At 41.9% G+C, this 125,742-nt stretch overlaps 2 protein-coding genes across 5 annotated transcripts; one reads left to right on the plus strand and one right to left on the minus strand.

Moving 5' to 3' along the window:
• Positions 1-12,752: 12,752 nt before the first annotated feature.
• On the minus strand, positions 12,753-81,856 carry Uhrf1bp1l (UHRF1 binding protein 1 like). Of its 2 annotated transcripts, XM_041665093.1 has the most exons (22): positions 81,520-81,855; positions 72,318-72,462; positions 54,666-54,828; positions 53,508-53,546; positions 51,078-51,169; positions 48,674-48,863; positions 47,435-47,575; positions 45,709-45,879; positions 41,503-41,683; positions 38,770-38,853; positions 37,053-37,235; positions 36,002-36,120; positions 32,738-32,879; positions 28,752-28,945; positions 25,413-26,911; positions 24,874-25,046; positions 22,422-22,564; positions 21,145-21,295; positions 19,918-20,171; positions 19,391-19,499; positions 16,009-16,202; positions 12,753-14,612 (listed from the first exon to the last, which is right to left on the minus strand). In XM_041665093.1, exons 3-22 carry the CDS (start codon positions 54,726-54,728, stop codon positions 14,493-14,495), a joined length of 4,242 nt encoding a protein of 1,413 aa, XP_041521027.1. In that variant the 5' UTR covers positions 54,729-54,828; positions 72,318-72,462; positions 81,520-81,855; the 3' UTR covers positions 12,753-14,492. The 2 variants fall into 2 exon arrangements, with proteins under 2 accessions (XP_041521027.1, XP_041521018.1); XM_041665084.1 differs by lacking the exon at positions 72,318-72,462 and having other exon boundaries at positions 81,520-81,856.
• A 9,309-nt stretch (positions 81,857-91,165) lies between these two features.
• On the plus strand, positions 91,166-118,712 carry Actr6 (actin related protein 6). Of its 3 annotated transcripts, XM_041669755.1 has the most exons (11): positions 91,166-91,306; positions 92,830-92,947; positions 100,226-100,294; positions 102,188-102,311; positions 103,319-103,454; positions 103,561-103,617; positions 109,229-109,327; positions 109,412-109,490; positions 113,927-114,098; positions 115,861-115,999; positions 118,497-118,710. In XM_041669755.1, the coding sequence occupies exons 1-11, from the start codon at positions 91,239-91,241 to the stop codon at positions 118,624-118,626; spliced, it is 1,191 nt and encodes a 396-aa protein (XP_041525689.1). In that variant the 5' UTR covers positions 91,166-91,238; the 3' UTR covers positions 118,627-118,710. The 3 variants fall into 3 exon arrangements, with proteins under 3 accessions (XP_041525689.1, XP_041525694.1, XP_041525698.1); XM_041669760.1 differs by lacking the exon at positions 109,229-109,327 and having other exon boundaries at positions 118,497-118,712; XM_041669764.1 differs by lacking the exon at positions 91,166-91,306 and having other exon boundaries at positions 92,868-92,947; positions 100,226-100,307; positions 118,497-118,709.
• Positions 118,713-125,742: the final 7,030 nt, after the last annotated feature.

Raw genomic sequence — 125,742 nt, forward strand, 5'->3', positions numbered from 1 at the left:
TGGACATCAGCCTCCAGGCACAGGTAGGGACATTCCTAACAAGGCTCCTGTAGTCCAGGAAGGAGACCGACAATCAGCAAATCGACGTCAAGACACTAAGATCTCTTCTGTGCAGCAAAGGGAACTGTGAAGCAAGTCAACACACAGCCCACAAAACCGGAGAGAATCTTTGCCAGAAACTCACCTGACACGCTTGAGTTTACATAAAGAACTAAGACACTAAACATTAAGATGATAAGCAACCCAATTAAAAACTGAACTATGGAACTGAACAGAAAACTCTCAAAAGAAGAAATGCAGATGGCTAGAAAACACAGTGTAACCACACTGGAAATTAATCTAGAAAAAAATAGAACTGTCATGTGACACAGCTATGACACTCCAGTGCATGCAACCCCAAGGAGTTTGGAATCAACTGCAGAGACTTTGTAATCCACGGCCACTCACTACTGCTCTATGTAGACAGCTAGGATAGGGAATCAATCCAGATGCCCACTGAGAGATGAATGTGTATAGCTGGGCGTGGTGGCGCACACCTTTAATCCCAGCACTCAGGAAGCAAAGGCGGGTGAGTCTCTGAGTTCCAGGCCAGCTAGTGCTGCATGGAGAAATCCAGTCTTGAACAAACTCCAGGATGGGGTGGGGGGAGCTAAGAGAAAAAACGTGATATATGTGTGCAGGGTCACATTTACTAAGCTGTAAAGAAAAATGAAAACATAAAATTCACAAGAAAATGGATGGAAAAATGGATGAAACTGAAAAAAAATTATACTGATAAAACTGTGGTCCGGAAAGACAAATGTATGTTTTTTCTCCTACGCAGATCCTAGCTTTCCGATTTTTTTTATTTTTTTATTTTTGTATTTAACTTGGACACAAGTAGAAGGCAGGAAACTGGGAAGAGGCTTTTTGGTGGACTCTTAAGGGATGAAATATAGTGGAGCATGAGGAAAATGAAACAGAGATGTGGAATATTGAACGGAAAGACTTAAGGAGGAAGCAGCATGGAAATATGCTGTGGGCTATTCCTTGACACTGTGTGAAGAGGTGTCACACAAAGCTAAATGGCCAATAGCCAGGCAGGAGGTCTAGCAGGGACTTCTGAACAAAGAAAGCTCTAGGAAGAAGACAGGCAAAGATGCCAGGAGACACAGAGAAAGCAGGATGGGCAGTATGAAGATGAGATAATAAAGTCACAGGCGGAAAGTAAATGACTAGAAATGGGTTAATTTAAAAGTCTTTTTTTTTAAATTTATTTATTTATTAAGGATTTCTGCCTCGTCCCCACAACCGCTTCCCATGTCCCTCCCCCTCCCCCCGATCAAGTCCCCCTCCCTCATCTGCTCGAAGAGCAATCAGGGTTCCCTGACCTGTGGGGAGCCCAAGGACTGCCCACCTCTATCCAGGTCTCGAAAGGTGAGCATTCAAACTGCCTAGGCTCCCACAAAGCCAGTACGTGCAGTAGGATCAAAAACCCACTGCAATTGTTCTTGAATTCTCAGTGTTCCTCATTGTCCGCTATGTTCAGCTAGTCCGGATTTATCCCATGCTTTTTCAGACCTAGGCCAGCTGGCCTTGGTGAGATCCCAATAGAACATCCCCATTGTCTTAGTGTGTGGGTGCACCCCTCGTGGTCCTGAGTTCCTTGCTCGTGCTCCGTCTCCTTCTGCTCCTGATTTGGACCTTGAGATTTCTGTCCGGTGCTCCCGTGTGGGTCTCTGTCTCTGTCTCCTTTCATCGCCTGATGAAGGTTAATATTCCTGAGGATGCCTATGTGTTTGTCTTTGGATTCACCTTATTTAGCTTCTCTAGGAACATGAATTATAAGCTCAATGTCCTTTATTTATGGCTAGAAACCAAATATGAGTGAGTACATCCCATGTTCCTCTTTTTGGGTCTGGCTTACCTCACTCAGGATAGTGTTTTCTATTTCCATCCATTTGTATGCAAAAGTCAAGAAGTCCTTGTTTTTTACTGCTGAGTAATACTCTAATATGTATATATTCCATACTTTCTTCATCCATTCTTCCGTTGAAGGGCATCTAGGTTGTTTCCAGGTTCTGGCTATTACAAACAATGCTGCCATGAACATAGTTGAGCATATACTTTTGTTGTATGATAGGGCCTCTCTTGGGTATATTCCCAAGAGTGGTATTGCTGGATCCAGGGGTAGGTTGATCCCGAATTTCCTGAGAAACCGAAACACTGCTTTCCAGAGTGGTTGCACAAGTTTGCATTCCCACCAGCAATGGGTGAGTGTACCCCTTTCTCCACAACCTCTCCAGCAAAGGCTATCATTGGTGTTTTTTATTTTAGCCATTCTGACAGGTGTAAGGTGGTATCTTAAAGTTGTCTTGATTTGCATTTCCCTGATCGCTAAGGAAGTTGAGCATGACCTTAAGTATCTTTTGGCCATTTGAACTTCTTCTGTTGAGAATTCTCTGTTCAGCTCAGTGCCCCATTTTATAATTGGGTTGATTAGCCTTTTACGGTCTAGTTTCTTGAGTTCTTTATATATTTTGGAGATCAAACCTTTGTCAGTTGCAGGGTTGGTGAAGATCTTCTCCCAGTCAGTGGGTTGTCTTTTTGTCTTAGTGACAGTGTCCTTTGCTTTACAGAAGCTTCTCAGCCTCAGGAAGTCCCATTTATTCAATGATGCCCTTAGTGTCTGTGCTGCTGGGGTTATACATAGGAAGTGGTCTCCTGTGCCCATGTGCTGTAGAGTACTTCCCACTTTCTCTTCTATCAGGTTCAGTGTGTTCGGACTGATATTGAGGTTAATTTAAAAGTCTTAAGAGCTAGTGAGAGACAAGCCTATGCTACAGTCCAAAGCAAAATCAGTCTACAGGAACTCGAGGGAAAACGGAGGAGAGAAGGAAGGGCTGACTCAAAGGCAGTATGAAAAGACTTATGAAACCAACTGTCTCACAACCAAGTTAAAAAAGTAACTGGACAGACCATAGGATGCATGTGAGGGGAAAAGAGGGGTGTGGGAGTTGGAGGATTAACTGGGAATTGTTGCAGGTGTGTGTGGGGAACAAAGGGGAAATTGGTGGGTTAACCAAAACTAAGAACGTATGAAAAAGCTTTACGGAAACCTACTAGCTAGGTAAGCTAATTTCAAAGTACAGCTTTTTATAAAATGTAGAATTGGAATGACCCTGCATGAGTAGATGATAAGCCGTTAGAAGATAGGGGTTGTTAAATGAAAATCACAATGCAAGGCATGGATACTCCTTATGAGTTATTGGTCAGGGGACAATTCCAGAGTTTTCCCAAACAGTACCCACTATTGCCATTTCCTTAGTTACCCTCCGTAAATACGTGGTAAGATCTACTGCTGAATGAACATAATGCCTTGGCTGCATGTCATAGAAAAACCATTATCAAATCCTCCAGGAATCCTTCCCTGTTTGGTAGCATCCATAATGCTGGAGGAGGGTGTTATGCAGGCTGCTTGGGGAGGAAATCCGGATACCTATACTAACACCCTCTGCTCACCCCAGTTCAGGGAACACTGCAGGAGCAGGGAAGGTAAAACTGGATGATTTGGGGACTGGGGTGCTGAGAGAATGCTATCTTCTGGAAGTAGCATGGGCATAGCACTCATGAGCATGTGGCTGTTGTGGTTACCTGCATGAGATCAAGCCAGACAAAATCCTTTCATAGGTGGGCTAAATGATCTCCAAGTTCCACACTTGACTGAGGAGCTGATAGCAGTCGCTGGTTGCTCTGGGGCAGGAGGATCACTCTGTGCCACTGGTAGGTTCTCCATGTTGCCATGGATGGACCCACAGTCATGCACATATAGGAATCACTAACTAGACTTAGCAGGTTATAAGAAAAACTTCAGTCTTGTTGTTGTTAGAATTTTTCAAGACAGAATTTCTTTGTGTAGCCTTAACTGTCCTGGTCCTTGCTCTGTAGACCAGGCTGGCCTCAAACTCAGATATGCCTGTCCCTGCCTCCCAAGTCCTGGGATGAAAGCTGTTCACCACCACTGCCCAGCATTTTAATCTCATTATTTCAGATTTCCTTTTCCTTCAGTGAAATTTAAAAGCATCAAATGTGTATGGAATCAAATTATCTAGAGAGTATGTCTAGTCAAAGTGATGGTGTGTACACTGCATATATAAATAGTTCATACAACAAAATATGTAGGTCTCCAAAACAAGTAACTCGCAAAATATGTCTGTCTTATCCTCGGTGGTAGTTATGGGAAACGGACGCAGGGCAAGTTTAAGAGCTACCACACTACTTCACAAACTCTTTGTTTTTGATGGCACTTTCAGCTGCCCTCCCCACCTCTGAAAATGACCTTCATGAACATTCTAGAAAGGCCTCTCTTGGGAATGATGATATTACTTGATGCAGTTGTTATACATTTGAAAATCGAACCTAAAAGGTAAATTCAACACACATACTCTTTTGGTACAAATACATTCATTACAGGCACTGGGAGCACCCACACAATTAATAGTAGAGTGATTGATAAATTTTATTCCACCCCATGAAGGATTATACGACAATTATAGAGAAGTCATCATATAGGAAAATGTTCATATGAAAAGATGTTTTGTGGTTGAATAAATGCAAATGCTAAGTAATTAGCATAATTAGGGAATAAGAAATGGGAAGCAACATTCAAAATTCTTAATATGCTAATAACAATATGAAAGTGCTATTTCCAATACAAGCAGAGAAGCCACCACTTGGGACACTGTCCAGGGAGCAGAAGAGTCAACAGTGACAGAATGTGTCCTGCTACTGCCCCAAAGATGGAGGGAGCTGAGGGCGAAGGCATGCCTGTGGTCTCTAAAAGCTGGGTGCCTTCCATAGCCAGACAGGAAACAGTCTCGGTCCTGAAGCTACACAGAACTGATTTTAGCCAACAGCCTGAATGACATTGGAAGAAAGTTCACCTTGAAACCCCAGAAAGCAATGTAACCTTGCTGTCACTTTGATTTCAGCCTTTGTAACTAGGAGATGGGCCCAGCTGAGCCACACTACCAGAAAATTGTACCATGGAATAAACTTCTGGTAATTTATTATGGCAACAATAGAAGCTAATAAAGAGCAAAATGTAGCCTATTTAATGGATGTCTGCAGTGAATATAAGGAATACCTTTCAGCTTTAAGAATGGACATATAATATACAGAACCTGGAAGAAAACTTAGTATTGGGCTTATACACAGGCAGGACTGAAAAAGGTAAAACACTGCCAAGAGCACCGAATCACTTTTTGTTACATAAAAGGTCCCCCACAAAAGCCTCACCTTTGCGGGGAGAGGTAGGCATGATGGGAAAAGGGACCTTTTCCTTGTTCTGGGTGTAAGTCACCCTGGGACTGGAAAAACATGGGTAGTCTGGATTCATTTCCAGGTGGTAGATGACGCCAGCTGCCTTTCTGTAGATAGTTTCATCGAACACAGTGCAAACATTCATTAATGTGTTGGTTATAGCTGACTTCATTATGTGGCAGAGTTGGGTATCTGCAACAGAGACTACAAAATATATACCTTTGCCCTTCGCAGGACAAAAATGTGCTGACTTCTATCCTAATTGCTGTAACTACTAAGCACCCCTCTCCAAGTGAACTAAATTAAAGCTACATTAAACTTAAAACTGAAAACCCAACCACAATTACAAATACACATACAAACACATATGTATATTTAGGGAAGCCTGTTATCAATCATACACAGAGGGCAAACAGTTGAAACCCAAGAAAACATAGTCTTTGAAGACCCTAAAAGAAGTATCTGGTCCAGCAACTGCATCTCCTGGATCCAGCCACAGACCCAGGCTCCACCTTGCGCTGCCGCACACCTCTGGCCTGCAGGTGGCGCTTTCCAAACTTCAGCTCCAGTGACATTTTGAGAAGTCTTTAATCCCCCAAACTGGATTACATGGATTTACCCATGAAAACATATTGAAATTGTCCATTTATCCCCTCCTCTAGATTAAATCCGCATGGGAAGGGAGGGCTAACACGCCTCAGACCACTGCCACATAGATGTTAGGAACATGTCTGTGGGTCACATCCCACTACGTGTCCTTAAGGTTTTGTCTGTTTTGTTTTACATTTATTTGAAGGGCAGCGATGGTGCAGCAGGCTTCAACTCCAGGTGTTTGTTACCTTCTGCTATGTAGCGGTTTCCTTTGCGACTCAACAGTCCGTCCTGCGGGGAAGCTCATTGAGACAGATGATAAACAAGTCCAAATAGCTTCAGGAAATCACTGACACTGACAAGATTCACTAGGCCCCTCCCTCCCAACAGTAAGCAATTAAGACTGCTTATTCACTGTTGAACAAACCAAGCTGCAAAGAAGACTTCTGAGACCAGACCAGCTTCCTGGAAGAGGCAGAAACCAGTCGCACTGCCTGGAAGATGGTAGAGCAACTGAGTTAGTTGGAAAGGACATTCCCAACCCATTGAGCTGCCTGCAGGCTGGGCAGTATTCTAGTATGCTCTAGGCTCCCACCTTTTCTGAGTCATTTCTGTTCCTGTAAATAACCCCTCCCCCATATACCTATCATATTCCAATAAAACTCAGGACCCACCAAGTTGGACTTAGATGGCATCTGTGATTTGGCCTGTCATGGGCTCCTCATCTGGGGTGAACAGACCTGTGTGCTGTATCTCCCCAGGAGAAGCCTTGTCACACACCTTCTTCCCCAACTGGGTTCTTAAGCTCTAACTCGGGTCATCAGGCTTGACTGTGACGTCATTACCCGTGGAGATAGCTCAGTGACGCCAGTACCGTGTGTGGCCATGTAATCTAATCAAAGTCCAACCAGCGCTCTAGACCTGGGCAATACACCTGGGCCAATGATGGTTGGAGCAGATCTGTGATACATTCATGTTCAGCAGAATGGAATTAGTCTTATGACAAATCTCTGGGAAAGAGCTTACTTTAAAAGGTCTGTGTTCACTTGGTATCAAACCTGATAATATTCACTTGAGTATACACACGCTAATTATTTTAAATAAAATATTTCAGAATTGAAAAAAAAAGATTAGCCCTAAGTGATTTTTTTCTAGGACTAAAATGTATTTCAAACATTTCATAAGGCATAAAGGCCAATTTGTTTTCATATTTCTCAGGAATCTTTAAATGCTTCAAATTCTCAAATGAGCTGGCCACATATATGCTAATTCCAATATGTCAGCATTCACATGAATTGTCCTCTAAGCCAGTGGGAATTCATAGATTATCTCTAATGGTTCATAAAAACCATTATGCTTATGTTTTATATCATATTAACTTTGGACTTCTCAAGAACCAAGCAAAAATGTACCAAATATAATTAAGTGAACTGACTGCATAAAACATTACTTAGTATTTAAAATAATAACATTGAAACCAGAAAGATAGCCCAGCAGTTAAGAGCATGTACTGGTCTTCTAGAGGGCCTGAGTTTAAGTCCCAGCACTCACACTGGGTGACTTACAAGCACCCTTAACTCTGGCTTCTGCAGGCACATACACTAACATGCACCACCCATACAAAGACACACACATGTTCACCATCCTTAACCACCAAAGAAATGCAAATCAAAACAAGTCTGAGATTCCATCTTACACCTGTAAGAATGGTCAAGATCAAAAACACTGATGACAACTTATGCTGGAGAGGCTGTGGGGTAAAGGAAACAGTCCTGCATTGCTGGTGGGAATGTAAATTGGTACAGCCCCTTTGGATGTCAGTGTGGTGATTTCTCAGAAAATTAGGAAACAACCTTCCTCAAGACCCAGAAATACCACTTTTGGGTATATACCCAATGGATGCTCAATCATACCATAAAAAACATGCGCTCAACTATGTTCATAGCAGCATTGCTTGTCATAGGCAGAACCTGGAAACAACCTAAATGTCCCTTGACCAAAGAATGGATAAGGAACATGTGGTATATTACACAATGGAGTACTACACAGCAGAAAAAAAAATGACACCTTGAGATTTGCAGGCAAATGGATGGATCTAGAAAACATCATATTGAGTGAGGTAACCCAGACCCAGAAAGTCAATTATCACATGTACTCACTCATAAGTGGCTTGTAGAAATAAAGCAAAGAAAACCAGCCTACACTTTATAATCCCAGAGAACCTAGACAACAATGAGAACCCTAAGAGAGACATACATGGATCTAATCTACATGGGATGTAGAAAAAGACAAGATCTGAGTAAACTGGGAGCATGGGGATCATGGAAGAAGTGGGGGGGGGGGGGGAGAAAGGGAGGGGAGCAGAGAAAAATGTGTAGCTCAATAAAATCAATTTTAAAAAATATACCAGGCATGATGATGCCTATTATGTAATCCGGGAAGGCAGGTGGATCTGTGGAGCTCACTGGCTAGCCAGCCCAGCCAAATCAACGAGCTCCAGATTCAGTGAGAGACCGTCTCAAGTCATCTTGAGAGGACAGTCAAGAGCAACCTGCAGCCTCCACACACACGACCACACGCATCCAACACACACACATACACACACACACACACACACACACACACACACATCATAGCGCCTCTAGGCACTAAAGATAAAGAGTGTGTGCTTTAAGGAATTAGGCACAACTGAAATTCGGAGTACCCGTCACTTTCCCAAAGGGAAAGCATTTCAGACGCTGCTCCCTTGGACTGTTTCCACTCTGTTTAGCAAATGGGTTTGGCAGATCTCAACAGCCACAACACCATATGTCACAACAAAAGCCAGATGACACTTGGAGTAGCAATACCACGGGGGTGCATTGCTTATTTTCCACCTTGTGACAAATCAACTAGAAATTCAGATAGTCCAAATTCTGAGCATGGTATGTATGGTCCAGCTTCCCACAGTGCTTGCTACTTTACATTTTCCCCATGGTGACACACAGAGTCCCCACCCCCACTTCTGGTAACATTTCTCTGCCCATGTTCCATCTCAAATCCAACTAATGAAAAATCTAATACCTGGAAAGAAACCTTTTTCAATATCTTATTTTATTCTTTCCATAAATTTACTAAGCACCTATTTCCAAATACTGTATAAGGCCCAAGAAATACAAAGTTTAATAATGACAATGAAAAATCTCACAGAGTTTACAATCTCGTAGACCAGACACCAAACAAACAGATAAATTTAAAATTACAAAGGCATAAAGCAGAGAGAAGGTACAAAGCCGGTCTTAGAGTAATCAGGGAGTGTTTCCCTTAAGAAATGGGGACAGGCTAAGATCTGAGAGACAAACAGGAACTGGCTAGGCAATGAGAAAGGACATGCACTTCAAGCCTCTGAAACACGTGTGCACAAAGCATGGAGTTCTCATTCCAAAGGCTTAGATCAAGACAACAAGGACAGAGGGAAAAATAAAAGATGGTTTAAAAAATGAGGTTAGTGAGAATAACAGCTAACCTCTACTTTAGGTGTGTTTTAAGTGGTACGTGCACAGTTTAACCTTGTGAATGCTCAGAATTAACTCACTGAACAGCAGAACTTTCGCACAAAGCCAAAGACTTACCATTGTAACAGTTATGATAAGCTACTAAAGGGTTTTTGTTCAAGGAACTAAAACAACTTTGATTAAAATTGCTTAAAAGTCAGCACATGGTATTTAGTTGGGCATTATGCCTCACTGTAAGGTAACTCCACTTAAATTACTCTTTACATGAGAATATGCATATATTTTAGGAAGCTCCTATACTAGTAGGTTTCCATATGGCTTTTTCAAAAGGCTTTGACTGTTGGTGATCCCTCCCGATAAGATACCCATATGAGCTCACAGTGATTGTGAGGGCATGAACTAGTCAGACAAAACTCAAGAACAGGAAAGGGAAGTGTCAACCAAGACCCACCCCAAGCCATTGTCAGTTGGCTGCTTATGGGAAAACCAGTTTTGCTTCACGATATAATCCTGTCATACTGACCATACTTCAAAATGGGTCCCACATCTAGGAGTAGCTGGCCAGCACAAACTGGATTTGATGGGCAGACAACATAAAGTTGTGTGGGTAGGGAGGCAGGAAGAGCTCTGGGGGTGGGGAGATAGGAAGGAGATGAGTATTCTCAAAGTACATTGTATTAAATCATCAAAGAATTAATAAAAATGGTATCAAATGGCAGAGATGATTCTGTTTAGAGTAAAGATCAGGAATCCAAGGAGAATCAGAATGACTATAGCAAGGGCAGTGAGGAGACAACGGGGACGATGTGGAATGAAATTGGTGATGGTCGCTTGGGTAAGAGAGGGCTTCGTAAACGAAGCAGACAAATCAGCCAAACATCAAGACCTGGTGATGAAATGCAGGAAGGTGTCTTGGTATGAGACCTAGGACTGGACATACACTGAGACACATACCTTGGGTGTTGTGGCAGTTTGAATGAGAATGCCCATTGGCTCACATGTTTGGATATTTAGTCTGCGGTTGGTGGTGCTGTTTGGCTAGGTTTAGGGAGTGTGGCCCTGCAGGAGGAAGTATTTCACTAGGTATAAGCTTTGAGATTTCAGAGCCAAGCATCATTTGTAGTTTTTTCTCTCAGCTTCCTGCTTACAGCTCCGACTGTGAGTTCTCAGCTATTCCAGACACCGTGCCTGTTGCCTGCCTGCTGCCTCTGCTCTGTCATCATGGATTTGAACCTTCTGGAACCCTGAACCTAAATAAACCCTTCTCTGCTGTGGGACAATGGTTTCAAGGTCCCTGCCATCACCAAGAAGCATGCTATGGGCTACTCATAAACACCATGTAAGTATTTGGTGGTGAGGCCTCTAAAAAGAACTTCAAGGTTTTTGCTGCTAAAGTCGAGTCGGGAAGTCTCTCTTAAATGAGGTGCACTTGCCTTTAGCAAATAGAGCCCACCCAAGAAAATGCTACCAGGAAGCCACGCTTAACTCTGTTCTTTTTGTGTCCAGAATCCCTTCTCAAACTCTCTCAGGTTTTATGTGGATGCAGTTATTCAGGCTGACACAAGTTGTTGACAGAGGTTTCTGTCCTGCCCGGTCCCGCAGCTGTTCATTCCAAAGAAATACACAGAGGCTTACGTTAATTACAAACAAGTTGGCCTATTAGCTCAGGGTTCTTACTAACTCTTTCTTACATCTTAAATTAGCCCACAATTCTTGTCTATGCTAGCCACGTGGCTTGGTACCTTTATCAGCGAGGCATTCTCATCTTGCATTCTCTGCATCTGGGTCAAGACTACAGACTGAATCTGTCCTCTTCCCAGAATTCTCCTGTCCTCACTGCCGTAACTCTACTTCCTTCCTGGTCACCCCTCCTATACTTCCTCCCTAGCTACTGATCAATCACCATTTTATTAAACAAGTACAAGAAACAAATCTTTACAGGGTAAAACCATTGTCCCACAGCACTTCTCTCTACAAAGTGCCTTGCCCATGACATTTTATCACAGGGACAGATGTGGAGGAATTAGGGGAAGGAATGGGGAAGAAACATGATCAAAATCCATGTGAGCATGCATGAAAGTATCAAAAAGTAAAAATTTTATATGAAAAAGAAATAAATACTTGGATTAAACTAAGTTAATAGAGTGTTGCTAGACAAAGTACAGCTCTCACACTGACAATACTACCCTTGTACAACTAATACCAACTAGTGGTATGTTACATTGCTAAGAGATGAGAAAAGAACAAATGTACCACAAAATGTTCTTAACATGTTAAATTAAAAAGCAAAGCACGTAAGGGACTGGCAAAAGAAAAGGCACAAACTCAAATGTGAAACCCAGACATGAGGCTACAAATTTATGACCAACTATAACACCAAGAATATGGCAGAGAGCCTGGCGGTGGTGGCGCACGCCTTTAATCCCAGCACTTGGGAGGCAGGGGCAGGTGGATCTTTGTGAGTTTGAGGCCAGCCTGGTCTACAAGAGCTAGTTCCAGGACAGACTCCAAGGCTACAGAGAAACCCTGTCTCGAAAAAACACAAAAAAAAAAAAAAAGAAAAGAAAAAAAGAATATGGCAGAGAAAAGACAGCCACTTTAATAAATTGTGCTGGGAAAATAGTTGCACAAGAATGAAATCAGACCATCATCTTACACTAAATCAAACATCAATTCAAAATAGATAAAATACTTTTTAAAAAATCAGAAGCTGTAAAAATACTATGAAAAAAGGGAGGAAAAACGCTATGACATTAGCCCACAAAAAAAAAGGAAAGGAAGGAAGGAAAAAAGGAAGGAAAGGAAGGAAGGAAAAAAGAAAGGAAAGAAGAAAGGAAGGAAGAAAAAGAAAAAAGTTTAAAAATAAATTTTGTCAGCCAGGAGTGATGGCCCACATGTTTGACCCAGCACTAAGGAGGCAGAGGCAGGAAGATCTCTGAATTTGCAGCCAGTCTGGTTAACAGATCAATTTCCAGGATAGTCAGAGCTATACAGAGAAATCCTGTCTTGAAAAACAAATAAATAGAAAAATAATAAATTATATATATCAACAGGCATGACAGTGATTCATCCCTTTCCTCTGCCTTGGAAAAGTCTGCAAATGAAACATTATGTGAAATCAGAAGACAGAATAGCCTGCTTTAAATCAAAGGCACATTATTAATTATTAACGTGCTTTAGTCAGCTTATCCTGAACATCTGTTCCCTCCTTTCACTCCTCCAGCAACTCAGTCCTGCCGACCCTCCGCATCCACAGTGGAGAACACACGAAACATTCTGGAGATGTCTCCTGAATCCTACACCACCACAAAACCAGTATTTTATAAATAAAAAAACAATCGGACAAACCATATGGAATGCTCAGAATATTATCACCTCTATTGTTTATATGATTTCTTGGGAAGGCCAAATACATTTTAAAGGAATAAGGAAAACATTCAGTGTCTAGTAACATTAAACAATATAACATTATACCATAGAAAAATTTTATATTTATAGAGAATAGGTCGATCCTGAGAAACAGTGTCAGCTCAGAAGTTCATCCTGTACGAGTCGCTGAATACATACCTAGACATCAAAGGTTAGCAGCCTATACATTCCGAAGCTCTAATTAGACCTTTGTACTTAATCTAAGGCTACATACAGTTTAGAGTAACATAGTTTAATGTGATGTTGTAAATACTCTGAGGTAAGATAGTAACAGTTTTATTTGTTCTTGGCTGTATGTTGGCTCCCAAACAGTGCCTGTATTTTTTAATGACGTCAACTGAAAAGGAAGATATGGGGAAGTGGGGTGGTAAATACTGCTCACAATAAAATTTAAATCACTCTTACACATAATGTAATAAAGTCCTGGGATACAGGGATGGCTGTAAGTTGTGCCAACGGCAGAGCACCGTGAGTGTCAGAGCAGGGCCAGGGTTCCCAGTACCTTTAGGAAAGAACAGTCCAGCTGTCTCGGGCCTATCCTAGACACATTTCTATTTAGGAGTATGAGGTTTAAAATAGACACCACTTGCTTTAATTCTATCAGAAATATATTGTCTTCAAAAACCTGTTTCTTAAAATACTCATGTACTTTTATTTCATAATGCATAATTAAGATTCTCTCATGTTGTTTTCAACCTTAAGCCCTAGAAAATAGAATTCAAAATTTACCAAGGACTCTTATAGAAGACTGTGTGTGTGCATGTGCATATGGAAACACACATAGACACACATCACAGAAATGTAATCAAAACTAGCTTTATATTTTTATATGAGCAAACGTGTGTAATATGATACTACAGGAATGGTATGAAATTGTTTTATGTGTGTGAAAAACAAATTCTCTGAAAACATTCTCCTTAAAGAGGTAAGATAAAGAAATATTAAAATAGTATGAATTCAGACTTTTATAGTTACAAATACTGCCAACTATAGCAAGATAAATTGTGTTTTACGTCTAATGATAAGCATTTAATGGAATGTACAAGTAATACTTTTAAGTCACTTGTTCACATACGCTAGTATTTGTGCTTTTTATTTTTACAATTGTACCTTATTGAAACCTTGCCCATCATCTAAGGTGCCTTTCTTTTCACATTTTCAAGTTACTTTATAAGCTCGGTGTGGTCAAGACTTTTCAGTTTGTAAACTCAGTAATTATATAATTTATTAATTTGATTGGACTTTTTACAGCAATTAAATAATTATAGATTAAGTACATAATTTTAATAACATTTAAAATGTAATCCTTCTTTTACATTAGCCCTAAAGGCATCTGATTTTTTTGTAAATAATAGAAAATTATTAACAAGAAGAAATAAATTCAGCATCTGCATGAGCTCAACAGGTCTTCACTTTTCTTTTTAAATGTTGGTAATGCGGTCCTGACATGTTTTTGCTGTCTTACGGGGCCTGCGCTGCCCTCCCTGGACCACAGCGGCCGATGGCCCCGCGCGCCCAGTGCTCTCTAAGCCGGGTTGGAACACTCATCACTTCAGCACACTCGGTCTCACTTTATTGTCATGTTAAGGAAAATCTCCCACTAACTGGTTACAGCCATGTTTTAATCACAACCTTCCTACTCCAGAGCTGCGAGCCGAGTTCTCGCAGCCACCGCCGCTACTGCAGGGCCATCTGCTTCATTTGATGGAGAAGTGCATCTCTGGCCAAGTGCGCCTCTGCAAGAGCCATTTTAGCTTGGGCCAGCTCCTTCTTAAGAGACTCGTTCTCCTCCATGAGCTGAAACGACACATTTGGAAGTCAAGAGACTATAATCACTTCCAGAACACGTAACTGTTTTATGCAGCGTCACTTAGGATATAAGCCACCCAGTGCTAGTGAGGGTTCACTTGAGCTCAAAGTTGCTTCCAGGAGCTATTTGAAAGCACTTACTATACAATTAAAAGTGTTCCTAAATTTTGACCCAGTAACTCAAAATACTAGCTAACTTCTCACTTCCGACTGTAGCAGTGATACTGTCTGGCTGCAGCATCCTTGGATAATGTCTTCAGCCACGGCTGACCTCCCTTCTCTGTTAGGACCTCTGTCCTCTGGCTGGGATGCCAGTTTTTTCTACTTCACACCCTCCCACCTGTCCTCTTTTCCTCTCTTATGAAGAACCCTGAGTTCTCAGTCTATTGGATTTCAGGGTCAGTCACTTTCTCGTTTACGTAAGTCACTCTCTTAGATGGCCTTTCTCTCCATGTGGTCCAAGTGAACCACTGACTAGAGAGAACCTGATCTCCAGACTCACATCCTCGACATTCCCATAGGTGTTTCCTTATGTGGGCAAAACTTTCTAAGGCTTCCTTCAAGATTCTGCCTCTCAGAGCCACAGCACATGAAGATACAATAAAACTAGGGACGGCCTGTCTTTACAAGCAGCAATTACAGTGCTGTTTCTGTACACAGTGAGAGTGGTCATCTGGGGAATCCTTGAATAGATCAATAAACTCCTTCAACCTTTAGAGAACTAAAACTCGGCAGGATATTTTGTTTATTTATAATTGCAAACAATCAGAAGCAACTTGGATGTTAAGAAATGTCAAACAGAAGGTTCAGAAATGATAATCCATCCACATTCAGCCACTGAAATGAGCTTGAAGCAAAATGTAATATAAGAAACATCTTATATAGCTAGGCAATGGTGGCACACGCCTTTAATCCCACCACTTGGGAGGCAGAGGCAGGTGGATCTCTGTGAGTTCAAGGCCAGCCTGGTCTACAAGAGCTAGTTCCAGGACAGGCTTCAAAGCTACAGAGAAACCCTGTCTCGAAAAACCAAAAAAGAAAGAAAGAGAGAGAGACAAAGGGAAGAAAGGAAGGAAGGAAGGAAGGAAGGAAGGAAAAAGAAAGAAAGATGTTATACAATGCTAAGGAAAATATATATATATATATATACACACACACACTTGAAAATTGATTTTTAAAAATGAGTAAGATTCTAGAAGGACAAGAATACTGACAGTACTTCAAGAAGGAGAAGGAATCAGAGTGTTCTCTTACCTCGTTTAGCATCAATAACCCTCTTAATGCTATGTACATTCAGTCATCAACATGCTTTACTGAAAGACATCACAGGGGTTTTGAACTATTTGTGTTTCAGTAATTATGAAATGCTACAATTTCCTATTACCTGTTCCCTTGTAAAGTTGAAGGAGCATTCTGGACAGCCGATGGACTGAGAAGGCCAAGGGACCTCTGGGCTCGTCTGAGTGGCTTGGGTGACACTGGGTGGCTTCCTCACATCACACTTCCCACTGCTCAGGACCACTGAGTCACGGCTGGCATCGTCTTGGAAATCAGTTTCAGTGTTAAACACGTGGGAATCTGATCAAACAAATAAGCACTCAGATAACAATTCCAAGTCATTTGACTAATCATTAAGATCTATTATGAAAAATTTAAAGGGAAAATATATTGTTAGCATGAAGATAGAAATGTATGATAGAAAAATAGGAAAGGAAAAACACAGCAAAATCAAAATCTCACTCGTTCAAAAGATCCCAAAACAATAACAACATGCCAAGAAACTGAAGATAAAATCAAGATGCTTGTAACAGAGACACAAGCTGTACAAAATATTAGCAAAGTGAACATACCACATATAAAAATATAAATAGACCCGAGGCAAGTAGTAAGCAATGCAAGACTGCCTTACATTTTAAAAACTTCAAATAATTCTATATATACAGAGAAATAGAGCTATGTGATTCCTCAGAGCCTAGAGAAAGGCTCCGGAGGGCTGGCATGGTGGCACGTGTCCTTAATCCAGCACTCGAGAGGCAGAAGCAGGCAGATGTTTGTAAATTCTAGGGCAGCCTGGTCCAAATGTGAATTCAAGGAAAGTCAGGGCTATGTAGAGAAAAACAAACAAACAAACAAACAAACAAAAAGGAAAAGCGACAATTGAAAAATCCTACTCCTTACCATAATAAAAGTTTAGACAAACTGGCAACAGAAGGGAACTTCCTCAGTGTGTCATAGGGTATCAATAGACACCCTACATCTGTATCCTCAATGTGATGGAGGGCATATATGCTCATTGTGACAATGGGTACTGATAGACACCCCACAGCTGTATACTTAGTGGTACTTTTCCTCTTTGCCCAAATCAGGAACAGGGCAAGGATGTGTGTTCTTACAACCTCAATATTGCCCAAGCGGTTCTTGGCCATTGCAACTGGGCAGAGAAGGAAATTAAGACATCCAAACTATAAGGAAGGAGCAAGACACTTACAAATGATATGATCTTACACACATACACACACACACACACATACACACACACCAAAAAAAAAAAAATAAGGAACTGGCTTAAAAAAAAATTGGAGGTCTAGAGAGATGGCTCAGTGGCTAAGAACACTGGCTGCTCTTCAGAGGTCCTGAGTTCAATTCCCAGCATCCACATAGTGGCTCACAGCTGCCTATGAGATCTGCTGCTCTCTTCTGGCGTGTAGATGTACCTGAAAACAAAACACTGGTATACATAAAATAACTAAATCTAAATAAATAACTAAACAATTGGAATTAATAATTCTGTTCAGCAAGGTTATAGGATTTAAAAAAGATCATCTTAGCCAGGTGGTGGTGGCGCACACCTTTAATCCCAGCACTTGGGAGGCAGAGGCAGGCGGATCTCTGTGAGTTCGAGGCCAGCCTGGTCTACAAGAGCTAGTTCCAGGACAGGCTCCAAACCCACAGAGAAACCATGTCTCGAAAAACCAAAAACATAAAATAAAATAAAAAAGATCATCTTGCGTTGTGGGCCAGATGTAACCCACGAGGGCTTTAATTTGGTAGCATATTATGTCCAGTTGGGGTATTGTCTCCCTCAATACATGGTGACTATGCTTAACTTCTTTTTATATGTGTACATATTTTAGAGACCTTTTCCAGTACTAGGTCACGCAGCTTTCGAGGGGCCTTTATCTTGTTAGCGCCACCCCACATTCTCTCCTCTACCTGCCCTCCCATTCCTGCTAATCCTCCGTTGCAATTTTCCTTTTATCCCTTTATATCCTCGAAGAACCCTCCTTCCCTGATCCCTTACTAACAAACACTCAAATCTAAAGCGAAAGCTAATGTCTGCATATAAAACGAAGCATGCAATGTTCGTCTGTCTGGGACTTGGTTACCTCACACAGGATGTGTTTTTTTTTTTTCCTATGCTGTTATTTATTTATTTATTTTTTTTAAAGATCTTTTTTTTCTTTTCTTTTCTTTATTTAAATTTATTTATCTATTAAGGATTTCTGCCTCGTCCCCGCAACCGCTTCCCATTTCCCTCCCCCTCCCCCGATCAAGTCCCCCTCCCTCATCTGCTCGAAGAGCAATCAGGGTTCCCTGACCTGTGGGAAGCCCAAGGACTGCCCACCTCTATCCAGGTCTCGAAAGGTGAGCATCCAAACTGCCTAGGCTCCCACAAAGCCAGTACGTGCAGTAGGATCAAAAACCCACTGTAATTGTTCTTGAATTCTCAGTATTCCTCATTGTCCGCTATGTCCAGCTAGTCCGGATTTATCCCATGCTTTTTCAGACCTAGGCCAGCTGGCCTTGGTGAGATTCGGATAGAACATCCCCATTGTCTTAGTGTGTGGGTGCACCCCTCGTGGTCCTGAGTTCCTTGCTCGTGCTCCGTCTCCTTCTGCTCCTGATTTGGACCTTGAGATTTCTGTCCGGTGCTCCCGTGTGGGTCTCTGTCTCTGTCTCCTTTCATCGCCTGATGAAGGTTAATATTCATGAGGATGCCTATGTGTTTGTCTTTGGATTCACCTTCTTATTTAGCTTCTCTAGGAACATGAATTATATGCTCAATGTCCTTTATTTATGGCTAGAAACCAAATATGAGTGAGTACATCCCATGTTCCTCTTTTTGGGTCTGGCTTACCTCACTCAGGATAGTGTTTTCTATTTCCATCCATTTGTATGCAAAATTCAAGAAGTCCTTGTTTTTTACTGCTGAGTAATACTCTAATATGTATATATTCCATACTTTCTTAGCTCCATCCATTTACCTGCATCTTTCATAATTTCATCTGTCTTAACAGCTGAATAACTGTGTAAGCCCAGTGTTTCTATGGGGAAATGGAAGGCAGAGTAGGGGAGCTGCTGGCTTGCAGGCAGCTGGCTGGAGTAAAGAGTGTCAGGGACAAAGAGATTCGGGCTCCAACAAGATGGAAGGTGAGGACGAACCAATACCCGAGGTTGCCCTCAGACATTCATGTGCTCACTGTGGCATGAATGTGCACACGGACACACACAGACAGGGGCAGGGTCACACGAAACCACAAAGGCCTTTCTTCTTTTCATTCAAGACTTATCTGCAGAGCAGATATCAAGCTAACTACTGAAGAGTTACCTCCAGGGTTTGCACATAAATACTGAAGACTAAAGCCACAGGCATTCCTCAGTCATCGCTACGGCAAATCCCTACAAAGTAAACAAGCAGTGACAAAGACAAGCGGCACGGACCCAGCCCAGTGTCAGCACGTAAGGCGCTCCTCTGTAAGGTGTACCTCTGATGTGGAAACTGCCATCATCGTTCCTCTCCACCACAAGGTGATCAATATGCACAGTCACAGGGCTTGGCTGCAGGGACACCGTGCTGCTGCGGGGACTGTCATCCTAGAGGTAAGGGACAAAATATTGGCATGTTCTTATTAAAATAGTTGAGGCAGGCCTTTAATCCCAGCACTTGGTGAGTTCAAGGCCAGCCTGCTCTACAGCGTGAGTTCCAGGACAGCCAGGGCTGCACAGAGAAACCTTGTGTCAAAGGGGAAAATATTAAAATGATCAACTTAAATAAACATGACTTTAGTTCATTCTACTTTTAGTGACTTAAAAGTTGATATAATTTTAGTTATTATGTCAAAAAAATTGTCGGCACTATTTTCCCTTCTAGAAAGGATCTGTGAGCTCCACTGCAAAGACTACTCTCTCACTTTCATCCGTTCCAATGGGGGCATAATGTGGAGAAGGCATGACCTCACCAGAAGAGGGAAAGCAAACATTTACGAAAACAAAAACTCAGCTCTTAACATACTTTCAAGTTTATCTTTGTATTGGAAACTTGTATCTTCATTGGCATCACAGTTGCAACAGTCTCATCTTCCAAAAAATGTTGAATATTCAAAAGAGAAGATGTTAGAAACTCAGTACTAAAGTTCTCTATGTGGCATTGGAGAAATCCGTTTTTTTCTGCAAGCAAAGAGTGTATTACAGCACCGGGTCCACTTTCAAACCTCAGAGAAATCTCAGGAGAGGATTTGGGATGGATTCCAGCTTTCTGGTCAGAACCTAAGAAACAAACATACAAACTGTAACTTTGTTACATTACTAAAAAGAACATTATATGCCATTAAGATTACAGTAGAATATTAAATACACCGCATATTAAAGGAATATATGAAACAGCTTTAATATTTACTATTTTAAATGATTGTCTAACATAAATAAGATATATCATAAGAACCACAATTTCACTTTTTCGGGGTAATTTTTAAATAAAATACTGGCAGCTTTTCTACAATTTTTACTTTTTCATAATAGGGAAATTCATGATACACTCTGAAAGGATGCACTCTTCAGATCCGACACCCATGTGAGCACCCAGCTATGTCTCTGTAATAAGACAGACAACCGTGGCAAAGAGGCCACGGCATTTAAAATCATTCTTAGGCTCTGAACCTTCCGCATTAAATAAATCAGGGCCTTGAACAATGTGAATGTACACAGAGAAGATGCTATTGCAGCAACCCTAGAGAACACTTAGAACTGAAATTAGAGTAAAGAACACATGCAATTCATAATTACATTTTTTTCTGGATTGACCTTGTGCCAAGAAAGAATTTGAGTTGGTTTGCCAAGATAAAAACCAACATTTAAAAACAAAATTTAAGCTTCAACAAAACTTTTAGAGAACATCCTATTTAAAAGGCTGCTAATAATGGAAAGACTGAAGTCAACTAGCTGTGAACAGAAATTGTGGGATATTTTGCTTGTTTATTGTATGACAAGTAATGTCAGCAACAAGCAACACGCACACGGCGCGCCAACCACCCCAGCTGCTGCAGGCTTCCATCAAAGACTACAGAAAGGCCAGGAACCTCTTTTTTTTTTTTTTCTAAACAAAATGGTATGTTTATCTCCACCTCCCAGGATAGGAAGTAACAGCATACCTTCCGATATTATGAGCCAGGCACAGAACACAAAATCAATTTACAGCGTCTTAAGAATCTCATGTGAACGGTGGTTCAAGGAGAACCCTTACCAAGTGGCCGACTCCCGAGGTAATGGCGCAGGCTGATGTTGCCTAGCTGACTGGGTGTCACCTGGTTCACCTGAAGGCAGACTTCCGTGTCCTCTCCCCGGATGTCAATCTCCCCGTGAATGCCAGTAATGTTAAATACCACAACTGACATCTATCAATGATTGTACAAATGTTGTTAGTGCAAAATTAAAGAAATAATAAAAGAAACAGAGACTAATCTCTACAAATACCATTCTGATGTATCCATCAAACTGCCCTTATAGCCCCCAAAGCCTAGCTATTGTATCGTATGATTCAAACTTAGAAATGGACTGCTTTTCAAGTGACAAAGTGATGCCACAAGTAAGAAATTCCACACCTTTGAGCTGTTTCACAGACTGTCACAAGCTGTGGAAAATTACCCGTAGGCTATGCATATACGGAATCTAAGAACGATACCAGCTCTGGGTTTAGAACTGGACTTTGTACAAAAGACACCTCGTACTTACATGTAAAAAATCCAATATTCAAAATTTTCTTGAGGCCTTCTGTACTTCCGTACCCAAGAGCTTTGGACAAAGGATGCTCAATCTTTGTAGAAAAACCCTAGCTGCTTTTGTTTTCAATCCACAAAGATAAAGTATTTTGGTTACAAATACCAGTAATATGACATTTTCAGCTATGAATGAATGTTCATCAAAAGTAGGGTATGTCTAAATTCTTTCATAATATTTCACTGTATCAGAAAGGTGTAAAAGAAACTAGCAACCTATTTCCTTTGTAGAAGGACCTTCACTGTAAGGACTGGCTACCATCTGTGCCATCAAACTTTTAAAAAGTATCCTCAAAGGGAACTAAAATATTGGTCAAAATATAAATGGGACAGAGATTGAAAAACGAAGAACAGATCTACTCCCTCCCTTCTTCAAAACAAACAAAATGCCAGGCAGTAGCACCCCTTTAATCCCAGCACTTGGGAGGCAGAAGCAGGTGGATCTCTGTGAGTTCGAGACCAGCCTGGTCTACAAGAGCTAGTTCCAGGACAGGCTCCGAAGCTACAGAGAAACCCTGTCTCGAAAAATCAAAAAAAACAAAACAAAAAAAAAAATAAAAAACAAAACAACACAGACAGCAAGCCCGGGAGCAGCGGTGACTAGGCGGAAAGAGCGCTCAGGAGCAGCAACACAGAAGTGACCAGCCAGTACTTAAGCTGTCATCGTGTGAATGAAGGCCTAGAGGTGCACGGATCCAGCATGAAGGACAGTTGGCATTTCTTCAGAGAACTCTGAGACGCTTACCAAGTCATCGCGGCTCTCTGGAGCACCCTCAGAGTTCGTGCTGACGGCATCGGGAGAGGCTTCCCCACAATTCTGCCTGTTTGCACTGGTGTTCACACTCTCTGCTGGGCTCTGGCAATTTGCATTGGAGTTCCTCTTAATTGCTGAAATAATACAAAAGTAAATTAATAAATTAAAATCTGTTTATATATGTTCCAGCAACATTTATTTTTATCAAAAATAGACTACCCCCTTTAACTCTTTCAAGCAAAGCCTTGTTTAGTAGCACTAAACAAACAGAGTCAATACGGTCCCTTAGCACAGCAATAAACTGCCAGAGATTTATTTTGCTGGCCAGATGTGTATGAACTTGACACAACTATAACCATTTGAGAGAAAGAAACATCAATTGAGAACAAGCCACCATGAGAGAGGGCTGTGGGCCAGACTGGAGAGCATTTTCTTAATTAGTGATTGATGGCGGAGGTCCAGCCCCTTGTGGTCCTGGGTTCTGTAAAGAAAGCAGACTAAGCAAGCAATGGGGAACAAGTCAGTAAGTAGCATCCCCTCTACAGCCTCTGCATCAGCTCCTGCCTCCAGGTTCCTGCCCTGTTTCAGTTCCTTTCCTGGCTTCCTTCACTGATGGCAGTGTCCTGTGGAAGGGTAAGCCCAATAAACCCTTTCCTCTCCAATTTGCTTTGTGGTCATGGTGTTTGAATGAAGCAATAGAGACCCTAATTAAGACAACATACTAAAGCCCTAAATCTAGTAACATAACAATGACACTATCACTAAGCACTAATAAACAAACAAAGCTCCTGCTGCTGTAGTGGCACTGCTGTGCCGGGAAAGCCCAGCCAGCTTTCCACCCTCATCTACCCACACTGCCTGACCTCTCACCGGCTAGAGGGAATCCCAGTCTCCGCTCACCTGGACTGAATACCCTACGACTCTTCTCCATTATTCTTAGCTGCCTGAATATTTCAGTTTGTTGTGCTTCAAAATACCTCAAGCTATCTATAGTAAATGAAGATAATCTTTGTGTCTATCACAGATTAATACTTTGAGATACATAAATACACATTACAAGCATGATAACAGAAGTCAAGAACACGAAAACATCAGGCCCAACTCAGCACTGTGTTAACCACTATGGAACTGTCTGGTCTATGTAATAAGCAGTAAGCTGTCCGCCAGACATGGCACAGGGAGGTGCTATGACGGTAACTGTGGTCTATGGAGTTAAGAGAGCATGTCAGAGTCTTCCTCACGGTCCAAGAATTAGGGGTTCTATGAAGAGAATTTTGGCTAAACAACAAAAAAGTAAGACCACTTTCCAAGCACAGTGTAAGGCTCTGAGGTAGAAAACATTTGTCACAGTAGAGAGAATGAGACATGGCTCCAGCAAGATGGCTCACTGGCTAATTTGCTACCAAATCTGACTACTTGAGTTCCATCCCTGGAATTCACATGGTAGAAGAGATGAACAAGTCCTGCAGGTTGTCCCCTGACCACTACACTCATGCCATGGAACATGCGTGCTAACCTGCCCACACACTCGCATAGACCGAACATGCGTGCTACCATGCCCACACTCTCCTATAGACAGAACATATACTACCCTGCGCACACTCCCATAGATGGAACATGCATGCTACCCTGTACACACACTCCCATAGACGGAACATGCATGCTACCCTGCGCACACTCCCATAGATGGAACATGTGTGCTACCCTACCACACACTCCTATAGATGGAACATGCATGCTACCCTGCGCACACTCACATAGACCGAACATGCATGCAACCATGCCCACACTCTCCTATAGACAGAAAATATACTACCCTGAGCACACTCCCATAGACAGAACATGCATGCTACCCTGTACACACACTCCCATAGACGGAACATGCATGCTACCCTGCTCACACACTACCATAGAACCCTGCCCACACTCTCCCATAGACAGAACATGCGTGTTATCCTGCCCACACACTCCCATAGACGGGACATGTGCTACCCTGCCCACACACTACTATAGCTAGATAAATGTAAAGAAAGAAAAAGAAAACAGGCATGTAGAAAAACTAGGGTCAAAATATAAAGAACATTTTCAAAAAGGATTAAGGTTTCTAAATTTCACAGCCTTAAAGCATGAAAAGTTCCTGAGATTAAACTGAAAAATAACATGATCAGATTTATATTTGAGGAAGCAATCTATTTATGGAGTGAAAACAGAAAACAAAAACAACCAACCAACCTGCAAATGAACAAAAGCAGATGTGAGGAGGGCCATTAGAAAAGCCACTAGGAAGTTACGCTCCAAGAATACAGGACAGGACGTACAGAAACTAAGTCGTTCTGTCTGTCTGGCTGATGTGATTAGCAAGCACTGGGTATGACTGTAAAAACTCAGGTAGCCCTGTGGTGAGAGCGCTCATCTCTAGTGCGGACGCCGCTGTCCTCCTTACCTTTCCCCAACAACACGTGGCTGTCACTGCCGTCACTCTCTTGCTGCTCTTCCAAGGCCGTGCTGTCCAGGGAGATGCTGTCCAGGGAGACCTGGGAGGCGCTCCTTCTCATGTTCTTGTAGGAAACACGGAGTGGGGCTGGGGCGGGTGGGCAGCGTTCCTTAGGTTGTATACTGTTGGCAAACGGAAGTAACAGGAAATTACTGCAGGCAGAGCAAAGAAGTTCATCCTAAAGTCCTCTCAGTAGCTGTGGGGAGAGCGAGTGCACTCTGTAATGCTGGGGCTGGGCAGGCAGAGGCCAGAGGAGCACAGGACTACTGCCCAGCCAGGACACAGAGGTGCAGGCCATCATGGAGACAATTTGTAGTAAAGCTAGTATATCACACAGCACCCAAAGGACACCAAAAAGTAGAAGCTCGAAGGCGTCCTCAGACTCGGGGAACAGACTCTTTCAAAGCCACATTTTGTCACGAGGTTTTCTGCTCCCAAACGAAGAAACAACAAAACTAAAACCATTTACATCCCAACAGTAGCACTACCTTAAAGATGGCTGGGATTTAAGTGCTCTGGCTGTGGGGACCTCTTCTTTACTCTCCTCCGAGTTCTCAGGGACTGAAGCCTCTTCAGGAAGGAAATCTTCGGCTCTGAAGATTGATTCCACGGTTCCACTTCCTTTACCAGCTAAAGCATTTGAAGGCATGTTTGGATTGCCGCCGTCACTCAGAGAAAACCTGTCTGCGTCATCTCTGCAGTTCAAGACACTGTCCGCGCCTGTGCAAGACACATCCTTTCTGTGACTGACTTCTGACATCATTTCTCCCGAGCCACTCTTGTAACCAAGCCCACTACTCTCATCTTCACTTATTTTCCCTAAATGTTTGTCTGATAAGTAGTCCAGAAAAGAAGTGCCCTTCTGCAGATTTGTGTCACTGGCTGACTTAAAAAGCAAAGGATCCTTTAAAGGGACATGGCTAAGGTCAACGCTCATGGATCTGTTGTCTGACATGTGATTGAGGGCTGCGTTTCTAATTCGATGCATACCACCACCATGTTTTCTCTTGGAAGACAGAACGCTCCCATTTTCTGAGGGCGGGTAGTCAGGAAGCAGAGGGCTCACGCTTTCAGAAGCCGGAGAGTGCAGAGTGCCCGCGTGGTCTACGGGATGTAGCAGCAGGGCCAGCTCCGCACTCCTAAGCAAAACCCCGATGCAAATGGAAGTCTGAGAAGCGGGGCTGCCGGTCACAGCTTCCACATCCTTCCGCAGGGTATCCGAAAGCAGAATGAGCGACTCGTGTATGAAGAGCAGCAGCAGATACTGGTAGTGGTTGATCTGCATGCTGATGTGTTTATGGACACGAACCAGGACGTGAACATCCGCATCCGAAGACGAAGAGGAAAGCCGTAAAAATGTTTCTGATGCAGGCCTCTGCCCACTGTTTGACAAAGGCTCAGACTCCGTACTGTAGTACTCCTTCAACAGTCTCTTCCGCTTCATCCGGCCAGCCAGATCACTGGATTCACTCTGGGAGGTATTAAGAGACACTTGATCACAAGTCTGGAGTTCTTTCTGTAATTCTGCATATCTCGTTGGTTGACAAATCCAGACAGACAGAGGGAAAGAGTCTACAAAGCTTATTGGCCGTCCCTTTCCACTTTTCATCCCCTCGTAGTCTATCCAAAACTGAGAAAAGTACACTGCCCACACATCGGTGGCAGCAGACATCTTAAGAGTGTTTTTATTCAACTGGGGAATAATATTCCCTTTATAAACTTCATGCATTTTGGTATCTTGCTCATGAGCATGTCTCTGGAAGATCGGATGTAGAAGATTAAAACTGTCACAGGATTTGGGGAATCTAGTGTAAGTTTTGCTAAAAAAGTCACAGTCTTTGAAGTCTTGAAACAAAGCTTCTAGATCCGAGTGCCGGCAGTTCGGGCAGTGCCTTGTGTTGGTGGCGGTCATTTCGGAACTCTGGATAGATACTGTGTGGGGCTGATCTTGATGGCAGCCTGCTTTCATTTCAGAAGGAATGACAAACTGGAAGGGAAAACAATCTTGTTCAATTTACAAATCTCTACATCTGGATAAAATATGAGAAAGACATGGAATTATTGTTATTGATACTTTCCCCGACATACTTCTTTCCTCTACTGATATAAATCACAACTTATCCCTCTGTTGAATCTTCTAGTAACTTCAGTTAAGGAATTAGCCACTAAAGAAGAGGACACACGCCTTACAGGACATCACACTGTTTTAACAATGCTCAGAATTATGGGTGTTCTATGTTTTTTTCTTCCTCAAGACAGGATTTCTCTGTAGCTTTGGAGCCTGTCCTGGAACTACAGACACATTTTTCAAAACTTACTATTTAAGGAGTACACAGAATAAAACTAAATCTGAGAAATGATATTGATATTTTTGTTAAGATTTTAAATCCAAGTGTTTTAAAAAATGAACCAGACAAATGACAGTGATTAGACAGGCAGATGGCATTGGATTCTGTTGCCTGGGCTGGGTGCAAGAGCACACACACACCTGCAGTCCCAGCATCCAGAAGAAAGAGACAGAGAACAAGCTAAGACAATGGTCAAACTTACTGAGATAATTCTCAGGGGTGAACTAAATCTAGTCTTGGAGATTTCATATCAAAGAGTGCAAAGTGGTTTCTGGGTACTGTTAGTACCCAGAAAATACAATGATCATTATTTAGATCTGTCTGAAACACAGTCATAGAACATGTTCCTTTATGCTAAATTGAAAGGATTTTTATTTATGACAGGAAATGTGGAATACTATTTGTACAGTTTTTAAAAGAGGCTATAGTACATAATCCATCAATAACAGATCTTGCAATAAATTTTCAGTTATGTTCAGGACTTTATTAATTAAACTTTTCATCTTTTCCCTTTAAAAACCTAAGAGTGTACACAGCTCAAACTAGAAGTTACTCATCCACAATAAAAAGCCATTTTTGTGTGAACTTTGGATATAAATAAAGGGAATAATATGAACAAATACAACCCAGACAATTTGAAAATTCTGTTGCATATTTAACCTCTTTAAGAAGAAAAAATATATAAACCCTGTAGCAGGACTGAAGGAACTAAAGATTTGTAAAGACCTTTCTTGTAGCATGTATTATGTATTTACTTACTTATTTAGATTTAGTATCACAGGGGGTGGAAGCCAGAGGACATCTTGCAAGAGTCCATTTTTCTTCCATGTGTGGGGCCCAGAGATTGAGCTCAAGCGATAAGGCTTGGCTACAAGCACCTTTCTCTGCTGAGCCATCCCACTAAACATTTACATTTTACTGCTCTATCTTACTTCCAATGAACAGAAGTTAGAGAAAAATTAAAATCATAAATATACAAATGGGGAAATGCAGTTTTTTAGATTTTCTCTGTGAGTCAAAATTCGATCTTAAATTTCAACATAAAAATTAAGATTATAATTAACTTTATTCCTATCTGAACACCATGCTATATCTTTGGTATTATAATACTGTCAGTTTTTTTTTTCTATAAAAACAGCTTTGCTCTTAGGGAGATGTAATGGCACACACCTTCAACTCCAGCACTTAGGAGGCAAAAGCAGGTTGATGGGTCTGTATGAGTTCCAGGCCAGCCTGGTTTACTTAGTGAGTTTTAGGACAGCCAGAGCTACATAATGAGATTCTGTCTGTCTTCTGTCTGTACCAGGACAGCCAACCCTGTCTGTCTGTCTCTGTCTCTGACTCTCTCTCTCTCTCTCTCTCACACACACACACACACACGCATGCGCGCGCACACGCATGCACACACACACACGCACGCACACACACACACACAGGAAAAACAAGCGTTGTTCTTACAACCACTTGTTTATACAATACCTTTAGCATTAAGCCATCAACTCGAATATCAACGTGCTCATCAGATTTTGAATTGTCATTCAGCTTGTACACAGCCATGAACTGATTAAGACTCTGTTTTAAATCTAGTAGAAACTGATTTAACCACAGAATGCTTCTTTCATCTACAGTAAACTGTAGAGCATTTAGCTGGCTATATAGGTTGGGTGATGGAACTGTGGAGAAAAAAATTTAAGCACCATTAATAAACATATAGTTATATTTCCCAAGAAAAGCTATTCTTAACAGGTTGCATTCTTTCTTAATAAATATCATATATGAAGTTAGATAGATATGTGACTAACAGCATATATAGACACAAGACATTTTTCAGTGCTTCATTAACTGAAAAATACAGTTCAATGTAAAATGAAATGTATGAACAGGAAGTACTGTCAGATTCACATCACCCTTTAAAAACACTGTGTCAAAGTCATGACCTGTGTGACCTGCCACAGTATCTTTACTGCCTGCATTGCACTAAGCATCCTCTAACGCCAGTTTCATGAGACAGCAACCACCCAAGAGCAAGAAGCACAAGCAACTCATTCCTCTTTAGTAAAGTCCTGGAACAGGGCTTCGGGCAAAGCAGTAACTCAATAATCGGCTAATTTATACTCAATTTGTTCCCAGTAAATGAATGCTGATAATTAGAGAGTATCTGAAACTACAAGCATATTAATCATAAAAGCTACAGGCTCCAGAACAGCTCAATAAGGTCTTTATTCTATATGACTATAAATCCTGAGAGAGGACCCCAACTTTCCCAGTAACACATGACACACCGAGTGAGGCTCCCCAGTTTCTGGTAACCATGGTTCACAGTTACGGTAGCTATAACTAAGAGCTCAACAATTGAACTATTCTTTCAATTTACTGATACTACCTCCTACAGAAACAACTCGAGTTCCTAGCTGAATGTATTGAGGGAGAGAGATAATACATGTGTAGAATTTCAGATCAAATTAAAAAAAAAAAAAGAAATCCCAACCTGTAGAAAACCAAAAGAAAGAATATTCCACCAATGTGCATTTGATTTAGGGGGCTTGCGTTCATCTCTTCACTCAATTTACAAAAGCAAAAAAACATCCACTGAAGGTCTATATTTTATGCATTATGCTAGGGACAAAAAAAATAAGAGAAATAAAGCATGGTCCAATTCCATTAAAAATTTCTATACGGCAGATAAAATGAAATGAAAAGAGTGACTCAAGCCTCTCAGAGATCAGCTGTGATGCCGAGGTGTCTGCCTTCAGTAATAAGAGAAAGAAGAGCGCAGAGGAGAACGCTTCACTGTCCGGAAGGAAGGGAAATTTCTATTTTAAGACAGTGATGGCAGTAGCCATAGAGAAGACTAGAGAGCAGAGACTGTCCCCAAGCTGGGCACAAGAGAGATGGAACACTGAGCAGCAGAGGGCTCTGTGTGGCATTTCTAACAGGGTTTCCGGATGACCTTGTAGCTCAAAGATATTACTGTGCTTATTTGCTGTTTTGGTGGACATTTGTTTGTCTGGGGTTGGGGTGATGCTGAGGGCTGAAACCAAGCATTTCCAGTACCAAACGAGCATTCTGATACTAAGCTACATCTCAGCCCTAAAAACAAATCAAACTAGCTAGCAGAACCCTTTACTGGGCTCATAATATTAAGGAAAGGGAGCAGTATACAATTAAAATATGAAAAAGAGGCACATGTGTTAAAAACAAGATCAAAAATACTATACTTGTTTCTATGAGCCAAACTGCACATTTTACCCCATGCTCCAAAGTCCTTTTGTTAAAGTCTTTAGATTCAGGACCTCAGTGACTATTTGGAGATAGAGCTTCAGAAGAGGAAGCAAGGCAAGGAGAGTCCATGTGAGTGCCCTTGTCCACTGTGGCTGATGCACAGTGGCACACACTTTTAGCCTGCACTTAGGAGGAAGAGACATGAAGCCAACCTGGTCAATATAGCAACTTCCAGGCCAGACAAAAAAGGCTACAGAGGCCGGGCGGTGGTGGCGCACGTCTTTAATCCCAGCACTCGGGAGGCAGAGGCAGGCGGATCTCTGTGAGTTCGAGACCAGCCTGGTCTACAAGAGCTAGTTTCAGGACAGGCTCCAAAACCACAGAGAAACCCTGTCTCGAAAAACCAAAAAAAAAAAAAAGGCTACAGAGAGAGATACTGTCTCAAAAGAAGAAGGAAGAGGAGGAGGATGAAGAAGGAAGAAGAAGAAAGAAGAAGAGGAAGAAGAAGAAGAAGAAGAAGAAGAAGAAGAAGAAGAAGAAGAAGAAGAAGAAGAAGAAAAGGAGGAGGAGGAAGAGGAAGGAAGAAAGAAGTAGGGGAAGAAGAGGAGGAAGATGAAAAGGAAGAGGAGGAGGAAGAGGACGAGGATGAAGAGTGCCCTAGGGAACAGGGCAATACTAAAGGAGGAAGCAGTGGGTAGACCATGCTTGGGTTTCAGCTGTGCCATTTCAGTACTCAGAAGACACTGAGGACATGTTCCAACCCTACCTACTGAGTCAGAAGAACAGCCAAGGGAAACAAGGAGTGAGTGCACACACAGAGAAATGTTGGAAAACGGAAAACCAAGGATTAGATGTCATCAGTTTGGAACAAACAAGGAAAAGTATGATAAAATATGTGGACATTTCTCTAACGTGATTTCTAGAATGCCTTATTTTATAAAAAAAAAAAAGCAAACCAATTTCAGGAACATCAAAACTTCCTGTTGAAATGAAAAGCCTACATTCAAAAGTCCACACTGGGCTGGGGAGATGGCTCAAACTGCTCCTGCAGAGGGCCTGGGTCTGATTCCCCGCATCCATGTGGCAGCTCACAACCATCTGTAACTCCAGTTCCAGGGGATCTGACACTTTTCTGGGTTCCTCACATTCTACATGCACAGATATATGTGCAGGTAAGACATCCATGTACACAAAGTAATAATTTGTAAATAATTAAATCATCATTAAGGAAGCAGGCAAAATATTGCAAGGATGAGGACTAGGGTCTGCAGGACCCATGCAACAGAAGCCAGGCCTGCCCACCTGTGACCCCAGGACAGGGAAGTAAAGACACAGGAGCCCCTGGGGTGACTCAGCCAGCTGCCTAACATACTTGGAGCCCGGCCAGGGATACATCCTGCCTCTAAAAGCAAAGCGGGTCGAGCATGGTGCCGCACACCTTTAGTCTCCAGGAGGGAGAAACATGCAGATCTTTAGTTCAAGGCCAGCCTGATCTACACAGCAAGACTACCAGGTCAGCCAGGGCCACAGAGTGTGATCCGATCTAAAAAAGTCAAAGCAAAAACCAAATAAACAAAAACAAAGTGGACAGTGCATAAGAAAAATGACACCTGAAGTTGGTGTCTGACCTCCACACACATACATCTGTGTGCCTAAAGACACACGCACACACACACACACACACACACACACAGTGTGTGAAGATCACAATTCAAAGGAAGACTTTAATTTGAAGACTTATGGTGAAATGAAACAAAAGTGCATCATTTTAATATTCAAATAAACAAATATATAATCATTTTAACTTGAGGAAGCCAAAATAGCTTATAAGAGTCAAGACAAATTCTTTATAGCTAAAAAGAAAACCATGACTATTCATTTTTAGTAAACCAGAGTTTATAATTCCAACTTGCCAATGGAATTTTACAAAAGAAAAAGATGACAATTTTCTTCAATAACATTCATTCATATTTCATTTAACAAGGAGTTAGTAACACAAAAAAGCAGGCTAAAAGCACACAGAATTAGTCATAAATGCCACAAGATTCCTGCTATCAAAGATGCCACAATAGGAAGGAAAAAGGACATATGAACAACTGTTGACAATGTGCACAAATCTAGAATAAAGGTATGTCCTAAACACAGAGAGAAGAGTCAATTTTCCTGTTTAAATTAATAAAACCCAAAATGTTCATCCACAAAAGTCAGTAATAAACAAACAATAACAAAGTAAACTCTCTTACTTGGAAAGTCTTTCCCATCCGGATAGTAATATTCCGTGAACTCTATATAGACAGCTGACATTTCTTGTGGAAGATACAGGGATTTTTTGTTGCAGGAAATCATACTTTTGGGGGAAGAGCGACATTGTTCTGCTGTAGAGACCTGAGAAAACAAGTGTGCGTAGATTATACAGAATAAAGCCCTTTCCAAAGACTTTTTACAATGTGCACACACATCACTTTCATCTTGAAATCTCGTCTGGGCTCGTGGGTAAACGTCCTTGCTGCCGAGCCTGAGAGCCACAAGGTAAAGAGAACTGAGTCCTCCAAGTTGTCCTCTCACGTCTACACATGTGCTGTGCTGTGTGCAGGTGACACACTAAACACATAAGGGCATGTCCAAAAATAACATCCAAAATGAAATATCTACCAGTCACTCAGGAAACTCTAGAACCAGCTTTAAATCTTTATCCATTAAAAACTTAACAACACAGAGAAACCCTGTTCTGAAAAAAAAAAAAAAAGGAAAAAAGCTTCACTTTGTACACCATCTTCAATGAACTTACTATTTTGAGCCTTAAAAATGACAGAAAAATAGCAATAATCATATTTTACTAGTTAATATAGAGAAATGAGTGGCAGATTGAAGACACAGAGTGGAATCAAGGCCAGAATATTTTCCCAGGATGTTCTCTATAATTCGCCATAGATTCTCTATTATATTATTTTAGCATTTTAGAGTTTGCAATATAGAAAAAAATCCACAGATAGAGGTGGTATAGTCGCCCAATGTGTATGTATTTAATGTTAATGAATTATAATTTAAGATAATTATAATGAGAGCTGAAGAGATGGCTCAGCAGTTAAGAGCATTGGTGGCTTACAACCACCTGTAATGAGATCTGGTGAACTCTTCTGGTCTGCAGGCACACATACAGATAGAACACTATATACATAAAAAAATAAATACATTTAAAAAATAATAATATTATTATAATGAGTTGGGTGGTGGTGGTGCACGCCTTTAATCCCAGCTCTAGGGAGACTGAGGAAGACGAATATCTGAGTTTGAGGCTGGCCTGGTTTACAAGTTAGTTCCAGAACAGCCAGGGCTAATCAGAGAAACCCTGTCTTGAAAAATAAAAATCAAATCAAATAAAAAAAAATTTTTTAATGGGAAAATGTGTCAATTTTACAGAAATAATTGATGCAAAACAAAACATAACTCTAAATAGTTCAGTCAAATCATTTGATTCCTCAATTATTTCCAAGAGGACTACTGTTTTAAGGTCCTGGATAGATGGTTCACTCTCTACTAATGACTCATTTGTAATTACATCAAAGAAATGTACACCTTGGGGATGTATACAAAATCCAGAGTTCAGTCTTCATCACTGTACAGTCCTGGCATGGTGGCACATACCTGTAGTCCCAGGACTCTAGAAGGTAGAGCCTGAGAAAAAGGGAGTTCAAGGTCAACCTTTGCTACTCAGCGGAGCCCAACAGAGCACACTAACTCTCAGACAATAACGTCTATCAATTTACTGAAGCTAAAACAGTTGGTTTGGACATTGTTGAACTGTTTCATTTGTTCAACAAATGTGCATATTTCTCTTTCCTTTATTATTGCTATTATTATTACTACATTTGTGTGTGTGTTTGTGTGAGTGTATTTAAGTGCACACATGCCATGACATACATGTGGCAGTAAGAGGACAACTTTAGGGAGTCAGTTCTCTTATCCTATCATGTGGGTCTCAGGGATAAAACCCAGGCAAACACCCGCCATGGCTGAGCCATCTTGCCAGCTCCACATGGATCTATGGCCTGTATGGAGTATTAAGAGAGTATACTCTTTTGACAATGTTTCTTCTTAAAATAATCAAACTTTCTGGTTACACGTAACATAAACATGAGACAGTTTACATTATATAATTTAAAAGCTCTCCTGCACATACAGAAGCAACCCCTTCTCTATTATGTCACCTTAGTAAACAAAAGCATATTTTTAATTGTAAACATTACTAAAGTTAAGATGAAATATCACTATTTTCTGCCACTTTTTATATTTGTGGTTCTTATACTGTTTTTGGCTGCAGAGCTTCTTCACTACACTAACTACAAACCATCTGAGATTATGAGTGATCACTATCCCTCATTTCTCTATGGTTTTGTTTAAATGTTAACACTGAAAATTTACTTTAAAGCTAGGTGTGTAACCCCAGCACTCATTATGTAAAGGCAGGAGTAAAAATAGCTCAAGGTGAGCCTCAGCTACATAGGGAACTCAAAGTCAGCCTATGCTACATGAGAGCCTGTTGCAAAGGAAAAAATAAAACAATAACAAGTAAATAAGCTGCATTATGAATAGTTTGTACAGAAAGCTATTGCACAATAAAAAAATAATCAGGGCTTTAAGTACACTTAAATGAAAACTTTTCAGATAAGAAATGAACTTACCACAATAAATGAGGGAAATTTATAAATAATTTTAAGAGCCTAAGTGTTTTTATTTTTACCAATAGGTAAACAGAACCTTGCTGCCCTTAGATTCTGCTATTAGGCTATGTTACACGGCTACAGCCTGAGTAAAACAGTCTGTAAAGGTCGAGTCACAGCGCCGCTTCTAAAAGTTGGTATAGCAAAAAGGCATTTCAGGTTCTTCCACACAGAACTACAATGGTCTCCATGAAGAACTCTGGGCTTTGCTAGTGCTTGCAGAGAGAACCACAAACTATAATTTCCTACTCACAAAGCCAACTGATGGATGTACACAAACCAGAAGACAGCAGGTTGGGCTGGTCACACTTGATAGTCCTGTTTGTGGTGAGAGGTCAGGAAGGTGCTGGGTCACCTCCACCAGTCTACTCCAATGAGCTCAACCATGAAGGCAATACTTGATGTCTGCTGTTCACCTGCTCCATGGGGCAAGGGAGGGGCCTAGAGCCCTCTGAAAGCTAAGGAAGCTCTCTACCATGGAGCTACAGCAACAGCCTGAATTTTACATCCAGACTGCGCCCTGGGCACTACTTCCATGGCAGGCTCTACTCTGTGTCCTCTCTTCTCATACTCGAAGTGAGTGCTCCAGGGAGCTCTGTGACAACCTGCACCACTGTTACCCTGACTTCACAGCTTGTCTAATTCAAGACAATCACACAAATATAAATCAGTAGACTGATATTTTTTACCCCATATAATTTACATTTCATAAAATTAGTCTAGAGCTTTAAAGATAAATGGTGGGATTAACTAGCTGGGTTGCCTGTGATGAGAGCTAACACATACCTGGTATATATTGAAATCTGCAAGTCTAACCACGACGGAGCTAGACATGAGCTTCGCTGTGGATGGCTGCGGTAACACTGAGGGTGCTTTAGGAGTTCCTTTCGGAGTGGACTCTTTCTCTGTGAGAAACAAAAGCCCTTTCAACCCATTGTGAAAACACTTTTCCCAGCTACTCTTCTGCTGTAGAGAAAGCTACTACAACAGATGGATGCTAAGTTTCTCAAACAAGATAATACTTAAAGATAAAAGTATGCTGTTGTAATGACTATTTTTTTCAAAACAAGAACCATTTTTAATTATATTTTAAGTCACTCTCTCGCAATGTTAAAAGTGAAAAATTAATGAGCCACTTAAGAATCTAAATATTCTAAGAAGATATTACTATTATCGGTTATGCTAATCTGAGAAGTGTTGAGGCCCAGGGAGCTGACTCAGCAGCTAAGAGCTCATGGTTCTTGCAGAGGACCTAAGTTTGCTTCCCAGGACCCATGTCAGGCAGCTCACAACTGCCTGTAACTTCAACTCCAGGGGATCCCATGCCTTCTTCTGTCTCTGCAGGCATTGTACTAATGTGTATGAACCCATACGCAAACATGTATGCATATGCATTATTAAGAATAAAACCATTGGAGCTGGAGAGATGGCTCAATGGTTAAGAGCATGGGCTGCTCTTCCAGAGGACCTGGGTTCAATTCCCAGCACCCACATGGCAGCTCATAGCTGCCTGTAAATCCAGTTTCAGGAGGATCTGATGCCTTCACACCAATGCACATGAAATAAAGTTAAATAAATTTAAACAAACAACACCCCCTTAAACCACAAACAAACAAGAATAACAAACAAAAATAAAATAAACCAAAGGCAATGTGACAAATGAAAATTATTTAAAAAAAGAATAAAACCATTTAAAAGTGTGTTAGTCTATATAACTATTAGTCAACATCTTTAGAATTTAAATAATGCCTAGAAATAATATTTATAAAATATCTTCTCACTCTCGCCTCATCCCTTCCCCTTGTTTGAATATCAGGGGTGTCAGTAGGAGAAATACCTGTTTGCGTGTTCTGGGGAGAGCCGTGTGTTGGGGACTTAGGTGGTGAACCTACATTATGATCCTTCATGGCCTGCTTAAGCATTTCAACATTGCACTCAAATTCATGCAACAACTCATTAGCCCATCCATTCTTTGTTTTGGTTGCATCACTAAAATACATCCAATGATTACAACTATCTCCTGTAAAACAAATGAGAGAACTTTATTGCATGCATGATTTTTCATTCCAGTACAACAAGGGCTTTTTATAAAACTTAATCATTCTCTCAAGAGAATCAGTTTTGTCCTATTTTGAGAGAGGGTCTTGATTGCAGGAAAGCTAACCATATATTTATGGTCTTTAATTTTCTCTAACAAAACAAGAGCAAGGCACAGGAAAAGAGTATCAAAAGCAAATAATCTAGATGACTTTCTATCTAGAACCTACACCTGGTGAAACGATGCTGGATTCAAAGCTACAGGTTCGGGCAATTTTCACAGATGCTCAACTACCTGGCAAACAGCTATGTAGAGAATCTCAGAAAAATACCAAGGGGAAAACCTTTCACCCTCTGCACCCCCTGGTGCTGGACTCGCACGCCCTTGAGGGCACAGTGAGCAGCTGAAAGGTTCCGCCCCTTCCCAACTGGGAAAGGCCCAGAGACACAGCCCCCACAAAAGACCCCGAGACAAACAGTAGTTTCTAACTCTGTCTGTGCCCACAGAGAGGAGACAGGCACTGAACGGGGGAACCTGAACATAACAGTCTTATGACTTTTTAGAAGTCCTGGAATTTTATTTTATTTTGTTTTTGTTTTTTTCTTATAAGCGTAAATTACAAAACAAAAACAGTCATATACTACCAAAATTCAGAGATTGGTGTGATGGTCAAATTATTTAATTTGGCAATAAAATATCCTATTTTGCTTTTGTTATTTGAAAGAAATGAACATATCAATGCTTGGTGATTAAAGAGCCTCATAAATCTTATTTTCTGATAAATTTAATATATATATAAAAGTAAAAAAGTTCCAATATCATTTAAAAATTTAAACTGTTGACTAATGATTTGCCACAAATAAAATAATACAAATACATGTTGCTATAGTCAAAATTTTTATGTTTTAAAACACGAATTTAGTATTTATTTAGATTTTTATTTATTTATTTATTAAAGATTTCTGCCTCCTCCCTGCCACCGCCTCCCATTTCCCTCCCCCTCCCCCAATCAAGTCCCCCTCCCTCGTCAGCCCGAAGAGTAATCAGGGTTCCCTGCCCTGTGGTCAGTCCAAGGACCACCCCCCTCCATCCAGGTCTAGTAAGGTGAGCATCCAAACTGCCTAGGCTCCCACAGAGCCAGTACCTGCAGTAGTAGTATTTATTTAGATAATATTAATTCTCTCTTCTCCCTCCCTCTCCCTCCCCACCCCTTCTCTGTGATGCTGTGGCTCAAACCTACAGCCTCAAACATGCTATTCAAGTTCTCAGCCAACTAATGTTGCCTGAGCCCAAACTGGTTCAATTTCTAAAAATTTCAGTTTCTAGTAATCTACATGAACTTCAATATATTTTGGAGACAATTCTATATTCTTGATAAAATGCTGTCATAGGAAAAATAGTAGCAATATCTTGATCTCTTTTATTCTTAATAAGTTAAATAAACAATTTTTTTAGAAAAAATGGCTTCGTCATTTAAAAGCATGATTTGCATCTTTGGGATAACTATTATACACACCTGCTTTATGATACGGATAATAGTCTATGGTCAGCTGTGTGAAAGAGAGCTGCATAGCGCCTCCACTGATGCGTCTGTTTGACTCTGGGAGGAGAAGGAGAATTGAGGGAGGGAAGGAAGAGAGGGAGAGAAACACTAAGCAAATATTTGAAACACTAAATTTACCATTAAAAAGCTTTACAAAACTCAAATTGTGAGTAGCAATAGCAAGTACACCCACCCAATATAATTGATTAACTCTGGTTTACATCAACTAGTGCAACTTTTAGCATAGCAACGCAATCCTCATCTGAAGCCTTTGAATCCAGCCCATGGGATGGCTAAGCAGGCTAAAACACTTGTCAGCAAGCTGGACAACCCAAGTTCAGTTCCCAGCTCTCACAGTGAACAGATTCCCAAATGCTGCCCTCTGACCTCCACGTGTTTGGAGCTAGCTGTTTCGGTACTCAGAACTTTTTCTGGTTTTGGTCATTTGAAAGCACATCTGGATACTTCCTGAGGTAGAGATATGCTATGTAGAAAGCACATCTGGATACTTCCTGAGGTAGAGATACGCTATGTAGAAAGCACATCTGGATACTTCCTGAGGTAGAGATATGCTATGTAAAAAGCACATCTGGATACTTCCTGAGGTAGCGCTCAGTAGTAAATAGCACGCTGCAGAAAATGTGCCAAATGGGTGCAATAAACATGATAAGAAAGGCATCTTGGTTAGTTTCAGCATCAGATGAGATTTCTGCAAACTGATGAGTATTTCGGAGTCTTTAGGATTTCACAACAGAGAAGTCACTGCAGAACTCCACAGTGTGGGAGACATCACCCAGCGTACTTATGAGGGAAGTCACTGCAGAACTCTCCAGTGTGGGAGACATCACCCAGCGTACTTATGAGGGAGAAGTCACTGCAGAACTCCACAGTGTGGGAGACATCACCCAGCGTACTTATGAGGGAAAAGTCACTGCAGAACTCTCCAGTGTGGGAGACATCACCCAGCGTACTTATGAGGGAATAATATGCTTTATGCAGGAATGCAGGCTTAGAAAACACTAAGAAAATGCTCAGTTTTCCCATCTCATTTAGTTACTATGCTTTAAAGTTTTTTTCCTTTTCAGTCACTGAAGCAGAAAATGACAACTATAAACCAAAAGACACAAAGTGGGCAAAGAAACAACAGCAAATTCCTTTACTCGCCCAAATCTTCTCTGCTCTCCGTTCCCGCCCCCGCCCCCACTTTTTGGCAGCCCTGGGGACTGACTGAACCTAAGGGCCTCTCACATGGCATACCAGTGTGCTATCACAGAGAAATTCCTCCAGTCTTAAAGAACGTTGAGAGAAGGTCTAATTAAGTTGACCTACACTGGCTTTGAATTTGCTCACAATTCGCCTTGACTTTGTGATTCTCCTGCCTTAAGGGTCCAGTGGCTGGGATTATAAACCTATACACTAGGTCAGCTTCCTCTACCCTTCTACTTGTTAGCCAATTCTTCCCAATTTCTCTGATGACTGTTCAATAATTTCTTCTCCTAAGTACCTAGAATACTCTCTCAGCTTTAAAAACAATAAAATCCAAAGGATATTCTGATTCAGGTCTGAAGACCTCAGGTCAAATATCCCGACTTTTAGGGGATCTTCGCTTTGTTCTAACACTCACCAAAATGATACAAACTCTGTCCCTGAGGTAAGCCGGCCATCACTAATGGGCCACTGACACTGTGACAGAGAAGCAGAAACACTAAGCACTCAAAGCCAGGAACCTGGATTTTCAAAATGGCAGGAGCAGCTCCCTGCCTGCCCTATCACCCTAGTCTACTCAATAAACACAGGACACAGACTAAAACAAGCATCAGGGTCCTCATGGAAGGCTGGGGAGACAGGGCAGGGGAAACAGTATTAGGGAGCCACCCAGTTGTCTACACAATAAACACAGGACACAGACTAAAACAAGCATCGGGGTCCTCATGGGAGGCTGGGGAGACAGGGCAGGGGAAACAGTGTTAGGGAGCCACCCAGTTGTCTTTATGTGTACAACCAACACAGGTTTGGGGTCAGAGAGATGGCTCAGAGGTTAAGAGCACTCACTGCTCTCACAGAGGACCTGAGTTCAATCCCCAGCACCCACACAGCAGCTCACAACCATTTGTAATTCTAGTTCCACAGGATCCACATCCTCTTCTGGCCTCCAGAAGGACTGGGCACACACCAGTGCACAGACACACTTGCAAGCAAAATACCAGTACAGCACAGGTTCAGATATAGGTGAATTCATTACCAAGCTTACCACATGTGCATACTTATGAATGACCACAGGACAAAATGCATAATTTCAAAAGACAATTCTAAGTTATTTTATTCAAGGATGTCATTTATTCAGTCTTCGTTATGGTTGCTGTTTTCAGACAGGGTCTCATTATGTAGTCCTAACAGGCTGGCCTCAAATTCACAGAGATCTGCTTGTCTCTGCCTCTTGAGTACGAGAATTAAAAGTATGCACCACCACGCTGCCCACTCTTAGATTTTCAAACCGAATTTCACTGCTAGCATTGAAAGCCAACAATCAATTAAAAAGGATTAAGTACTAAAGCCAAATCAAACTTCAGACCAAAAAAAAATGCTTCAAATGTTTCATTTATATAGCAATCTGAAGGATGATATTTTAATAGATGCTACATATAGTAAACAATATAGTTTTGTTGTCAATTTGTGGAAGAGTCAAATAGTTTAACGTAAGATTACCTTTTTCTTTTGCGTGAATATCATCACAGATATGCAGATCTAGATGAGAAATCACTAGATGATGGGATGTTTCCTTAACATCAAAGTCATTGAAGAATTTTACAATTGCATCATTTAGATCGGGAGCATTGGCAGCCTGTGGGGTCTTCACGTGCTGGGCAGATGAAGCTACAGTAGAGCTCTAAAGATTCCAAACCACATTGTCACTGCCCGGTCACATCCTTGAATGTCACACATAAGCAAACCTGAGTATTTCCAGCAATAAACTCATAAAAAATGAGTATAATTCAGTGGATTCTGTATCAGTAACCCTGCTGCCTTAAAATACCTTTTGAATTATATAAAAGTTAGATTAAACAACCAGAGTTAGACACAATCTGACTGGAAGCCCAACACATTTCAGTAAATATCTGCACACACATTCTTAGTGTTCCTCTCCTCACCTCTTCCATCAAAGCTGCTTCCTCCTCCACATTGCTTTTCATTGCTAACAAAACTACGTCTTATCATTCTTAAGTCCTTAGCGTCCTTATTCGTAACTTCTGGAAGATGTAGGTATTGCTTTCTAATCTGGCTTGATATGACTTTCAAGTTTGATGTGGGATTACCCTCTGTATGCTATGAATATGTTTTATTATTATTAGTTAATAAAAAAAGTTGCATTGGCCTATGGCAGGGCAGAATATAGCAAGGAGGGAATTCCAAACAGAGATAAAGGAGAAAAGAAGGCGGAGTCAGGGAGAAACCATGTAGCTGCTGAAGGAGAAAGATGTCAGAACCTTACCAGTAAACCACAGTCTCATGGCAATACACAGATTAATAGAAATGAGTTAATTTAAGATGAAAGAGCTAGCTAGAAATATGCCTACACCAACAGCTAGTGTTGTTATTTAATATAGTTTCTGTGTGATTATTCGGGTCTGGGCAGTCAGGAAATGAAAGTATATTCTCTGTTTACACAAGCCATTTTTCTTTTTTTTAAAATATTTATTTATTTTTTTAAATATTTATTTATTTATTATGTATACAATATTATGTCTGTGTGTATGTCTACAGGCCAGAAGAGGGCACCAGACCTCATTACAGATGGTTGTGAGCCACCATGTGGTTGCTAGGAATTGAACTCAGGACCTTTGGAAGAGCAGGCAATGCTCTTAACCTCTGAGCCATCTCTCCAGCCCCCACACAAGCCATTTTTCAAAACTCGTGGACCCACTTCCTCCAGACTTGCTCCATTCTCTGTCCTCCTCTTCAGCTCATCCTCTATGATGCTGTCATCTATCTGATATATCCCTACTAGTGCCCAGATACCAAAAAGTACAAGGTCCCTCTTGTCTACCAACTGCAGGTCTGCTGCAGCTCAGGAGACTGCTCCTAAACTTAAAATTAGGCTTCCAGGACAAGTCATGGTGATACCCACCTCCTAGCACTCAGAAGGCAGAGGCAGGTGGAGCTATATAAGTTTGAGGCCAGCCTAGTCTACGAAGTATGTTCCAAGCCAGCCAAGGTTACATATTAAGATCCTATCTCAAAACAAAACAAAGCAAAACAATAAAAAGTAAAAATAAATAAATTGAGCTCCGCCATGGAACTCAGAAAGTGCCACTTGTTTAATCATTACAAAGCCGGCAGAATGCGGGAAGCCTCGTCAACGTGGTGGGCACCTATCGGTTTTCCTGGCTGTAAGCTCTATAAAACTTTGTTCACACCAACAGGCAGAGTGGATGAGGGGAATTTGTTTTTAAAATGGAATTTAGTACTTTCCACTCCAAGTTACAAGCTAGGATTTACAATGTGCTTTACCAGATGAAATTACTTCCAATAACCCAATCCTATTACAGTTTATCCGAAGGTATATTAGCTCTGCCTTCAAATGTATTCAAAACAAAATGGTGGAAGTCACTTGTCAACTTGGTCATGAGAATCATTCATTCCTGGTAGCAAGTACTTTAAATTGCCTGTCTTGTTCCCAGAAGTATTTGTTCTTCCTGGACCAATCCATCAGACTGGAGATTTATAAGAGGGTGCCTTCCACTTCTTAAGTAGGGTAAATGGAATTCTGGCATGGGTGAACACGTGTTAAATATCCAAAACAAGCATATTCTCAGGCAGTCAGAAGAAATAAAGAACACATGAAGGTAGAAGGTGGTGGAACTCAATTTCCTTACAATAAAAATCTCGGAACCAGAGTGCAGGGTGTGTGTACTGTGTGAATACAGGTCTCTGCGTGTCTGTGTTCGTGGAGGTCAGAGGACAACCTCACCTTCCACCTAATTTGAGAAAAGATCTCTCCTTCATAACTAAGCAAACTGACTCACAAGCTTCCTGTCTCCACTTCCATCTTGCCATAGGCACACTCCTGTCCCAGGAGCACTGCAGTGCTCAAGAGATGGTTACATTACATGACCGCTGTTGGTCCTAGGGACACAAACTTGGACCCTAATGATGATTCAGTAAGCACTTTCCCCGCTGAGCCATCTCCCTAGCTTCATTTTCAGACATAATCCCATTATGTTCCTTATTAAACCTCTCCAAGGGTCAGTTTGAAACATCTGTGCTCCCTTTCTTCCTCCACACCCTTCTCTTGTGTTCTTCCCTTTAGCATATATGAACACCTCAAGTCGTTTACATTTGACTCATAACACTGAGCTTCTCGAAGGCAGGGTCAAACATTTGTTTTCCCACTAACGCAGGAACCTATGTAGTCTTGTAAGCAAGTAGGTAGTGAACAATGCCACTGTGAACAGCACTGGAAGCCTACAATGCAGTCACTTCCATATACCAAGCTCCACCATCTGTAAGCTAAGACTGTTGACAGATATTAATGCATTGAAAAGCTTTATGGAAACATGACTTTAAAACATCTCATGAAATTTTACAAAGGAAGTTGTAAAACTTATTTCTACTTTTAATAAAATAATCAAATATACAATCAAACAATCAAAATCATCAAAAACTTTACATGTCCCTTCTACAAAGATGTTTATGCATTAGCAATTAGAATTTAATGTTGGGAAAGACTGAAAAAATGCTTTTACCATTCAGATAAATTAATGTTTCTGATTTCCTATCCCCAATCCACCATCAGCCACCAGAGAATTCTAAAAGGAGTTCTGTTTTCAACTTTAGTGTCTCCAAACACTTCTAGCTATCAATCCAGTCATCCTTTAATGCCTTCTCTTATAATATCCAGGATTTATTTCTATTTCCCTCTACCTCAAAAAATTCAAACTTTTTCCTGAAAAGGATCATTGGGCTAGGAGATGACTAGTGCACAAGGGCACTTACTGTATGAGCACGAAGACTTGAGTTCAAGTCTCCAGTGCTAATATGGGATTCCCCTCTGTATGCTGTGAATACCATTGGTTAATAAAGAAACTGTCTTGGGCCCGTGCAAAGCAGAAGAGAGGTAGGCAGGGAAAACTAAACTGAATGCTGGGAGAAAAGAGGCAGAGTCAGGGAGAAGCCAGAGAGCAGCCACCAGAGATAGACACACTGGAAACTTGCTAGTAAACCACGAGCCTCATAATAAAATATAAAATACAGGAAATGGGTTAAATTAAGATGTAAAAACTAGCCAATAAGAAGTTAGAACTAGTAGGCCAAGCAGTGATTTAATACAGTTTCTGTGTAGATATTTCAAGAGTCTGGGCAGCCAGGAAATGAACAAGCAGCTTCCTAAAACACAGTACTCATGGAAAAAGTGGAACACTGCCAACAACAACCTCAGCACTGGAAGAAGAGAAGAGAGGATTACTGGGGCTGGCTACAATTCCACCAGCAAGTTCAGTGAGAGACAGAATTGCAAGGAAATAAGGTGCAGGGAGATGAAGCAGGTCTCAATAAACTCCTGTGTCCTTCATGCTCACATGGGCATGCACGCACAATCATTTGCCATCAAATACTTCTACATTGTCAAGACTCAATATACTCCTGAGTCCTCCATGCTTGCATGGGCATGCACAGACAAGCATTATGCCATCAAATGCTTCTATACTGCCAATCATTCTATATCCTGCACAAAGAGCTCCAAACAAAACAAGCACTAGACACACAGTAATATCATGTATAACATTACACTGTAACAGTTTAGATAAAGAAGAAAATTGGTTTAGGTGATACAATATCATATAAAGGAAATACCAACTCACCAATCTGTTTAAACTAAGTTACATATTGTCTTTTTTCTGTGAATTTGTAGCATACCTGTGCAGGTTCAGGAGCCATACTCTTCCTTTGTTCTGTTGACTTTTCTATTGCTTCACTAAGAGACTTTGCATACTGCACCATAGCCTTCAACTGGGAATCCGTTAAAACCCATAACAAATCATCCAGTATTAGAACTAACTTTGTTGCAATGACATTGCAGTCCTTTAACTGTAATAAAAATGATTGCAAAAATTAATCCAAGAATAAAACTTACAACACACTTATTTATTAAAAGCATAAAGCTTTTAATAGTATTAATGTGGATATGGATACTGTCTTAATTTAATTAAGTTCTTAAGCTTTCAAGATAGCTCAGCAGGCAGTCACTTGCAAAGCCTAAAGACCTGAGTTCAAACCTCAGAACCTACATAGTGAGAAGAGATTCCTAAAACACCCTCTAACCTCCATACATAGCATGCCATACGTCCGCTTCCAATGAGATAAGGAATAATGAAAATGTAACAAATATTTATGGAGTTCCTGTAAGAGAGAAGGACTATTTCCCAAAGCTGGGATGATAGTGCTAAGAAGACCGATAAGTCCCTGAAGGACAAATTATATAACGTGTATGCAATTTCTATGTGCAGCTGACAGATCCTCATCACTTCCATTAACTGAACTCGTCCTACCTCGGGAAGTGGAATTACAATTCATCAACTACCAAAAGTCATTTCCCCCACACTTCGCATTTCAGGGACTCTGTTAAGCTCAGAGAAGATTCCCTTCCAGATTCCCAGTTATTTATGCAAATACACCAGTGACACAAAGCACACAGCAGGCTGCGGGGTCTCTCACCAGGCCTCTTGTTCAAACTGTCACCTCCTCATTAAATTTCATCACCAAGCCCAGTGGACTCTCAAGCTCCAATACTCTCAATGCTAGTTTCTTCATTTACGTAAGTTACCGGCAACATCTCTTGTTGTCTGTTTGAGACAGGGTCTCAGCGTGACTGGAACTGGAACTCTGCCTTCCAAGTGTTGGTCTAAAGGTGTGTGCTGCCACGTTTGCCCCATGATTTTAAGATTTTAAGCAAAATCTTAAAAACTTATTAACAGTTAAGTGTTGGCTATCAATAATTAAAAAAAAAACATTGTTGAACAAAATTCAGTAAGAGAAATTTCTTCTTCCTCCTCCTCAACTTCTTTTTTTTTTTTCCTGGTGGCATTTGAGGACTAAACTCAGGGCATTATTCATGCTAAGTAGGCATTCTACCACAAGTTACACTCCAGGCTGTGCAACGGAACTGTAAGACAGTAAACATTCAACAAATATCTGAATAGAAGAAAGGGAGGAAGGGAGGGAGGGAGGGAGGGAGGGAGGGAGGGAGGGAGGGAGGGAGGGAAGGAAGGAAGAAATCATGCTGGAGAGATTGTTAAGTGGTTAGGAGCACTGGCTGCTCTTCCAGAGGACCCAGGTTCAATCCCCAGCACCCACACTACAGCTCACAAAATCTGACACCCTCACACAGACTTACATGCAAGAAAACACAATGCACATAAAATAAAAATAAACAAATGATTTTTAAAAATTAATAAAAAATCTATTCAATTTGCTAAGAATACAAACCTTGGAGCACTTAAATACTCATCTATGGGATAAGGGTGCTGTAACAACATGAGCTTCCCCCTCCACCTGCCAACACCGCTCATGGTGTCAGGGCCCCTGACACCCTGCCTGTTCTAACACTAACACAGGGACCGACCGAGATGACAACTGCACTTACTCTTCTTTTAAGCGTGACTCTGATTTTCGACTGGTTAGTTATTAACCGGACAGGAGCGCACATAATTTCCAGATGTGAACTTTGGGTGGCATCTGCTTCAATTCGAATCATCTGCCAATTTATTTCTTTAAATGTCAGCACCTAAGGAGAAAACAGAGATTAGGAGTGTGCACTTGTGCAAAATGAGAAAGTAAACATTTATGAAAGCAAATAAAAAAGGTACCTTCTCAATTAATTTTTGTGACATTTGAAAAATACTTAACACTGCTTTTACACTTCATCAAATTCAACAGCATACATTCAGAATTATACTCCTCTATTAAGACTCTTGGTACTTTCATTTGGGAAACAACATAAACAAGGAGCATTAGAATCATGACTAAAGCAGTGGCTGAATAAAATTAAAGGGAGGGAAAGGCGCTGACTGTGAAATGCTGACCTGAGTTTGAACCCTGAAACCCACATAAATACAGGAGAGACGTGACTCCACAAAGTTGTTCTCTGACCTCCGCTTGCACGCCATAGGGTATTCACACAAACACAGAAAGGCAAAGATGCACCGGCATAGATACACACACATGCAGACACATATGCACATACCAACACAAAATTTAATTAAAAAGTAGGACTCATTACTTCCATAAGGTGAAAGATGTATATAGTAACACATTAAAATACCAACATTTTATAATTAAATTACTTAGGTTAATAGAAAAGCATACTTACGTCTGGAAGAGAAAATTCACTAGAATGCAGTTCTGGGCAACCATAAATGCAATTATTTTATTTTAGTGTCAGTGTGTGTGTGTTTGCATGCACATCTAAGTGTATGCATGTATGCATGTATGCATGTGTACCATATGTGCATGTGCCTACAGAAGTCAGAAAAGGGAGTCAGATGCCCTGGAACTGGAGTCACAGAGCTGTGAGTCTCCCAGTGCAGGTTCTGGGAACCAAGCTCGGGTCTACTGCAACACCACCAAGTATTAGCTGCTGAGCCATCCCTCCAGTTATTTTTTCAATGGATTTTGTGTGTGTGTCTTTACATGTACATGTGTATGGTCACCCATGAGCCTCAGGAAACAGCTCTCTCCTTCCACCCTGTGGGTTCCAAGGATGTAATTTATGTTATCAAGCTTGGCAGCAAATACCTGTACCCACTGAGCCATCTTGATGGCCACTGATGTAATTCTTTTAAATGTCTCTGATTATTTATTCATTACGAAAAAAGCCTTCTACCTCTCCCCTCTGTGGATCTTGAACACGAGTGGACCTCAAGTCTGAACGTTCCCAGTGTGCATTGACACTGTAGATTCGGAGCTGAGAAAGTTCAAAGGAGGCGTTGAAGGCTTTTGCTCCAATCTTGATGACAATAGAATTGACAGAAACAGTAATTCCTTCAACAACTTTTTCGGCAAAGCCATATTCACTGGAAAACAAAGCAAAAACAAAATAAAAAAAAAAAACACCAAAAATGATTGCAGGTAGTTTCACACAACTCCACATATGCAATACCCTAATATCTAACTCATATGTTTCCAAAGCAAAAAATGCAAAAGAAATCAATCTTACTATAAATTTCCTACTTTTCTTTCCCCTTTTCAATAATCTTAAAAGTGTTTCTAACTTTTCTCTAATTATCTCTGACTCTAAACAATCTAAAAATCAATTACTCTACATAAAATTTAATCCATAGTATAAAAAAAGTCTCAAAAGTTTCTAGATAGAGGAGAAATTCTAAGGTTACCATGACAGCCGTCTGTTTTCCCTGTCATTATTACTCTGAGGTCCAAGATTAAACTTTGCAGCCAATGAGCAAAACTCTCCGCTATCTCAGCACGGGACAGATGACATCATACAGACACACAGGAACTAGCACATCAGACTGAGCCAGTTCACCAGCTCCTAAACAAGTGATATTTTTAATTTAAGCACATGAGTATTTTGCATACATATGTAAGTACGCAGAGGCCAGAAGAAGATGGCAAAGCAGGAGTTTCAGAAGGCTGTGCTTGGCCATGTGGGTGCTGGCAATCAAATCTGGATCCTCTGCAAGGGCAGCAAGTACTTCTAATTCCTGGGCCACCTCTCCAGCCCCATAAACAAGTAATTCTTAAAAATCTATTTCAACTTTTCAATAAAGTTTTATGGAGTAGTCCACATGCTATTATCTTTCTTTCTTACTTCTTTTCATTCCTTCCTTCTCTCCTTCCTTCCTTCCTATTTTTTTAGTTTTTCAAGACAGGGTTTCTGTGTAGCCCTGGCTGCCCTGGTATTCACTTTGTAGACCAGGCTAACCTCAAATGCACAGAGATCCGCCTGCCTCTGCCTCCCAAGTGCTGGTATTAAAGGGTAGACCACCATATCCAGGTATAAATTTTATAGTATATCCGAACGGATATAATTTACAAAGACACCATTTAACTTTTTGTTTTGGTTTTTAGACACAGGATTTCTCTGTGTAGTCCTGGCTGTCCTGGAATTAGCTCTGGAAAACAGTCTGGTCTCAAACTCATAGAGATCAACCTGCTTCTGCCTCCCACATCATTTAACTTACAGGAACGACAAAAGTTCACTGATGCATAGAAAATGAAACGCAGAAAAACATTAATATTCCAAGACCCCTAATGGTTGTCTGAAATCACAGACAGTACCCAATTGTATATACTATTCTTCCTAGACACACATACCTATAATAACATTTAATTTATAAGTTAGACACCAGAGGTTAACAGTAACTAATAATAAAAGACTAAATATAACAATACACGGTAATAAAAGTTATGAGAGTAAGGACGTTCTTAAGATAGTTTTGTTTTTGAAACAGGATCTCACATAGGTAGCCACGGATGACCTTGAACTCCTGCCTCTGCTTCCTGAGGGCCGGGATTCCAGTCATACACAACCACATTTGTTGTATGTAATGCTGCATAAATCCAGGGTTTTGAACACGCTAAGGAAATACTCCATCTACTGAGCTACATCTCCAACTAAACACACCCTTCTTGTAATAATTTAAAAGCAAGAGGCCTGTGTGATGAGATAAAATAAAGCAAACAGCTTACCCACTGTGATTTTTGTGAGCATCATGACATAAAGGTTACTTGAAAACAAGCCCTGACACCCAGCAGATGATCAGAGGATCCAGGCAGGGCTGAAGGCTAACTGCCTATACAGCATGAACACGCTGGACAAAATGATTAACATCCCAGCTAAATTTCAATTTTTCATGACACTCATAATGGCATAGATTTTCAAGCTTATGAATTGTTTATTTCCAGAATTTTCCATCTAGTATTTTTAGACTGTCACTAGTCAGTTAGCTGAATAGGTGGCAAGTGAAACCACAGTGAACTCCAATAATAAAGAATTAAGAGGGCATCTGATGTATAGAACACCTAAGCTCTGCACTGCCCTTGGCTACTCAGCACTATTCATCAATAGGATAATCCAGAGAGGTGACGAGTCTAAAATAATCCACACTAGCTAAATGTGGGGACTGTAAGAAAGAGGTGGTCGGGGCACAGTGCATCTGAGGTGAAAGGATTTTATATCCCTGCTGGCCTGCTGCTGCAGAGAGGAGAGCCACAGCCACAAGAAGGAACACCCTGAGAAAACCACAAGAGCAGAGGACATGGTTTACCTCTGTCCTGAAGCAGTTGCAATTGGTGATGGACCGTTAGGGGCTCGTGGCTCTTCACACGTACTCATTTCCATTATGACTTTATCTAGAGTCTAACAAAAAGTTAAATAATTAGACATATGCACTGTGAAAGTATGAAGTATATTTTCTCTTTTGTTTATTTAGGACCACAGCAAATGGTCCTTTGCTGAGGTGGTCTCCTGGTGGAACAGGTTAGATGCACATTCTATGAGTTTGGGGAAGAAAATACAGAAGCAGCCATTAACTGATGAGGTCACTAGATTTAATGGAAGCATAATCTCCAATCCTACTTCTAGCATCGTATAACTGATAAATCATATATTAATGAATGGGACTGAACTATGTAGTAATAGGAGCGGCGGGGCTGCATTCCCAGCACCCCAGCCGCCTGCTCGGCTAGCTTATGCCCCGAAATAACAACACACAAACTGTATTCATTTAAACACTGCTTGGCCCTTTAGCTCTAGCACTTACAGGCTAATTCTCACATCCCGATCAACCCATCTCTAATAATCTGTGAGAACCGGTCTTACCGGGAAGATTCTAGCCTAGTCCATCCTGGGTCGGAGCTTCATCCCAGGAGCGGGGCATGGCATCTCTCTCTCAGGCGCCTGCTCCCGAGAGGAGAGCAGTCGAGACTGGAGTCTGAGCTCACTTCCTCTTCCTCCCAGAGTTCTGTTCTGTTTACTCCTCCCACCTATCTCTAACCAATGAGAGCCAAGCAGTTTCTTTTTATTTAACCAATGACCATCCTCCATCAGAACTACATCTAAAAGTCTTATCTTGAGACCAGAGATATAAGAGATGAACTAAGAAAATTATGAAATGAGCAGGAGAAAACACTCCCATAAGAGGAAAATTGTATTTCCCAAATAATTTTTTTCTTGAAGATAATGTAATGCCTTTAACCGTGAGTATATCTATCTACAAATCCATAACTTCTTCATTCTCCATTTTAAGTATAGCATTTATCACTACCTAAAATCTTCTTATTTTATTGTGTATTTGTTCAGACAGCCTCTGTTAAAATATAAATTCTTCAGATCAAGGAAAAAGTGATTTCAGTCAGGTGGTAGCGGCACACACCTTTTATCGCAGCACTCAGGAAGCAGAGGCACGCAAATCTCTGTGAGTTCGAGGCCAGCCTGGTTTACAGAAAGAGTTCCAGGAACAGCCAGAGCTACACAGAGAAACCCTATCCAAAAAAAGCCAAAAAGAAAAAAATTATACAGAATATTTATGGAATGAAGCTAAATGTAATGTAAGAATTAACGTGTTCAAGTACACGAGCTCAGTCTAGAACACCACTGCAAAATTACAGAAGGAATGACTCCATCAGTAAAGAGCCCAGGCCGGTGAGAAGGCACAGTTGTATGCAGCAAAAGGTGGGCAGCCTGGGTTCCCTAGCTCGGACACACGGAAGGAGGGAACCAGGTGCGCAGCCTGGGTTCCCCAGCTCGGACACACGGAAGGAGAGAACCAGGTGGGCAGCCTGGGTTCCCCAGCTCGAACACACGGAAGGAGGGAACCAGGTGGGCAGCCTGGGTTCCCTAGCTCGAACACACGGAAGGAGAGAACCAGGTGGGCAGCCTGGGTTCCCTAGCTCGAACACACGGGAAGGAGGGAACCAGCTCCCGCAAGTTGCCCTTAACTTTCCCACGCCCGCCATGACACTTACGCACACACAAGTGCATGCGTGCGCACACACACAAATGATAAAATAAGACTTGTTGCAATGAACATTTGCTAGTGAAGCTGACTGGACAAAAGGGTCTGCTCGCTCCCAATGCCACAAGGACTAAGGTAGAAGTCTCGGAGAGGCGAGAAAAATGGGGAAGCAAAGAAGTCTTTTTGTTTTGCTTTCTTGTTTTTGTTTGCTTGCTTTGTTTTGCTTTGCTTTGGTTTTTTAAACTTTCTCTGGGGAGGGCACTGCAGGGTTGAGAGGAGGATATATAGAGAGAATGAGAGGCAAGAGGAATTAGGATGCATGATACGAAACTCTCAAAGAATCAATGAAGAAACTATTTTTTAAAAGGCTTAAATGATTTTATTTGATTTTCGTGAAAAGGTGAAGTACAGAACATATGACCAAACTTACTAGACCAAGGAGAGCAGAAACACAGAAAGTCTGGGCCAAAAGTTAGTGAAGCAGTTCTAAAATATGGCAGTGAAGAATTAAGAGATACAATATGCCAACTGGATATAAAGTTCTAGAAATAAAAACTTTAAAATTCCTTTTAATTTAAAGTTTAAGCTTTTCATATAACAGCAGAAAAAAATAAGTCCAATAAAAATAAAGCAGAAGTTAATAAATAAAAAGTCCAAGAAACAAAAACATTAATATTTATATAATAAATAATTTACATGTACATGTGCAAATGATTATTTTGAGACAGTTTCTCTACTCACCAAACAGATGGGATGTGTTTTCAGTTTTGTCCATGGAATCTACAAGTAAAATATTTTTCTTTAAAATGAATTATTAAAAATATGAAATACTATTCAACAGACATCTCTGTATATAAAAAGACAGGCAGCAAGTTACATTATCCATCTCTCTCAGACTGAAAATTATTCATACTTATTGAAATCAGTGTATCTATGTCACATAAGAAAATCATTTAAGTTATCTAAATAAGATAATTTTCATGTTTTTAACAGTCCTTAATATACATTTTAATTACACAATTTAAGAATTCTCAGTAAAGCATAATCACTATTCTGTTTGTTAATTTGTTTAACTTTAGAATTCCAGCCAGTATATTTGCAGCTGTTCAAAATAAATTTATTGGTGGAAATGCCCACAACAACAAAGAGACAATGTTCAGATACACACAGTCACAGTTCTGTTAATGTCTGGGTCATTATAATGCTAAGTACCAAGGGATGCAGAACCCTTTCCCAAAGGAAAGGCAAACTTAATTTCTATAAAAACAAAGCAGTAGCAGGCACTGCCTCTCCTGAGCAACCTCTCAATCTAAGCCTGGCTGGTATCTAACAGCCAGAAGCTACATGAACTGACCTAAGATTAGAAACAGAAATCAGCAGACTGGTAAAAACAATGTTAACAACGACATAGGAAATAGAAACCCTTAAATTTCACAGAATTACAAAGAAACAGAAGAAAGGAATGAAACTCTGAAATAGCGTGTGAGCACGATGTCTGCAGTAACAAAGGGCAATTCTTACCTTTAAAATAAAGTACTATAAATTTAAATCATTGCAATTGACAATAAATCAATCCGAAGGGAAGAGGGGAGATGATCACTGAATATATGCCAAAGTGAAGTACCTAATTTATAACAAATTAATTTGATTAAAATTTCAATAAAATAGTTTTGAAAAAATGTAAATGTAAGTTATTAATACATCACCCCAATTCCACTCATAAGGGATGGACAATCATCTTTGCAGCTATTTTCCGGGGTTTTTCATGCAGGTATTTTCTATGTAAGCTGTAGGAATAAAATGCTTCTTCGTGGAAGATGTGAAGCTGAGGATTCAAGTTAAAGGACAGAGAACAGAGACTGACAGCTTGAGAAGTCTGCTGGGACACCCAAGCCTTACCCTGATGGATGCTTTGTTACAAAACACTTTGTTGATGGCCAGCCACGTGGGCAGATCCAGCATGTTCTGGAGCACCTCCTCGTCCAGCTCCAGGTTCTTCAGCTCGCCTTCTCCTTTCAGGGTGCTTAGGTTGATCTTGTCAGGAGATAAGTTTTTGGTAAATCTGAAAGAGAACAGAAGTTACATTTATTCTAGTGTCAGTGTTTGTACCCAAGAGTCATCCTAGCAAAGACAGAACTTTAAAATGGGATGGCAACACTAACCACCAGAAGACCACAGTGATGGAATTTACTTTATCCACGTCCACAGTCTTCCGTTGTTGTGTTGGACTCTCATAGCCATAGTACTCTAATATTGAGTCTACAACTTAGGGGCACAGACGGGAAGGTCATGTTCCCATAAACAGCTGAAGTCTGGTTCTGACTTCCTGTCAAACTGGGCAGAAACACAGCAAGGATATTCCGCCGTTTTCCAGGCACTCTGACCCATTCCCTGCCACGTTTTGTTCACTGTAGGTTCCGTCACAGAGGAGAGTCAATACTGTGCTATTAACCATGGCACAAGAAGGTAAGGGAATCACGGGGGCGCTCTAACGGAAGCTGACAAGGCATCAGATGCCAGTCAGCATCCTAAGAACGACGGCCAAAGGGCACACATGATATTCTTCTTAGGCTCAACTGGCTACTCCCAGCATTAGAACCCAACCCAAACTATTTCAGAAATAAATTCTGGCACATACATAGTGTTCTTAAAGTTTCTGAGGAAGAAGGAAAGTACACAGTTCCATCTAGGAGTTGATTGTCCTCTGGGTAAGTTTTTAAAGCTCAATTATTTAGGCTCTGAGTTACCTCTCTATAGGTTTAGCTCCGGGAATTCAGAAAACTGAAATGTAAAATACTTCAATAAACCTTGAACTGTAATTAAGACTCTCTACCATCTTTTTCTAAGAAGCAGTCTTTAAAGATTTAAGGGCTGGGATGTAGCTCGATGCTGATTTGTCCAATGTGGCTTTACAATCGAGTTTGTATAAGGAGGCATCTATTAGGGGCTATCTTAGAAGACCTCTCCTATTTTCATTTTAATTTCATCTCTGCTTTTTAACATAAACATATTGCTTAAGATAATTCAACAAAGCATTTTCTTGGTGTTTCTTAATTAGAAACAAATTAATTTAACAGTGAATGTGTTACAAGAGTTTACACAAAAAAGGAGAGAAAGGATAACAGCTCAGGGACTAAGAACACATACTGCTCTATCAGGAGGAGTGGGTTCAGATCCCAGCACCTACATCACATACACACATATACATATATAAATTAAATAAAGTCTTTTTTAAAAAAATATGTGTCTGTCTGTGTGTGTCTGTGTGTGTGTGAGTACATGTGTCTGTCTGTGTGTGTGTCTGTGTGTGTATGAGTACATGTACGCAAGCGCCTGCCGAGCCGAGAAAAAGGCATCAGATCCCTTCTAGATGGAGTTACAGACAGTGTGAACTGCCCAGTGTGGGGGCTAGAACTGCCTAGTGTCTTTAGTCTTAGCAGCTAAGCCATCTCCCTAGAGCAACGGTTTTCAACCTTTCTAATGCTGTGACCCTTTAATACAGTTCCTCATGCTGTGTTGATCACCCCCAACCATAAAATTCTTTTCATTACTACTTCATAACTTTAATTTTGCTACTGTTATGAATCATAATGTAAATATCTGATATGCAGGATATCAGATATGCAACCTCCAAAGGAATCACAACCCACAGGTTGAGAACCACTGCTCTAGACCCTAAAATAAAGTATTTTTAAAAGATTTTACCCTCTGTGCCAGACAGAATGAGAAACCTGAACTTACATGCTTGATATCACAAACAATAACAATAATAGTAGTAGTAAACTAAAAATATATTTTCCAATACTTTCAGGTACATACTGAAACCTGAAAACAAGCCCCTCTCCCAAATGAAAATTTCTAATTTTACCCGGTTACACTTTAAAAGTGAATTACTAGGCCTGCAAGATGGCTCAGTAGCTAAGGGCACGTGCCACCAAGCCTGATGACTTGGGTTCAGTCCCTGGAGCCCACACAGGAGGCAGGCGAGGACTCCACAACACTGTCCTCCGACTTTCACGTCTGCACAGCGGCTCAAGTGTGCCTCTGACGCATGCACCTGCATCTCACGCAATAAGAGTAATAAAATGTTTTTAAAGCCTGTGACTGTGGAGACCTGGAATGCTGCAGCTGGAGCAAAATTACCTGGGGCTCGCCAAGTCTCCTACATATCCATTCATGGCCCACCTCTGCTTCACTTAGCACTCTGTAACTATTAGGTAGGTCCACGGGAACGTACACAGAGGCCTCTCCATTTCACCGATCCAAAGACTAAGCATGTCATCAGACATTATCTGGGGCCTGCAGCAGAGATTTCCTCCACCTGTCTGTAATCCGCCTGCCTAGGGTCTCCAATGTATTTAATTTGTCTTGATTCATGATTTTCTTTGCTTTTTTACTATAAAAGCTTCAGGAAATTATACCATGTTGTAACATGGTATTTGGGGTACTCTGAGTCTGTGTTCCTGACACCTGGGATTTGCTTGTCAGCGCCAGGAAGGTCAAAGTTCACAGAGACCAAAACCACTAATCACTGTCATAAACGTGTTACATGTCACATTCAGAATTTAGCACTTAGTCTCAAGAACAACCAGCAACTGTGAACAATGACATGAGGACGGAAACCTGCTTGTCATACACATCTAAGCGCATCTCGTCCTTTGGAGCAGCTTTGCCAGGCTGGCCAACAGCAGCTTCTAAGAACACAATTCTTGGAATTTCCCTGTGTAGCCCTAGCTGTCCTGGAACCTCACTCTGTAAACCAGGCATCAAACTCATGGAGATCTGTCTGTCTCGTTTCCCGAGTGCTAGAACTAAAGGTGGTTAAAGGCTTGCACTCACCACCACCTGGCTACCATTCTTCTTCCCATATCTGCCATCACAAAGTCCCAAAATGTCTAACTCTTCCTCCTCCAAGCAAACTCCTACTTCTCTTTCATGGTGTTTGAAAGACCCTCAGAGAGGACCTTTTCCTCCAATGAAGTCCCCAGAACCAGGACACTCCGAGTCCAGACCACAGGATGCAATTAGCAAGAGGTTTATTGAGTAAACACAGGTACCTGTGGGCAGCAAAGTCTTTCGGAGGACTTGTGTGCCTGCCAACTGGAGAGCGGGCTTTTTATAGGGAAGAGCAAAAAGCAAGTTTACAGAAGCAAAAGCGTGGTTATCGGAATGAGGCGGGGGGGGGGGGGGGAGCATGACTGTTCCTATCTCATAGATATCCTGTTTTGCAGTCAACCTGCTTTGTTGATGTCCTATCTTATTGACATCCTGCCCTGCAGTCTTCCTATCTCATAGACATCCTGCTCTCTCAAGCACATGGGATGTTCTTACGAGAGCAGGCTGGCTGCTGATCTGGAGAATTTTTTTAAAGCAAACAGGACGTTTCCCCGGGAGCATGCTAGCTGCGGGTTTTGAGGAGGGGGTCTGTAGGGTCTTTCAGTGTTGTGCTGTAGTCTGGATGGTGGGTGTTCCCCAAAGAACCCTGTGCATAAAGGCTTGGTGTGATAATGAGACATTAAAGGGGTGGGGCCTACACTGGGCTGTGGTAACACATGCCTTTAATCACTTTTAATCTCAGCACACTGGAAGAAAAGGCAAGTGGATCTCTGTGAGTTTGAGGCCAGCCTGGTCTACAGAGTGAGTTTCAGGACAGCCAGAGCTACACAGAGAAACCCTGCCTCAAAAAAAAAAAAAAAAAAAGCAACAACAAAAGAGGTGGGGGCAATAGGAGCATCACACTTAGAGTTGCTTAATTAGATGCATGCGCATGCACACACACACACATGCCTGCAAATGTCACAATAGATAGCTAAAAACAGGATAAACCTGACAAATGGGCCCTCATTTTACATCTGTCTCTGTCTTCGAATTTCAGATGAGATTCCTGCTCATCGCATACCGGCAAATTAATTATTTACGGAGTCTCTGCATAAAAACTGGTAATACAAGGTTGATTAGTTCTAAATATACTTATCCTATCTCAACTCACTTCCAGATTAAGGGCACCAAAAAAAAAGAAGGAAAAAAAGAAAAAGAAAGAAAGGAAGAAAGAAAGAAAAGAAAAGAAAAGAAAAGAAAGGGCATTCAAAGGTTAGTTTTTACCCCAGGTTCTACTTGTCCTGGAGCACCATCTAGAAGCTTCTGGCCTTTGTTCATAACATGCAGTCACCTCAGAACTCAGGGACAGAATTTTTGGCAGACCACTTCATGGTGAGACTGCCTCTCTCCTCTCCTACCTTCACCCCCCACCCCACCCCCACCAAATGGGGGTGACAATCTCTATTGACTTCTCTAGAACCTGGAAAATCCGGACCTGAGATGAGGCCCAGCCAGACCACAGCGTGACAGACTCCTTAATCCGTGCCTACCTCTCACCCCTGAGCCAGTTCTTCCTGGTGAATGCTTGACCTCTTGCTGGCCGCACTGATTCCAGCCCCGTCCCACCTTTCTTCTGCTGTTTTTTTTCCCTTTAATTCCTGGAATGATAGCTGAGTCAGGCCTCTGACCTACGACCCTGTGACCGGTTCTTAGGTCCTTAGGGATGATAGGGCTCTGGTCTGTCTCTTTCTCATTCCCCGTCTCTCTTGCTCCTGGTTCAAGATATCATCACGTGTGTGTTCCCAATATATTCTTCTGCCATTGCTATCTGCCATTTGCACCTGGCGATACAGCCAGGGATCAAGCCTGAGCCATGTGGACCCTGAGCCGTCAAAACAGTGATCTAAATACCTCTCACGTAGCCTGTGTCAGGTTCTCTAATACAGGGACAGACTGCCAGCTAATATCCAGGTCAAGTGGAACTCAGAAACTCTCCCGACTTCTCCTAGTGGACAGCTGTTCTTTTCCGCCTATTTCCGGACTGTTTGTATTGTAACAATGGCAGGCTGTTATCGGAAGTTGACACTTCCGTCAAGGGCTGTTTTGAAGAACTTTATAGACTGCATCTCAGCTAATAACCCTCTGAAGTGTGTATAATTACAGCCTTCATCCTAAAAGTGGGGAAACTGGGCTGGCAAGAGGGATCAGCAGGTGAAGCATTTGGCACCAAGCCTGAGAACCTGCATGGTGGAAGGTGAAAACCAAATTCTGCAAGCTCTCCTCTCCCCTCCATACTCACTCTACAGCACATATGCATGCATGCACACAGTAAGTAGATAAATTTGAACTGGAGAAACTGAGTCATTAAGATGTTAAATAATGGGCTGGGGAGATGGCTTGAGGCTGCTCTTCCAGAGAACCCTAGGTCAATGCCCAGTACCAACAGGGCAATTCACAAGTACCTGGACCTCCAAAGCCTCACTGAGCACCTGGCATGCACACGGTGCACAGCATACATGTAGGCAAAAGTCAATACATGTACAAGAATGAATATTTTATTTTAAAAAATTCAAATAACATGCTCACAGACATACAAAGAGCTAGGGCCAGGAACTGAACACAGGCACTCTGGTTCCCAAGCTTTAACGATGATAAAGAAGCCAGAAATAAACACTGGGAAAAAAAAAAAAAAAAAACTTCAACTAACAGTGCTGGTCAAACTGGATGTCTGCATGTAGAAGAAAGAGCCACACTTATCGCCTTGTGCAAGACTCAATTCCAAATAAATCAAAGACCTCAACATAAGAGCAGATACACTGAACCTGTTATTAGCTTTCCTAGTTGTGTTCACAAAGGTGAGCAAGGAAATGCCAGGTCTTAAAGGGACAGGAAATCAACAGAGAGCTCTGCCTCCTAGAGACGGCAGGAAAAGGCTCTTCCACTGCCACACTCAAAGAGGACTTTTTTCACACTTCAGAACACAAAAACGTTTCCCCTTGGACAGGAAGAGCAAATACCTCCAAGAAATAGCTTCCTGTTACTCATTTTATGGTGCACTTTTCTAGACTATAACACGTTCTCAATTTATAAAACTTGTGAACTTAATTTTTTTGAGACTATCTCATACAGTGCAGACTGATCTCAAACCTCTTACGTAGCTAATTTCGGGTGCTCCTGAATGCTAGGATTCCAGGCAGCATCAGTAGGTCCAGTTTATATGGCATGGGGTCCAGGGCTTCACACATGCTAGGCAAGCACTAGACCAATAGCAACTGAGCTACACGTTCAGACCCATATTGTTGAATTTTTCATACGTAGGCTGGAGAGATGGCTCAGCGGTTAAGAGCACTGGCTGCTCTTCCAGAGGTACTGAGTTCAGATTCCCGGCAACCACATGGTTGCCCACAACCATCTGTAATGTGATCTGGCGCCCTCTTCTGGCCTGCGGGCATACATGCAGACAGAACATGGCATACATGATAAATAAATAAAAATCTTTTTGAAAATGCCATATGCTCAACTTTCAGAGTTTATCCCTGACTGGTCTCTGGCCGACAAGATTCAAGAGAAATATTTTGTATGTGAGTCACCAGCATATATAAATGATTACTCTCTGTACATGTTTTCTGTCAGGCCGAACTGTCTCCGGAAATCATTTTAAGCGTAGTTTTCTGGGTTTTTGTTTTCTTTTATTATTTTCTATAGGTATTTTATCTGCATGTATGGGTACCATGTGTTTGCCTGGTGTTCAAGGAGACCTGGGGAGGTTGTCAGAGCCCCTGGTGATTGTGAGCCACCATGTGGGTGTTGGGAATCAAACCCAGGTTCTCTGGAAGAGCAGTCAGTAATCTCAACTACTGAGCCATCTTCCTAGCCCCAGAAAAATCAGTTTGTGTGTATGCGTATATATTGTGTGTGTGCACTCTGACAACCTAGAGTGGGGAGGGTGTGCTTAGCTCTCCATTTTCATACTTCTCAGTATGCTTAAGTGTTCTGGAAGGGGTATTTATAGCTCTTATAAAGACAAAAACTTCATCAGAACACAAAAAGTCTGACAAAAGGTGAAGGAGGAAAAAGATCTAAACATATGTAAATATATAACAGCAAATTCTGTTCTCAATTTGGTTCATAATAAAGGGTGAAGTTATGCAAGAGCTTCAATGCAACAGAAAGAGGTGTGAGCCCCAATTCAGCCACAACTGGGTCACCTTGTTGATGCTCCATTTGCTCCCTGTAGAATGGAAAATAAACTGGACTGATGGTCAGCACGGCTTAAGGGTAGGTGCTATCCAAAACACCCGGTACTAGACAGACGTCAGTTAAGAACTCCTTGTCTTAACTGGCTATACATCTGCTACCAAAGCAGTCTGAACTGGAGAATGTCAGGAGTTCCCGCTTGCCCAAAGGGACTTTAAAACTACCGAGCTCTGAAGCTAAGCTTGAAGACATTAATATTGTTCATTCTTTAAACTGTTCTCAATAGATGGAGACTCCCAGACAACTGTCACATTCAGTTATATGGCAGCTGGTTTCTTTGACTAATAGCCATTGTATAGTCTAAGCTATATATTTTCTATTATCCATACATTTGGCTTATTTTTTATATATTGCGTTTACATACAAATGCTTACCAACCACTTAATATCATGCTACAAGAAAATGGTTTTTCATCCATATTTATGTGAGACTGGAAGAGGAAAGGTAAACTTTCATTAAGTGTATATTGTGTGTTTTCCGTTTGTGAACATGGGAAAACATTGCAATAAAGTATCACTATATGAGAACAACATGTCTACTATGCTTTTCCAAGTGTTGCTGCAGTCTCTTTCCTAAGCTTCCACTTGAAGTTCCCAGAGAGTGCAGTATTTCTCACGAACAGTATCAGTGAAAGAGTTCCCAGAGAGTGCAGTATTTCTCACGAACAGTATCAATGAAAGAGTTCCCAGATAGAGTAGCAATTCTCACGAAGAGTTCCCAGATAGTGTAGCAATTCACACGAACAGTATCAACGAAAAAGTTCCCAGATAGTGCAGTAATTCTCATAAACAGTATCAATGTTCTGGCTATAGTAGTAGACTTGACTCAGAATACATTATAATCTGAAATCAAGTAAATTGTTTTAGCTTACTGAATAATCACTAAATATTTGAGGTACACAAATATTTTAAAACTACAGTGTAAAGGGAAGGGGTAAGAAACCTAGCCCAATGACTTAAACTCGTGAATATTTATCTGGAAGACAGACAGAGAGAGAACAGAATCCAGAAACTCAACTGATAAGAAAGGGGAAACTGCCTGGAACTGCCTGGAAACTGCCAATAGTCAAAGCAGGAATGGCCACACAGAAGGGAGCCACACCACACAGTAAAGATAAAATCAACAAAACTCTTCCTCGTTTCCTTTCCTTCCTTTCTTCTTTTCTTCCTTCCCTCCCTCCCTCCCTCCTTCCTTCCTTTTTTTCTTTCCTTTTTTTCTCAGTATTGGGGCCATAGCCCAGTCCCTCACTTATGCCAAATGAGTGCTGTAACCACTCTCTTCATCCTCAATAATTACTTAGAAAAACTCCAAATACAGACCAAAATTTCAATACTATGTCAACATGATGTCATGTAAAGGGTCTTATTTTGAACCTGTATGGCCAGGCTGAAGAGATGGCTCAGTGGTTAAGAGCATTGGCTGCTCTTGCAGACGACCTAGGCTCTGTTCCCACACAACAGTTCAAACTGTCTGTAACTCTAGCTCAGGGGAATCCAACTCCTCTTCTGGCTATAACAGACACACGTTAATACAAATGTGTGTATTTTATTGGCTATCACATTTTTAAAGATTTATTTATTTTTTACATGCAGGAGTGTTTTGCCAACATGAATATCTGTGTATCAAATCAGTGCCTGATGCCTGCTGAGACAGAAGAGGGTGTCGGGCAATGGTGGCACACACCTTGAATCCCAGCACTCAGGAGGCAGAGAAAGGCGAATCTCTGTGAGTTCAAGGCCAGCCTGGTCTACACAGCGAATTACAAGACAAACTCCAAAGCTCCAGAGAAAACCTGTCTTGAAAAGCCAAAAGCCAAAAGCCAAAAAAAAAAAAAAAAAAAGACAAAAGAGGCAGAAGAGGGCACTGGGTCCCCTGCCAGAGTAAGAAATGTTTTTAACTGCTGAGCCGTCTCTCCAGCCTGTCTATCATGTTTTTAATATAGAAACTTTAAAAATACTCAAAAATAGCTTCTATTTCAACAAGTATCTTCTTTAATCACACATAATACATGAAAACAAATTTACTAGCTTAGTAACAAAATATGAAATCTCAGCAATAAAAGTTACAAGCAAATGAATTTTATTTAAATTACATTTTATAATCAATACATAATTATTATCATCTAATTATGTCTAAAACACTGCAGCACATGATGATTCAGAGGAAACAAGGGAAAGTTTTACATAAACGAAGATCAACCATTGGTTTAAGGGAGCACATCATAAAGACACTGCAGTAAGACCCCCTTCCCTACCTGCGGATGCCTCAGCCTCCTCAGGGTAAAGGAAACGAGAACGACATATCCTCGGGTAGGTGATTCTGATCACTGTAGCTCAGAAGCCACATATTTTATATCTGATATTATACACTGTAAATTTTAACCATATTTATACCCATTTTCAACAAGGTGGTTTTACAGTTTCATCACAGAAACAAAGCTCTCCAGGTGGCACAAGCCTGTAACCATGTTGAACACTTGAACAGTTAAGGTGTAGGATGACGAATACAGAGACAGTCCAGACAGGAAGACTTATTCTCAAACCATGAGACGGGCTGGTGAGAGGGCTCAGTAGGCAAAGGTGCCTGCCCCTACACTTGACACCTTGCGTTCCATCCATGGAATGTTGGGGGAATTCATTGAGCCAATAGCCTTCTGGATACCAGCCCAAGTCTGAGATACTATAAGCACAGACAGGAATCGTGCCCACTACTTTTCTCTATTGGTTGGTGGTGGGAGTTCGGTTCACAACTTCCAGCGCTCACAGAGCAGAGGAATGCAACGGCTTTCTTACTGTGAGTGTTCCCCAATAAACATGTTACCCTCTCATGGACCTCCTTAATTATGCCTACACTGGGACCCACAAGGTAAAAGAAGAGAGCTGACCCCCACAAGTTGTCCCTCATCTCCACGAGCACACACATGCCCCAACACAAAAATGAATAAAAAGTAATAAAAATTAAAAATAAGAACACAAACTTCCAATATCATATAGTTGCTTATTTGCCAAAGCAACGTAAGACTGTTACTTGCGAATAAATAAATAACCATATTAATTTAAATATAATGTATGAATGTATAACCTAAATTTTTAGCACTAAAAAGAATATTAGAAGGCAGTGGTGGTGCATGCCTTTACCACACGGGAGGCACGCGGGAGGCAGAGGCAGGCGGATCTCCTTACACACTCAGCACTCACAGGCGTGCTCCGGCTGCTGTGCTCTTACTCACACAGCTGCACTCTTCTAAAGAGCATGCTCCACATCTGGAAAACATGCTATCAGACAAGAGCTGTCATTTCAAACACACACTTGCCTGTGATTGTGTTCCATGGTACAGCGTGGAAGCCTATGTTTGACAGAGACTCTAACAATACATGTTAAACTGTTTAATTAAATACTTTTTTTTCTCATAAGTATCCAAACGGCAGTTCTTAGATGGCATCCATACTCTTACAAACTGTTAAAGGTTTGACGTGGAAAAGGCAAATAACCACTGCACTGAAAAATGATTAAGTTTAGCCACACAGAAAATAAAACTGGACAGGTGCAGCAGCACACGCCTTTAATCCCAGCACTTGCAGGGAGGGAAAGGCAGATCTCTGACTCTGAGACAAGCCTAGTCTACAAAATAAGTTCTGGGACAGCAAGGGCTACATAGTGAAACCCTTTCTCTAAAAATTTAAAATAAATAAAATCATCTCAAATGTGTTATTTTATTTTTGCTAAACATTTTAAGTTTGCTGTTAATAAGTAAATATATCTTAAGTAGCTGGCCACCACTCTTCTAGGAAGCACCACGAACACGGAAAGGCAAACATTGAAACACTGTGAAATGTAACCTTAATTACAGCTCATTTATCTAGAGGTTGGCATGACCTAAGCATGTTCAATTCTGTCCTTTCCTGATGAAACACTAATACATTATCTCAGGATCAAACTGACTAATAGCAAGTGTGACTGAGAAAGAATCAAACCAACATTTTAGGACAGAAGTCTTCAAAATGATTTTTCTCAAGATTCTCAATTCTCCTCAGCAGGACATACAAACACACACATACACACACACACACACACACACACACACACACACACACACACAAATCCCAAACTTGAAATAAATGAGTACAAAGTGCAGTCATTACCAAAATTGGTTTTTCTCTTCTTTACAGGGATCAAACTCAATACTGAGCTCCATGGCAAAGCTCTTGCCTAACAAGCATGAGGTCCTGAGTTTGATACCCTAGCACCAAATAATAATAATATTACATACGCAAATTAAAGCCATCATTGTTATATAAGCTTGTATGTCACTGTATTTCTTACGCCATTTCTAGAAAGATAAAGCTCCTTCAAGCCATGGTCTTTTGTTTTATCTTACATTTTATCTTACATTGGGGTGCCACTAGAACTCCCTTCATAGACTAGGTTGGCCTTGAACTCACAGAATTCTGCCCTCCTCTGCTCCCCAAGAGCCACCACACCTGGCTTACAATACCACATTTTAAAGTCAGCAAGAGAGGGCATTTTTGGAAAGACTTCCAAATCTATCAAGACTGCCAGATTATTGTCTAAGAACATTAAATTCTTAATCTAAAATCTATCAAGACTAACAAGACTGCCAGATTATTGTCTAAGAACATTAAATTCTTAATCTAAAATTAATTATATCTTCTCGTCGTCCATGAACTGCATTATGCAGCCGTAAGTTCCTCCATTGGAGACTAAGAAACAAACGAGGCTCTTCTAGAGCATCCGCGTTTCTCTCCTTTCCCAAAACCACGCCTGTAATCTGATCACAGCATCCTCTACCCCAGCACTGTCGTCTCAAGGGTTGCTTCCTTCCTTCCCTTTAAAGAGTTTGTTTTACTATCCTTATGTGCATGCATGTGTGCATTCATGTAGTTGTGTGCAAATGCACCCATGCAGATGTTATAAGACAAATTTCAGCAGTTGGTTCCCTCCAGAAAGGGAGCTCAGGTTGCCAAGCAAGGTTGCTGGGATTACAGATGTGTCAACACCTGACTGTAAAAAATATGAAATTTTGAGGTATAAATTTAAAAGGGTAGGGGCTGGAGAGATGGTTCAGCGGTTAAGAGCACTTACTGCTCTTCCAGAGGTCCTGAGTTCAATTCCAGCAACCATGTGGTGGCTCACAGCCATCTATAATGAGATCTGGTGCCCTCTTCTGCCCACAGGCAGGATACTGTATAAATAAATAAATTTTAAAAAGAGAGAGAGAAATGATTCCATGTCTAAGACTTATTCTTTAAAAAAATTAAAAGGGTATATAACATGTATTAATTAAAGAGCTAAATAAATGTAAGTGGCTCCATGACTCAGTATTGTTAAAAAAAATCCAATTCTCCACACATAGGCATAAATTTAAGATAACTAAAAGTAAGGTTTCATAAGGATTTGTGATAGAAATAGCATGCTTATTTTAAAATTCATACAGAAATGCTGAAGGCCTAAAATAGCTTTCAAAAGGATGAACAAGGTTAGCAGCATTACACCAATTCAATATTTCTCAAAGAACAGAGTAATCACATTAGCCTGATACCAGTGTAAATACAAAATGGGTCAATGAACCACACTACAGCATTTGGAAATAGATCCAAATTTATAGGATATTGATTTCCAACAAATGGACAAAAGTGATTTCCGGGACAGGTTCCAAAGCTACAGAGAAACCCTGTCTTGAAAAAAACCACACAAATACGGGAAAGTTTCTGTCTAGAGAAAGACAGAGAGGACATCCTGACAGAGGCCACAGTGTGTTCAAGGTCATGAAGTGTCATACACACTGTGACCATAAGCAGATCTATTACAATATAGAACATCATACTGGAGTATAACACATTTCATAGGAAAGAAATGCTTTGCCTTGGGTAAAAACAAACAAGAAGGGCTCTTCCCATGAATCAGTGTTCTCATGCCTCAAGTACACTGACTGTGGCTCAGTCCAGGTGGGAGAAGAGTCAAAATAAATAGGACATGCTATCTGACTCACAGTTCCATTGTCAATACAAATCAACTTTCATCAACTTTATGAACTGAAGTTCAATCTGAAGAATTCTTTGAGGCCAGATGTGATAGCACATGCTTTTAATCCCAACAATCAGGAGGCAGAGACAGATGGATCTCTGAGTTTGAGGCCAGCCTGGTCTACAAAGTAAGTTATAGAATACTCATAGCTATGTAGAAAGACTCTGTTTCAAAAAACAACAACAACAACAACAATGCTTTGGGGGTAAAAAAAAAAATCTGAGACTTCTCAGAAAATTAGGAAATCAATCTACCTCAATACCCAGCAGTACCACTCTTGGGCATATACCCAAAAGAGGCACACTCACACCACAACTATGTTCATAGCAGCATTATTCATAATAGTAACAACCTAGAAACAGCCTAGATAACCCTCAACCAAAGAATGGATAAAGAAAATTTGGGGGTTGGGGGGGCTGGAGAGATGGCTCAGTGGTTAAGAGCATTGCCTGCTCTTCCAAAGGTCTTGAGTTCAATTCCCAGCAACCACATGGTGGCTCACAACCATCTGTAATGAGGTCTTGGTGCCCTCTTCTGGCCTGCAGACATATACACAGAGAGAATATTGTATGCATAATAAATAAATAAATATATAAAAAAGAAAATTTGGTATATTTACACAATGGACTACTACTCAGCTCTTAAAAACAAGGACATCTTTACATTTGCAGGCAAATGGACGAACTAGAAAAAAACATCCTGAGTGAGGTAACCAATACCCAGAAAGACAAACATAGTATGTACTCACTCATAAGTAGATACCAGGCATAAAGCAAAGGAAAACCAACATACAGTTCACAACCCCAGAGAAGCCAGAACCCTCTTCCAGAAACAGATGGAAGCAAAAACAGAGATCCACAATTAACCACTGGACCAAGCTTCAGGCAAAGAGAGGGACAAATGATAATACAAACAAAGGGTTCAAGATCATGATGGGGAAACCCACAGAATTAGCTGACCCATGAAAGATCACTCCAGACTGACAACTGGGGAACCTGCACAGGACCGAACCAGGCACCCTGAACACAGGTAACAAGGGTATGGCTTGGGCAGTATTTGGAACCACTGGCAATGAGACCAGTATAATCTGCTGGCTGGTTTGTCACCTAGGTACCCTGTCCCTTTAAGAGACAAGCCCCACCCACTCCCCCCTTCTGCCAAGGCAAGCTGATCTCTTCTCTTCTCCTCCTCCTCCTCCTCCTCCTCCTCCTCCTCCTCCTCCTTCTCCTCTTCTTCCTCTCTCTCTCTCTCTCTCTCTCTCTCTTCCCTTCTAAAGAGACAGCTTCTGCCTCTCTCTCTTCTCCCTACCTTCTTCTCCTCTTCCCTTCCCCCTCCATAACCCACTAAATAAACTCTATACCCAAAGTCTCTTTGCATGGTGTATCAGTCTGTCTCCCACCGAGGCCTCAGGCCACCCACCAGGGGACCTGCCACCACCCCTCATGGGATGGGTCCCCCACCATCTCTTTATGAATGATAACAACCAGGCTCTAACCCTAGTGCATGGACTGACTTTGTGGAGCCTATTCTCTATGGAGAGATACCTTGTCAGCCTAGGCATGGGGGGTGGAGGGGTTGGTCCTACCTTAACAAGGTGATGGGACAGACTTAGTTGACTTCCCAGGGGAGGCCTTAACCTCTCTGAGGAGCAGATGGGAGTGGGGTGGGAAAAAGAGGGAAGCGGGAGGAGAGGAGGGAGAGGGAACTGGGACTGCTACGTAAGAAAGAAACAAAGGAAGGAAGGAAGGAAGGAAGGAAGGAATAAAGAATTTAAGAAATCTGTTATAAACAAGCTTGATGTGGGATTCCCCTCTGTATGCTGTGAATACCACTGGTTAATAATGAAGCTGCTTTGGGCCTATTGCAGTGCAAAATAGGGCAAGGTGGGAATTCCAAGCAGAGGAGGAGAGAGTAGGCAGCATCAAAGAGAAGTCATGTAGCAATTGCAGGAGAAAGGCTCTGGACACTGGATAGAACCTTGCCAATATGCCCCAGCCTGGTGATGATGCACAGATGTAATAGAGATGTGTTGATTTAAGATGTAAGAGTTAACTAGAAATGTGCATAAGCTAATAGGCCAATCAGTGTTTTAATTAACATAGTTTTATGTGATTATTTCAGGTCTGGGCAGCCGGGAAACAAATAAGCAGCTTCCACCAACACAAGCTTTTCTTTAAAACTTCAACATGAATCACCAAAAGATTTAATAAGAAATTAAGATTAGCGTTTGAAACAGTTCTGGTAATAGTGCTAAGAATAGAATAAAGAACTGTAAAATAAGAAGGAAATGAAAACATTTGGTGGTTAAAAAAAAAGAGAGAAGAAAAACTGATAATTAAATCTGGGTAGTGAAAGCAGATGTTCAAATGTGTGCCAAATAGTCTGCTTGCTATGTCCTGACTTCAGAACAAGAAGATAAACTCAAGAGTCTCACTGGAGAGATGCTCAGTGGTTAAGAGCACTTGCTGATCCTGCCGAGGACCCAGATCCAATTCTCTGTACCTACATGACAGCTCAAACTGTCCTAACTCTGTTCCAGAGATTTGCTGTCTCCTCTGCGACCACAGTCACTAGTGTACATCCATACACATAGAAAAAACACTCACCTAAAATATAATACATAAATGTTTATAAACATAAGGCACATTTAATAAAAAGAAATCATGACTGAGTCAAATGAGGAGCTAACCTGGGTCTGGGGACACAATTCATTAATGCAGCTATGCAATAGGCTGCACCAAATTCAAGTCCTGCCTAGCATGCAAAGTCAGTTCAAGGCCTGCCTGTCTAGGAAACTTAGTGAGACCTTGTCTCAAAAACAGAAACAAACTTACAAGGGCTGGGGATACAACTTACTGGTAAAGCATTTGCTTACCATGTACCTGGTCCTGGGGTCCATGGCCAGAATTGGGAAAAGAAAAATATAGGAGGTAAAGAAACAAGAATTAAGCCTGGAAATAACCTAGTAATGATATAAGAAAATGGTTTAAACTTAGAATAGAGTTCAGTAAGTCCAGTTCCAGGAGATCTAATGATCTCTTCTGGCTTCCATGGGCACCAAGGACACACATGGTTCACAGACAGACATGTAAGCAAAACAGCCATATACATAAAATAAATGCATCTTACCAAAAATAAAAAACAACAGAATACAATCATAATGCCTCATCTCCAATAAGATAAGCACTGACTAGAGCAAATCTATGCTGAAGAGGTGCAATGGGGAAAAAATGCAACCAACTGCAACTATATTTCTTGAGCACCTGTCCCAGATGATTTACTAGATATATAGAGAAAATTAGAATCATCCATAAATGCCAACAAAAAAAATCTTAATTACCAAGACACTTCAATGAATTTCGAAAGTGACTAAAAGTTTGACAATTTTGCTGTGAGATACGGATTCCTAACTGCCTGCATGGAGTCAAGATGGGCAAGCATGGTGAATGGGCCAGGCCACTGTGTCAAAATAACTGCTGAGGAGCAAATGGACAGAAGCTTACTAACCGCTGCATTACCCTAGAGCAGCTATGTGACTAGTTGTGCAATTTCACTAAGGTTACTTTTTCATCTTTCGTTTGGACCTGATGTGTGTGTGTGTACACTGCCCAGGTCATCCTTCAACTCCAGATTCTGCAATCCTTTCATTTGGATCTGATGTGTCTCTGTGTGTGTGTGTGTGTGTGTGTGTGTGTGTGTGTGTCTGTGTGTACCCTGCCTGGTCAGCCTTCAACTCTAGATTCCGCAATCCTTGTTTGGACCTGATGTATCTGTGTGTGCATGCGCGCGCGCGCGTGTGTGTGTGTGTGTGTGTGTGTGTGTGTGTGTGTATACACCACCCAGGTCAGCCTCCAACTCCAGACTGCAATCCTTTTATTGGAGAATCCCAATTAGCTGGAACTATGTGCAGGTGGCACAGACCCACTGATAATGAATCTTCAAAAGAGACACAGAAGGCAAGAACAGAGTGGCGAAAAGGCTGCAAAACGGCAAACTGATTCCATTTCCACAGTCAGAACTCTTGATTTAAATGATAAAGATCACAATTAATATTAAACACAAAATAAACTCTTTCGGCCTCCAATGAAGAATGAGAAGTTATCAAAACATTTCTATGATTAAGAGTCTTCAGACCTCAGTAATCACATTAGTCTATGAAGTCATACCCACTAAAACATCAAATGCCAGCTGCTATTGCAAAATACTGGCTACACACCATAAAACTCCTTTGTGCAACATCAGAAAAGGACGGTTACAACTTTCTGAGTTGCCAAACCTTGTAAATTTAAAAAAAAAAAAGACATTGTAAAAGAGGATAAGAGGATTTATATGAACTTGTAGCTACCTACTTTCAAAAACTGAAATTTCTTTATGTGGGGTACAGTACGTGCTTCTAGAAAGGAAACCAGAACTGGGGAAGAGAAGTATTACCTGGGCAGGAAATTCAGACAAAGGGTCCCTATTCCTGGTGAAAGCCAGCAGCCAGCTGCCAGGGCTTCTTAGCCTCTTCTGGTACTCACTTAGGTGAGTGTGCAATTCACAGCGCACCAAGCTCCACCACAGCCAGCAGGGGATGCTGTAGGGAATGGGGACACAGGGGACACAGAAGGGGGCAAGTTTAAGGGAAGGAAGAGGAGAGGAGTGAAATATTCAGCTGTGATGTGCTCACAAAAACACAGTTATATCTCATACCAGATTACTCTACAGCCAGACACTGCTTCCATTTGAATACACATGAACCCCTTAGGAGTTCCTTATCCTCTGGACCACTGCCATTACTCTACTATGTATATCCTTTATTTATTTATTTTCTATTTTATTTATTTATTTACTTACTTATTTATTGAGACAGGGTTTCTCTGTGTAACAGTCCCAGCTGTCCTGGAACTCGATTTGTAGACCAGGCTGGCCTCAAACAAAATCACAGAGATCCACCTGCCTCTGCCTCCCAAGTGCTAGGATTAATAGCATGCACCACCACACCGAGTCTACATCCATTTTTAATCCATTTTTATTTATTTGTTTGTTTGGTTGGTTGGTTGGTTGGTTTTGGTTTTTGAGACAAGGTTTCTCTGTGTCCTGGAACTGTCTCTGTAGACCAGGCTGGTCTCTAGTGTATGTAATAAAAAAGAGATAGCTATGTAACATAAAGGTTATACAAAGGCTGAACTTAACATTAAATAAATAAATTCAGACATTCAAAAAAGCAAGCAACCTACAAATACAAATTACCACATCAGTTTAACTGCCCAAATCAAAGAAAACTGTAGTTTTCATTTCAGAGAATACTGAAGCATAACGTTACCTGTGAAAAATAATCCTGTCTAGCGTGGCGGCTCACATCCGTACTGCCAGTACTCAGGAGGCAAAGGCAGGTGAACTGCTGTTTGTGCTCAAGACCTGTCTGGACTACAAAGTGAGTTCCAGGCCAGCCTAAGGCATGGTACTGGACCCTGCCTCTAAAGTGAAAAAGAAAGAAGAAAGGAAGGGAGAGGGAAGAGCAGGAAAAGAAGACAAGTAACTTACAAACCAGAGAAGATCATTCCTAAAGGGATGTAGAAAACCTAGTTTCCAAAACAAGCCAATTGGATGGCCTCACCAATTCATCCTGTAATATCATCTCTTCATAAACCAAAAGATAACCACACAAAAACACTTCCACTGTTCTTGCCAGACTTGAATGGCTGCACGGTCTAACACATGTTATACATTTTTTTTAAAAGCATGGAGGTGTCTCCATCCCATACGAACACTGATTCAAATCACCAATCTCTGATAGCCTGCTTCCCTGTCGTAGCCACACACTGTTGGGCTCCAGCCTTGATAGGTTTGATTGTTCCAGGGTAGGGGTGTGTGGATTAGAAATGTTAGGCAAGAAACAGAGATATGAAAGAAACACAGAGACACAGGATAGAACTGGGAGGGCTATCCAATGAATGCTGACTCCTGAATACACCCGCACTGATTTTCCATATGCTTATATATCCTAATCCAAAAGGAGGAAGAAGGCAAACGACAGCTTTATCATGACACAAAGGACAAGCAGAACAATTACTTGCTTCAATACTTGAGTCATTAAATCACTATTTCCAGAGTTAAGAATTTTGTTGATTTAGGCAAGACATGCAGTGACACCTTAGACCAAGTCTCCTATAGGTGCTTTAAACCTCCCGTCTTAAACATGAAGGAGAAGCAATAGGCTTGAATTCTCTGACTTTTGGTCAGCGTGGAATAGATCCACCTCTACGGGACATCTTAATATCCAAGTTACCAAGTAACCACACTGTAGGTGAGGATCTCTGGTTTGTAGCCACTGCTGAGGCCAGACCTCTTGCCAACAACTCTGAAAGAGCAAGAGTAGGCTTAAGTCCTCTGATCTTCAATCAAGGTGGAGCCCCACACTCTCCCGGCAGCATCTCCAGTTTAGTTAAAGAGAATTCCATCTGTCAGTGGAATCCTTTACTGCTCTTCTGTCTTAGGCAGTATCTTATCTGTCAGACAATGCTGGCTCTGCTTCCAAAGTACAGCCAGAAACTGACTCTCAGCAACTCCAAGGCATCTGTCTACCTGGCTAATATTTTTTTAAACTGAATAGTTAACCTTCTTCATTAGCTTTTTGTGTCTTCTCTTGTCCTGTTTCTCACATGATTGCCAAGGTGACCCTTGGCTGCAAACCTGCCACTGGTTTCCAACCTCACTTCAGCGTGAAAGCTAGTCATTACCAGTTCCCACTCTGATACTGGATATAAGGAAACTTTGCCCCAGTAATTATGAACTAAAACCTGAAACTAGCTGAAGAAGGCTCGATGAAGAGCATTGGCTGCTCTTCCAGAGGACCGGGGTATGAGGACCTATAATTTCTACCTAGTCAACACTGGCCTCTAACCCACAACGTAGCAAAGAATGATCTTGAACTTCCAGAGTTTCCTTCTCCACATCACACGTCTACGATTACAGGCACGTGCCACCACGCCTCCCCATTTCAAACGGAGTCTAGACAGAACTCCGGGCTCTGTGCCCAATAGCCCAGCATTTTACATCCAGAGTTGGAGAGGAGATCCTACATCTTTAGTATCTGTCCTTCGACATGATCTGGACTTGGTTGTTGTTGACTGGGGATCAAACCCTGGGCTTTGAGCAGGCCAAACAAGTGCCTCGTCAATGAGGCACGTGATCCGCAGCCTTGGCCTCTAGTTCACCTCAACACATTTCAAAAGGACGTGTGAGTGACCGCCTGGGCAGCTGTCTGCATTTGCCCCCGCCACCTCTTCCAGGAGTCCTGTCAAATACATCCCAGCTGAGCACTGCTGACCAGCATACCCAAGACCAACTAGAAACCCCTCCCTCTCTTCCAGCCCTTCCATTACTTCTTACAACAGCACTTAACACACTGTTACATGTTTCACTAATTACTGTTTATTAAAATGTCAACCCCATGAGTGAGGGGATTCTTATCTACCTTTCTTATTGCTATAGTCTCAGTGCTAGAGAGCAGTATTTCATATAAAGCAGGCACTCAGGAATTTATTTGTTAAAAAAATTAGTATGACTATTATCAACATACATATCACTAGGGATTACATTAAAATTATTTATTAAGTAATTAAAAACAAATGCATAAAAAAACAAAATTACTTTTAAGTAACCTCAAAACTTATAAAAGTAAATTCATTTGTCCAAAAAGTAACTCAGTTTTCTCTCAGTTGCCTTCTCTAAGTCAGCCAACTTCCACAAATTTCATACTGCAGCACAGTTTAGAAACAGGCTAAAAACCCTACTTACACTTCCTTGACCAGAATATAATCCATTAAAATCATCCTTGCATCCATAATGCTCAATATGTGGTAAATGTAAGTGCTCAGGACCTGGGACACATACGGTCCCACGGGTTAGGAAGCTTTATCACAAAAGGGAGGCCTATGGGCCAGAGGTCAAGACCCACGTCTGAATTCTCAGCACGTGGGAACTGTAGGCAGAAAAGCCAAGAGGCCCAAGCCAGGGCTGATAAGGTGGCTCAGTGAGTAGAGATGTTTGCCACCTAACCTGATGACCAAAGTAACACTCCTGGGACCCATTCTCACTGGTTTCTGCTAACTTTACAAACGCACACATGGCATGCATGTAGCTCACACACACAATAAACAAAAATGTTCAGAGTTCCAGGCAAGGCTGTGCTATCTAGCAAGACCTTGCCTCAGAATTTAAAAAAAAAAAAAAAAAAAGCAACAACAAAAAAAGCTTATGAGCCAGGCGGTGGTGGCACACGCCTTTAATCCCAGCACTCGGGAGGCAGAGGCAGGCGGATCTCTGTGAGTTCGAGGCCAGCCTGGTCTACAAGAGCTAGTTCCAGGACAGGAACCAAAAGCTACGGAGAAACCCTGTCTCGGAAAAAAAAAAAAAAAGCCTATGAAAACTTAGTCTTTGAATAGTGAGATAATTAACTGAGAAAGTAATTTCAGCTGGGCACTGGTGGCACACACCTTTAATCCCAGCACTCAGGAGGCACAGACAGACGGAGTTCTGTGAGTTCGAGGCTAGCCTGGTCTACAAAGAGAGTTCCAGGACAGTCAAAGCTGTTACACAGAGAAACTCTGTCTTGAAAACAAAAAACGACAAAGAGAAATAAACTTTGTTTACATATTTATATGAGAATACACACATGTGGAGGTCAGAGGGTGATACCTGATGTCTTCCTCAATCATTCTCCACCTTACCTTTTTTATTTTATCTTTTGAAAAAGAGGGTCTCCCTGGACCTAGAGCTCACCAATTCAGCTAGATTCACTGACCAGCAAGCCCTAGGAGCCACCTGTCTCGACCTTCCCAGCCCTGGGATTACAAAACTTGTTGCCCCTTCCAGTTTGTATGTGGGTGCTGGGAAACAAACTCAGATCCTCGCGGCTGTGCAGCAGGCACTTCACTCACAAGCCATGTTCCAGGCATGCAGTCACCCCATAAACCGTACTTTCCCCCTAGTTTACAAAACATCCACACTGAGACACAGAAGGCTCTCCTTCTATCCTCGAAGCTGACCTGGACCCAGGACCTTTGCAAACCTGGTTCTGCAAACACAGAGATACTAGGTTCTGAAGAACCTCAGCATCCTTTCAATACATCACTGTACAACCTAAGTTACCCCAAGTCCATTTATGGAAGCTGTATTTCCACTTTAGATGCTGTTCCTGGACCTAGACTCTACAAGCAAGACTTTCTTACTAACTACATCCTCTATTAGCTAGAATTTCTTATTAGCAGTCATCCAGCCCCAGGTAGGAAGTTCAATTTCCTTAACATAGCAAATGAGGCCCGTGAAAATCTAATTTAGTTAAGCCTATTACTGACATCAAAATGAGTAGCAATCTTGACTCCAAATAATTCTCTCCATAACCAGATCTTTGCTGTCAGTGGTGGTTTGAATGAAAATGGCCCCTACAGATTCATATATTTGAATGCTTGATCCTCAGTTGGTGGAACTACTTGGGAAGGATTAAGGAGTGCGGTCAGTCTTATTGGAGGAGGTGAGTCACTGAGGGTGGGCTTTATAAATAACAAAAGTTCTTGTTATTTATTCTCAGCTAGTTTTCTCTCTGCCTCCTACTTATGGGTTAGGATACAGGCGCTCAGTCAGATCTCCAGTGCTGTGTCTGAGTGCCTGCTGCCATGCTCCCCACCGTGATGTTTGTGAACACATCCTATGCAAATGTGAGCCCCCAACTCAATGATTTCTTGTATAAGTTGCCTTGGTCATAAAGTCTCCTCACAGAAACAGAAAGGCAACTAAGAACTGTTCAACACTTTGCCATAGCTAGAACTGGGCCAGAAAGATTTTCCCTCCCAAGAATTTAAAACTTGGCAGGAAAGATCAGAGAGTAAGCGTCCTAAGAAACTGGTCAGTCCTCCAAAGTTGCAGTTTTCAGCCAGGAGCAGTTGTAGCCCTCAAGAACCTTTGGAAATTCCTAGAAACATTAAACACCCACACCCACACTGCATGGAAGTGTCTGGTCTCAGACCTGAAGCTGACAGACCTTGATCTAAGATAAAAGACAGGGGCATCTCTCAGGGATAATCAAGGAGCCTCACTGACTTCCGCCTGTCTCAGAGTTTGTGGTCAGATCTTCCGATGAATCTGGTGACCCACCCCTGAAGCCTCAACTAAATTTCCCTTTTTACAAAAATAGCCACATTTCTGTTATTTGCAGACAAAATAACCTTAGCTAGCTAAGTGATCTAGCTCGATCATTTGATACACAGCTACATGTTCTAAACCAGTTTCTCTGCTTTTCAGCTGCTGACATTGGCCCCGATGAGTTTTTAATTTTAGAGGCCTATGCTGGGCGTGATAGTGTCTAGTTTCTCTACCGACCAGGTGCCAACAGAACCACCTTCCAAATCATAATAATCAAAACCACTGTCAAATGTCCCCCGAGGAACAGAGTGCCAGTGATGGATAATCACTGCTTCAAACAAGATAAAGGCTCCACCCAGACGAGGTGCAGTCTACCGGGAGAACCATCTCCAGACAAACCCATGCAGAATACACTGTCCTGGGGCTAAGGGCACAAGGGGAGCATTTCTACCTGAAGTTTTCTTATCACTTTTCTTGTCCCAGCTTAATTAATTAAATTTGAATCTTTTGTCCCTACTTGTGGACCTATACACCTGGACACAGACAGACACAGAGCAACAAATCAAAAGGTCTAAGGTGAAACGGAAGGCAGTTCCTGTTCTATCTTCCTTTCCTGTGTGTGTTTGGGCTTTTTAAAGAACTTCCTAGTTCCTTACTGGGGGAAAAAGTAAAAAAGATTCCCCTGTAACTACCTTCAACACATACCCTGTTCTAGTCTAAAATAGCTGGGTAATTTCTTCTTGAAAGGCTTTTCCTGTTTCATTTCTCTTAAAAACAGAACTTTTAACCTCTTCCTCTCTCTCATCACACTCCCCATAGTTCAGATCAGTCAAGTACATAAACTTTTCATTAACGCAAGAGGCACTCAGAAAACAAATATTAGGCAAGAAACAGAGAAGTGGACTTAAAAGTCCATTCCATATTTACTTGAGAGTATGTGTCAGCCTCTTATTTATAAAACAACTCCTCGTGCACACTTTCCCAACAAGCCAGCTTCAAAAGCACTGCCCAGTCTCCACCACTGCTAGTTTCAGTCTTAAAATCTGAAGGTTCATTCAGAGTGAGCATTCTAGCTTTCTAGACCACAAGTTCTCAACCAGTGGGTCGCAACCCCTTTGGGGGTCAAATGACCCTTTTCACAGGGGTGGCAAATCAGATATCCTGCATATCAGCATAGTTACACTACGCTTCATAACAGCAGTAAAGAAGTAGCAATGAAAATAACTTTATGGTTGGAGGTCACCACATGAGGAACTGTACTAAAGAGTCACAGCATTAGGAAGGTTGAGAACCACTGGTCTACATAAGACTTCTTCCTTCCTGCAAGCGTCCCTACAAAAGAGCCTATAAGCACTTATACATTTTCCTAATTCTTCCTTTCTATGACAGGACAGGTACCAACCTCGCTACCCCAATGTATTTCAGTATTTCAGGCTGGCCTCAAACTCAGTCTATGCTAAGGATGACCTTGAGTTCTGAGGATGCCCTTGAATTGATAACCTCCACCTTCTGAGGGCTGAGGTTATAGGAATTTGTCAACACAGTCAGTTTATAAAAACACTGGGGATTGAACCCAATGCTTCTTGCATGATACGCAGGCACTCTGCCAGCTTGGTAAACTGATTACCATCTCCAGAACCCACATGGTGGTAGGTGAGAACCAACTTCTTCAAGTTGTCTCAGACTCCTGTACATTGGCTGGATCCGGCACACATGTGCACACGTGGACACACACGGCAAGTGAGTGTAAAATAACAATCTTACAAAAATAAACTGCAAATGATTTCTCCATCAAAGACGAAAGAAAACACCAGTGTTCTGGAAACTTCCTGATTTGAAAAGAAATGCTCATTACTATTTACCACACAGGCGGAAGAAATCACGAAGATTCTACGTAATCCTAAGTACTTAACTCTAAGTATGTGGGTGCTATCTATGGGATAAAGTAAGCCATTACACTTCTGCTCTTCCTCTTAAGAGTTCTTCCCAAATGGACCCATACAAGAGAATTAAAGGATAAAATGCCCTAAGGCACTTATCGATTGAATTAAATTTTCCTCTAGGCACACAGTGGTATAATACCATCATCCTTGGGAAAGAAATAGGCAGTTGAATCATTGTCCATGGATCTGAATTTTCTTACAGAACTAGGGCTAAGAAAGGGGACAGTGTATCTCATATGAATCCGACTTACCTAAGTAATAGACAGTATTTTAAAGAAATAAAACTTTCTTCCAAAATAAGACGGTTCAGTATTGCACTGTCTATGCAATTTAAAAAAAAAAAAATTCCAACAAGGCGTGGGAGCACAAACCTCAGGAAGTACTCAGGAAGTTAAGGCTGGATGACGCTCAGCTTGAGGTTAGCTGGGGATTTGTCATGAGTTATGGGACAGCCTGAGCTACATAACCTGTTTCAAACACACACACACACACACACACACACACACACACACTTTCCAATTAGTGACATTAAGAACCAAATACACGTTCACAAACTTTGCTATAGTTCGATACTTTATGCATATATATACTATATGTATTAAATTTTATCCAGTCTAATGTCAGGGAAACATCTGCTGAATCATAGTATGGTTTTTGTTCGTGTTCTCAATTTATCACCTGCAATATAAATAAATCGGGTGAATGAAGGCTTCTGTTTAGTATAAAAGTCTATCATTATATCTGAGTACCCTCCTTTAATCAGTTAAAAGTATTCATTAACTGAGAAATAACAGAGGGCAGGAAGAGATCATAACCAGGAGCCTTGAATTCCCTGTCACCAACTTGGAACAGGAGCCTACATTTAGCCTGTGTCTTGAGACAAATATGGAGAAGCCCAAGAGCTGTAACAAACTGCCAGTTTACTGAGTCATGTTCCTGACTAAAACTGTGTTATGAAATGGAAAGAATGACAGGGCTTAGGTTCAAACACCAGAGACGTTCAACTCCCTGAATTAAAGGGGTCTCTCGGAAGCAAAACCAGAAAACTCTTCAGAACGCTGCGGGAACTGAAACGACTCCGTCAAGAACTTGCCAAAGCTGAGAACTCTGCTTATTTACCTAAAACAAATCCCAACTGTGCAAACAAGCACACCCTCCCGTGCAGCCAAGCGGGAACGCCAGGTAGGAGCTGGGGACGGGGACACCGAGAACAATCGCAAGGTTAACGTTTCCCTGGGAAGGCAGCCTCAGTCCCAAGAGTCCACAAACACACACAGAGACACACACACCCCAGCGGTCCTCGGTTAACGGAACCGCTCGCCTCCGAGCCCCGGGAGCTCCCGAGCCGGACCCGGGGCCAGACCACCCCGGCACTCAGCACCTGGGGGACGCCAGGGACGTCACTCGGGGAGACCCTGGCCCGCTGAACCCCGCCACCCGCCACCCTCCGCGTGCCTCCTGAGGCCGGTCGGGGGCGCCACCAGCGACGGGAGAGAGAGCCAGGACCTGTGGCCCAGCCCCGGAGGCCAGCGGAGGGAGGGGACCCGGCTCGCCCGCTCGCTGACCTGGAGAGGTGCTTCAGGATCTGCTTCTTGATGATCCCAGCCATGGTGCCTGCGGGGCTCGAGTGGTCCTCACAGCCTCCTCCTCCCTTCACGGCGGTCTCCTAGCGGTCCCGTCTCACCGGGACGGAGGAGAGGCGCCCGAGCGCTCACTCTCGGGAGAGACTCGAGGCCCTGGCCGAGGCCACCGCCGCCGCAGCCGCCGCCGAGAGCCCGGAGCATGACGCTCAGGCCGCCGCGGCCGCCGCCAGCGCCATCTTGGCTGCAGCATCACCTAAGAGACCGGGGGCGGGGAGAGGAGCCTGGGGGCGGAGCGAGCTGGAAGTGGGCGGGGCCTGTGGAGGCCGCGGGGAAGGGGGGCTGTCCAGCCGCTTGTCCTTCGGACTCTGCCAGCATCCTCTGCTGCCCTGCTTCAGCAGCATCCATAGACTCCTATTCTACTGGCGCTTTCATCATTTCTTCACCTCCCCCTTACCGTGCCTTTGCCTCCGTCACTGACTTTCTCGTTCACGTCTTACTTCATTTCCTCCGAACTCAACTTTTCCGCTCTTGACGTTGCCTTTTGGACCATCTCGGCTTATTACCTCCGTTTCTTTTGCTAAGATCTTTCCCTTAGCCAGCAGCTGTAATTTAATGTTTTCCCTTAGTCTCACCCCGAAGGAAGTAAAATTGACAGCACGTCCTATTTAATAGGATGTATCTAAAGACCTGGAAATTAGAAGGTCTGGGGCCAGCGAGGTGGCTCAGCCAGTTATAGATAGCTCTTGTCATGCAAACCTGATGACCTGAGCTTCATGCCCAGACCACCAGCAAGGAGAGAATTGATTTCCAAAAATTGTACTCCGGCCTCCACTTGTGCGTGTCTAAACACACACACACACACACACACACACACACACACACACACACACTGATAAAAGGAATGACCAAATTGCACTCCTGGTTCCAATACTTTTCTAACTGTTGTGAACCTGGAAAGACTGTTTTCCCTTTTAGCTTCACTTGGTGTTTTGTGTGTCTATGTATTTGACTTTGGGCACACAGGTGGAGGTCAGGGAACAGGCAGGGTTCCTCACCCTCTATCTCTTTCTTAACAGCTACTTGCAGACTCCAGGTTAACTGGCTCTCCTAGGATTCTCTTGTTGGTCTCTTGTTGCTTCTCCCATCTACCCTAAAGAGAGCTGAGAATACAAACACCTGGCTTTATGTGGCTTCTGCAGGTTCAAGTTCAAGTCGTCAGGCTTATATGACAAGGGTATTGTCTGCTAAGCCAGTTCCCCCAGCCAGTTAGCATCACTTTTAATCATCTTTAAAATACAGAGTCTCCTCCCGTAGATGCTTGAGCAGGAGCCTAAGTAGGCACTTGGTGTGTCTGGGCCGTTCTGCTGGTCATCTGTTACAGAAGCAGGTTTTGGGGGAAAGATACAAATCATGAGAATGTTTCATATCGAGTTGGCAGATAGACAATGCAGCCATTCGAGGTGGGGGGACAAAAGCCCTAGTATAGTTAGCAGCGCACGAAGCATGCCTGGTTAGCAAGCAAGAACTTGCCACGAATACTGCGTATGGATGAAAGCAATCTGAGATATTTGAAAGTAATCAAGCTGAGTATGGTGAGCCAAAGGTCATCTCAGCACTTTGGAGACAGAGGCAGGAGGATTGCTGTAAGTTTGAGGTCATCATGATCTACATAGCAACACCCTCTCAAAAAAAAATCGGGTTTTTAAAAATTAACTACAAAGCAAAAATTGAACTGCTTGAATATATGATCCTTAACAGCTCATTATAAAAATGCCTGTTGTGGGACTCATCCCTCCTTGAGGCCTAGCATGACAGCCAATGACAGTCATGTGTCCTACTTTAGGGCCTTACTAGAACAGGTCACTAGAGCTGGCCACGTCTGTGTTCCTGGTCAGGTGACTCATCCACCGTCTCCACCCAGAACGCTGCATTTCTCAGTCCCTGTGCTTCAGTCAGATAATGTCACTTGTCCCCAGGCCCACAGTGTCTTATCTTCAAAGTAATTTGTAGGTGGAAATCAGCATTATGTATGAAAGAATAAATGTTAAAAACAACATTTGATTAAGGTTTACAGGTAACAAAAGCTGGGCTTTTTTTTCCTCTTTTTTTTTTTTTTTTTTGGACTGGCTGAACCTTTTGCGTTGTCCAGATTATGAACGATTAGAACCAAGAGGAAACTAACAAGTGTAGAACAACAAAGCAGAATACAAGGAAGTTAAAATATTCCTAAGGCCCAGGTCACTCTCTGAGCACAGAACAGACTGGATGGACTAGTGTAATTCAAACTGCCAACACCCACAGGCCTTTTTCTCTGCTCTGGGCTTCGTACAGAGTCATAATCTCTCTGATTATGATATGATGATATTATAGCAGTGCTCTGCCCACATTAAGTTTTAGTTTATGCGCATTCAGAGTGCACTCATGTGTACATGACAAAGTTAGGAAAGAGATGGGTGAAATTAATCTTTGGCCTCTTCAACATTTTGGGGGGCCACTTTGAGTTTTAAAACATACCTAGATACACTATTTATCATCTGGTTAATTGAGAGAGATGCCTGTTTTATGTGGACATATAACTCAAATGTCAAATATAAGTCTGCTGGAGTGTGAAAACTTAAAAGTTTAAGATGCACGATGGTACATGCCTGTGACTGTGACTAGTCAAAAGACAAGCCCAAGGCCAGAACTGAGCAACCTGGTGAGATCTGGGCTCAACAGAACAGAACAAAGCCCGCAAAGGGTTGGGCGTGTACCATACTAGCTATGGTACATAGCATGTACCAGAATGCTATCTTCCATACATAGTTCATTACTATTCATTTTTAATCAGCATTTTAAAAAGTTTTAGGCAGATACAGGTATTCGCTATACCTTCAGCTAACTCACTTATGGCTATAGATCTGAAAGGCTTGTTTTCACAATCACCTAGAGAAAATGAAAATAAACTAGGGAATTACAAAACTACAGCTGAGATATAAAAACATTAAAGGAATATAGGGTCATTGCCTCAATTCATCTACACGGCGAGGCTTTTGTATCTGAATAAATGAGTATGCAAAAGTCATTTGAAATTTTCTCTATCAAAAAAAAAGGAAATTGTTGAAATAGGAAAACTGTTACATTCTGTGTCTCCATGTCACCCAGCCACAACTCAGTGTTTCTCAGAGGCAAAAGTGATGACAGAGTTATGTCTAAAAAAGGAAAAGAAATTGCACTACCTCCTGAGGGTGTACCAGGAAGGTATTTGCGTTGGGGGCACAGTTTATGCATAACCAAAGAACCTGACCTGTTTTGAAGGACGAGGATGTGGGATTACGATGGTTCCACTAGCCTGTAGTAGTAATAGCTAATCAGGAGGGTGAACAAGAGGACCATATGAGACTGGGAGTTTGAGGACAATGAGAGAGGGAGGATGGAGAGAGAGAGAGAGAGAGAGAGAGAGAGAGAGAGAATGGAAAAGATAGCATGTGGGTTGGCTTTCACATCTAATCATATACTATAAAACAAAGCCTTTAAAAATATCTGGGGCTTTCTGATGGTGACAGCCTCCTCTAAGAATACACCTCTTCGAAGGGACGCCTCCATCGCTCCAGAAAAGAGAGAGGAAACAAGAAGTAGCTTTTCCTGCAGAGCTCCAGCTCCCAGCTCATGGCTGGGAGATGTCCAGGCTGCTGGGACATCACCACAGCCCTTAGCCGGATGCAAGGACGTTTTCTATTTCGGCTCCTTGGTTCTTCTTTGCCTACCTCTAGCAGGAAGAACAAGGCCGACAGAAGGCTGGTCCTTCTGGAGGAAGCAGGATTTAGAAAGCACCCCGAGATAAGTGGAAAACCACCCCAACAAACATGTTTTGGATATTAAAAACAAAACAAAACAAATTAGAGTTGCTTGAACTAAAAGGTAAAAAATGTTCTTGAGGCTGATGTCCTGGTGTGGATGGAGGGTCAGGTGACCAAGACCCAGAGCTCTAGGCTAGCTCAAGTGTTGCCTCAGACACTTTTGTTGTGTAACCGTTGGCAAGATTTTATGTTTTTAATGCTTTTCCAGGCTGGTATCTCACCCCTTAGGAGATAATAGTATCTGACTTCCGTAGTTTGTGACGGCTAAATGAGATAGCACAGAGTTTAACAACGCACACTGGTGCTACTTTTTGTTATCATTGTGAGACAGAAGCAAAACCTTGTGAGAACAGATTCGCGAAAACAGGAGGGCTTACAGTAGAGGTTGCTAGGAATCAAAGGAACCCACAAGTCTCGCTCAGCATCAGTGGTCCTCCCAACACCTTTCAACCTCCCCTGCCCTAAATCTCTCCAGCTCAAGGGCTGGACTTCTGTTCCCCTCCCCCAGCTGCTGATCCCTATATAGCCTCAGCGACTTTGGGCTCAGATTTTGTCTCTTGGTTCTCCCTGTCCCTGTCTCCTCTCCTGACTGTGCTCAGTCTGAACCCTCTGGCTATTTTCTTCCTCCTCACCACAACACAGCTCTCCCCTCAACCATACCTACAACAGTCATGTCCTCATTCCTCATTTTTTTTCACCCAGAGATATTATTTCAAAAGATGAACAAGCCACTTCAATTTGCTTGAAAAAAAATTATAACTGTCTTTGAAATCAAAGACTTGGGTTTGAAAGACAGCTTGTCGGCATTTTATACCATGGGAAAGGAAAGACACTGCTCCTTTCTGAGCCCAGCGGTGGCCTAAGCCTTCACCATGGGGTAGAGATCACTCATGCTAATAGAACCACTCAGAAAAGGGCCCAAGACGACAGGATGGGAGCTATTGGTAACTCACTAGTCAGAAGAGAGTGATTTAAGCAGATGGGACCCACGCGTGTCAAAACACCGGCGTGTGAGAGTCAGAGCTGTTTAAGTGGTTGGTGTTCTAATGTGGTGGTTAGAACAACAGAAGACTTCATTTCCAAACAAGTCTTATAGAACCCAGGCTGTCAGTGAGACTCACAGTTTCGTTGTGGAAAAGAAACGCTAACAGTTTCCCACTGGCTCTTCTCTGATAGAGACGATGCACAGTACCTCAAACTAGAATAAACCCAGTAGAGCTTTAAAATTAGCAGGTTTGGTAATTGGCATTCAATTTGCAAACTATAAATTTTTTTTTGCCTTTTTGAAACAGGGTTTCTCTGTAGCTTCGGAGTCTGTCTTGTAAAGCAGGCCGGCTCAAACTCACAGAGATCCGCCTGCCTCTGCCTCCCGAGTGCTGGGATTAAAGGTGTGCGCCACCACGGCCCAACTGCAAACCATAAATTTTAAATTCAGTGGCAACCCTCTCACCGAGAATACATAAGGCTCTGGGTTGATCCATAGAACCAGAAAAGAAAAGGGGAAAAAAAGTGTAATTTTTTTAAAGGTTGGAGCCATGATTGTCCTAAAGAACTCATAATGAGCATTGTCCTAATTTTTCTCTCTGCTGTTACGATTAAACACTGACCACAAACAGCCTGTGGGAGCGAAGGGTTTATCCGGGTGAGAGGTCACAATCCATCATTGATGGAAGCCTGGGCTGGAGCTCCACAGAGAAACCTGGAGGCAAGATCTGAAGCAGAGATCACGGAAGAGGAACACTGCTTACCAACTTGCTTCCTCCTGCTTGCTCAACTACTTTTACAACGCAGGCCTACCTGCTCAGGAATGGCACAATCCACAATGGGCGGTGCCCCCCCCCCCCCACACACATACACACACCTCAGTCAGCAAATGCCCCACAGACAGGCTCATCAACTGGTCTCACAGAAGCACTTCCTCAATGGAGGCTCCCTCTGCTCAGGTGACTCCAACTTAACCAGCACCAAGATGAAAATTTTGTTACGTCATATTAATATAAGAACTTTGGTCTTCTATGCATTCATTATAGGCTTACATGATGCTTATGCTTAAACACTCTTTTAAAAGGTTGGGTTTACATTCCTTTAATCCCAGCAGTCAGGAGGCAAAGACAGGCAGATCTGTGAGTTCGAGGCCAGCCTCATCTATAAAGCAAGTTCCAGGGCTGCCAGGACTGTTACATAGAGTAACCATGTCTTGAAAAAAATCAGAAAAAAGGAAAGGAAAGAGAGAGAGAGAGAGAGAGAGAGAGAGAGAAGAGAGAGGAGAGAGAGAGAGAGAGAGAGAGAGAGAGAGGGGAGAGAGAAAGAGAGAGAGAGAGGAGAGAGAAAGAGAGAGAGAGAGGAGAGAGAAAGAGAGAGAGAGAGAGAGAGAGAGAGAGAGAGAGAGAGAGAGAAGACTACATTTTAAAAGGGCTGGAAAGATGGTTCAGTGCTGAAGAGTACTAACTGCTCCTCCAGAGGACCTGGGTTCAATCCCTAATCCCTGCAAGGCAGTTCATAACTGTAATTCCAGTTCCAGGGGCTCTGATACCACCACACAGACATAAGTGCAAATAAAACTCTAATGCATATTAAAAATAGTTTAAAATGTAAAAAAAAATAAACAAAAAAGAAAAGTTGGGTTTGCACTCTTTAAACCATTTGTTCTAAGGGGTGGGAAGGGAGTGAAAAGCGTGAAAGCGAAGAGCGTTCTTATTGAACAATTTGTGCTGAAGCTGGTCAGGCTGGCTCCTAAGACTCCACTGTCTACATCTTCTCAAATGGGACGCCTGTTCCATAACTTCAGCACGGTTTGAAATCAGCTGTGATAATGGTAGTCTAGTCACACAATAAAAATTACGACACACTACAAACCAAGACTTAGGCCCATCCTTAGAGATCTAGTTGTTAGGTGTTTACTATCCTGCTCCTATCACTGGATGGATTGTAAATTATGATCGAGGAGATGGCTCAGCAGATAAGGCATTTACAGACGCATGTGCATGGACACTACATAAATGTAATGACAATTATCTTGAGACAAGCTTTCTCTGTCTAGCCTTGACTGTCTTAGAACTCACAATGTAAACCAGGCCGGCCTTGAACTCACAGAGATCTGCCTCCCCCTATCACCCAAAGGGGTCAAGACCCATGGGTTGAGAACCACTGTCCTTAAAGGATTCTTTCAGTAGCTGTATCAGTGTGGGCTCTCATTTCAGATGGATGCATTTTAACAAGACAGAGTCTTCAGTGGGCAGGGGCTTGCCCTTGAAGTACCTTTCACAGTGCAAAGCTTCCTGGAAAAATGCACATTTTACAAATCTTTCAAATTCACCCCCCTGTCTCTTACACACACACACACACACACACACACACACAAAGTGAGAGACATAAGCAGTGATCATTCACAACCTGAATGTTAACCCATCTGGAAAATATTTCTGCAAACCAATTAGCACATTACTCCTGTATTCTGACTCACATCAGTTCCGAGAACATGGGTAGAATATAGCTAGGTTATTTGTCAGAAGAGAACACGAATAACTTTAGCTCCATCCCCTCCCAGTGCCCTTGTTTCCTCCAAATCCTCAAGATCTGGGGCACCACTGCCTGCATTTCTCGTGATATTTTGGTCTTCAGAAATTCTCCAAGAATGGCCCATCATGTTCTACTTATAGTATGTGAGGACTTTTTGACTCCAAAGTTTCAAAACTATGCACATTCCTCTTGCAAATCCGTTCCAAAGGCCTAGAATTACACGGCTAGGTTATCGCAGGAACAGTCCCACTTCTTGGTGTCACTATTCTGTATTACTTACCTTTATCATTGCTGTATACAATATGTGACAAACTTCAGTTAAGGAAGACAGTGTTCATATTTGGCTCACAGTTGGAGTGTACAGTCATGGCAGGGAAGTTATGGTGGCCGGCGATGGCGGCAAATGCGGTATCCATCCACATGGTATCCACAGTCAGGAACCACTTCAGCCTGGAGGTTAGGATGGGTCTTCACATCACAATGAACCAAACTAGAATAACTCCTCACATATACGCCCAGAAATTTGTCTCCAAGGTAACTCTATATCCTGTCAAGTTGGCAGTCGATACAGATCGACACAGGAGGCTGATCGGATCTGTGAGTTATAAAAAGTGCTTGCTAATCACTATGCTTTCTTTCAGAAAAGAGAACAGAGGCTGCAAGGGCCTTGAGGTGGCGGTGGCGTTATTCCAAGTGAGAGATAAGGAAGTGTTGGCAGAGATGAAGCAAGATCAGTCAAACACTACAGAGATTTACTCTGTAAAGATGAGTTGATAGTAATTGCGGTTTCTCATTTGGAGCACCGGGTGGAATTTGGAGGAACACCAATAGCTGAAATGGGTAAACGGAGTGGAACAGCTAATTATGGAAAGATACTCAGTGTTCAATTTTATAGAAACAAGATAGAAAATTCAGGTTTAAAAAGCATCTGTACTCGATGATAACCAAAACCAAGAGCAAGAAGAATCTTGCTCAAGAATCACGTAAATAGTGAGGAAAGCCAGACAGAAGATTCAGCGAGAAAGGATGGAAGCACAGTAGAGACAGGGTTGAAAGAGCGTGGTTTAAAAATGAGAAATAGAAATGATGGCTATTGGATGACAGAAGGTTTAAAGATAATGTGTCACTTGACTGGAGGAAATGAGCTGATCCCTTTTTTGTTTGTGAGAGTTTCTCTTTTGTTGGTTTTGAGACTAGAACTCTATCTACATATAGTGCCATCTGGGCTATGTAGCCCAGGTTAGACTGGAAGAGGTGATCCTCCTGCCTCAACCTGAGATCTTCTCACTTCAGTGTTGAGTTGGATAAAAGAAAATGATGAAGTTGAACAAAATTAACTTGATACATTCAATAATGTTTTTCCTTTTCTTTCTTTCTTTTTTTTTTTTGGTGATCAAAACCCAAGGCCTTTGCAAACATTCTACTGCTGAGCTTCATTTCCACACCCTAATTAAGCTTTGTTTATTTATTTATTTATTTTGGATTGTTGGTTTTCAAGAGAGTACCTCCTTTTTTTGTGCAGCCTTGATTGTACTGGCACTCGCTCTGTAGACTCGGGGATCCAACTGCTTCTGCCTCCGAGTGCTAGGATTAAAGGCATTTGCCACCATGCTGGGCTCCAAGATCTTAACATCAGGACACAGGAGTCCTCCGTTTTACAGAAGCACGCAGGAAGGACATCTAATTCCAGGAATTAGAACGGAGAGGGAGCATGTCAGATGCCAGGAAATCCTTTGTAGATAGGATACTTTAAGTCCTGGAGAGCAAGTAGGGCTGGGGATTCGTTGGGGAGTGCGAATGTGAGTTTTTTTTTTTTTAAAAGAAAGAAAGAAAGAAAGAAAAAAAGAAAGAAGGAAAAAAACATAAAAACTAAACAGCGAATAATTTATTATGACCAAATCCTACAACCTGATGACAAGTGCTAAGAAATGAAGGCCAGGCTGGAGAGACCTTATATCCAATTCCACACTACATACGGTTTTGTACTCTTGAAGAATATCTCAACAATTCTGATCGAACACACGCATCAGGCACGCACACGCAGTCCACTACAGAGGTTACAAAAAGCTTTCATTCGCCAGTGTTCGCCGTAAAGAAACATGAGAAACGGGTGAAAAAGTTCTGGTCGCTGCTACCTAAAAGACCGGGTTTTAAAAACTGGACGCTCGCGGACGGGAAAGGCCGTCCCCACTGCCTGACTTCCGGCGTCGTCCGTTGCCACAGTAACCGGAAGCTGACGCTACGGCTCCGCCCCCATAAAGATCATAGAGTTCCGGAAGGAACCTGAGCAGAGGCGGCCCGAGGGGCTTCGAGCCGCTCGGCTGTGGGGCGGCTGGTGCAGAAATGACGACCTTAGTGCTGGATAACGGAGCCTACAACGCCAAAATCGGCTACAGCCATGACAGTGTGTCGTAAGTGTTGGTCGTCCCCGAGGGACAGGACGCGTACGCCTTGTGGCCTCCACAGACTGTGCTTTCCGACTTGAGCGGTCCGCAGACGCCCTCGCGCGGCGCCAGCCCGAGTCGAGGGATGCGGCTCGGTTTGGAGCTGGCTGGGTGGGTTTGATGCTCCTAACCGAAAGTGGTTTTCGTTAGGGGCTGCGGGGCTCCGGAAGTGGCATGTATATTTCCTTTGGCAACAGGAAATAGGTTTCTCGAGATGGACCGAGGGAACCAAAGAGAGAGTTTATGAGATTTCAGAAATAGTGGGCAACGTTTGGGGGGCATGCTCGCCTTTTGGAGAAACGCCAGTTACGGGGATTTATCGCATCCCCCAAAAGGTTCAGTGCCCACCAACGGCTAAGATTGTAAAACTAACATTAGAATCCAGGGAGTTTGAAGACGTTGGGCAGCCAACCTACTTGAATGGCTTGGTTGGTAAAACCAGGAACGCTAAAGTGGCATATCTTAAGATGTGCTTCATAAAATGTATGTTTGAATTAGTAATACACCTTTCTCAGTGCTTGAGCTCAAACCAGGACCTTGCACGGGTAAGAAGAGCCACACCCCCAGAGCCTCGTAGCACTAAGTGTAATCCAGGATGACCTTAAACTTCAGATCCTCCTGCCTCCATCTTCTGAGTGCTAGGATTACTGATGAGGGCTATCGCTTCAGGCCTAAGTGGGCATTTGACTGAATTTTTTAAAAAAATATTTATTTATTTATTATGTATACAATATTCTGTCTGTGTGTATGCCTGCAGGGCGCATATCAGATGGTTGTGAGCCACCATGTGGTTGCTGGGAATTGAACTCAGGACCTTTGGAAGAGCAGGCAATGCTCTTAACCTCTGAGCCATCTCTCCAGCCTCTGATTTTTTTTTTTTAACACTAGGTGTTGAACCCTTGTATTTTGAATAGGCACTATATTACTTAGCCCAGCCTGTTTTACTGAATTCTTACAACTTAAGTGCTATTGAAAGACATTTATTAAAATAAGACTTCTGCTACGTAAATTTTTTTTCCTTAAGTGAGAACCAGGTACCTGGGGCTAGAGAGATGGCCTAATGGTTAAGAGCCCTTTCTGCTCTTCTAAGTTTACTTCCCAGCACCTACATGGAAGCTAACCGTTACCTGTATCTCCAGCCCTAGGAGATCTCACATCCAGAAAAACTACCCAGACACGTAAACAAACAGATGCATGCCAATAGCATATACATAGAAAGGGATTATTTTTTGTTTTGTTTTTTGTTTTTAATGCAATAGCAGAACCACACCTGCCCCCAAGGGTTCTTTAAGATCCCTGAGAAAGCAGAGAGTCTGTTGGACCCCAGCATTGTAAACACGACAACCTAAAAGTATTGTTTTAGTTCCTCGGAGACAATGAGAAACACTAGTTTATGAATAAAGCAGTCTTAGCACACAGGTGTTCACTGAGTACAGCTGCTTTTTAGGATCTGAATATTTGGAAGATGATTCTTATTTCTTTGCACCTAGGGTCATTCCCAATTGCCAGTTCCGATCAAAAACAGCGCGTCTTAAAACGTTTACTGCCAACCAGATTGATGAAATAAAAGACCCTTCAGGACTCTTTTACATTCTTCCTTTCCAAAAGGTAACACATTTATGTTTTATTTCTGATATTATAAACCTATAATTGTGTGTGGTGGGGGGACAGGGTCAGAGTTGAAACAGGTCTCATTTCTCCCATTGTGCAGTCCCGAGGGATGCTCCTGTTCCCTCCCGTCTCTCCACTAGGATGCGAGGAGAAAAAGTGTGTGAGCCACTGCAGGTCTGGGTATCAGACTTGCTATTTTTATACATGTGTGTGTAAGCGCAGGTGAGACAGTTGCTGACAGCGGTCAGAGGTGTCAGATGCCCCTGGGGCTGGAGCTATAGGGTACAAGTGAAAATATTTTTAGATCTCTACATACTTTTTTTTTCCAGTTTGAACTAAAATGACAAATTGGTTTTTGTTTTTTTTTTTTTTTTTGGTTTTTCGAGACAGGGTTTCTCTGTGGTTTTGGAGCCTGTCCTGGAACTAGCTCTGTAGACCAGGCTGGTCTCGAACTCACAGAGATCCGCCTGCCTCTGCCTCCCGAGTGCTGGGATTAAAGGCGTGCGCCACCACCGCCCGGCCTAAAATGACAAATTGGAATGAAATTGTTTTAGTAAAAAATAACCATGATTTAGTTACTCTTTGTAATACTTTTTATTTGTATTACATTTTATTTGTATTAAAACAGGTGGCATGCATGCCTTATGTATTGGTGTGCTGTTTGACCCATTGACATCTTAGTTGTTGTTCATTGTAAGCTTTTGAATGTTTAACAAGGAGAACACCACCTCTATAACTGATTGACGGTTGTACAGCACAGAAGGTGGCCATTCACAGCTAGAGCCCAGGGATTTAGAACATGTTGATTGTTTTGTTTTTTTTTTTAATTTATTTATTTATTAAAGATTTCTGTCTCTTCCCAGCCACCGCCTCCCATTTCCCTCCCCCTCCCCTAATTAAGTCCCCCCCCCTCAGCCCGAAAAGCAATCAGGGTTCCCTGTCCTGTGGGAAGTCCAAGGAACCCCCCACCTTTATCCAGGTCTAGTAAGGTGAGCATCCAAACTGCCTAGGCTCCCACAAAGCCAGTACGTGCAGTAGGATCAGAAACCCAGTGCCATTGTTCTTGAGTTCTCAGTAGTCCTCATTGTCCGTTATGTTCAGAGAGTCCGGTTTTATCCCAGGCTTTTCCAGACCCAGGCCAGCTGGTCTTGGTGAGTTCCCAGTAGAACATCCCCATTGTCTCAGTGTGTGGGTGCACCCCTCATGGTCCTCTCGTGCTCTCTCTCCTTCTGCTCCTGATTTGGACCTTGAGAATTCAGTCCTGTGCTCCAATGTGGGTCTCTGTCTCTGTCTCCTTTCATCGCTTGCTGAAGGTTAATATTCAGGAGGATGCCTATATGTTTTTCTTTGGGTTCTCCTTATTTAGCTTCTCTAGGATCACTAATTATAGGCTCAATGTCCTTGGTTTATGGCTAGAAACCAAATATGAGTGAGTACATCCCATGCTCCTCTTTTTGTGTCTGGCTTACCTCACTCAGGATAGTGTTTTCTATTTCCATCCATTTGTATGCAAAATTCAAGAAGTTCTTGTTTCTTACTGCTGAATAATACTCTAATATGTATATATTCCATACTTTCTTCATCCATTCTTCCATTGAAGGGCATCTAGGTTGTTTCCAGGTTCTGGCTATGACAAACAATGCTGCTATGAACATAGTAGAGCATATACTTTTGTTGTATGATAAGGCCTCTCTTGGGTATATTCCCAAGAGTGGTATTGCGGGGTCCAGGGGTAAGTTGATCCCAAATTTCCTGAGAAACCGCCACACTGCTTTCCAAAGTGGTTGCACAAGTTTGCATTCCCACCAGCAATGGATGAGTGTACCCCTTTCTCCACAACCTCTCCAGCAAAGGCTATCATTGGTGTTTTTGATTTTCGCCATTCTGACAGGTGTAAGATGGTATCTTAAAGTTGTCTTGATTTGCATTTCCCTGATCGCTAAGGAAGTTGAGCATGACCTTAAGTGTCTTTTGGCCATTTGAAGTTCTTCTGTTGAGAATTCTCTGTTCAGCTCAATGCCCCATTTTATAATTGGGTTGGTTAGCCTTTTACAGTCTAGTTTCTTGAGTTCTTTATATATTTTGGAGATCAGACCTTTGTCAGTTGCGGGGTTGGTGAAGATCTTCTCCCAGTTAGTGGGTTGCCTTTTTGTCTTAGCGACAGTGTCCTTTGCTTTACAGAAGCTTCTCAGTCTCAGGAGGTCCCATTTATTCAATGAGGTCCTTAATGTCTGTGCTGCTGGGGTTGTATGTAAGAAGTGGTCTCCTGTGCCCATGTGTTGTAGAGTACTTCCCACTTTCTCTTCTATCAGGTTTAGTGTGTTCAGACTGATATTGAGGTCTTTAATCCATTTGGACTTGAGTTTTGTGCATGGTGATAGATATGGATCTATTTTCATTCTTCTACAGGTTGACATCCAGTTTTGCCAGCACAATTTGTTGAAGATGCTCTCTTTTTTCCATTGTATACTTTTAGCTCCTTTATCAAAAATCAGGTGTTCATAGGTTTGTGGGTTAATGTCAGGGTCTACTATTCGATTCCATTGGTCTACTTCTCTGTTTTTATGCCAATACCAAGCTGTTTTCAATACTGTAGCTCTGTAGTAGAGTTTGAAGTCAGGGATGGTAATGCCTCCAGACGCTCCTTTGTTGTATAAGATTGTTTTGGCTATCCTGGGTTTTTTGTTTTTCCATATAAAGTTGATTATTGTCTTCTCCAGATCTGTGAAGAATTTTGATGGGATCTTGATGGGGATTGCATTGAATCTATAGATTGCTTTTGGTAGAATTGCCATTTTTACTATGTTGATCCTCCCAATCCAGGAGCAAGGAAGATCTTTCCATTTTCTGGTGTCCTCTTCAATTTCTTTCTTCAAAGACTTAAAGTTCTTGTCAAGTAGATCTTTCACATCCTTGGTCAGAGTTACCCCAAGATATTTTATGCTATTTGTGGCTATCGTGAAAGGTGATGCTTCTCTAATTTCCCTCTCTGTTTCCTTATCCTTAGTGTATAGGAAGGCAACTGATTTTTGGGAGTTGATCTTGTATCCTGCCACATTACTAAAGGTGTTTATCAGCTGTAGGAGTTCTTTGGTAGAGTTTTTGGGGTTGCTTATGTATACTATCATATCATCTGCAAATAACGAGAGCTTAACTTCTTCTTTTCCGATACGAATCCCCTTGATCCCTTTATGTTGTCTTATTGCTATTGCTAGAACTTCAAGCACTATATTGAAGAGGTATGGAGAGAGTGGACATCCTTGTCGTGTTCCTGATTTTAGTGGGATGGCTTTGAGTTTTTCTCCATTTAATTTAATGTTAGCTGACGGCTTGCTGTATATAGCTTTTATTATATTTAGGTATGACCCTTGTATCCCTAATCTCTCCAAGACTTTTATCATAAAGGGGTGTTGAATTTTGTCAAATGCTTTTTCAGCATCTAATGAAATGATCATATGGTTTTTTTCTTTCAGTTGATTTATATGCTGGATTACATTGATAGATTTTCGTATGTTGAACCAGCCCTGCATCTCTGGGATGAAGCCTACTTGATCATAATGGATAATTTTTCTAATGTGTTCTTGGATTCGGTTTGCCAGTATTTTATTGAGAATTTTTGCGTCGATATTCATGAGTGAGATAGGCCTGTAATTTTCTTTCTTGGTTGGGTCTTTGTGTGGTTTTGGTATCAGGGTAACTGTAGCTTCATAAAAGGAATTTGGCAATGACTCTTCTGTTTCTATATTGTGAAATACATTAAGGAGTATAGGTATTAGCTCTTCTTGGAAGTTCTGGTAGAATTCTGCATTGAAACCATCTGGTCCTGGGCTTTTTTTGGAAGGTAGATTTTTGATAACGGTTTCTAGTTCTTCGCGGCTAACAGGTCTGTTTAGATCGTTCACCTGGTTTTGGTTTAGCTTTGGTATGTGGCACTTATCTAAAAACATGTCCATTTCTTTTGCATTTTCTAGTTTTGCGGCATACAGGCTTTTGTAGTAAGATCTAATGAGTCTCTGAATTTCCTCTGTGTCTGTGGTTATGTCCCCCTTTTCATTTCTGATCTTATTTATTTGCGTGTTCTCTCTCTGTCGTTTAATTAGTTTGGATAGGGGTTTGTCGATCTTGTTGATTTTCTCCAAGAACCAACTTTTTGTTTCATTGATTCTTTGGACTGTTTTCTGCGTTTCTATTTTGTTGATTTCCGCCCTCAGTTTGATTATTTCCAGTCTTCTGCTCCTCCTGGGCGTGTCTGCTTCTTTTTTTTCTAAAGCTTTCAGGTGTGCTGTTAAGTCTCTGATGTATGCTTTCTCAGTTTTCTTTAAGTGGGCACTTAGTGCTATGAACTTTCCTCTTAGCACTGCTTTCATAATGTCCCATAGGTTTGAATATGTTGTTTCTCTATTTTCATTGAATTCCAGGAAGACTTTAATTTCCTTCTTGATTTCTTCCTTAACCCAGGTGTGGTTCAGTAGTTGACTGTTCAGTTTCCATGAGTTTGTCGGCTTTCTGGAGGTAGGATTGTTGTTAAATTCTAACTTTAATCCGTGGTGATCTGATAAGACGCAGGTGGACACTGATATTTTTTTGTATCTGTGGAGGTTTCCTTTGTTTCCGAGTATGTGGTCAATTTTCGAGAAGGTTCCATGGGCTGCAGAGAAGAAGGTATATTCTTTCCTATTTGGGTGGAATGTTCTATAGATGTCTGTTAAGTCCATTTGCTTCATTACCTCCAGTAGTTCTCTTACTTCTCTATTAGGTTTCTGTCTGATTGACCTGTCCATTGCTGAGAGAGGTGTATTGAAGTCTCCTACTACTAGTGTGTGTGGTTTGATATCTGCCTTGAGTTTTAGTAATATTTCTTTTACATACATGGGTGCTTTTATATTAGGGGCATAAATATTCAGGATTGAGACATCATCCTGACAAATTGTTCCTGTTATGAGTATAAAGTGTCCATCTCGATCTCTTCTGATTGATTTTAGTTTGAAGTCAGTTTTGTTAGAAATTAATATGGCCACACCTGCTTTTTTCTTAGGACCATTTGCTTGAAAGACCTTTTCCCAACCCTTTACTCTGAGTAGATGCCTGTCTTTGTGGTTGAGATGTGTTTCTTGCAAACAGCAGAATGTTGGATCCTGTTTTCGTATCCAATCTCTTAGCCTGTGCCTTTTTATAGGTGAGTTGAGACCATTAATATTAAGTGATATTAATGACCAGTGGTTGTTCATGCCGGATATTCTTGTTGTTTTTGGAAGTAGAATTTGTGTGTCTCCCTTCTTTGATTTGTGCTAGTGAAGGGTCGCTAGATGCCTGAGTTATTGTAGGCAGTGTTGGCAATGTTGGATTCCTTGGGTTGCGGTTTTCCTTCTATTACTTTCTGTAGGGCTGGATTCGTGGCTACGTATTGCTTAAATTTGTTCTTATCCTGGAATGTCTTGGTTTCTCCATTTATAGTGAACGAAAGCTTGGCTGGGTATAGTAGTCTGGGCTTGCATCCATGGTCTCTTAGCTTCTGCAGTACTTCTATCCAGGACCTTCTGGCTTTCATTGTTTCCATAGAGAAATCAGGTGTAAGTCTGATCGGTTTACCTTTATAAGTTACTTGGCCTTTTTCCTTTGCAGCTCTTAGTATTCTTTCTTTAACCTGTATATTTTGTGTTTTGATTATTATATGGCGAGGGGATGTTTTCCTTTGATCCAGTCTGTTTGGTGTTCTGTATGCTTCTTGAATATTCAAAGGAATATCTTTCTTTAAGTTGGGAAAGTTTTCTTCCATAATTTTGTTCAAAATATTTTCTGGGCCTTTGAGCTGTGACTCTTCTCCTTCTTCTATTCCTATTATTCTTATATTTGGTCTTTTTATTGTGTCCCATAATTCCTGAATGTTTTGTGATAAGAATTTGTTGGCTTTGCAGTTTTCTTTGATCAGAGTGTTTATTTTCTCTATGGTGTCCTCAGAATCTGAGATTCTTTCTTCTATTTCTTGTATTCTATTGATTATGCTTGTTTCTGTAGGCTGTGCTCGTTGACCTAGATTTTCCATATCCAGCTGGTCCTCAGTTTGTGTTTTCTTCCTTGCTTCCATTTCAGTTTTCAATTCTTGAACTGTTTCCATTACCTGTTTGATCGTTCTTTCTTGGTTTCCCAGGGTATTATGTACATATTTACTCATTTCTTCAAATTTTTGGTTATACTTCTCATCCATTTCTATAAGGGCATTTTTCACATGTTGTTTAAGGGACTCTACTGCTTTCAAAAAGTCAATTTTTTCCACTTCTTCTGTGTTAGGGTGTTGGAGACCTTCTGTTGTAAGATCATTGGATTCTGGTGTTTTCATGCTGATTTTCAGATTATTGGGTGAATTCTTTCCTTGATGCCTGCCCATCTCCTCCTATCGATGCTATCTAAGGGGTCTGTTAAAACTGGTTCAGGTTTCCTTGTTTTGTTTTTTAAGTTTGTGTGGGGATGTGAGATAACAGGACCTCACGCCGTCCAGTGGGAGGGTGTGGGATAACAGGACGTCATGCTATCCTGTGGGGGTGTGGGAGATGAACAGATGTCACGACGTCCCGTGGAAGTGTGTGAGATGAGCAGACGTCACGCCGTTCCATGGGGCGTGGGTGAGATGAGCAGACCTCACGCCGTCCTGTGTGAGGGTGTGGTATGAGCAGACGTCACGCCGTCCTGTGCGAGGGTGTGGTATGAGCAGACGTCACGCCGTCCTGTGTGAGGGTGTGAGATGAGCAGACGTCACGTCGTCCCGTGGAAGTGTGTGAGATGAGCAGACGTCACGTCGTTCCATGGGGCGTGGGTGAGATGAGCAGACGTCACGCCGTCCCGTGGGAGGGTGTGAGATGAGCAGACGTCACGTCGTCCCGTGGGAGGGTGTGAGATGAGCAGACGTCACGTCGTCCCGTGGGAGGGTGTGAGATGAGCAGACGTCACGTCGTCCCGTGGGAGGGTGTGAGATGAGCAGACGTCACGTCGTCCCGTGGGAGGGTGTGAGATGAGCAGACGTCACGTCGTCCTGTGCGAGGGTGTGAGATGAGCAGACGTTACATTGTCCCAATGTCATCCCAGGACTTGGGGGTGGCCGTCTAAGGACGGCCTTCTAGGGTCAATTCTCCTCTTTCATCCTGTCAGTTCTGGATAGAACACAGGTCCCCAGGCTTGTGAGTCCAGCTCCTTTATCGCCCTTAACCTTACGCTTAAAAATTATTAAAATAGTCTTGATTATTAAAGGGCTTTTTATGTTTTGTTCTGTCTTAATTTTAGGGCTACTTGGTGAATTGGGATGTCCAGCGACAAGTTTGGGATTATCTTTTTGGAAAAGAAATGTATCAGGTAACAAGTTAGAGTATGTATTAAAATTCTATTTCTGCATCTTAATTCAAATGAAGAATCAGATTTACATTTATAAAGTTTTATGTGAACATTTAAGACTTACATGCATTTAAGGCACTCAGATGTAGGTTTTCCTGAATCTTACCTATTTATTTAACTTGGAGGCCGGGTCTTACTGTGTGTCCCTGGTTGGACTGAGCAGAACTGACTCGCCTCAAACTCTTCCTTCGGAGTGCCCTGCCGGTGGTAAAGGCATGCACCACCACCCCTAGTGTGGTCTCTGAATAGTTAGAGAATGCGAATAACTACAGCCTCCAGGTTGAAGACTTAAGTGCAAGGCAGATAATCTGTGTGAAGCTCAATAGTAAATTTTTATTTCCTGTTTCTACTCTCCTTTTCTGCAGCTAGGGAGTCAAACTGTGATGTTTTTGTGTGCTAGGTGATTGATTCCTCCCTCTCTCAGCTACTTCCTTAGCCTTTGACTATATTAGACACATACATGCATATACATACATATGCAGACCTATACATATCCTTTCTGTTTAACCAAAAGATATGTTTGCCTGGGGCTGGAGAGATGGCTCAGTGGTTAAGAGCACTGCCTGCTCTTCCAAAGGTCCTGAGTTCAATTCCCGGCAACCACATGGTGGCTTACAACCATGTGTAATGAGGTCTGGTGTCATCTTCTGGCCTGCAGACATACACACAGACAGAATATTGTATACATAATAAATAAATAAATATTTTTTTAAAAAAAGATATGTTTGCCTACACATCTGAATAGATGGCAGTTATAAGAATTTTATGGTTTTTTTTTTAAAAAAAGATTTGTATTATTATTTACTTGTGTGTGTGTGTGTTTGTGTCTATCTGTGTGAGCGTATGCCCCGTGTGTGTAGGTGCCCACAGAAGCCATGGAAGATCTTTTGGAGCTAGAGTTACAGATGGTTGTGAGCCGAGATGCGGAGAATTTACTTTGTGTGTATGGGTGTTTTACCTGCATTTGTGTCTGTGCACCACAGGCATATACTACCCATAGAAGTTAAAGAGGATGTCAGATCCCCTGGCTGGGATTCGAACCCGTGCTCTCTGGAGGAGCACCCAGTGCTCTGAACTACGGAGCCATTCCTTCAGCCCTGATTATATATGGTTTTTAACAACTATAGTGTAACTGTAGCCCGGCTGAGAGGATGCTCAAGTTTTAATCTACCTCGAGACTGTGGTGTTGAAAGGACAGAAAGCCCAAGGGAAAATCCAGCTGAGATGCCTAGGTTCCAGGAAGCTGCACCACCGTCTCCTTCACTCAGGCTCGCACTGAAGACCAAGGAGCCCTGGCTAAGCTTGTAGACACAGTCAGAGCATAGTCATGAGAAGGGCGTCCCTGGGGAGGGTGCCCTGGGCCCAGATCCTGAACTTGGAATTGCCAGTATGGAAAGGGAAAGGAGAAGAGACCAGACACAGCCATGAATCCTGCTGAGTTTTCTGCAGACCTTTCTCTAGAGAGGTCTCTGGAAACTTCTTGCCTTTTTTTTCTTTTCTGTGAATAACGAAGTAACAATGGCTGCACTAATTGGGTTGCAGCTGCCCTTATTTTTGTCTCTAAAAGTTTGACACTTTGGCAAGCCTATGTTTTTATCTTATTAAGGTAAGATTGTGACTAGACTCTCCGAGTTCAAATATTAGCTATGGCCCCAAGTGGCCATATGAATCTGGGTAACATATTTTTTTCTGTGACTCAGTTCATGTATTAAATGAGGATTACTGTCAGTATTAGTAATACGAGGATTAGATAATTTTGTTTATTTTATACTCACACACATACATACACACATATGAAACAAATTTGATGATTATCAATATAGATTATAAAACTTGGATTTTTTTCTTCCATAGGTTGATTTCTTAGATACTAATATTATTATAACAGAACCATATTTTAACTTCACTTCAATTCAAGAGTCAATGAATGAAATTCTATTTGAAGAATATCAGTTCCAAGCAGTGTTAAGAGTGAATGGTAAGTTACAAAGTTTTATTGAAATTTCACTCAGAGTATGGTTATGAATGGGGCAAAGAAACTTAAGATCCTGAGTAATAAGTGTAGTTTTTAGCTCTGAAGGAAATAAAACCTAGAATTTTTATTTTAAGCATAGAACTTTAGTTTGGCCTCATTGGCACAGGTCTGTAATTCTAGCAGGATTGAGAATTTACAGTTTGCCTAAGCAATTGAGTAACAGTCTGCCATGAAGAAAAAAGTGTCTAAGTAGTGAGTTCCAGGTCTCTGAAAACTATAGAGTTAGATTCTAGCTCGTTCACCTTCCAAAAGAAGGCCAGAGTGACAGAATAAAAGGTCGTGTTCTTTTCCTGTTTACTGTGTAAGTGTGAGTTTTAAAAGTTTCAACATTGAGATCTGAAGACAGTTGTAAAGGGACCAGAGAAGGCTCAGTGGTTAAGAGTGCCCATGCTCTTACAGAGGACCCACTCGTAACTCCAGTGCTTTGGGCTCTGCAGGCACCGGTACTCAAACACATTCACACACAGACACATACATGTAATTGAAGATAAAATCTAAACCGGGTGGTGGTGGCACACACCTTTGATCCCAGCACTGGGGACACAGAGGCAGGCGGCTCTATGCAGCGAGTTCCAGGACAGCCAGGGCTACACAGAGAAACCCTGCCTCAGAAAACATAAATACACTAGTCGGTCAGTCAGTCCTAGAAAAGAGAGAGTTATAAATACTGTTAGGAGTTTACAATTTTCTTAAAAATTAAAGGCTTTTTTGTTACTGTTCATGTGGTTCTGTTGTCGTGTGTTTGTTTGGAGAGAGGGTCACTCTATGTAGCCCTTGCTGCCCTGGAACTCCACTGCCCGTGTGCTAGGATTAACGTCGCGCGCCGCCACTCTTGGCATAAAGGCAGTTTTTGTCGTTTGTGTTTGCCTTAGTTTACTGCTTTTCCTTATTAGTTTAAAGTCATAGTGTATTTTTGTGTGTTCACTTTCCCCCCATCACCCTTTGCCCAGCCGGCGCCCTGAGTGCACACAGATACTTCCGCGACAATCCTTCTGAGCTGTGCTGCATCATCGTGGACAGTGGCTACTCCTTCACACACATCGTCCCCTACTGCAGAAGTAAAAAGAAAAAGGAAGCAATTATTCGGTGAGCTGTGTGTGGTTTTTATCTCATTTCTCATCCTGTGTCAGTTTCATGTCTTAGGATGAAGTGTGTGATGACTGAACCAAAGTTGAATTCTCTCCTTTTATAGGATAAATGTGGGCGGAAAACTCTTAACGAACCATCTAAAAGAGATCATATCCTACAGGTAATCACTGACTTTGAACTTGGGGAGGATGCGGTACCACACGCCCAGCTAGAGGTTGGCTTTTCTTTTCCTTTTTATATTTTGGATTTTTAAGATAGGATTTCTCTATGTAGCCCTGACTGTCCTGAACTCAATCTGTAGATCAGGCTAGCCTCGAACTCACAAAGATTCACCTACCTCTGCCTCCGGAATGCAAGGATTAAAGGTGCGCACCACCACTGTCTGGCTTTATAACTTTTCTTAACTACCGAGTTTATAGCATGTTACTTGTGCTGTGGTTAAGCCTGTCTCCCCTTTCTTAAAGTGTAAGTCTAAAAGTTCAAAACTCGTGAACAGCCTTCATAATATTAGGATTATGTAACTACTATGTACTATTGGATCAGGTCAGCTGGGCTTGATTTCAGAGTGCTGTGATATTTAATTCCCTTCTCTAGCCGTGAGAAAAAGCAAATGGAAAAGGAGAAAAAGGTTAAGACAAGTGAGGGTGTAGGGAAACAGGGACAGGCACTGGGCACATACCTATAATCCCAGCACTTGGCCTGGCCAGCAGATCAAGAGTTCAGTATTAGTCTGGGCAACATAGTGAGTGATGGGGGAGTGTCATATCAATCTGTTGATTTCATTGGTTAAAAAATAAAGAAACTGCTTGGCTGGCCCTCATAGGTTAAAACATAGGTAGGCGGAGTAAACAGAACAGAAGGCTGGGAGAAAGAAGCTGAGTCAAAGAGTCGCCATGATTCTCACACTCCAGACAGACGCAGGTTAAGATCATTCCTGGTAAGCCAGCTCATGGGCTACAGCAGATTATTAGAAATGGGCTAGTCCAGGTGCGAGAGCTAGCCTAGAAGAGGCTAGATAAAAATGGGCCAAGCGGTGTTTAAAAGAATACAGTTTCTGTGTAATTATTTAACTATTTCGGGTAAAGCTAGCCGGGTGGCGGGACGCAGCCCAGCCCGCCGCTCTTATTTCAAAAGTGAGTTCATTGGCTATCCTTGGGGTACGTAGTGAGATGCTATCGGAACTACATCCTCCACTGTATCCGCGTAAATAAATGCAATGCAGATACTAAAGAATATTTACATTTTAATGATAAACTCACAGGAGGTAGGAAGGAAAGGGCCGGAGCCGCCTCCCGCGCGCGCCCATTTATCTGTAGGTATTCGCCCGAGGCAAACCCCGCCCCCTCAAGGGGCTGTCTTAACCCTACATCTCCCCCTTTTGTCTAAATAAGACAGAGCTAAACCAAATATAACTATAAACAATAATAACAAATGATAAATATAACAAACAATATTGAGAACAAAAGTTTTGCTAGGCATTCTATCTCAAGGAGTCTAAATAATGTAGAGAGTAACTACTATTAAATAATCTTCAACTCCATCAAAGATCCGAGAAGGGAATAAATATTACTTAAGAAATGAGAGATATCCAAAATGTGCAACAAATGACAGAGACAACTGACTACCTGGGCAATCATCCAAAGTCTCGTTTGCAATGTTGAGTCAACCAACTTTGGCTAAGGCCTAACATAACTGACATACCATTATCAAATGCAAGGAACTTTCTTAGAATTATCCTACCCTGTCTTGGCAAGATAAGACAATCCTGTTTCATATCTTAGTCAGTAGTTGAGGTATGGGTTTTTCTTAACCCAAAGGCCAGTTCTGCCAAGAAGACAAGCTCCCAGTGGAGTGTCTTTGGTGCTCAACGTTCTCTCGGGAGTAGAGTGGTGTTGCCAGGAGTAATTGTGTCTCGTAGGCACAGAATTCTAGGTTAGATTAAAGGCCATTTTCTACAGCTCTTCAAAGAGGCTGAAGATTATACTATCTATACTAAAAATAATCTCTATGTATCTAAAAGACCTGATTAACCTAACAATAAATATGACAAACATATAATTCTCAATACCTATCTAATTTTGAAAACTAAGAGAATAAACAACTGTGCAATATATGAAGACAATGATCTTCACCTGTAAACAATGTCATTACATATCAAATGTAAACAATGTTATTACATAAATAGTACCAGAGGTAGAAATGTACATTGTGATATGATAGATGTATCCATACAATATAAGCATACTCTTATACAAAAATAGAGGTAGGAACACTCATATTCAATATTCAATATATCAATATACAAGAAACAGTACCAATATAATTTTCTAAAAACAGTAAGTCACAAATACCAATCATCCCATCAAACCAGTTAATCCCCCCCTTTTTATTTTTTTTTTGTATATACCCCTAACTCCATACAATATCTCCCCATCCCCTCAACCCATTTATCTGTAGGCATTCGCCCGAGGCAAACCCCGCCCCCTCAAGGGGCTGTCTTAACCCTACACTCCACAAAAGACTTTAAACTATACACACAGAGGAAAATATTTAAAGCAAAAGCAACAGTATGCAAAGTATATATTTTCCCATGAACAACTTAAAGTAATTGGGTAGAAGTGTACAGTAAAGTTTGCAAATCGTGAGTGCAATACAGTAAAACATAGACATGACCACATCTGTGACTACTTCAGGAAGCAGCTGAAGCAGAAGGATAGGGTAGGTTCTTCTGAAATACATTTTGGGCTGACAAGAAAGGTTAACTCGGGTGGTAAGGATGCTTGCCTGCAAACCTTAGATAACCTGAGTTTGATCCCCAAGACCTGATGATGAGGGGAGAAAACCGACTTCACAGAGTTGGCCTCTGACACCTATGCCATGGCACACCTGTGTGTGTCTGCTTGCACACACATAATAAACAAATAAAAACAAATTTAAATGACGTTTTAAAGCTATATATGTTAGCTAAATACATATAAAATAGTAGGCACAATGTATTATTTTAATACATGTAGATGACATATATCATTATTTATCTCTATGTATATAATTATGTGTAGAATGTATGGATCAGATCAGGATAATTAGAATATCACCACAGACATTGTCTCACTGGGTTGGGAATTTTTTTTGGAGGGGGGTTGGGAATTTTTAAAATCTTTATTGACCGTTTTGAAAAACGGAAGTATTTTGGACTATAGTCGTCCTGGTGTCCTAGAGCATTAGAAATCACTTCCCCTGCCCAGCAGCACCTCCACATCCATTGTCTGTACTCCACCTCCTGTGTGGGAACCACTCTCAGGGTAATAGATTAATTTATGTGCGTGCGTTCGTGCGTGCGTGTGTGTGTGTGTGTGTGTGTGTGTGTGTGTGTGTGTGTGGTGTCGGGACAGCTTTGTGGAGTCCTATCTCTCCTGTTGTTATGTGTGATCTCCAGTTGATCTCAGGTTGTGGTGTTTGCCCAGCAGGTATCTGTTTGCTCACCGAGCCATTGCAATAGCCCTCAGGAGAGATTTTGATGGCTTTTAAGTATAGGAAAGCTTTAAATCTCATATATAGTCAAAAGCTTTAGAAATGCAAAGGACTGAGCTAGCCATAAATCTTAGAAGCAAATGCAGGGCATTGTGTTGGTCAGCTTTGAGTTAGTGTAGTTAGTATGCAAGATAATCGATTTCATTGGGGAGGTTCCTTCTGACTTCAGTTCCCAGAAGTTGGCTCCGGTGGCCTGGCTCTACAGCGATGGGCCAGTGGCACAGGGCAATGTAACTGGGCATGGAGGTGCATGCACTCAGGAGGCAGAGGCAGGGACGGGTAGATCTCTGAGCTCAAGCCAGCCTGGTCTACACAGTGAGTTCTAGGACAGCCAGGGGTACACAGTGAGACCCTGTCTGCAAACACACAAACAAAAAGAAATAATAGCATAGGAAAATTTTCCTGGGATAATATTTAAATGAAAACATAAAATAGACTGTAAATGGATACTGTGCATTCATTTCCAGGCCGCCCAGACCCAAATAATCACACAAAAACTATGTTAATTACAACACTCTTTGGCCAGTGGCTCAGGGGTATTTTTAGCTAGGTCTTACATCTTAAATTAGCCCATTTCTGTAAATCCATATATTGCCACAGGCTGTGGTTTACTGGTAGTGTAATGGCATCTTTCTCCTTCGGTGACTACATGGTGTTTTATTGACTCTACCTACTCTCTCTATATATCTCTGTTTAGATTTCCCGCCAAAACAGCTTTATTTATCAACCAGTAAGAAGAAAACTTACAGGTGGGAATCCCACATCAATAGTCGTATAGCGTATAATAAAGTCTGTGTGCAAAGACAAATATTCGAAGGAAGGGACCTCATTAAAAACAATCCCATTTTCTGCATTGTCTTTGATTTTACTCATCAGATGGCCTGTGTTCTATGTACTGCGTGCTGACACATAATACTTGGTGATCAGAAAAGACAGTGTTAGAGAAGGCGCTATGGTGAGAGTCCGAAGTTCACTCTGGTCAGCAAGACCACCTGACACCCTTCCTGAGTTTCTGTCTCTGCAGCTGAACTAACACTTGTCCTCTACAGAACAACGTACAGATGAAATATGATAAAGTGAGGACGTTCTGTCAGGTTAAGATTTGGTTTACACATTCAAGAATTTAATATTCCAACCTGAGCATGGTGGCCCAGACTTAAAAGTCTGACCTAGGAGGATTTCCATGAGCTCAGAGCCAGCCTGGGCTACATAGTTCTGTCCTGTACTGTACAGGCTGGACACAAGCTAGCGTCATCAGAGGAAGGATCCTCAGTTAAGAAAATGCCTTAGTAAGATGAGCTGTAAGATATCTCCTTATCTAGTGATCAATGGGGGAAGGCCTAGCCCATGGTGGGTGGTGCCGCCCCTGGGTTGGTGGTCCTGGCTTCTATAAGAAAGGTGACTGATCAAGCCAGTGGGAACAAGCCAGTAAGCAGCTCCCTCCATGGCCTCTGCATCAGCTCCTGTCTCCAGGATCATGCCCTGTTTGAGTTCCTGTCCCGACTTCCTTCAGTGATGACAACAGCAATGCTTAAGTGTAAGCCAGTGTAAGCCGAGTAAACCCTGTCCTCCCCACCTTGCTCTTCAGCCATGGAGTTTTCGTTGCAGCGATAGAAACCCTAAGACAGGTGCCAACCCAGACAACATTGTAAGACTGTTTGGACACCTACACACACACACTTAGAAATGTAGTATTTAATGCTTCCTAAAAACCATTTCTATATTAATTCTGGATTGTTTTGTCTGTGTGTTTGTGTGTGTGTTTTCCAGCCCTAGAAAAATGACTTAGGTACTGGAGGGATGGCTCAGTGGTAAAGAGCACTGGCTGCTCTCCCAAAGGACCCTGGTTTGGTTGCTAGCACCCACCTGTAGGCTAACCACTGTTCATAACTCTAGTTCCAGTACTCTTCTGGATATTGCACACAAGTTTACAGACATACATGCAAGCCAAGTACACATACGCATAAAATAAAAATAAATCTTTAAAGGGAACTTAAATGGTGCTTTAAGGTTATATTCAATTGCTTCTCATTTCTAGCTTTATTACGAACTGCACTTACTTTTGTTTGGGGGGATGGGTGGTAAATATGCACGAGCATGCCTGCATGAAGGTCAGAGGACAGCTTGGGGGAGTTGATTCTCTCCTTCCAGCCGTAGGTCCCAGGGATTGAACCCATCTCATGAGGCTAGTGTGTTGAAGCCCTTGCCAGCCCTCGCATCGTCTGTGTTTTGTCTGTTAGGCAGCTGCATGTCATGGATGAAACCCATGTGATTAATCAAGTGAAAGAAGACGTGTGCTATGTGTCTCAGGATTTTTACAGAGACATGGATATCGCCAAGTATGTATAATGTAATCTCTTATGCGGGAAGCTAGTCTTCAGGTGGTGTGAGCAATTAATTTTGATAAATATTTTGTTTTTCAGGTTAAAAGGAGAAGATAATACAGTAATGATTGACTATGTTTTGCCTGACTTCAGTACAATTAAAAAGGGCTTTTGTAAGGTAATTTTTAAATTTCTTTTTTGTTTCATATTTTTATTTAGTGTATGTGGGTATTTTGTTCACATGTATGTCTGGGAAGCATACATGTGCAGTGCCCACAGAAACCAGAAGAGGTAGTCAGATCTCCTGGAATTGGAGTTATGGATAGTTGTGAGCCCCTGTGTGGATAGGTGCTGGGAATTGAACCTGGGTCCTCTAGAAGAGCAGCCAGTCTCTTTAACTGCTGAGTTATCTCTCCAGCCCCTGTAAGGTAATTAAAACAAAATTTTGCATAATATCTCCTCAAGTGACAGCATCAACCCGATTTGCAAAGCATTTCACATTTAGCTGAATGGACAGGGTCTTACGGTGACAACCTTCTTTAATGCGGTCCTTTTTTAGCCTTTTCTTTAGGCACACGTGGATAGATTTAATTAATGAGTTTCTCTAGGAAAAGAAAGTCAGATGATAGCATACATGATAAGTCTTAGAGATAAACAGGTCATTGTCTACATTATATGAAACAATTTGTTTAAAGAATTATTTTAAGCCCGTTGGTGATGGCACACACCTTTAGTCCCTGCACTCGGGAGGTAGAGGCAGGCAGATCTCTGAGTTAGAGATCCTGGTCTACAAAGCTAGCTCAGGACTGCACAGAGAAACCCTGTCCTGAAATACAAAACAACAACAGGAAAAATAGTTTCAATCCAGTTAGAAATTGGTTCTTTTTCTGTTGTGAAAATGAGTGTGGCTAATCCAAGACTGAACTGACGCGTGGCGGTTCCTGTAGAATCAGAGTGTAGTGAAGGGCAGGCGAACTCCACCGCACCTTCCAGTTCATCTTGAATGTCAAGGCCATTTCCAGGAAAAGGCGGCTCTGTGTTTGACTGAAGGCTGACCTTCTAGTTAACAGCTTGTAAAGGACTCTTGGGAAGTTAACATTTTCTGCTGAGAAGTGTAAGATGTGACAGTATCCATTTAGAGTAGCAGGGAACTGCAGAGCCTCAGAATCGGCTATAGGTAAGATCATTTTTAATATATTGTTGTAATAAATAGTAATGAAAGTGAAGTAGGACTGCATGATGAGCATGTAGTGTTCAGTGAGACGCAGTCTGTAGGAAGATTCGCACACCTTCAGTCTAAGTAGACCACAACGCTAACCCAGTTATGTTTACGTGGTTTCATAAGACAGGTGAGCGATGAGCATCCTGTTTAAAAAGGAATGATAACTTACTTGTAAATTGCATCAACCTACTTAATGGGCATTTATTTTATGTTAGTGTTTGTACTTAGCAGGCCTGAAATTTTTTCCGTACTACAGAGGTCAAATATAGATTGAAATTCACAGAGGAAAATTGCCCTAAACGTGTAGACTGTGGAGCTGTCTCAGACACTTGATCATCTATCTACACATGTTTCTGTCTGATTATGGTCACAATCCTAAGATTAACACGATGCTGTGGAGAATGTAAGATAGAGCGGTAAAGTTGTCTGTTTCCACAGAGGTGGGGCCTGCATAAGGTCACAGTGGTGTCTAGTTCCTCCCAGCCTGACAGATCACAGAGTCAGGAGAGATTAAAAATGTATGTGTATGGTGGGGGCTGGTGAGACCGCTCAGTGGTTAAAAGCATGTACTGCTCTTCCAGAGGACCTGAGTTCGATTCTAGCACCCATGCCAGCTGGCTCACAGCTACCTCTAACTCCAGCTTCAGCGAATCTGAGGCCCCTGGCCTCCTTTAACACCTGCATCCCTGTGCGTATTCCCCTGACACACCAATACACATAATTTAAAAAGTAAATAAATATTAACATCTGTATGTTTTCTCTTCTTCGTCCTTGGGGTTGGTCAACTAGGAGTTTTTCTAAGACCTGTTCTCCTGCGCTGTGAGGGACTAAGCTCTGCCAGTTTCTTCCTGACCAGCACCTGCTTGGTGGGCCTGCCTTGTTGAGTTGCTCTCACGGTCGAACAGTATTTACTCCTTCTCTTTGCGGGGTATTGGGGAGTGGTGTAAGATTGTTTGCAGGTTCTGCTGACCTGTGACCTTGAGAACAGAGTCTAGTTAGAGCTTCTTTAACTCGCTGTGACTCTGTGGCTTGGCGCCTGGTCCTGAGTGGGTTGGCAAGGGAGTGGAGAAGGTGCAGAAATCCAGCTGGGTCAGGTGGGCTGTGTACACTCTGATGGAGTGGCACCAACTGCCACAGCAGTCTGGAGCCTCAGCGTGTTTATTACAGCAGGGCTGGAGGAGACGGAGTCTCAGCTGGAGGCATCTGATACAGTTGTCTCCCGCTGGGAAGTTGCTGGTTTTTGCACACAGTGGTCAGTCGTTAGGAAACACTCCTGCTTGGATCAGAGGAAGTTTTGCCTTTCCAGCCGTGACCCTTATGGGGGAGGCTTTGCCTTTCCAACTCATGTGTTGAGGCATTGGTTCTTGATGTGGTTGCGTCAGGTCCACAGAACACACTCACTCAGAGATTCATCCACTTTTTACACACTCAGGGCTTCCTAGCCCCCCAAACTAACTGTTAGTAATTTTCATATGTAATATACACTTTATCAGATGAGAATATAAAGTTGGTTGAACTGGGCTCTTGCTAGACTAGCTATTACAATAAGTATATGTATAAAAAGAATGGTTTACTCTTCATTGATTAATGTTAAAATTTATCCTCCACACATATTTAGTCGTTTATGTGAACGTTATTATATCTATAGTAAGCTTAATTATAAAATTTGAGTTTCTTTAGTACTTCATTTTGTTGTTTCCTGCTAGGAAAACAAATATTGATGAAATTGGAAAAACGTTGTATGTAATGACAGAAGTGTTTGTGGGTCTTCATACTTAGCTTCTTAGTCAGTGTTCTGTTGCTGGGAAGAGACCACGACCACGGCAGCTCTTATAAAGAAAGCATTTAACTGGCGCTGCCTTACAGTTCAGAGGTTCAGTCTATTATCGTCCTGGTGGGAAGCATGGCGGCAACAGGCAGACATGGTGCTGCAGAAGGAGCTGAAAGTTCTAGATCTGGATCGCAGATGACAGGAAGAGAGAGACACTGGGCCTGGCTTAAGCCCATCCCCAGTGACAGACTTCCGCCTCCCAGGAGTGCCACTCTTGGGTGACAAAACATTCACATTTATGAGCCTGTGGGGCCGTTCCCATTTGGGAAAACTCAAAAGTGCTGATTTCCAACTGCTGGTAGAAGGAACAATAGCATACAGAGAGATAAGGTCAATAATATCAATGACAAAGAACAGAAATATTTTATTTCTTCTCAGAAAGAGGCTGCCTACTAAGGTGTGAATTGTCAGACCTAAACTGATTAATGATTACCACTTTCTGCAGAATCATATGAAACAAACTGATAGTTTCTTTAATGGTCCTGGAAATAAATGTACGAGGCCCATTCAGTAAGTCATGGGTTTGGCTGACCAGTATCCCACGGTCTTGAAAAATCTCTTCATCTGTCTGTGTCTAACAATGTTCTGGAATTGTACTCTTGAGCAGAAAAGACTTGTACTTGCAGATTACACATTAATGGCTAGGGCCGACATTCGGCAGGGACACTGAGTGCTGGCTCTTTTCCCAGGTTAGGTGTTTGGTCAGTCAGCCTGATCCTCTTCTGTGAGTCAGGGCTTTAAATAAACTAAACACCTTTCATGTCCTCCAGTCCGTGCTGGTCCCAGGTATTGTCTAGTATCGACAAAATGAATTATGCATAAGCTGAATCTACTGTCTGCATGCGTGCGTGCGTGCATGTACGTGTGTGTTTAGTTTCATTTTGCTTTGAACAGGGTCAGGGTCTCATACTGTGGCTTAGGCTGGCCTCAGACTTGCAGAGCACCCCTGCTTCAGCCTGCCAAGTGCTGGGATTACAGCTGTATACACCATACCAGGCTTAATGCTAGTTGTAAGCTAATTTGTAAATTTATAAAGAATATTTCCCATTCCACCTTAGACAAATGATCATTCTTCTATGGAGAATGGTACTGTTTTTCTTACTACAACAATTATTTAATTGGATTAGAAGTGGTTTATATTTATAGCTTTATAGTTTTCCTAGTAATGTTCTATAATTATCTGGAAAGTTTTGTTTAAAATTTATGTTATGAGCAGAGTGTTCCCAAATGTTAGCAAACTGAACCATTCTTATCCTGGTTACACTGTGAATGTAATTTCTGCTGTTCTTTGGGCTGGTGTGATAGAGCGTGAATAAGTCACATGACCTTCGTAGGCCTAATTATATCATGAATGAAACGACAATATGCCTGTCTTAGTGTTATGTGAAGTTTGTGGAATCATGCATATCAGATGTCTAATGCAGTGAATGGCATGTGTTATTTTGCATGCCGTTGTCCAGGAAGAACACAGTCCCTCTACTAGTATCACATCTTCCTAACTATCATTTGTCATGTGAGCGCGATAATGCAGCCCTAACTCTCTGTCTTTCTTTGCTTCCAGCCGAGAGAAGAGATGGTGCTCAGCGGCAAGTATAAATCTGGGGAGCAGATTCTTCGCCTCGCCAACGAGAGGTTTGCTGTTCCAGAAATACTCTTCAACCCTTCTGACATCGGCATTCAGGAGATGGGGATCCCAGAAGCTATTGTCTATTCGATTCAAAACCTCCCTGAAGGTATGTTAATGATTCCAGTGACATGCTGAAGAGAAATCATAGCAAACACTGGCTCCTGTATGATTGCAGACAGTTCCAGACCCTGGAATGCACTTGAGTAGTTCTTGGCCCATTTGGTCTGGGTCATAAATTGTATTTTGCAAAAGTCATTGTGGTCTATTTAAGCATCAGTACATCCTTCCGTAAGTATTAAATTGCTCTATTCATTTTAGAAAAGATTGTTTTTTTTTTTATTTTTATTTTTGAGGCACAGCCTTCTTATGTAGGTCAGACTGGCCTAGAAATCACGACTTCCCTGCTCCAGCTTCTGAATGTTAAAATCATAGGCATGCACTTCAAGGCTCAACTGAAAGTTTTAATTCAAATTTGTACAGAATTAAAATGACTTATTCATTCTGCAATATTATAGAATAACATACAAGCTTACTTTTAATAATATAGACGGTAAGATGGCCCAAGCCTGTGTGTACAAGCCTGAGAACCTGGGTTAGTTCCCTAGAAGTTATGAAAAGGTGGAAGGAGAGAACCAACACCATAAAGTTGTCCTTTGACCTCTACTCTTGCTCTGTGGCGCGACTGCCACTTCCCCCTCCCCCATGTGTATGCGCACACAGGAAGAATGAATGAGTGAATGACAGAGTGGAGGTGAGTGGAGTACAGTGTTCATGGTGACTTCTGCACTCTTCTGAAGCATAAGTAATTAGTGTCCCAGGGTTGCAGAGTTCTTTTCTATCCTACCTTCCTACCTTAAAGGTGTGTGTGCTTGTGTGTGTGAGAGAGAGAATGTGTGCCTGTATGAGTTATGTGGACCACATGCATGCAGGTGCTCTCAGAAGCTGGAGAGGGCTTTGGATGCCCTGGAGCTGGAGCTACAGGCAGTTTCAAACTGCTGGATATGGGTTCTGGAAATTGAACCCAGGTTCTTTACAAGAGCAGTAAATTCTCCAGCCCTCCCTTCCTTTTATATTTATTTATTTGTTTATTTTTTTTTATTTTTCAAGACAGGGTTTTTTCTATATAACAGCCCTGGCTGTCCTGGAACTAGCTCTTCTAGACCAGGCTGGCCTCAAACTCAGAGATCTGCCTGCTTCTGCCTCCCGAGTAATGCTGGGATTAAAGGCATGTGCCACCACTTCTGACTGCTCTGTAGGTTAGTACCGGTTCACTGTATGATGCCTGGTGTCGGCCATCACATACCTTTAGAATTCATTCACACCTAGGCTCTTTATGTAAAGGCTGTAGACTGAGTATTTTTCCCCATCAACAGTAAGTGTTATGTAGTTGATAAATTGGTTTTAGTTTGAGAACAGGAAATTTGAACTAACAAGTTAAAAATACCAAGGAAGGCGACCCCCGCAGTTTGAGGAGAGAAGGATGATAAATGTGGTCCAGCATAGTCAGTAGTTCACCCACCCTGAATTTTTGTATTAAGGATTTGTGAGGTCATATTTGCTGTCTTGAGTGTCTCCACCAGTGTTAATTATTGCCTTATCACACACAAATCTTGAAGCATAGCAAGGTGTGCTGGTGCATGTCCATAACCCCAGTGTTCTAGAAACGAGGCTGTCCTGCCTTTGTCTCACCAATAGCAGCAAGAAAATCTCAGTAGTGAAACAATCAAAGAATTTTAAATCTTAACAATGGATGCCAGGGTAGTTTCCCAGCCCTAACTCCGATTGCTGCTTGCCTGCCTGCTCAGCTGAGCCTTGCCAGGGACAAGTACGTTTTCTAACACTGTTTTTCTTCTTTTTCTCCTTTAAAGAAATGCAGCCACATTTTTTTAAGAACATCGTCTTGACGGGAGGGAACTCACTTTTCCCAGGATTCAGAGACCGGGTTTATTCAGAAGTCCGCTGTCTGACGCCAACAGACTATGACGTGTCTGTCGTGCTGCCCGAAAAGTAAGTGCCCTTTGTAAAGGAGCAGAGCCTGCGGGGAGGTGGCCTGCGGGGAGGTGGCCTGCGGGGAGGTGGCCTGCGGGGAGGTGGCCTGCGGGGAGGTGGCCTGCGGGGAGGTGGCCTGCGGGGAGGTGGCCTGCGGGGAGGTGGCCTGCGGGGAGGTGGCCTGCGGGGAGGTGGCCTGCGGGGAGGTGGCCTGCGGGGAGGTGGCCTGCGGGGAGGTGGCCTGCGGGAGATGTGAGTTCACAGCTTGGCTCTGTGTAGATTTATTCCCCAGTGGGAGCCTCGTTTTCTTTCTCTCAAAAATGAAAGTTTAAGTCGTAAGTGAGTTAAAAGAGATGACATGGAACGTGCCGACCACATTTGACACGTGATAGGTGATCAGTAACATGAGCTCTTCCCACGTGTGTCAGTCCTGGTTCCTGGGACTTCTACAGGTGAAGAAGCCGAATTCTTACTAGATTGAACTTTGCTGTACCATCTTGTGATGAGTTCTGCAGAATGGAAGTGTAAGAATTGAATTATTAGGATAAGCTATATCAGTTCATATCTTTTGGAATTGAATTATTAAGATAAGCTATATCGGTTCATATCTTTTGGAATTTTTTAAGTTCTAAATGTTCTCAATGAACCTTTATTGTTAACTAAACTGGGTATTTTTGTTGTTGTTGTTGTTGTTGTTTTTTAATTAAAAATTGTTGTGAAGTCAAGTTTGGTGGTGCTTGCCTGTAATCCAAGCTTTGGGAATTTAGAGACAGAAGAATCAGGAGTTCAATGCCAAGCTCATCTACATAGCAGTTTTGAAGCTAGCCTGGTCTGTGTGAGACTGTTCTTAGAAAAACAACAACAACAACAACAAACTAAGAGAAATCTTTTTTAATGTCTACTATGCTTTTTATGAAAAAGAGCAGATAGTATAATTTCAACATGAGCGGTTAAGGTAAAACTACAGAGCTGTGGGAATGGTTTCAAATCCCGTCTTACTCAGAGCTTAGCATTGGACAATGGAGAGAGAAGGCCTGTGAGTCCCTGATTCATGTGGTCAGTTCACAGCAGTGGCCAGAGTAAAGCCCAGTTATGTTAGCTGAATCAAGACGGTCTTTAATTTTATTGGGGTGTGTGTGTGTGTGCTACAGGCATGTGTGTGGAGGTCAAAGGACAACTCTATGGAGTTGGTTTTCTCCTTCTATCTTGACATATGTCTTAGGGATTGAATTCAGGTTTTCAGGCTGAGGTAGCACGAACTTGTCTAGTAAGTCAGCTATATCAACTGCCCAAAACAATAGCTCTTCGTTTGTTTGTTTGTTTGAGGTAATCTCACCAGCTAGCCTGAGACTCACTATTTAGACCAGGATGGCCTCGAATGCGTAGACTTTACTCTGCCTCTGTTCCTGCCTCCTGGGTGCTAGGATTAAAATGTGTACCACCATAGTATGGCTAACTCAAAGCTTGCCTAGTGTTAATGGCAGAGTTACAAATAAGATCCCAGTCTAATTAAATCTAAAGGTTTTCTTTTTACACCAAAGTATTTTTTCAAGCCGTAGTAGTTTATAGAAGGCTCTCATTGATATTGCTTTTTGTTTTCCTTTGATTTTGTTCTTTGGGACCTAGTGTTGCTTGATATGTAGCCCAACAGACCCTGAACTGGCGATCATTATGTCCATGTTCCCAAGTGCTGGGATTATAGATATTCACCACCTATAAAACTTCCATTTGTAGTTGTAATTGTTGTTAACAGTTAAAGAATTGTTAGATGCTGGAATAATTTTTGGTCAGCAGTAGCGCTCATGGACTTCTTAACGCTGGGTTTTTCATCTTGCACATACACGTCTGAGACCAAGGGAGTGACCAGAATAGCTTTTGTTCTTTAGTTCGATTGTACGGTTTTCCTTTTAGAAGGAAAATGCAGGCACAAATATACAGACATAAATAATCCATTAATAAAAGGTTGCAAATGCGGTAGGTGAGACATTTCTCTTTACCTCCTCTGATCTCAGCTGGGGAAGAGGAGAAGTAGAGTTGAGTCAGCACAAAGCACTGGTGGCTGGAGACAGCAGAGCCAAATGGAGTGTTCTACTAGATCTTACCTCCTGTCTGTTCCGTGTGATTGCCAGCAGTGTTTATAGCAGCAGCAGTACAGCCTGAAAGTGGCGCTGAGAAGGTTGCTAGGTCCACAGTACAGCTCAGGGGCAGGGTAGCCTTGGAGCCTCCTGTTCCTACCTCCAAAGTGGGACTGACCCATAGTGTCCATGGCTTGCTGTGAGAATCATTAGGTTAACACATCCTGGCTTTGGTTTTGGGCCAAAGTTAGAACATTTTTCCGCTTACTCCTCTCCAGCTTTTGTTTATGTTCAACCACTGGTCTGTACTGATGAGGAAGAGTTTATGTCTACACCATAAATGAGATTCGCTACGTCGAGCAGAACCTGCAGTCTAGTCAACATTTGATCTATAAACCATCAGTTGGTGACTATGTTTATTTATGTGATCTCTATTGCAGCCCTATTACTTACTCCTGGGAAGGTGGAAAATTGATATCTGAAAATGATGATTTTGAAGATATGGTGGTTACAAGAGAAGATTATGAAGAAAATGGACATAGTGTCTGTGAAGAGAAATTTGATATTTAAGAAACATTTTTGAATGAAAGTCTTGGAAAGTTTAACTTCAAAGTTCCTTTTTTTTTTTTTTTTTTTTTTTTTTTTTTTGGTTTTTCGAGACAGGGTTTCTCTGTGGTTTTGGAGCCTGTCCTGGAACTAGCTCTTGTAGACCAGGCTGGCCTCGAACTCACAGAGATCCGCCTGCCTCTGCCTCCCAAGTGCTGGGATTAAAGGCATGCGCCACCACCGCCCAGCTCAAAGTTCCTTTTAAAGGAGGTTAAGGACTGTTATTTTTCATCATAAGATAAAGTCTTCAATTTATATAAATATTCTGAGTCATGGTTGATGTTCAGACTTCTAAGGTGAGCTATTGCCGTCAAGAGTGATTCAGTCCACGTTTGAGTAGTTAGACTACTATAACAAAACCTGCACTGTTTCTGAGAATAGATTGTTTGTCATGAGACAGTAAATGTTTAGTTCTTCATACTTGAAAACACAGATTTTGTTATCTCACCAGTCAGTTTGGCCTAGAGATCTTTTGTGTAGTTTTGACTGTGATCAACTAAAGTGTTTACAGACCATTAAGATTCTGCTCTCTTAGAACTAAGTATTTTATTTAAAATTTGTTATTCTTATTTGTACATAATAAAGTTGGAAAGACCAATATTAAATATGTATGTGTAATGTTCATTTTTTACTTAGTAAAAGTTTGAAAGAGTGAAGATATTTGTAGTGTTTGTGGTCACCATTGTTCTACAAACACAGTGTTGTGTTTAGAAGTTCTCTCATGTGACCCACAGTCAACATTAAGATACGAAGCTTAGTACAGTACACTTGCCAACCATGCTCCAGTATAAGGAATGAGCTGGTGATTTTCTTGAGTTAAAACATGCCATCTTGAACTAAAGAGGCTCAAAAGGCAAGCAACTCAAAAGTCTCAAAAAGTCCCTAAAACTTAGCAGATTCACAAGGCCTCTTCCATCCCAGCATGTGTAAAGAGTAATGCCTGCTGAGAAGATACTTTCTTACCTACAAGTCATGTGGAGCACTCCAAGGTGTCAGCTTCTTCTGAGTTGTCAGACAGGCTGGCGTGGGCTTTCAGTGACATAGTTACCGGAGCTATCCCTGTTCCTGTATATGTCCCTCACCCATATTCCTGTAATTAACCCCAATAAACTCATTGGTTCATGAGGCTGGACTTTGGCAATATTGTTACTTTGATATGTTGTCCATTCCCTATCTGGGTGACTAGACATTTGTTTATCCCTTACCCCAAATAGCATCACACAAGACAGTGACAATATGGGTCTAATTGGTCAAAGATGGGATAACTTTAATTTAGAAGTTGAAAATACAAAACTGAAGCTCAAAGAGAAGATATTTGCCCAAAGCAGTGGATCCTACGACAGGGTAATAGAGTATTGGCCAAAGGGTCTGTCAGTTATAGTGATGATGAGCAATTCTCCACCAGTTCATGGAGACTCCTGCTCCTTCCTGGAGGGGTAAGGTGGGGGAATGGCAGCACCTTTGCAGTGTTCTCCTGGTTGATGAACTAGCCTCTCAGAGTTGACCCAGTTGGCAGTATATTAATAACCTTCCTGATTCTGAAAATAACCACACACACACAGGTAGAGTTCATCTTCCATTGTCAATGCACCATCAGGCTTTGTTGTCTGCTTCTTTTTCAAGCTGGGAGAAACACACAAATCCCATAGCTTAATGCTCTTATTGTAATAGAACTTGCGGAATAGTAGAGTAATAATTTATCTACAAAGTAAAAACAGTTTGAAAATATATACACATATGTCAATTTGGACCTTTGTTGTATCTCCGAAGAGACCACAATGTTTTTTTGGGTTGTTTATTTTTGGTTTTTAGAGAAAGGGTTTCTCTGTAGCTTTGGTTCCTGTCCTGGAACTAGCTCTTATAGACCAGGCTGGCCTCGAACTCCCAGATATCCGCCTGCCTCTGCCTCCCGAGTGCTGGGATTAAAGGCGTGCGCCACCACCGCCCAGCAAGACCACAATATTGACGTTAGCCCAGTCTCGGTCTCCATTGCTAATCTGGGTGATAGTATGGGTCTTTCCCTAGAAAAACGCTTATGCACAGATAGGCACGGTATTTCACAACATACACTGTGGGGATGGTTTTCTGGAAAGACCACTTCCTTCAGAGACTGAGCTTTTGACGGGCATTGCAACCAAGTTAAAAGTTAACTTTTGAGACCATTTAAACTCCACTGCGGATGCAACTTGTTTAACTGGCCTTTCAGAAAACAATGTAACCAGCCTTGGATGTTTGGACATACCAGGTTTTACAGCCTAACAGCTTTTACAACCTAAGCTAAACGCTTAGCTTTAATCTTTAACTATGTATTTACTCTGACATGTCCGGACTTAGAATAGGGTGTGTGTGTGTGTGTGTGTGTGTGTGTGTGTGTGTGTGTGTGTGTGTGTTTTTGCACGTGTGTGTTGTGGTAATCATTTACTGAAAGTGGTCAATAGGTTGAAAACAATCTTAAAGTAAGCACAAATCCTCCATAAATTTTGGAACCATCACGTGACTCTAGGTTAATAACCTTTTTTGAATCTGTGAGAGCAATTCTGGGTCAGTAGGAGTCAGTCCCTTATAAAACTGTTAGATTTTTTTCTGCGAAAAAATTCCGCATTCTTGCCTCATACTGTGTTTTCTGGACTGTTCAATAACCACAGAACAAAATTCTTTGTTAGGGCCAGACAGCAAGGCAGATCCCACCTACCATAGATAAACTTCAGACATATGCACACCAGAAAGATGAGAAAGACACATAACAGACAACAGAGACAGGAGGGTGACACCGTGGAAACTGAAATGGAGAGTTCAAATTTGTGCTCACTGTTGTTCTTAACTATCCCAAGACAAAGAGTCTTTTTCTTTCTTTAATGTGGCATCAGTACCGTGCACTAACTATACTTTGGTTGTTTGGCATCTCTTCATAGGCATCCCCTTGAGACAGGATCTGTCACCAAACCTGGAGCTAGGCTGGCAGCTAGGTAACCCCAGTGATCCTCCGCTCTCTGCCCCTAATAGTGTGGGTGTTACAGGTATATACAGTCATGCCTTTTTTTAAACATGGAAACTAAGATTAAGGTTTGTACAGCAAGCACCCTTTCCTGTTGAACCATCTCTCATCCCTTCATTAACTTTAAAGTTAGCATACAAAGAAATGGATTTAACTATGGTCTTTCATAAATATGTCTCTAGACTTTTAATGAAGAGCTTGAATCTAAGCACTCAAGACCAATGAAACAGCTTTTGTCTAAGAAGATGAAACTGATACCAACTCAGGGTGTTTATTAAGCACTTATATTTTATACTCCATTTTCCTTGTGACTGGTGACAGAAATATGATTACACAATGCTTTCTTTTTTGTTTAACCTATGCCATATTCGGAGAATGGTGCCCTCACTTCCCTTCTTCCCAGCATTCTGTTCTGTCTACTCCACCTATCTAAATCCTGCCCTATCAAAAAAGCCAAGGCAGTTTCTTTATTAACCAATGAGAGTAACACATAGACAGATGACCCTCCCACATCACTGAGTGGTCCTCCCGACCCCACACCCTTTCCATACTCAATTCTTAGCCTTGCAGTTGTCCGCTTTAATCAGTCATAAAAACTGGTAGTGGGCGGTGGTGGTGCACACCTTTAATTCCAGCAATCGGGAGGCAGAAGCAGATAGATCTCTGTGAGTTCAAGGCCAGCCTGGTCTACGGAGCGAGTTCCAGGATAGCCAAGACTGTTACACAGAGAGACCCTGTCTTGAAACAACAACAACAACGAAATCTACCACCACCATCACTAACACTACCATCAAAAAACAAGAAACAAAACAAAAACAAACAAATAAAACCAAAACTGAGTGTTTTATGGTAGCTGCTGTTCTAGGTGACGAATAAGATTAATAAAATGACAGTCTCGGAGGACAGAAAGACAATGAAAAATACATCTGCCAATGCATAATTTCAGGTGTGGATTTATGTGCCAAAATATAAAGCAGGGCAGAGGTTAGAGAAAAGAAAGCAGCTAGATGGTCAGTCAAGGAAGCTCCCACCTTCCTGAAGGGTAACATCGGGGCAAGGGTCCAAACAACCATGAAGAAGAGGCCCCTGGGTGTATTTGGAAGAAAATGGCTCTGGACGATAGAAAACCTGAGTAAGCAATCCTGTAACAGGAGCACGCATGCACCCTAGTATAAAGACTCCCACCTCGGGCTCCCCGAAATACCTCATAGTCTTATCTCTGGAGACCCTGCTTCCTGGATTCTACACCCCAGTTTCCTCTAACTTATATCAAGTTCCCTTCCTCTCATGGTGGCATACTACAGAAAGTGAGGCAATGCGTTTCTTTACAATACTGCCACTTGTGATCGAAAGAACAGTAGGAAAAAGGAAAACAAAGGGGCCCCGCCAATAACCATGCCTTTTTAAAGCATTCATGTTGTATATACGAACAGGCAAATTCACTGACACCTCCTGCCTGTATCATTTCAATGCCTCCTAAAATGTGTTCTTGCCGTCGTCCCTTCTCTTTCATCTGCCCTCTGCATGAACACCAGAGCTGTCTTCATAAATGCCAGCTGAGCCGGGCACTGTGTGGCTCCAACCCCTCTCCAGTGTTTCTCATGTGACAGCCTCACTGGGCCTTGGGTACCCACTGCCATCTTTCTGATGTCATCTTATACCATTTGTTCTGCTTTCTGCTACTTGCTGTTTTCGGTATCCAGGCATCCATCACACTGAGGCCATCTGCTCTGGAAACGACTCTGTCATCCTAATCCATCTCCCTCTCCCCCCGCAGCTTGCTGGACTCTCCCCCTTCCAGTAGCTGCTCAGATTTGTTCCTTCTTGAGCTCAACCTTGGCTGCACCAGTTAAACTGTAAGTCCCTGGCTACCCCTTCCCCATTATCCGGAAATCCTCATAAATTGCTATCTTCCTTTTTTCTATAGCATTTATCACTTCTTATCATACTGTTGAACTTGATACTGTGTCTTCATTATCTGCCTTCCTCCTTTTAAGCATAAATTCCCGGAGGGCTTGGATGGTTGCATTTTATTCATGGATATATTTACATTCTAAGTCGGAAGAACAATGCTTAGCCATGCATAATAAATTGATTGACTACATTGATCAATATACTTATAAACACCAAGATAGCTTTAAGTCTGCTTTCTTCTATTTACTGGCCATGAGGAGGCATTATTCATTCTTTAAGGCTTTGCACATTATAAGTACTTAGTAAATTAAGTAAACGATTGGCCTTATCTGCGTAACACAAAAAGTTTAAAAATAAATGTGCCCAGGTAAAATACTGAGATACACTGGTAAGCTTGAAGGGTTACTCCAGCAGAAGCCAGAGCATTTGTTCAGCCTGCACTTGAAAATGGCGATTTGGTTTGCAAGACCTTCATAAGCGTTGCCATGGCCGTGGTGTCTCTCCACAGCAACAAAGAGCCTAACTACCACGCGGTCCCAGTGATGGTATGTTTCTTTCCATGATCAGTAGCATTACAAGGACCGGAACACAAGTCGATGAAGAGGAGACATGAGCGGAGTAGCAGATAGCTTGGATGCCTTGCTCCAAGAAAAAGAAAGCAATGAAAAATCTGGAGGACTTTGTAGAACAGACAGTGGATCTATTCACAAAGATGGCCTTGCATCACAGATACTAAAATCTGGCATGGAATCTGTTTCTTTGGGAAGTATAGACAAACCAAACTTCCAGTTTAGCTGGTTATTTTGTTGTTAAAACACACTGGAGGTACGTTGCTTCATTTGTGTTGCCTGATGTAGTCACTACGTAGGGCCCAGAAGCGGAATTTGCACATCACACATGCTACTTTTAGCACATACTAAGCAGTAAAGCATTTCTGGTTGTTAGGAGCGAAGTGAAGAGAAGCATGCGTGGGTGGAGGGCAGAAGACTGTTACGACAGTGGCACGACTGTCTGTGGGAGCGTAATAATGGCTACACGTCATTTTATATTGGCTCACATCCATACAACATAGAATACCAATCACGGACTCTCGTGTGAGCTATGGACTTTCTGTGTAGTTCACGGTTGTTAACAGATGTGACACGCTGGTACAGTATAGTGTATTGTAGTTTGAATATGAAATGTCCCCTTCAGACTCATGTGTGAATTGCTTATTCCTCAAATCATAAAACTATATTGGGAGGTTGTTGCATGGAGGGGGCCGCTTGTTGGTTCCCAGTCGCCCAGAACCAAAATAATCACAGAAACTGTACTAATTAAATCGCTGCTTGGCCCATTAGCTCTAGCTTCTTATTAGCTAACTCTTACATCTTAATTTAACCCATTTCTATTAATCTGTATATCACCACGAGGTCATGGCCTACCAGCAAAGCTTCAGCACAGCTATCTGTGGTGGCGGATCCATGGTGTCCCCTGACTCTGCCCTTCTTTCTCCCAGCATTCAGTCCAGTCCTCCCTGCCTACCCAAATTCTGCCCTATCAACAGGCCACGGCAGTTTCTTTATTCATTAATGGCAATCATCGCACACAGAGGTGACTCCTACATCAGGAGGTACTGGGAACTTTTGAATGTTGTGCCTAGCTGGAAGCTATTTAGAGACCCTGTCTGAAAAAAAAAAAAAAAACAAGGCCAGCTTGCTGAGCAACAACACCTAAGGCTAACCTCTAGCTTCGAGCATGCCTGTCATCAGTACATACAGTTGTAACCACACAAACGTGTAAATACACCTGGCACCACACACGCGCTCCATCGTCAAATTCATCTTGTAATAGAAGCTGTCCTAGTATCCATCTTAAGCTATTTTAGCCTGAAACACAGACAGAGCAGAGGCAGGGGAAACCGAGGCCAGCACGAAGGTGGTAGGACTACCGAGGGGCTACCTAAATGGGTAGCGGGGAGCTTGAGAGGCTGTGAGCAGGGAGGCCCAGGTATGTTTTCTGAGCAGTGCACCTCTTCCATGAAGCAAGTCCTTGTTGCTCTAATTGTGGAGCGGCGGCACTGGGGTAGTCTGAGAACTTCGTAGAAATGCAGAATATCCGATCCCACTTCTCCATCAGAATCGGCATTTCAACACGGCCCCGTTTGAGAAGCCTGGCTTTCCTAGGTTCTA

This window comes from Microtus oregoni, unplaced genomic scaffold (assembly GCF_018167655.1).
Source record: "Microtus oregoni isolate MIOR12 unplaced genomic scaffold, Mior012 000001F_ref0000356, whole genome shotgun sequence".
Classification (NCBI taxonomy): Eukaryota; Metazoa; Chordata; class Mammalia; order Rodentia; family Cricetidae; genus Microtus; species Microtus oregoni.

Excerpts from the sequence above, each read along its gene's own strand:
- Uhrf1bp1l (XM_041665084.1), bottom strand. The coding sequence starts at position 81,563 with ATGGCTGGGATCATCAAGAAGCAGATCCTGAAGCACCTCTCCAG. Across the intron at positions 51,170-53,507 it reads AAACACATCCCATCTGTTTG|ACTCTAGATAAAGTCATAAT; the intron begins GTGAGTAGAGAA and ends ACTTTTTGTTAG. Across the intron at positions 25,047-25,412 it reads AAATCCCAGCCATCTTTAAG|TATACAACCTAAGGAACGCT; the intron begins GTAGTGCTACTG and ends GTTTGCCAACAG.
- Actr6 (XM_041669755.1), top strand. The coding sequence starts at position 91,239 with ATGACGACCTTAGTGCTGGATAACGGAGCCTACAACGCCAAAATCGGC. Across the intron at positions 100,295-102,187 it reads TTGGAAAAGAAATGTATCAG|GTTGATTTCTTAGATACTAA; the intron begins GTAACAAGTTAG and ends TTTCTTCCATAG. Across the intron at positions 109,491-113,926 it reads TTAAAAAGGGCTTTTGTAAG|CCGAGAGAAGAGATGGTGCT; the intron begins GTAATTTTTAAA and ends CTTTGCTTCCAG.